This window comes from Megascapheus bottae, chromosome 25, assembly GCF_031878675.1.
Source record: "Megascapheus bottae isolate mThoBot1 chromosome 25, mThoBot2.hap1, whole genome shotgun sequence".
In the NCBI taxonomy this organism is placed as follows: Eukaryota; Metazoa; Chordata; class Mammalia; order Rodentia; family Geomyidae; genus Megascapheus; species Megascapheus bottae.
This window is the reverse complement of record NC_143533.1, coordinates 9,724,981-9,868,483: the sequence shown is the minus strand read 5'-3', so window position 1 is coordinate 9,868,483 and position 143,503 is coordinate 9,724,981. Positions and strand designations below refer to the sequence as shown.

Genomic DNA, 143,503 nt, shown 5'->3' with positions numbered 1-143,503 from the left:
GATACATGATTGTGGTCTAAAGCCAGTCCAGAGAAAAAGTCTTACAGGCTTTATTGTGGCTCATGTGGTAGAGAAACTTAGCCCTGAATAAGATCCCAATGTCCTGAGTTCAAACCCCAGTCCCAACACGAAAAAAATAACGAAAAATAGAACGAACGAAAGCCGGCCCGCCCTAGAGGATTGTAGTTTAAAGCTAGCCTGGGGGGGGGGAAACCTGCAAGATTCCATCAGGACTCAAGTGGTAGCAAATCTTAGCCCTGACTAAGATCCTGAGTTCAAACCTCAGTATCAGTGCACACGCACATGTACACATGCACACACACACACATATACACACACTCGCTCTCTCTGAATTTGCTAGCAGTTTTAAATTACTTAGCCAACATTTTGTTTTCAAAATATTATTATTATCCATAATAATAATGCCCATAACAACACATGTATCTATTTCACATGTCCATTAAGCTAAACTTTGAATTGTAATAAATAATAACTTCTATAGTTGTTCAATCATAAAACTTCAAGGTCTTAACTTGTGTTTCAAGACAGCATCTCACTAACTAGCTCAGTCTGGCCTGCAACTATCTATCTACCATAATTGTCCTTAAACTTAAAGAGATCTTGTAGCTTCCGCCTAAAATTAATTTTTTTGTTTCACAAGTTTGTTTCTTCAAACAAACTTTTTCCTACATTCCAAACCACAGTTATTACTATTGTCATTTAAGTTCTAAACATCTGAATGATAAAAATCAGTTGTCCAATAAAGTCAGACTTTTCACTGTTTATCCAGTTAAAATATTAAGGAATTGTTTGTTAAACATGTTATTAGAAATATGATGTAAAAATAAATTCTTTAAAAATATTAAGGAATTGTTCAATTCTTATTTTTTGGAGGAAAAAATGTTTAGGACACTAAAATTGTTTTACTATCGATTATGTGCAATCCAGCCTAATCAACAGCATATTATCTAAAAGTCCTTTCAACAAATGGGATTTTCCTGATATGCCTCTAATAATGAGCTAATTGATGTATTTACATTTGCTTTTTTTCCTCCATTCACCACTAGCATGTTTGGATTGGGAGTGAAATACAAGACTAGCAAATCAATGAGTCAGTGTCGTATGCACATAGCATGACTGAAAATTTAAGAAGTGAAGTGATAAGAACCTTAGGTGAAACAAAATTCATAGTTTAGAATTACACGAGGCCCTCATAGGCCATTCAACCCATTCCAATGACAACCCTAGACAGATGACAATCTATCCTATTTTTTTAGACCTCCAGATTTTTAACCTTCTGAGATAACTTGTTCTGCCATACAATCCTGTCACGTAATTTGGGAGAAATATGTCAGTGTATTTTGAAAATAACTTAACACATTTTAATTTACCTTCAAGATTATACAAATGTGTGCAGATGCAGAATACCTATGTGTATATGTGTGTGCATATATGTGTAACATAGGCACCTAAGATACTTTTGCTTATATGAACACCTTTGCTTCAGAAACACATCATCAATGGTGGTGCTCCAGCTCAAGTGGCAGAGCATTAGCCTTGAGCTGAAGAGCTCAGGGACAATGTCCAGGCCCAGGGTTCAAGCCCCAAGACCAGCCAAAAAAAAGAAAAGAGAAGAAAAAGAAACACAAAAGGCACAACACAGAGGATAGGCACATAACAAACACTATAAAACAATGTCACATAATTTTGATCTAAAAATAACCAGTGGGAATCAGTTTTATAAAACCTTGAAGGAAATAGGTTTCTTCCTACAGGTTTACTAATACATTTCTTTGCTGTTTATAAACACTGCCCCTTTTGGAACACCCACAAAAGCACAACTGTACTTTTAATCTAATATAGATCCAAATAGAAAAAGTCCTGCGGGGCACGGGTGGCTCATGCCTGGAATCCCAGTTACTCAAGAGACTGAGATCTGAGGATAGTGTCTCACAGTGTCCATGAAAAAAATCCCAATTAACCACTAAAAAAAGCCAGCAGTAGAGCTGTGGCTCATGTGGTAGAGAACTAGCCTTGGGTTGAGAGGTACGGGGAAGCTAAGGGACAGCACCCCGGTCCTGAGTTCAAGGAAAAGGCAAGCCCCAGTACCAACATATACACCCGGCCCCTATTATGTTTGACTTAAAACCATTTGGCTAACGATCGTTTTTTGATTCTGAAAGAAGGTCGATAGGTGATCCCGCCTATAAAAACAAACAGGTTAGAAGCCTGTTTCAACCCAACAGGTCAAAGAAATGATCAGATAAAACAAATCCTTTTTGAACGCGTATAAAATGAAACCCTTTTGGACAACTACAAAAAATTCTTAAAAAAACTAAACAAATCTACGAAATGATTCCTCCGCCCCCGCCCCCCGCAAAATGAAAAGTTTCATACACGGATGAACCCAGTTCTACCTGGGGGTGCCGCCCCACGGAGACGGGAATCGGCACCGCATGGGGAGCGCTCCCTCTGGCCTTCCACCCACCTGGGGGTGGGGGGGAAGCGTGCGCCCCGTGGGGAAAGACACCAAAATATTAACACTGAAATGCCATCTCTGGGGTTGGGTTAAGTCACTCCAATTTATTATTCCTATGTGATTACAGCTTCAAAGTACAGTCATTTGTTTTTACACTTGAGGCAAAAATCCTGCCCCTGTATCTTCACAGCCTTAGAGAGATGCGGTGTCTTTTTACATAACCTCCTGGGAGAGGGAGTCCCGGGCTTCGGTCCTCGTGTCTCCCAGGAGCCCGTCACCCATCACTGCTGTTCCCTGGGACAAGCTCCTGTCACCGTCGTCCCCACCCTCATCTCACCCTGAAGCCCTACACACTGCGGCCATGTCGCCTTCCTCCCAGGGGCTTTTAGCAAAGCCTGGATAAAATGATGACATCGAGCGGGAGAGTGGGAGAAAAAGGTTTACCAGATGATGAAGCTGCTGCCCGCCCCCACCCCACATACACATAGACCCCACCCCAAACACAGAGGCGAAGGAAGAGGAAGACGTCGTCCCAACCTCCACCCCTCAAGAGGAAGGGAAAAAAAAGTCAGTCAGCAACGGGGGACACTGGGGTCACCGCGCTGCCCCCCACCCCCACCCCCGAGAGTCGAGCCGCGCCCCGAACCGCCCCCCCTCCCCGGCTGAGGGAGGGGCGCTCGTTAGCGGATGAAGAGCTGAGGGGAGACCCCGGCGAGGCTGAGAGAGATGTCCATCCGGCCCCGCGGACCCGAGGGGCGGGTCTCCTCGGCTTCCATCGAGGCTTCCGAGGAGCCCGGGGCGGCGGGAGGCCTGGGGGAGCCGGGGGGCGGCGGGGGTCGGCACCGCGCGGGGAGCGCTCCCTCAGGCCTTCCGCCCACCCGGACCCCGGCAACCCCCGTCCGGCCGCAGGCGGCCCGGGAACGGCCCGGGTCGGCCTGGCCCAGCCGGCCGAGCGCACGCACCGGCGGCCAAAAGGGCCAACGAAGAGGCCCTTACCATACGACGTTCCGGAGCTGGCGGAGGATGGGGTGCGGGTCCGGCAAACCCGAGCCCGAGCCCCGGTGGCGGTGGCGGCGGCGGCGGCCGCGTCCTTTATTTTTTGCTGCAGCGGCGGCGACTTGTCAAAGGGAGAGACGTAAGAGGCCGCGGCGGCCGCGGCCCAGGCGGGTCTCGCGGGATTTGGGCACAACTCTCGCGCAGTCCGGAGCCCTCGCCCCGCCCCCAGACCCGGCGCGGGAGGCGGGTGGGAAAGGGAGGGCGTGCCGAGGAAGGGGGTCGAGGGTACGAATTCCGGGGGGCATGGGGTACGAGTCCCGGGGGGACTGGGTGGCGGTGGAGAACCATCCGGGGCTCTAGGGACACCCCGACCCCGCGCAGCCCTCACCTTTGAGCCCTCGGGGAGTCCGGGGAGCGGACACTGCCGACGAGGCACAATCGGGGGGCGTTCACAAAGGGCTGGGGGGGAGGGGGAAGGGGGAGGGAAAGCAAGCCGGGGCGCCCGGTTTTCCTCGTGGTCCGCGAGGAAAACCTCATTTCCCCCCCCCCCCCCGCCCCCAGCCCCGGGGGATTCGCGGGACTCACGGGAGAGCCGGGCGGCGTGGAGAAGGCGGGGTGTCTACACCCCTTTATCTCCGCAGCGCGCCTTTATCTCCCCGCACAGCCGGTCCTCAGCTCCGCGGCTCGTCAAGTTCAATCCCACCACCACGGTTTGGTTTGTTTTTTTTTGGTCACTTGACCTACTTCCTTCTCTCGCCCGTGGTGTTGGTTCAACGCGGCGACCTGTGATTTCTCCGGTTTTCTTTTCTGCGGAAGCAAATTGCCCTTGGGGTGATTGATAGACGTCCTTCTCCGTGACCCTGGCCTACCTCTTACAGGAAAACTCACTCCCACCCTCCCCCCACCCACCCCCCACCCCTACCCCCTCCCCCTCCCCCGGAAGCCGAGGACCTGGACTGGCTTGGTCACAATTGTGTTCTCCCCGTACCTAATAGAGGCGCAGATGATGGATAAATTGTAATTAGGACCACGCTAGGTGTTTTTACTACCCACCTTCAGGATACCCTTCATCAGAATATTCTACTGAGCACCGATGTATGTATAAATGACCCGAAATATGGGGACAGAACATGGAGATAGTGCCTGCCCCTCCAGAGGCACAGGAGACACACATGTACAAACCATGGGAATATCCCTAATGTAAATACAGATACATATAAATGTATGTATATATACATATATATGGATATAGGCCAAAGAACACTTGCCCATAGTTAAATTGTATCTATGTGTGGGCTGTATGTGAGAGAGTTTAGGGATTAAGAAAATTATGGAGCCTCAACCAGGTTGACCTCTCTGGACCTTAATTCTTTTTTTCTTTTTTTTTTTTGTATGTGTGTCTGCACATGTTCCAGTATTAAAGCTTTAATTCAGGGTCTAGGCATTGTCATTTGCTTTTTCTACTCATAGCTAACACTCTTCACTTGAGCCACAGCTCTACTTATGGTTCTTAGTGGTTAATTAGAGATAAGAGACTTTCACAGACTTTCCTGCCTAGGTTGGCTTCAAACCATCATCTTTAGTTATCAGCCTCCTGAGTAGCTACAGTTACAGGCATGAGCCACCAGCACCTTTTAATATATATATATATATATATGTATATATATTATGAGGGGAGTATCTGGCCCTAGGGCTTAAACCCAGGGGCTGGGCGCTGTCCCTGAGCTTTTATATTTTATATCAAGGCTAGTGCTGTGCCACTTTGAGCCACAGCTCCACTTTTGTTTTTCTGGTGGTTAATTGGAGATGACAAACTCATCAACTTTCCAGCCTGCGCTGGCCTCAAAAGGAGATCCTCAGATCTCAGCCTCCTGAGTAGCTAGGGTTACAGGTGTCTGCCACCAGTGCTAGACTTCCTTTTAACTTTTTTTTTTTTTTTTTTTGCCAGTTCTAGGGCTTGAACTAAGAGCCTGAGCACTCCCTGAGCTGCTTTTGCTCAAGGCTAGTGTTCTACCTCTTGAGGCCCAGCACTACTACTGGCATTTTCTGCTTATGTGGTACTGAGGAATCGACCCAGGTTTCATGCATCCTAGGCAAGCACTCTACCACTAAGCCATATTTCCATCCCTTTTAACAACAACTCCTCCTCCTCTTCCTCTTGTGCTTCATCTTTGTCTTTCTTGGTACTTTTTTGCACTGGCTAGGCAAGCCCTTTGCCACTGAGCTTCATCTCAGCCCCCTTCTTAACTTGATAATGCAATTATCTATGCCACTCATAAACGGGGTGCATTGGTTCACATTTGCAATCCCAGGATCCAAAACAAGACCATCTTGGGTTTGGGGGTAGCCTGAGATACATAATGGATGGGGTACAACTTTGTTTAAAAGCTAGTTAAAAACAGGACCTGGAGCTTGCCCTAGTGGTAGAGTGCTTGCCTAGCATGCACAAAGACCTGAGTTTGGTTCCTTGGTACAACATACATAGAAAAGCTAGTTAACAAGCCAGGTGCCAGTCCATTGCTAGCCTTTAGTCAAAAAGCTCAGGGACAGTGCCCAGGCTCTGAGTTCAATTAACAGATTCCTTTTATTTTATTTTATTTTATTTTACATCATAGGGTTTGAACTCAAGGCCCAGGCGCTATCCCTGATCTTTTTTTTCTCAAGACTAGAGTTCTACTGCTTTGAGCCACAACTCCATTTCCAATTTCCTGGTGGCTAATTGGAGTGTCGGATTTTCCTGCCCAGGCTGGGTTTGAGCTGTAATCTTCATATCTCAGTCTCCTTACGTAGCTAGGATTACAGGTGTGAGCCACCAATGCCCAGCCAATCCCCATTTTTTTTTTTTTGCCCCTCTCCTTTGCTTTCTGTACTTAGGGCTAGATATAAAGAAGTTAATACAATTTTAAGCTCGACTTCATACAAGTACTGTATATAGTTAACATCAATAAGTAAACCCTGACTATCCTTTCCCAAAACACTTTCAGATTTCAAACAACATCTGCTGGGGCCATATCAGCATCATTCTCCTCCCATGGAAAAAGTGATTGAGGCATCTCAAGGCCAAGGCCTCAGGATGCTGAGGCTTCTGATAGTCCTCTAACCAGCACACACTCAACCACACCAGTCAGCCACCTCTTCCTCCTCTTAGGCATAGCAATCAACCTCCCTCCTCTCCAATTCATATTCTACACTCTCACACCACATCTAGGAGGTCCTAACCAGAGAAACTGGAAAATTCAAGAGTATCATGAGAATCAAACTACATAGGAAAATACTTGGTAAGTTTAAATCACTATATAGATATAAAGCTTTGTTATTCATTAACAGATTCTGTGTGTGTAAGAGAGAAACAGCTGGTCCTGAAGCTTGAATTTAGGGCCTGGGCACTGTCCTTTAGCTTTTTCACTCATGCCTGGAACTCTTACCACTTGAACCACAGCTTTACTTCTGGCTTTTTGCTAGTTAATTGGACATAAGAATCTCACACAGACTTTCTTGGCAGGGCTGGCTTTGAACTGTGATCCTCAGATCTTAGCCTCCTGAGTAGGTAGCATTAAGCTCCACTTAACAGATCTTTGTTGAATGCCTATCATCAAGCAAGCTCTGTGCAAGGCACTGAATACATTTTTATGCCTGCCTACAAAGAGCTTCTGGTCTAATGAGAATGAGTAGTGGAGAAAGTAGGTAATTATAAAGCTAAGTAACTAAGTAGAAATGGCAAGTGAGAGAAAAAAGCAAAGATAGGTGAAAGACTTGTTGAAACAGACAAGTAGAACACATACTGAGACGCCAACCCATTTCATTCATAAATCAGCTCAGAAATAACGAACAAATTGCTTTGTTGTGGGCTGTGAATTGTGCTTTGTTCTAATAAAATTCACATCTTCTAAACCATTAAAAGGAGTCTTTGATGTGGAATCATTATACACACTCATTAGCTTTGAAAGAAGATGGAATTAATGGAGAGAAACATCAGTGGTATCTTAATGAGAAACATTTTGTTCTTACAGCTTATATTTAAACACCAGGAAAACAGAAAGCCTTTCACCTCATAATGCTGGGTCCCTTCAGCCAAACTTTCTAATCCAGGTAATATTGTAGGCCAGATCCTAAGAGACATTTCCAAAACATGTTAACAAGGGCTAGTGGTAGAGTGCTTGCCTCATATGCATGAAGCCCTGGGTATGATTCCTTGGTACCACACACACAGAAAAAGCCCAAGTGGTACAGTGCTAGCCTTGAGAAAGCTCAAGGACAGTGCCTAAACCCTGAGTGCAAGCCCCAAGACTGGCAAAAAATAATACCAATAAAACATCAACCTCCAAGCTAAAAAAAAGAATTGCCTAGAATTTCAGTCAAATGTATTTAGAAATGAGAACACTTTCCTTACCTTCTTTTCCACTAATGGATAATTGATCTTCCAAAGAGGTTTGAAAGAAAGAAGGAATTCTAAAAACAAGACCACAGACTGGCAAACACTTCCTTTAGAGAGTTCTGTCATACTAAACACAAAACTCACTGGACTCGATTTTGGACTCTGCATCCTCAACAAATATCACATACATCAGAACAACCCGCCAGCCAAACTATTAAAAAAAAAATAAAACTCTTTCCAAGACTCTACCTTAAGTCTATAACAGTAACCATTTTTAGATAAGTAATTTTTGTAACAGTTTGTTAGTGTTGTTTCACAAAAATACAACTGCCTGAGGGCAGAAGGCAATTCTCTCACTCCACAGGAATGGAATGCTGATTCTGGGGAAAGAAACTACTGGGAGTCAAATGGCTTTGTGGAGGGAAGGGAAAAAGGAGGGACTAACATTTTTCCAGTGTTATCTACGCCAGACACTGTGATGGGGAAAAATAAACCAGGCCAGTCATTGTTCTGAAAATAACCAAGAGGCTCTATGTACAAATAATTTCATCACAAGTTACAAAATTCTGGGTACTATGACAAGCATTCTTTTTCCTTCTTCTAAAAGACCAGAAATCGCTGACCATCTAAAATATTTATAGAAATAAACTCCAGAAAACGGAAACAAGGGTTTTGTTTTTTCTTTAAAAAATGACATTCGGGGGGTGGGAGTTTGGCCTAGCGGTTGAGTGCTTGCCTAGCATGCACGAAGACCCGGGTTTGATTCCTCGGTACCCCACATACATAGCAAAAAGCCAGAAGTGGTGCTGAGGCTCAGGTGGTAGAGTGCTAGCCTTAAAAAAGTCCAAGGACAGTGCTCAAGGCCTGAGCCCAAGCCCAGGACTGGAAAAAAAAAAAATGACATTCAGGCCGGGAGTTTGGCCTAGTGGTAGAGTGCTTGCCTAGCATGCATGAGGACCCAGGTTCAATTCCTCAGTACCACATACATAGAAAAAAGCCAGAAATGGTGCTATGGCTCAAGTAGTAGAGCTCTAACCTTGAGAAAGCCCAAGGACAATGCCCAGGCACTGAGCTCAAGGCCTATATATATATATATATATATATATATATATATATATATATATGACATTCAAGGCTGGGAGTGTAGCCTAGTGGTAGAGTGCTCACCTAGCATGCATGAAACCCTAGGTTCAATTCCTCTGTACTACATACACAGAAAAGGCTGCAAGTGGCACTGTGGTTCAAGTGGCAGAGCACTAGCTTTGGGCAAAACTGTCCAAGGACAATGCCTGGACCCTGGTTAAAAAAAAAAATGACAACACAATAGGGATAAACACAAATTCTAAGTGAAGGGATAGAAAAAAATCTTTCATGCAAATGCATTTTGCAAGAAGACCAGAGTAGCCATACGGGTATATGATAAAATAGACTTCTCATTAAAATCAGTACAAAGAGACAAACATTACATATTAATAAAGGGAATGATCCACAAAGAGGAAATCACAGTGGTTAATACTCATGCATCAAACAATGGAGTACCTAAATACTAACACTCTTAGAGATACAGAGCATAACAGACCACCAACATAATAAAAGTGAGACACTGTAACCCTTCACTCTCACCAAAGGACAGGTCCAGCAAACCAAAGAGCTCATGAAGAAACTTCTAAATAAATGATACAATAGTCCAAATGGACTTAATAGAAATCTATGGAACATTTCACCCAACAAGCACACAATTCAGCAGCCCATGGAACCGTCTCCAAAATTGGCCAAATCCTAGAACAGACAAGTCTGAACAAATACAAAAAGAAGATAACTCCTGGCACTATCTGATCACAATGGAATTAAACTAGTTCTCAACAACAAAACATCCTGCAGAAAACATTCAAACACATGCACACTGGACAACAAACGGCTGAACAACACATGGGTCACTTAGAAATAAAAGAGAAAATCAGAAATTGCTTACAGTTCAATGAAAATGAGAAGACAACATACCAGAACCGCTGGGATATTGCAAAAGCAGTGTTCACAGTTCTCAGCGTGCACATACAGAAAGCAGAAACAGCATAAATAAGTAACCTCATGATGCAACTAAAGCTACTAGTTTAAAAAAAAAAAAAACAGGAAGAAACCAAACCCCAAACTACTAGACCTTTGTCTACAGTCTCTAAAGAGAATAAAGATTAGGGCAGCAATCATAAAAAACAAATACTATACATAATATCTATGAGACAAAAAGCTGGTTCTTTGGAAAGTGTGAATAAAATTGATAAACCATTGGCTAACTTGAAGAAGAAGAGACTTAGATCAACAAAATAAGAAATGCCAAAGGAAACATTACAACACGCATCCAAGAAATCTAAAAGATTATGAAAGACTACTTTCAAAAATCTATATTCAAAAAAATCGATATGCAAATAAAATGAAAAAAAAATCTATCAGAAATGGATAAATTCCTATAGACCTAGAAACCAGAAGTGGTACTGTGGCTCAAAATGGTAAAGTGCTAGACTTGAGCAAAAAAATCTCAGGAACAGGACCTAGGCTTTGAGTTCAAGCCCCACAACTAACAAAAATAAATGAGTAACATTGTCAAAAAAGAAATATAATCTTCACCTGACTTACATAACTGTAATCCTTCTGTATATCACTTTAGGATAACAAAAACAACAACAAAAATGAACAGAGATGCTTTGGGTGTCAGTGTCTCACACCTGATATCCTAATCAGGAAGCGGAGATCTGAGGAATCTAGTTTGAAAACAGTCCAGGCAGGAAGGTCCAGGAGGTTCATATCTCCAATTGGCCACGAAAAAAGCAGGAATTGAAGCTATGGTCCAAGTGGTAGAACATTAGCCTTGAACAAAATAGTTTAAAGATAGTGCCCAGGCCTTGAGTTCAAGGCCAGGACTGGTATCATAAAGAAAGATGGGGGGGGGGTGGAAGGGAGAGGAAGGAAGGAAGGAGGGAGGCGGGAGAGAGAACTGAGAGGATTAAAAGAGTGATAATGGAATTCTAGTAGCTGTTAGATCAGGAAGAATGAATGAGAAGACCAAGTAGGTCATATGTCAAAATAGAGGACATAGAAGTTCATGTGATCTTTTCCATGACAGGACATGTGATACAGAGTAACTTGACTCCACAATCCCAGGCAATAATCACTCATCTTTGGCTTCATTTTCTGGGGAAAGAAGGAGGAGATTAATGGAATTTTAAAAATATTTAAACAGACAAAAAGAATAAAGTATTTTTTTTTATTTCCTTAAAGCTGAGAGGTTTGTTAGTTCCAGTCATGGGGCTTGAACTCAGGGCCTGGGTGCTTTCCCTGAGCTCTTTTGCTCAAGACTAATGCTCTACAATTTTGAACCACAGCTTCACTTCCAGTTTCCAGTGGTTAATTGCAGATAAGATTCTCACAGACCTTCCTGCCTGGGCCACCTCTTCCTATCCCTTCCTTCTGTGAGTCCTACTGACACTCCAACAAGATCAGAAAAACCCAAGCCTCAGTGAAAAACAGTGAGTCTCCTCATTAGGAAGAAAGCCTTCAAGGCCATTGAGAGAATGAAGAGGAACTGGTTTGCCTGTCTGTGGTTAGTGAGTGTATGTGTGAGGCAGACAGACATCAAAGGCATCACAGATAATCCAGCAAAGCCAGCAGTTCATTATCCTTGGTGGATCCACAGGTAGGTGAATAGAATCTTGTTTTCAAAGCAGTCAAGTCAAAAGTGACTTTGAGGGCTGAGAATGTGGCTTAGTGGTAGAGTGCTTGCCTGGCATACATGAAAGTCCTGGGTTCAATTCCCCCAAGAGACCAATCCATAGACCATTTCCCTGTGACTAGCCAGAACTGAAGTTCCAAAGAGTCACATATTTTACAGATGATTAATCTCCAGTTCTGGACACTCCATTCGTTCTTGTTGCTTTACCCTAGAACACTTAACCTGTACCTCTTCCCCCCTCCAAAAAAAAAACCCCTCCCCTCAGGGAGAGCAAACTTTTGGAATCCAAACTCAACCTGCAGACCTGCTTCTCTAACAGTTCAATTTCCTCTTTGGTGAAAACCTTTCCACCTTTTCAGATAAGACAAAGGAACTTTTATTAATAGGTAGCTCACACCTGTAATTCTACCTACTCAGGAGGCTGAGATCTGAGGAGCAAAGTTAGAAGCTTGCCCAGGCAGAAAAGTGTGTGAGATTCTTATCTCCAATTAACCACAAAAGGTTGCAAGTGGAGTTGTGACTCAAGTGGTAAAGCACTGCACTTGAGCACTAAAGCTCAGGATCAATGCCTTGGCCCAGAGTTCAAGCCCCTAGGACTGGCAATAATAATAATAATTTTTAAATAAGTAAATCAGTTATTCATAATTATCTCACAATAACCATGAAAGTCACACATCACGTCTCAGTTTCTTTACTATACTTCATTGGCTATCACATACAAAATAAAGTTTATTATAAAAGACTATGATTGTCTGAGAGCATACAGGAAACCCTGGCTTCGATTCCTTGGAACCACATACACAGAAAAAGCTAGAAGTGGTGCTGTGGCTCAAGTTGCAGAGTACTAGCCTTGAGAAAGCTCAAGGACAGTGCCCAGACCCCATGTTCAAGCCCCAGGACTGACAAAAAAGAAAGGAAAAAAGACCATAATTTAGGAAATCTGATTTTCTTGAAAAAATAAAGATTAAAATTTACATTAGCTGAAGGAAAATGTAGAATCGAACAAACAAACAGGGAGAGGGGTAATGGTCTCATTCATGAAGAATGAGTGCTACAGCCAGGTGCTAGTGGCTCATGCCTATAATCCTAAGTATTTAGAAGGCTGAGACCTAAAGTTCAAAGTTTGAAGCCAGCCTGGATAGAAAAGTCTGAAGATTCTACCTCAGACTGAAGGTGTGATTCAAGTGATAAGAGCACCAATTGTGAACAAGAAAGTTGAGCAACAGCATGAGGCTCTGAGTTCAAGTCTCATTACCAACACTCCCAAAATAAAAATGAGAGCTAGGATGTAATTGCTGAGAATCCTAAGATGTCATAGCATGACCAGGAATTCCCCAGCACCCATTCTTATCTCTTTGGTTTCTCATTTGGTCCATTTCCTTTCTCTATAAAACTATTTCTCTCTGATTTTTGTTTTGTTTTTTTTCTTCTTATTCCTTGGCAGAAATCAGCCATTCTATGGCTTCCAACTCTGTCTTTTCAGTTTAGGAGTCCAACAAACATTCATAATACCTGACAGGGCCAAAATTTCCAGCTGAATAATTCTCCAGGAGCTAACAGGCGTTCCTCTATTTATCCCCTATTGACTAGACTGACTCTACCCAGTTCTAAGGAAGGCCGGGTTATATGGTCTTCAACTGTGAGGTTCTATAAAAATTACTACCCCAAGGAAGAAAGGTCCAATGCCTACTGGAATCAGACACTGTCCGTTATCAAATGCTTAGTTGTATAAAACAAAAATGAATATTAGCATCTCATGGAGATACACATAATTCATAGGAACTAACACCAAGAAACAGACCTGATACATTCTTTTCACAGCATGGATTCACAAAAATGGAATTCTTTCATCAAAGGGCCCTGTGTGTTTTAAATGGTTGCAATTAATCCCATTTTTTTTTCTTTCTTTGCTTTTTTGGGGGAAAGGCATGGAGGTAAAGGGGGCCCAGTAGTGAGACTTGAACTCAGAGCCTTGTACTCTCCTTTAGCTTTTTTGTTCAAGTCTGGTGTTCTACCACTTGAGCCACAGCTCTCTTTCCAGCCTTTGGCTGGTTAATCTGATGTAAGAGTCTCACAGAATTTTCTACCCAGACTGGTTTTGAACCGCAATCCTCAGATCTCAGTTTCCCGAATAGCTAGGATTACAGGTGTGAGACACTGGTGGTCAGTTTAATCCTAGGAGTATCTGTTCCCCTACTCTTACAAGTACTGTGTATTTTTAGGGTTGGAAGTTGGCTTTTGTTTTGTTTTTTGGACAGAGTCTTTACTGTGTAGTTCAGGCTGGCCTTGACCTCCCCAGTCCTCCTACTTCAGCCTTGCAAGTACTGGGTTACAGCTGTGTGCCAGTATCCTATTTTCACGTTTACCAGTCAGAAGGATGCAGAAGTCAGTCTGCATTTTAGCTCAGTTGTACGCAGGGGCGTGTATTTCCTGTTTGTGGCTACCCTAATTTGTGTAGCCACAAATTAATGGCTCCCACACATCTCAGCTGGAAAGGCTGTGTGACTACACAGTTCCCTTCTCCCCTCAGCAGCTAGGAGACTCTTTGCCAGAACCTTTCATGGTTCTCACCTTTAACCAAGCAGATGCTCTTCTAGAATCCAGCTGACAGAAATCATCTAGAGAGAAAGCTCTATGCACTGTAGAAACTGGAGAAATTTCCTCTCTGCCTTCTCAAAGTTCATGGAATGAGCTAACTATATATTCTAGTTTATGTATTTATTTACTTACTAATTTATGGTACTGAAGCTTGAATTCTGCTAAGCAGGTGCTCTAATACTTGAGACACACCCTCCAGCCCTTTTTTAGTTTTTTTTCCCATATATTTTATTGTAATTAATAAATACATTATATTCATCAGATAGAAGGTGCATTACTTCACATACATTGATACCCTTTCTCATGTCTTGGTCCCCATTTCCCTCCCCCCCACCCCCACCCCTGATTTTTAAAATTTTTTTTGCCAGTCCTGGGGCTTGAACTCGAGGCTAGTGCTCTACCACTTGAGCCACAGCACCACTTTCCGCTTGTTCTGTGTATGTGGTACCAAGGAATCAAACCCAGGGCTTGCTGCAGGCTAGGCAAGCACTCCATAACTAGGCCACACTCCTGGCCCTTGCTTTAGTTATTTTTCAGGTAAAGTCTCACACGTGTGTGTGTGTGTGTGTGTGTGTGTGTGTGTACTTGTAATGGGATTTGAACTTGGGGCCTGGCACTTTGCTTGGCTTTTTTGTTCAAGGTTATTAAGCTACAGCTCCATTTGGGGCTGTTTGCTGATTAACAGGAGATAAGAGTCTCTCTGATTTGTCTGCTGGGGCTCTCTAAGTCTCCATAGTAGCTAAAATTATAGGCATGAGTCACTAGCACCCAGCTTATTAAGGCCAGTTTGAACCTGAGATCCTCCTACCTTTTCCTTCTGTGTAGCTGGGATTATAAGCATGGGCCACCATGCCCAACCAACAATAGATTTTTTTAAGTGGGAATAAAAAGCATATAAATTGGTCAGCAGGCAAAAAGACAAAAGTCACAGCATAAGATAACCATAGGAGCATGATTACCCATCAACTTAAAAACTTTAAAAACTCACTCTTTTTCTACAAAGGAGGAAAAGAATGGAATGCAATGATTTTTTTTTAGTGGAACAGTAAATGTTTCTTCCATGACTCAGTGGGCAAACCCAGATTGCAGAACAGAAAACAGATTTTTACCTGATTCTCTGTGGGACTGGAGTAGGGAACAATGGTGCTTGATGAAAATCTGGCTAGATGTGTTGACATTTTAGTAATTCTTCCTATGAGGTTAGTGCTTTCCAGTTAATGAAATTTCAACAAGAAAACTGAAGCAATCACACTCCTCTTTTGGTGATGTCTGTCAACTGGGTCAGGGAGATAAGAGAACTTTAAAGAAAGCCTCTCCCTGTGGTGAGAAGAGGCAAAACAATGAGGAAAGAGGCACGTGGATGCTTTTTTATTGTTGGTGGTAGTTATGGGGCTTAAACTCAGGGCCTGGGCACTAACCCTGAGCTCTTTTCACTCAATGCTCATGCTCTACCACTTGAGCCACAGCTCTACTTTCAGCTTTAATTGGAGATAAGAGTCTTGGGACTTGCTTCCCGGGGATGACTTCAAATCATGATGCTCAGATCTGAACCTCCTGCACAGCTAGGGCGCTTGGATTCTTAAATAGGTTCTAAAGCCACTTAGCATGCCAAAGCTCCAGGGGTGTGTGTGTGTGTGTGTGTGTGTGTGTGTGTGTGTGTGTGTGTGTGTGTGTGTGTGTGTGTGTGTGTGTGTGTGTGTGTGTGTGTGTGTGTGTGTGTATTAATAGGCATTGACTCGGTGCCTTGGAAATGCTAGCCAAGTACTATACCCCTAAGTACTCCCAATCTTCTTGTCTTGTTCATTCTTTTCCTCTTCTTCTTCTTCTTCTTCTTCTTCTTCTTCTTCTTCTTCTTCTTCTTCTTCTTCTTCTTCTTCTTCTCCTCCTCCTCCTCCTCCTCCTCCTCCTTCTCCTTCTCCTTCTCCTCCTTCTCCTTCCTCTTCCTCCTCCTCCTCCTCCTCCTTCTTCTTCTTCTTCTTCTTCTTCTTCTTCTTCTTCCTCTTCTTCTTCTTGTTATCATCATCATTGTCATCATTATTATTTTGGTTGGTCATGGGGCTTGAACTTGGGGTCTGGGCACGGCTTGTAAGCTCTTTTGCTCAAGGCTAGTGCTCTATCACTTGAGCTGTAGCACCACTTCTGGTTTTCTGGTGGTTAATTGGGGATAAGACTCTCTCAGTCTTCCCTGCCTGGGTTGGCTTTGAACTGTGATCCTCAGGTCTTAGCCTCCTGAGTAGCTAGGATTACAGACGTGAGCAACCTGGCAATTATTTTGTTTTGAGAAAAAGTCTCACTAAACTGTACAAACTGACCTCAAACTTTTCATTCTCCTGCCTTGGCCTTCCTAGTAGTTAGGTTTACAGGCATGTATCATTAAGCCCAGAGAACTATTTTTTATTTGAGAGTCATTAACCTTTATGTCCATCATTTAGCATTTAATTCCCACCATAATTGTTGTCATTTTTGTTTTTGTTTTTGTTGTTTTTTCACTGCTGAAAATTGAGCCGAGAGCCTCATGCATGCTAAGGAAGCATTTCACCATGTAACTACACACACCCAGCACTATGTGATATAAGTAAAATGGCTAAGAGGGCAGGGTGCAATGACTCATGTCTGTAATTACAGCCACTTGGAAAGCAGGGATAGGGGTATTGAGGCTTTAAAGCCAGCTCAGGCAAAAGTAGCAAGACCCCATCTGAAAGAACAAGCTGGGAGTGGTGGTTCATACCAGAAACTCTAGCTACTACTGAGGCATAAGTAGAACCACAGTCTAAAGCGGGCCTGGGGCAGAAAGCATGAGATTAGTCAGGCACCCGTGCCTCACACCGGTAATCCTAACTACTTGGGAGGATAAGATCGGAGGATCATTGTTTGAAGCCAGCCCAGGCACAAAAGTCCCTGAGACTTTTCTCTCCAATTAACCATACAAAAAAAAAAACAAAACAAAACCCAGAAGTGGAGCTGTGGCTCAAGTGGTAGAGCACTAGCCTTGAGCACAAAACTCAGGGACAGTACCTAGCCCCAGGACTGTTGCATATACACAAAAGCATGAGACTAAGAAAAATATGGTAGGGGTATGGCTAAAGTAGTAAAGTGTGCTGGCCCAATTTGTGTGAGTCTCTGAGTTCAAACCCTAGGAATACCTACCCATTCACTATTAAAAAAAAGTACTCCCCCAAAAAAGTACCAAGACTCCTGTGCTGCTTCAGGTAGAGCTCCAACAGTCCCTTGGATTCTGGGTTTGGTACACATTTTACAGGTTGCGAAATTCCACCTGCAAAGCTTACTTGTGGTAGCCGAGTTCTGTGAAATCCTGGCCCTTAAGTTAGATCTATATTATAAACATAGGAAATAGATACAGGGTCATATGCATAAATAGATTGACTAAAGTATGGTACACAAGGGGAGGGCTCTAATGGTGTACCCCCCTGCGGAATGGGGGCGGGGTTAAGGGAAGAGAAGGCAGATGAATGGAGAGAGGAAAGCGTGAGTGGAAACAGTCAAAATACTCAGTTTATATATGTAACAATGGAATCTAGGCCACAGTGACTCATGCCTAGAATCCTAGCTCCTCAGGAGGCTGAGATCTGAGGATCTCAGTTCACAGCCAGCACAGGCAGGAAATCTGTGAGATCACAGATCATCTCCAATTAATCACCAAAAAGCTGTAAGTGGAGGTGTGGCCTAAGTGATATAGTGCCAGCCTTGAACAATAACACCAAGCAAGAGCATATAGGCCCTGAGTTCACACCCAACAACTGTCATGCACACACACACACACACACACACACACACACACACACACACACACACTACAGAATCAAGTTAACTTGAGGGAATGGGCAGGTAGGTTTGGGACAGATGGGAGAGAATAATAGAAGGCCACATTTCTGGCCCACGTTTTTGTTTTTGTTTTCTTTTTTAAAGAGAGAAAAGTTGAAGGAACTAAACAAAAATCCTGGTTTAATTACTTACTGGATTGCCTTAGGAAGACCGTCTCTGAGTCACATTTTTCTCATTTGTGATGGGGGATAACAATTCTGGCCTCATTTGGGTATTTGAGAAGGTTAAATAAGACAGATGACACTAGGTGAAGGAACAAAGCAATGAATGATCCAACCAAGTGGCCAATCTGCCAGGCACCCAGTAGCGCACACCTGTAATCCTACCTACTCAGGAGACTGAGATCTGGGGATCACAGTTCAAAGCTAGCCCAAGCAGGAAAGTTCTTGAGATCCTTCTCTCCAATTAACTACTAAAAAAAGCTGAAAGTGGAGCTGTGGCTCAAGTGGTAGAGCACAAGCCTTGAGTAGAAAAGTTTAGGGAAAATGGGGACAAAAACACGAGAAGGGGTATCAATATGTGAGAAGTAATGCATCTACTACCTGGTGAATGTAACTGTAACCCCTCTATATATTACCCTGACAATAAAAAAAAGAAAGAAAAGTTTAGGGACAGCACCCAGGACCTGAGTTTAAGCCTAAGGTTCAGCATACACACACACAGAAGTACACAATCTACAATCTGTCTAAAGAAGTATCCTTTTTTTCAGGTATTAAGGTTTGAACTTAGAGCCTCACACTTGCTTGGCTTGCTTGCTTATAGCTGGTACTCTGCCACTTAAGCCATCCCTCCAGTCCTGCTCTTTGGTTGCTTATTTTGGACATGGTATCTCTCAGAATTTTCTATCCAGGTTAGCTTTGAACTGTGAATCACTAGATCTTACCTCTTAAACAACTAGGATTATAGCTACCCAGCTAAGAAGAGCCACTTGAAAGGTTTGCCTGCTGTGCATGTAAGCTTCCATGCCTAAAAACAGCATTAGGTAATAAAATGATGCCTAGCAGAGAACACTATGACTCATAGTGGAAATGCCAAACCTTGAAAAGCTAAGAACCAGTTACTGAGTCCAACATCAAAGCCACACTGAAGAACTTAAAGAAAAAGAATTCCCCCACATTCTAGGATATGACATAATGCTTTGTGTTGGGCTCCAGCTCTTAATTGACAACAAGATTAGAAACAGTCACAGTGGAAATTTTTTCTTTCCCATAGGAGCAAGTGAGAATCCTTTATCTGTTCTATTAAGATATCAGGGTATAAACGAATCAAGTAATACTGGCTCTAAAGATTTTAAGGCAGGGGGTGGGAATGTGGCTTAGTGGCAGGGTGCTTGCCTAACATGCATGAGGCCCAAGGTTCGATTCCTCAGTATCACATAAACAGAAGATGTCAGAAATGGTACTGTGGCTCAAGTAGTAGTGTCTTGAGCAAAAGACACTCAGGGGACAGTGCCTAGGCCCTGAGTTTAAGCCCCAGGACTGTCAAAAAAAAAAAAAAGAATTCTAAGGCAGACCCCAAAAGCTGAACCGTCTCTGAGCACTTCCACTGAGGAGCCAAAAGCCTGCCCAGATGCCCCTGCCCTGCCAAGCCTTGAAACCCCTATGGCTGCTGATACCCTCAACATCTTTCAGAAGGGAACTGGGGCTCCGGCTCCATGAAGGGAACCTCTGCTCTGGGGTTGGTCTGCTTGCTTAGTTTTGGGTGATGGCAGCCTGAGGCGCTGTCCAAATGCTGAACATTAGCATGGGCGCTGTCCAGCTTGCCAGCCCAGCAGAAAGAAGCGGAGCTGGGCAGGACCTCAGGGTTCAGGTACAGCATGCAAAGCCCAGAGCCCTCAGATGCTGAGCCAAGCCAGCATGGCCAAGAAGGCTCTTGAGGGCCACAGGTATACAGTACCGGATGGAGGCCCGGAAAGGACAAAGGTTGGCTCAGGAACACAGATAATTAGTGCTTCATGCTCTCACCCCGCCCAGCACCAAGAAACCATGCTCATTACCTGTTATTCAGCATGGTACAGGCTTGCATAGCGTTTATCATCATGCCATCCAGTTGTTGCTGTGAGTGTGTCATACTAGTGTTTGAATTCAGGGCTCTGAGCTTTTTGTGCTCAAGGCTAGCATTCTACCACTTGAGCCACAGCTACACTTCTGGCTTTTCTGCTGGTTAATTGGAGATAAGAATCTCACAGAGTTTTTGCCCTGGCTGAGTGTGATCCTCAGATCTCAGCCTCCTGAGTGGCTGGGATTATAAGTGTGAGTCACCAGACCAGTGCCTGGCTTGCCCACCTTTTAGAGCTTCACTTCAGTCTAAGACACTCCACCCTCTCCTTTCTCCCTTCTTCCCCTCACCTGAGACACACCCCACTTGTGACCTGAGGTAGAGACCTCAGCTCCCTCAGCTGAACTTCCAGCTTTGCACACGCCATTTGCCTAATGAGCCTTCTGGACATCTAAGCCTGTCACAGTATCTGCACTGTCAAGACCCGAGTGAACAAAGCCACAAAGCTAATGGGTACCAACCAACCACTACTCACTCATCTGCATCACCTGCTACCTGCCATGTTGGAAGCTTGCTAGATGTAAATAAGGAGCTAGCTGGCTGCCTGATTCCTTTAATCCTTCACCCTCTTCCACCCTGCAGCTCACTCACCTCAATCCAGAAGGAGAGCCTAGCTATTCTGGTGCTTCACAGAACTTTATGTTCCTATCTGCTGCCCCTTACTTTTTCTCTTGGCAAGGAAGATAATCTGGGTGAGGGAGAGGGGAGATGGCTCCCCCATGGTGGTGTGTGTGTGGGGTCTCCTTAGATCAGCACATGAAGCAATAACCCAATGACCTGGAAGCAAATGAAACAGAAAGTCATGCTAAAGATGATATAGATGTCCCCGGATGGGAAGGAGGCCAGTTTCCTGAAAAGCTGTAAAAATATAATCTTTGTACAAATCAAACTTCTGAAAAGAAATCCTAAATCTAATGCTTATCCCCCCTCCAGACTAAGACTATTCAGGGTAGAGCTGGATAAATATATTCAGTGTGAAAAAAAGGATTCATATGGAGTTGTTTTTGTTAAGTACAGAGTTAATCATGACAAATTTCTGGAAAGCACAATATATTAACCATCTAACTGGGAAAGAAAGAGAGAAAGAAGAGAAGAGAAGAGAGAAAGGGAAGGAAGAAGGGAGGGCCACTCAGAGGGCTGAGATTTGAGGATCACCATTTGAAGCCAGCCAGGCAGGAAATTCCATGAGACCCTGATCTCCAATTCACTACAAAAAAAAAATAAAAGATACTAGAAATGGAAGTGGAGCTGAGAGAGATAGAGAGAGGAGAATGAGAGAGACAGAGAGACAAAGACAGACAGACAGACAGACAGACAGACAGACAGACAGACAGAAACAGAAGACTGAGCTGGAGGGGATCGTGGATCAATGGTAAAAGTGTTGGCAGTGTTGGTTTGGCAAGCACAAGACTAAATTCAAATCCTTGTATCATCAAAAATAAAACAAAATAGCCAGTATAGAAAAGGGCTGTTGAGCAGTGAATATATTGATTCTTTTCCTATACCTCATATTTAACACCTGATGTCATTATATCATGCACATTGTGAGAACGAAGCTGGAAGAAAGCTCCTTATTCCTCATTCACACAGCGTCCGCTCCCCCCCTTGCTTTGAAAGTCAGGTTGGGGATCAAAGTGCTACTCCATCCTGCCCTTGACCTTTATTTAGTCTGACTGGGGTATAGGGAAGTAGGCTTTTGGAAAATTTCCAGTGAGACTTAAAGAGAAATGCTTCAGCATTGGGGAAAATTCCAGAAGAACTAGCTCATTGAAATATTCTATGACTCACGACTATCCCAGTCATGTGTGAAAGAGATGAGGCCAGCCTTGGACCAGTATCTTGGAACTCCATGGTTTTCTGTTTTCTAAATGTTAGCCTTTCAATTCCATGAATACGACTTGTCTCTGAGCAATTATTTTTTTCTAGAGGGTAGAGAGGAACTGAGTATGGTGTTTAATTCTTGTAGTCCCAGCTCGAACTTAGGGGCTGAGATAGGAGGATCATGTGAACCCTGGAATTCAAGGTTAGCCTGAGCACCATGGTAAAAGTCTATCTTATAAAAAAGGAATGAAAAATAAAATTATATCAGTATTGGACACGTACAGTTTTTTGTGTATAGCAGTCCTGGAGCTTGAACTCAGGATTTGGGTCCCGTCCCTGAGCTTTCTTCACTCAAGGCTCTACCACTTGAACCACAGATTCTTTGCCAGCTTTTTGGTGGTTAATTGGACATAAGAATCTCATAGTCTTTCCTGTTCAGGCTGGCTTCAAACCATAATTCTCAGATCTCAACCTCCTGAGTAGCTAGGATTATAAAAGGTATAAGCCGCTGGCACCTGGCCATTTTTAAAAAATTGTCAATATTCCCTAAACAAAATCACATAAAAACTCTTTTTTTTTTGCCAGACCTGTGCCTTGAACTCAGGGCCTGAGCACTGTCCTTTGGCTTTCTCAAGGCTAGAGCTCTACCACTTGAGCCACCATTTCTTGCTTTTTCTATATATATGTGGTAGTGAGAAATCAAACCCGGGTCTTCATGAATACTAAGCAAGCACTCTACCACTAGGCCAAACTCCTGGCCCCACAAAATCACATAAAAATTCTCTGCAAGGCATTTATACTATTTTAGATGTCATAAGTAATCAAGAGACTATTCCAAGCAGGAAAACAGGCCTAGTTCCATAGAGAAGAGGCTTTGGGACCTGAAGAATTGAGTCTACAAGAGAATTCTGGAACCAATACCCACAGACACTGATGACTTACTGTATCTAGATTTGACTAATAATAATACTCCAGATGAAAATAACGATTGATTATTCACATATATCAGTTTTACAAAGGGAGGGAGAATCTATTAGAAGAATAGAATCCTGTTTTTAAATTCAGTCCCACAAAGTGCATACTTTTCTGTCCCTCTCTGAGGCTCCTTCTCTGGGTACTGTCCTTGGGCTTTCTCTAGCCTAGCACTCTACCACTTGAGCCACAGCACCACTTCCCAGTTTTTTCTGTGTATGTGGTAACTGAGGAATTGAGCCCATACTTTTATGCTTCGTTTGGTGCTGGAGAAATAACCCAGTGTCTTGAGAATACTTTTCTGTTTTTTCTCTTTTTTTGTCCGTGGTGGGACTTGAACACTGGTCCTGGGCACTGTCCCTGAGCTTTTCAACTCAAGGCTACCACCCTACCCCTTGAGCTACAGGGCCTCTTCTTGTTTTCGGGTGATTAATTGGAGATAAGAGTCTCACGGACTTTATAGTGCCCAGGCTGTCTTTGAACTGCCATCCTCAGATCTCACCCTCCTGAGTAGCTAGGATTACAGGCATGAGCCACTGTGCCCAGCTTGAGCATACTTTTTTATTGTGCTATACCATGACTATCCCTTTCTGTACTTTAAAACTATGTGAACCATATTTCACTCATTCAGGTAATTAACACAATTCAAAACTAGTGACAGATGCCCACAAATCATATCTGGAAGATTAAATCAGATTCTCAAGAAATTGGGCTTGTCTTTTGTTTTCTTTTTTTGGTGATGGTACTGAAGTTTGAATGCAAGATTTTATGCTTGCTAGGCAGGTGATCTGGGGTTTCTTTCTTTTCCTTCCTTCTCTCTCTCTCTCTCTCTCTCTCTCTCTCTCTCTCTCTCTCTCTCTCTCTCTCTCTCTCTCTCTCTCTCTCTCTTCCTTCCTTCCTTCCTTCCTTCCTTCCTTCCTTCCTTCTTTCCTTTCTTTCTTTCCTTTCCCAGGAACCTCTTACAGAGGAATCCTGGTGTTTCACCAAGAAAAGTCCCAGCTCCTTACAGCGCCACCTGGTGGCCACGGTCAGCTAAGATTCTAGCATCCCTCTGAAAAATCTACAGGGAGGCACAGCAGACACTGACCAGGATAGAGGTCAACCTGGCACTGTGACTACTAGCTGGGAGTGCATGATTGCCCTCCAGGGATGCCTGTGTGGGTCTTAATAGGATAAGACACAGCTCCTAGAGTTCCACAGCCTCAGCCCCAAAGAGCCTCCTCCCCTGAGAGGTAGCCTACAGGGGTATTTGTGAAGGTTAGATCTAATGTCAAGCTCTGGCTCCAGCATCTACTAACCATGTTACCTCTTGCATTGTAATTTCTCAGGTTTTATTTTTCTCATATGCAAAACAAGGACAGGTATTAGAGAAAATCTGTATACAACTCTACTTCCGGCTTTTTAGGGGTTCATTGGAGAGAAGAGTCTCATGGACTTTCTTGCCTGGACTGACTTTGAACTGTGATACTTAGATCAGCCTTCTGAGTAGCTAGGATTATAGGCAGGAGTCACTGTGCCTGTGACTTTTTTGTTACTTTTGGATAACTTTATTCTCTGGCCCCAAATAGAATGACCTAGCTCCTAAGAGGCCCCAAGCATTAGAAAGACTAAGAAGAGACCTCCATGCTTCTGGTATTTCTAATCCCTTCCCTCCCTCCTTCCACCTCCTGTTTCTCCTTTAGTTATCAAGAAATAAACTGTAGGCCTACCTGAGGTAAGGAAGTAGCCTAAAATAAATGTAAATGGTGCAACCACTCTGGAAGGTAGTTTGGAGATTTCTCAACAAACTAAGCATAAAATTACCCTAGATACAGCTATACCACTCTTGGGCATTTATCCAAATGATTATAAATTGGGATACAGTAATGACACTTGAAAATCCATGTTTACTGCAACACTATTCGCTATAGCCAAGATACAGAAATAGCCCAGATGCCTTAAAATGGATGAGTAGATGGTGAAAATATGGTAACTACACACAATGGAATTTTGCTTATCTATCAGAAAGAATAATATTATGTCATTTTCACAGAAATAAATAGACCTAGAAAAAATTTTTACATAAATCAGGCTCAGAGAGACAAAAGGCACATGTTTTCTCTCATATGTGGGCATTAGCTATAAACACAGATATAAACATATAAAATACAGAGAAGCCATGGCTCACGCCTGTAATCCTAGCTACTCAGGAGGCTGAGATCTGAGGATCAAGGTTCAAAGCCAGCCGGGCACAAAAGGACCTGAAATTCTTATCTCCAATTAACCTCTAGAAAATGGGAAGTGAGGCTTGGCTCAAGGGTAGGGTGGTAGCCTTGAGCTGAAGAGCTCAGGGACAGTGACCAGACAGAGTTCAAGCCCCATGACCCACACAAAAAAATACATAGAGCCCTAGGGATATACACACAAATTGTCAAAAGTATAGTGTATGCAGGGGAGAATTCTAATGGCGTAATGCCTCCAAACAACTAATACACAGTTTAACAATAACAACAACAAAAGCCCAGGAAGCTGTAACAAATTTTGACAAGGAAAGTGGGGAAGGGGACAGACAAATGGAGAGAGGAAGGGTAGGCAAATATTGTCCTATTCACTGTACACATGCAGTGATGAAATCAGTCATTTGCAGGCATGGATAGGGTTGGGAGAGATGGGGAGCATGGTGGTAGAGGGTGACTTAGAAACTGTTAGGTTTGTTCAGCTACTGAAAGAAAATAATAAAAAGCAGTATCTCGATGCCAGTGGCTCACCTCTGTAATCCTAGCTATTCAGGAGACTTAGCTCTGAGGATCGTGGGTTAAAATCAGCCACCGGCACCTGGCTCCGGCGTCTTATTTTCTTGACAAAGGAGTTGTCATTTTACATCAACTCTTAGGTCACAATTTTGCCCTCTGAACAGAGGCCAAACAGTCACATGCCAGGACAGCAGCCATCACCTGATTCTTAGGAATCACCTGATGACTCAGATGACGAAAAGTGAGGACCAGCAGGGGGAGATGGGCACCAAAGTCCGACTTGAGTTAATCCATGTCTTCAACTTGGACCTTGAGTCCTCTGAGACCATTGTATGATGGAAAGTGCTCAGGCTTTAGAACTAGACAAAGCTAGATTTAAATTCAGAATCTTCCATAACTTTGCTAGATGCACAGTCTGTGTGTGTGTGTGTGTGTGTGTGTGTGTGTGTGTGTGTGCACAAGCATGCTGATTCTGAGCCTTGAACTCAGGGTCTGAGTGCTATCCCTGAGCTTCATAAATCTCAAAGCTAGTACTCTATGATTTGAGCCACAACTCCACTTCTGGTTTTTTGGGGGACAGTTTATTGGAGAGAAGATCTGGGGATCACAGTTTGAAATCAGCCTAGGCAGGAAGCTCATTAGACACTTAATCTCTAATACACTGCTCAAAAAAGCCCCATAGTGGCGCTGTGGCTCAAGTGGTAGAATGCCAGCCTTGAACCAAAGAAAGAAGCTCGGGGATAGTGCCCATGCCCTGAGTTCAAGATCTGGGACACACACACACACACACACACACACACACACACACACACACACACACACCCCACAGACTTTTCTGACCAGGCTGGCTTTGGACTGACCACAATCCTCAGATTTCAGCTTCCTGAACAGCTAGGATTATAGGCATGAGCCCCCGGCACCTGGCATAGCTGTGCAGTTTTAGGAAATTCATCCTTTGTTTGAGTCTGGATTTCCTTGTCGGTAAGACAGAGACAGTATCTTTTTCTGGATGGTTGTAAGAACTAAGACAATGCATGTAAACCAGCTGGTGCATGACAGGCACACAATGCAACAATTGTTTGTACTACTGCTTCTACACAAACCACAATGGCCACAGACCTGCAGCTTCTGCTGCGCTCAAGTCGGACTACTTTGCACTTATTGGAGGTTGTGGTGGGGGCTGGGGCCCTGGCTGAAGGAACCAGACATGTGGAAAGCAGAACTGTGGCTAGGCTGTGATGCTTCCTTACCACAGCTTGCAGAGGGTGTAAGGTGTGGGGCCCACTCTAACTCAAATGTGGACAGACAGAGGAAGAAGAGCAGGAGACTCGGGGCCCTTTACTCACACCAAGGATCCTTTGCTGTCACCAGAGTGGGCTCCAGGGAGAGACCCTATGGGAAATTCTGTCCCCCTCTCCATTCCTAAGATACTTTTACTGTTTGCTGTCACTACAAAGACATGCTTGTAACAGCTGAACTCTAGATCTGGAGCCCTTGATATCCTTGCTTGCTCAGCTAGAGCTCTACCACGTGAGCCCCACCTCCAGTCCAGCTTTTTGCTGGTTAACTGGAGATTAGGAGTCTCAAGGACTTTACTGGCTTCAAACCTTCAGGTGTCATTCTCTTGAGTAGCTAAGATTACTGGCATCAGCCACCAGCAGCTAGAGCTAGCTCTTTCTGAGTGGAACAAACCTACCAAGCGCTTGGTACCCTCAAGCCATTTAATCTTTGGAGACATCCTGCAAGGAACATGGATTGTACTAGAGGGAAAACTAAGGCTCCGTGCCTTGGGTGTGGGGGGAAAGTCACCCAGGCAAGAAGTTTCCAGAACTGGGATTCAAACCCTGGAGCTAAGCCTGACTCCAAAGCCAGGGCCTCCAAATCAATACCCCTTCCTGGGGTTCGAAGATTCTTTTGGGGGAATGGGGCAGGAGACAGACAGGTCCTGAAGGCTTTGGGGACTGCGGAAGATCCAGCTCCTGAGTAGGTGTGTGTGGGGGGGTACATATATGTGCACATGAACAGGGCAGATGTGTGCGCATGCTCACATGTGAAGGAGGGGGAAGGGCAGTGCCTATGACATACCCAGCAGGGAAGGGAAGGGAAGTGAGATGTTCATCCCAGGTATACAGTCATTCTTCTTCTGTTGACAATGACCTATGTTCCCTTCCTAGGTTTGAAGGACGCTGACTTGGCCCATAGGTTCAACATATGGAACCTTGAGGCTAAGCATATCACCTTGGCCTGCCTCCTGGCTTCCATTCTTGGCTTAGCATTTGGATCAACAAAGAAGGATTTGCTTGGGAGGAGGGTGAGGTATCTTTTCTTTCCTGTAGGAAAAACTGAGAGGCTCCAGGGCCTGCTATCCTCCCACAGAGACTCCAGGCTCTAAAGTAGTTAAGATTCCTGTAAAGACACCACAGCCACTGGCCCAGAGGAGCCATCTAGGCGCCCAGCCCAGAGTCTAGGTATTTTCAGCATCCACACTATCAGCAAAGCCTGAGTGACATCAGCCATATTGTATTTCAGGTGACCGAGACACCAGGCCAGCCACATGGCCAATGGGCACTATCCTTATGCTCTTACCACTGGCCTGGGCCTTGTTTGTTTTTTTTTTCTTTCTGTTGGTTTCCAGAGCCAGGACCAAAAGACACCATAAACAGGTATCAAGCGGGGGAGGGAGGATGGGAAACTTTGTCACCAAATGGTCAAGATTTCCAACTTTCACCTGCCCCTCCATCAATGCCCTGAGTGGTGTTTGGGGTGTCGTAATGTTGGTTGCCCTATACTGTTTTGGTGTGAACATTGTAAGTGCTATGTATCCATGAAGCCTGTCAGGCCCCGGCAAGCTGGGGTAAAATTGACCTCACTGAAGGTGACATCGCCCATCTCTTCTTATACCCATCCATCCTCTGGTTCTGATTCCTCTGAAAAAAAAAAATACAGACTGAGGCCCAGAAGAGAAAGGTACCTTGGCTTATGCCCATAAAGCTAAAAGGTGAAGAGGCTGGGTCTGGGATTCATATCTACCTAAGTCATTCTGCCCAATCCCTTGCCTACATCATTCCCTGGCCTTTGATTTGTTTTGTTTCGCTTTGTGCTGATACTAGAGCTTGAACTCCAGGCTTGGGAACTCTCACTTGGTCTTTTTTTAACTCAAGACATCTTTCATCACGGCTCTGCTTCTGGTTTTTTCAGTAGTTCATTGGAGATAAGAGTCTCATGGACTCTTATCTAAGAGTTTCATAGACTCTTATCTAGCTTCAAACCCTAATCCTCTGATTGTAATCTCTGGAGTAGCAAGGATTACAGGCAAGAGGCACCAGTGCCTGACTAGCACCCCAGGTTTCTGATGCGGGAGATCTGGCCAAGATTGGTGCCAAGGCTGATCCTGTCACCCAGAGACCACTTTGAGAACCCTAGAGACCCATTGATCTAAAACATCTCTGATAAAGTGTGTGCGTGTGCTGGTCCTGGGCCTTGAACTAAGGGCCCGAGTGCTGCTGCTGAGCTAATACTCTTCTACTTGAGCTACAGATCCACTTCCAGGTTTTTTGGTGTTCAACTAGAGATAAGAGTCTCATGGTTTTTTCTACCTAGGCTGGCTTTGAACTGTAATACTAACCTTTCAGCCTCCTGAGTAGCTAGGATTATAGGCAGGAGCTACGAACACCCAGCATTTTGATTTAAAAAAAAATTTTAGGCCGGGAGTTTGGCCTAGTGATTAAAGTGCTTGCCTAGCATGCATGAAGACCGGGGTTCGATTCCTCGGTACCACATACATAGGAAAAAAAGCCGGAAGTGGTGCTGAGGCTCAAGTGGTAGAGCTCTAGCCTTGAGAAAGTCCAAGGACAGTGCTCAGGCCCTGAGCTCAAGCCCAGGACTGGCAAAAAAAAAAAAAAAAAAAAAAAAAAATTTTAAACCTCTGATCTCCCCCTAGCTAAAGAAGCCTCACTCTGAATTCAAGTCTCTCCATGGTCCAGCCTCCATCAGCTACACAGTACTCTCCCTAATCTCAGCCCCCTACATTTTCTTTTTACCAGTTCTGGGGCTTGAGCTCAGGGCCTGGGCACTGTCCTTGGACTTTCTCAAAGCTATCGCTCTACCACTTGAGCCACAGCACCACTTCCAGCTTTTTTCTATGCATGTGGTATCAAGAAATCGAACCCCAGTGTTCATGCATGCTAGGCAAGCATTCTACCACTAGGCCAAACTTCCAGCCTCAAGCCCCCCACATTTATGAAACTACCTACCCCACCCTACCAGGCTACCAGACAATCTTCAGGAGGTCCCTGGCTCCTCCTGCAACTCTGTCTTGCCCAGGCAAGACACACACACACACATGTCTGGACTGCAGCCACTCCATACACACACACATGCCCCGGTATCCATTAAACCTGTCTCCAAGGTTGCCTGTGTGGATACTTACTTGGGCCTGAATTCAGGGCATGGGCACTGTCATTGAGATTTCTCAATGCTAGCGCTCTACCACTTGAGCCACAGCAATACTGGCTTTTTCTGTGGGTAGGGGTTGTTGGTTTGTTTGTCATTGTGGGACTTGAATTCTGGACCTGGGCAATGTCCCTGAGCTCTTTAGCTCAAGGCTAGCTCTTCACCATTTTGAGCCACAGCGCCACTTCCAGTTTTCTGATCGTTAGTTGGAGATAAGAGGGCTTTTATGCCTGGACTGGCTTTGAACCAGGATTCTCAGATCTCAGTCTCCCAAGTAGCTAGGATTACAAGCATGAGCCACTGGCACCCAGCAATTTCACTGTTTAAATTGGATCCACTTAGCAGGGTATGGTGGCTCATGCCTGTAAACCTAGCTACTCAGGAAACTGAGATCTAAGGATCAAGGTTCAAAGCCAGCCCGGGCACAAAAGGACCCAAGACTCTTATCTCTAATTAACCTCTAGAAAACGGGAAGTGGGGCATGACTCAGGGATAAGGCAGTAGCCTTGAGCTGAAGAGCTCAGGGACAGCAGCATGAGTTCAAGCCCCATGACCCACACGCACAAAAATGGATGCACTTGAAAGACTCAGCTGATTGCACTGTGGCTACTGCTACTAGATTGTAGTTATTTGTTATCCAATCAGTTTAGAGAGGGAAGAAAAGGATTTTTTTCCCCCATAGTATGGGCACTCAAGACTTGGTGAGGCTTTCTGATGATTAAGAGTTTGGTAAGAAACTGAACATGAGTTGCGCATACCTGTAATCCTAGCTACTCAGGAGGCTGAAATCTGGAGGATCAAGGTTCAAAGCCAGCCCAGGCAAGAAAGTCCCTAAGAGTCATATCTCCAATGAACCACCAACCCCCCGCTCCTCAGAAGTACAGCTTGGATAAAGTGATCTAAAAGGCCAAGGAAAAAGCCCAAACCCTGAGTTCAAGTCCTAGGATGGTCACATGCACACACAAAAACGTTATGTTGTTGAGGTATACAGTTTTGTACCATTCAGGAAAAGCTGCCTGGCTTCCTCCCACAGATTGTATGATTGGATTGTATTATTGGAAAGGCCTGAGAAAGCCATGACCCAGGGGACCCAACTAGGGGACACCCAGACCTCAGTTTGACTTCATGCCAACCTCTAGGTCCCAGGAGCAGGCCTGTTTCCGCTGCTTCCCCAGAGCTAGCTAAGGTCACAACCTTCTGAAAGAATGCAGGCTCAGCCAGCCTGTCTGAAATTTCCTCTTTGTGTGTGTGAAAGAAGATATATCCCCTGTGAACTCACCACAGAGGCACAGCCCTGTGACTCAGCAATGTGTCTGTCCTCAGCCCGCTCCCAGGACAGCACACAGCAGCTTCAGAGGTGTCAAGACAGGTGCTGCCCAGCCTGGGCCCAAAGGCGGTTATTTCTCCCTGAGACCTTCAGGGTTCCCCCCAGATTACCCAGTCCCATGCTGCCAGTGGCATGCTCACATTTATACCCACCTGCACCAGAAACACACACATACAGCCAAATACTCAGGGACAGTGCCCAGGCCAGAGTTCAAGCCCCATGATCTCCTCCCTCCCCCCACCAAAAAAAAAAAAAAACAACAAAAAACCCAATTCACCATGAGTTCACCTGATCATGCTGAGTCCCCACAGATACTATATGGCAAATAACAAACAGAAGCATGGTGACTCACGCCTACAATTCCATGCATTGTGGTTTGAGGCCAAACCAGGAATATAAACTGTATCTGTATGTGGTGGCACATGCCTCCTATAAGATTACAATCCAAAGCCCCTGTCTGAAAAATAACTATAGGAAGAAAGGGCTGGGAGCATGGCTCAAGAAGTAGAACACCTGCCTAGCAAGCTCCAGATAACTGAGAAAGGTGTTTTCTATGGAAACAAATAGGAAAGATACCACAGTGAGAAGAGGCTCAACTCCCAGGTTTTCTAGTCTCCACACTGAGTTGAATGATTTGCTGGGATTCTGGACCCCCAAGTTCAAACAAAGGCCAAGGCTTTTTTGATTTTCACAGAAATCCCATTGGGATGCCTAGTACTGTCAGGGAGGAAAGCTCCAGTAATTGCCTCTAGAAACCTGACTAACAGGCAAAGAAAGACCAAGACGGCAGCAGGTAAAAAATGGCAGGACTTTTGGTTCTAGGTAGTGAATGATAAGAGGGACTCTCTGCTAGTGATCTCCTTTTGTTATTTTTGTTTTGTTGATGGTTTGGTTTTCTTCTCTTTGTGTATGGTTTATTTGCATGTATATCTTTTAGAGAGTAGGGGGAGGAACAGAATTAAAGGATGAAAAAAACGTAACAGTGAAGCTCACTAGACGGTATGATAGACGTGAACTATACAGTTCGCAGGTGGAGATGGGAGGGAGGGACTGGGAGAGAGTTAGGGAGGGAAGAATACTGTGCAAAAGGAAATGTACTCATTACCTGATCCATGTAATCGTAATCTTTCTGTATATCACCTTTATAATAATAAAATATTTATTTTTGCCAGTCCTGGGCTTGAGCTCAGGGCCTGAGCACTGTCCTTGGACTTTCTCAAGGCTAGAGCTCTACCACTTGAGCCTCAGCACCACTTCCAGCTTTTTTCTACGTATGTGGTACTGAGGAATTGAACCCGGATCCTCGTGCATGCTAGGTAAGCACTCAACCACTAGGCCAAACTCCCAGTCCAATAAAATAAATTTTTAAAAAGAAAATAAAACCATTGGGCCTAACTGTTCTATTTTGTCTTTTTTCTGTTGTAATAATCAGGTTGTTGTCACTTCAAAATATCTTGTTAAAATCAATATGCATTTTGTATAAGTCTCATAGTAGCCACTAAGCAAAAAGTTATACAAGACAAACCTCAAATAATAAACTTGTGGTCAAAATGTATCTAGAGCACATCCATCACTTATCCACAAAAATGCACGAAATGGAGAAAAAGAAATGAACTATAATAAAACTAGAAACAAGGAGGGAAAAAAAGGACTAATTAGAATTAGAAGGGGGAACTGAAGAACCACATTGACTAAATTCCAAAATGAAGTAAACCCATGTAGAAACAGAGGGACCACCAGGCCCTGTAACTTCACAAACCTTGTGTTAGCCTATGGATTTCAATACAACTCCCCCAAGGCAGCTAAGGCACACATGGGAAACCCAGCCTCCAGACCAAGGAAGCTGGCTGGCTCAGGCCTCTGTCCCCAGGCAAACTCTCAGGGTAGGTGCCACTTGATGAGGCCGGGCAGGTAGGGGCAGAAGAAGTTACTCTCTCTTCTCTGTTGAGTAGGAGTAAAAATCCCAGTCCAAACTTGGTATCAACAGCTCATGCTTACAATCCTAGTTACTCTAGAGGCTGCCATCGGAGAATCACTGCTCAGAGCTAGCCCAAGGAAACAAAAAATGTATCTTTAATTAGTAAAAAGCTGAAGGTGGAGAACTGGTTCAAGTTGGTAGAGTGGCAGTTGTGAGGGCATGAGGCCCTAAGTTCTGTCTAATTCTTCACACAGGTGATGGGAAGACCCTTCCTCAATAGAGGCTGCAGGGGCAACTAGGGATATCAGGATTTAACTGTTTTGATATCATTGATTCCTTTTATTATGATGATTATGGGGTTTTTCTTTGATGCTACTACCACTTGAGCTGCACCTTTGTCTCTGCTCTCCTCCCCCCTTTTTAATTTAAATTTTTAGGATACAGTCTCACTTTCATTGCACATGTTACCCTGGACTTCGAGCCTCACTTTATGCCTCTCAGGTAGCTTGGCTACAGACATATTAGTCGTGGGCTTGGGTTCTGTTCCTGAGCATTTTTGCTCCAGGCTAGCACTGTACTACTTTGAGCCACAGGTGTTCTAGTGGTTAACTGGAGGTAAGAGACCCATAGACGCTCCTGTCCAGGCTGCCTTCAAACCATGATCCTCAGATCTCAACCTCCTGAGTAGCTAGGGTTGCATGTGTAAGCTACCAGCTACCTAGCACCTCTTTATTATTATTATTATTATTATTATTATTATTATTATTATTATTCTTGGCCAGTCCTGGGCTTTGGCTCAGGGCCTGAGCACTGTCCTTGGACTTTCTCAAGGCTAGAGCTCTACTACTTGAGCCTCAGCACCACTTCTGGCGTTTTTCTATGTATGTGGTACCAAGGAATCGAACCTGGGTCTTCATGCATGCTAGGCAAGCACTTTAACCACTAGGCCAAACTCCCGGCCCCCACCTCTTTATTATTTGAAAGTGAGACTTGCAACATGCAAATGCATGGATGGCTAACATGTATGTTAGGAAGGATATTAGTACACTGAACTTCGCAAAGCCTACCATGAACAGAGGTGACCTAAACACTGGCAATAGCCCAGTACCAATCCTGGTGCCGCTTTCCATCTCAGCTGTCCTGCTGTAAGCTCCCTTCCCATATTCATTTTGAGTAAGTACTGTTGCTTCTAAAATACATGATCACATTTGCTTCTCTTTCTAAACATATGGTATCCATTGGAAGCTTTTTTTTTTTAACAGAGACTATCATACTGTACATGGTTCTTCAGGATTCTTTCTCTATTTATCACTGTATTTTTCCAGGAAAAGCTGACAAGAATGTAAATGTGGGGAGACAAAACTGGGCTGAATCCAGACTCCCAACTTCTCCAGCTGGGTGACTACAGGCAAATTTCTTAACTCCTCTGAATGTCAGCTTCATCATCGACATAAATGGGGATCTCATTTCCCCTTATGAGGTTTTGAAGAGGACAACATGAAATGTATGCAGAACGTCCAATTGCAAAGCAGGCCCTTCAAAATCAACCCAAGCTCTTTTGCTTTCATGCTTTTGTTTTTCCTTTAATTGAAGGGGTGAAGGAAACACTGGCTGAATCTAAGAACTGGGAGCATGAATTTCAGCCAGTAAGCCAAGAAATCACTAAAATATATTCTTAGCTATATGTTATAAATAGATAATGGATGGAAGGGGTGAGAAAATGAGAATTAGTGGCAGAGAGAACAAGTCTGTAAGAGAGGAACTAGGAGTGGAAGGTTACCAACTGCGTCTACTTCTTTTTTCTTTTGCCACTCCTAGGGCTTGAACTCAGGACCTGGGCACTGTCCTTAGACACTTTTTTGCTCAAGGCTAGCACTCTGTCACTTGAGCCACAATACCACTTTTGGCTTTTTCTGTGTATGTGGTAACAAGGATTCAAACCCAGGGCTTCCTACATGCTAGACAAGCACTCTACCACTGGGCTATGCTCCTGTTTCTTTTTTTTTTTTTTTTTTTTTTTTTGCCAGTCCTGGGCTTGAGCTCAGGGTTTGAGCACTGTCCTTGGACTTTCTCAAGGTTAGAGCTCTACCACTTGAGCCTCAGCACCACTTCCAGCTTTTTGCTATGTATGTGGGGTACCGAGGAATCGAACCCGGGTCTTCGTGCATGCTAGGCAAGCACTCTACCACTAGGCCAAACTCCCGGCCCCTGTTTCTACTTTTTTTGTGTGTATGCCAGTACTGGGGCTTGAGCTTAGGATCTGGATACTGTCCTTTAGCTTTTATTGCTCCAAGCTGGTGATCTACCACAGCTTTTTGGTGATTCATTGGAGATAACAGTCTCACAGATTTTCCTGTCTGGACTGACTTTGAACCTTGATCTTCAGATCTCAACCTTCTGAGTAGCTAGGATTACATGAATGAGCCACCAGTGCCTAGCTGACTTCTGGCTTCTTGCTGTTTAATTGGAGATAAGAGTCTTTTGCAGCTGAGCACCAATGTCTCATGCCTGTATTCCTTTCTATTCAGGAGGCTGAGATCTGAGGACTGTGGTTCTAAGCCAGCCCAGGCAGTAAAGTCCCTGAGAGACTCTGATCTCCAATTAACCACTCAAAAGCATGAAGTAGCACTCTGGCTCAAATGGTAGAGCACTAGCCTTGAGCACAAGGAGGCTCAGTGACAGCACCCAGGTCCTGAATTTAAGTTCCACAACTACCACCACCAACAAAAAAATAGTATCTCACATTTGTGTGCTTGGGCTGGCTTCCTATATCAGCCTCCTTAGTAGCTGGAATTGCGGGCGTTATTACTGGCATCTGGATCTGCTTTTTGAAATATTACCACTATTCACAGCTCTTCAGTCATTCTAATCCATAAGCTGGTTAAAGTTTGTTTAGAATGAGATGTTCTCAAAAGACCACCAAGGAAGATATTCTTTAGTGGGTAGAGAAACCGTGAACAGAACAATCTACAAAGGATACCAAGCTGGGGATCAGATGGAATGGTAGTTCTTCAAGCTTATGGTAGATACAGTTCCTTTCAGCACGCCAGTCTTCATATTAACTATCCACAGGTACTTTTGACTGTCCACAGAATCTAGGCTTGACCTCTTTCATAGGAAAGATTATGGAATGGCCTCCAATTGCTTCAAAAACAAGGTTTTTGCAAATCAATAGGCAGGTGAATCTAATCTAAGACCTGGAATCAGGAAAGCTGGTAAGATTGACATTAAAACATAATGCATGCTAAAATATTTATGTGTGGATTTATGAAATATTAATGCAGCATCTTGCAAGCACACTGGCTAATGCTCTGGGGCAGGAACCCATCAGACCTCTTCAAAGGTCTGTACATTAACCAGGCATGGTTTTCAACCCTGGCAAGGCTCCATTTGGCCTCAAAGTACACTATGGCCTTTCTTAGCCTCCCTGTGTCAGCTTGGCATTGTATTCTTCTTCAGAGCAAAAAAAAAAAAAGAAACCAATAACAAAATAAACACCCCTGGCTCCCCCTGGCTAGCCACACCCACATTCACACCTAGATTCCAGCTGTCCTCTGCTAGCAGAGAGAGCACTAGGACTGGAGCTGTGTCTGAGAGTAGCATGGATGCCTAGTTTCTGGCTTTCAAAGGCATCTGCAAAGGATATGCAACCTCAAGGCTGGCCTTGTTCTGGGTTAAAGGGACTCAGCCAAAAGTGCTTTATAGAACCTAGGTAAGAAGGTGAGGGAAAACAACAACAAGCAAACAAACAAAAAACCCAGGTGCTGGTGGCTCAGGTCTGTAATCCTAGCTACTCAGGAGGCTGAGATCTGAGGATCCATTCCTCAAAGCCAGCCTGACTGAGCAGGAAAGCCTATGGAGATTCTTATTTCCAATTAACTACAAAAAAAAAATTGCCAGAAGTGGAGCTGTGGCTCAAGTGGTAGAGCCCAAACACAAAAGCTCTAGGTCCTAAATTCAAGCTCTAGGACTAGCACAAAAAAAAAAAAAAAGAAAAAAGAAGGAAGGAAGGAAGGGAGGGAGGGAGGGAGGGAGGGAGGGAGGGAAGGAGGGAGGGAAAGAAGGACCAAATATTAGATAAAGAAGAAGTTTAATAAAAATGAGAAAAATCAGAACACAGTGGGCTAGCACTGGACTTTGTCAGAAGATCTGATGTGGGTGTCTAGATTCCAGGTGGCTTTCTGGGAGGATCCAGGATCGGTCCCTTACACTCCAAGATTCTCTTCAGCCAATCCTCCTGTTCCTGTTGGGAGTGGCTTCTGCCTTCTGGATGTTGACTGTTGATCAGGCTGCTTCTGAATGCCCTCCCCCTGTGAGCAGAGCTGCCCTTTACTCCGTAATGAGCCTGGCCTTCACCCCAAAATGAAGATGATGTCCTTTTCACCAAGTCCACACTCTTCCCCAGATCCTGAGGTTGGCAGATTAGATCAAAGCCAGTTTGTTTTTGTTTTGTTTTTTTGTTTTTTGTTTTTGTTTTTGAGGATTGAGAGGTCTGAGAATGCTGGTAGGTTTCCAAGCTTCCTGCAAGGTCTTTTGAATCCTCTCTCTCTCTCTCTCTCTCTCTCTCTCTCTCTCTCTCTCTCTCTCTCTCTCTCTCTCTCTCTTTCTCTCTCTCCTCAGGAATGCAGAACTCCTGGGTGCTGATGATGAGATTCAAGGGAGCCCCACTGGGCCTGAACCTCACTGGCAGCCACTTCAAGCTGAGCCACTTAGGATGTACTGCTCCTCCTCCGGGGGTGAAGAGCTTTCCTCCTGGCAATGTCCTCTTCTGAGTCACTCTCACAATTTCTCTGTGGGGGAGAGGGGGATAAAAGAGGCCCCAGGGGCACAGTGTCATAGGATGCCAGGAATGAGGCTATGCTGGACAGCATGAGCCAGGGGTGTCTAAGCCAGGAAGATGATGTAGAAGCAAAGTCGATGCAGAGACCAGAGGCAGGAAGAGACAGAAGGGGAGCTTGAAATGAGGCCAAACCAACTGCCTGGAGACTGGAGGCAAGAAGCCGGCATCCAAGGGCATGGGGGAAAGGCCAGAGTATAATCATGAAAATCACATCTGGTACAGTTTGTGGCTGCCACGTAGTCATGATCATACAGACTGGAAGGCTGTGGTACCCTGGCTCTTCGGAGCTCAGTCTAAAGGGAAGACACTGAAGAGACATAGGTTTCTCCCCTGAGCTCTGTCAGTCACCGTAGCACGCACACTCTCCTTGACTTGCTTATGCTGTGCTGTCAGCAGCCTGCTGGAGTTGTACTGCTTTTCCAAGGAAATTACTTAGGAGCTCCATTTTCATAAATGAGGAAGAAAGTATAACTATAATCTGTCATCTTTCACATGGTTAAATCAAAGCCATTGCAGTTACCAGGAGAGATCTCAATGTCTTTCTACTCTCAGGTCACTACAAATCTAACCTAATCATTAAAATTAGCAAAAGAAGAACAAATGCAGGTTTAATGAATATATATATATACACATATCTATATACATATATATGTATATATGTATGGGTATATGTATGGGTGTGATGGTTTAGGCCTGTAATCACAACCGCTTGGATGGCAGATAATAAAAGAATCATAGTCTAAAACTAGCCCTCACCAAGAAATGCAGAGCCCTACCCATGCATTTGCATGTGCCAAATATCACAGCAAAATAATAAAGGAATGCCAGGTCCTAAGCCCAGATCTCAGTACAGTACTGCCTCTCCAAATAATCTGTTAGATGGTCAGTTTCAATGCTCTCTGAACAAAAAGTTTTATCTTTTTTCTCTCTCTCTCTTTTAAAGTCCTTTTGGAAATCTATGAAACTTAGGTTCGAGATCTAACCCTTTCCCATTTATAGGGAGCTAACAGTATTGAACCAGTAGAAAGAAATGTGTGTGTGTGTGTGTGTGTGTGTGTGTGTGTGTGTGTGTGTGTGTGTGTGTGTGTATGTACACAATTGGGACTTGAACTCAGGGGCATTGTCCTTAGGCATTTTGCTCAAGGCTAGTATTCTACCATTTGAACCACAGTTCTACTTCCTGCCTTTTGGTGGTTCACTGGAGATAAGAGGTTCCTAGACTTTCCTGCCCAGGCTGGCTTTGAACCACAACCCTCAGATCTCAGCCTCCTGAGTAGGTAGGATTATAGGCATGAGCCACTAGCATCTGACAAAAAGCTGATCTATAGATGTTTGCATAGGTCAAAATGAACTTTCTTTTTAATTATTCTCTGTTCCTCTGTTCCCCAGACTGCATCTGATCAAAGCACTGGAGCCAGAGGCTCAGCCTGGAAGTCAGGCCTGGTGGCAGTCTGTCATGACACAACAAGGGAGCCTGGGCCAGGTGGAAATCCAAGGTCAAGATCAACAGAAGCCAAATACATCTTGGACCCAGCTTGGCCATCACAATAAAAATAACTCAAGCTCTGCTGAATAGCAACTTTTTAGCATGAGTCAGAACAGAACAATGAAAGGTAAGCCGAGTAAAGTCTGCCTGTGATGCAAAAGGATTCAGAGAGAGAGAGAGAGAGAGCAGTTTAGCCTTTAGAAAAGATGAGAATGGCAGCCAGAAAAAGAAACTCAGCTCAGCCAAAGCTCCTGGCAGGAACAGAAAATAAACAAGAGCTCAGTCTGAAGAAAAAGGACTCAAGGACATGTATTCAGAGTGGGTAGCACAAGGCTGTGCATTTTTTTTTTTGGTAGCAGTATTGAGACTTGAATTCAGGGCCTCAAGCTCTCACTTTGTCCACTCAAGACTGGCATTCTACCACTTGAGCCACACTTCCACTCTGGATTTTTTTTTTTTGCTAGTTAATTGGAGGTAAGAGTTTCATAGATTTTTCTTCCTGAATAAACCATGACCCTCATATCTTAGCCTCGTGAGTATCTAGGACTACAGGTGCAAGTCACAGTGCTTGGATTATTTATTATTTTTTCCACTCTTGGGGCTTGAACTCAGGGCCTAGACACTGACCATGGATACTTTTTGTTCTGCCACTTGAGCCACAGCACAATTTCTGGCTTTTTCTGTGCATATGGTACGGAGGAATTAAACCCAGGGCTTCATGTATGCTAGGCAAGCACTCTACTAGGCCACACTCCTGGCCCTATTTATTTTTTTGTTTGTTTGTTTGCCAGTCCTGGGCTTGAGCTCAGGGCCTGAGCACGGTCCTTGGACTTTCTCAAGGCTAGAACTCTACCACTTGAGCCTCAGCACCACTTCCGGCTTTTTCTATGTATGTGGTACCGAGGAATCTAACCCGGGCCTTTGTGCATACTAGGCAAGCACTCTACCACTGGGCCAAACTCCCGGCCCTAATTATTGTTTTTGACACAGAGTCTTGTTATCAGGCCTCCTGCTTCAACTGCTCAATTGCTGCGGTTACAGCATTCACCATCCACCTACAGGAGGATTTTAAACAACAATTGCTAATATGCATTGAGCACTTATATTGCAGGCTTTAAGAACAGGTGATCATTTAATCCATGACTACCTATGAGGCAGGAACTATTATTAACTCTATTTGACAAACGCTGATATGTTGGCATAGGGATGTTAAGCATTTTACTTAAGGTCACGCAGTGGATAGATAGCAAATCTGAATTCTGGTAGTCTGGCACTAGAGGCATTATTTGACTCTCATTTTAAATGTACATAAAACTGTAGCAGTGTAAGGTATTTTTTTAAACATTATTGATAATCATGGTGATCTAAAGCAAAACAAATGGAAAAGTTGCAAAGAAAAGCTAAAGATCCCACTCTAAAAGCAAATTTGTGGACTATTGGAGATAAATTTTGAGCAAGGTGCTAGTGGTTCACACCTGTAATCCAGTGACTCAAGAGGCTGAGATCTACATGATCAAGATTTGAAGCCAGTCCAGGAAGAAAAGTTGGAGAGATGCTAGAAAAAGCGGGACTGCAATCAATGCTCAAGTAATAGAGAGAAAGCTATGGGCAAGAAAGCCCATAAAAAAAATTAGGATGGTCTATGGTATTCATTTCTCAGAGTCCCCACAGAGCCTGGAGGGCTCTTCAGAAGATTCCAGAGTCTCCAATAGCTCCTGTTGTCCTATTGCCACGCCCCAATCCCCACCCCAGCACTACTGAAAAACACCCCCCCATACACACACCCACACACACACACACTCTTTGGGGAGCAATAGGACATCTAATTCTTGAGCTGCTGCCCATCCCGAGTTGTAACCAAGAAAAGGGCATTTGGCTAGGTGCTGGTGGTTCACAACTATCATTCTAGCTACTCAGAAGGCTAAGATCTAAGTATCACAGTTCAATGCCCCCCCCACCAAGTCAGGAAAGTCCATGAGACTCTTATCCCAATTAACCACACACACACACACACACACACACACACACACACACACACAGAGCTGAAAGTGGAGCTCTGGCTCACGTGGCAGAGTGCTAACCTTCAGCACAAAAGCTCAGGGATAGCATCTAGGCTCTGAGTTCAAGTGCCAGGATCAGCACAGAGAAAAGCGGGGCGGAGGGGTGGGGTCTCTGCATTTACTCACCAGGTCCTCAGCAGGCCTCAGGTGCACCTTCTTCATCAGGGAGCGTGTCAGATGGTTGCACAAGGAGACAATGCTGAAGGAGAGCTGAGGGGGGAGGAGCACAGCATCCACAGGTGAGAAGGCCCAGGAGACCCCTGTTACCAAGTGCCCCCCCCACCTTCCCCAGACCCTGACCCACCTTCCACCGCCTGCGGACATACTGCTTCTTAAAGTTCTCCAAGTTAACCACAGACTCTCTGCGCACCATGGCTTGCTGAGTGTCCTCTGGCTGAGAGACAAAGCACAGAATGGCAGTGTCATTCGGTGGACTTCAGATGGCAGCCAGTCCACCTCCTTGCAGACCCCAGCCTGCTCCTGGCCCCTCCCCACTCTGGGAAGGATATGCAGTGGAATTCACAAGGAAGGCACCGTTACAAATCGCTCAGCTGCCATTGGAGATGCTCTGAGCTTTTATGGCCAAGCTGGAGGCCCCGCCTGCTTCCGAAGGCAGAGGCATCAATTAGCGTCACCTTGGGAAGAAGGTCATGGGACACTAAGACCCAGCCCAGTACACTGGGCTAGCTCAGAAGAATGAATGTTGTGCTGGCAGTTGGTAATGTTCCTTTATAAAATAAATAGAAGGAAATAGGGTCCTTAAGTGGGGGTCAGAGAGAGACATCTTTATTCACTACTATACATGTAATAGCCTTTCATAGCCTAGCAGTCTTCAAAAAGCCTGACATGGCTTCTCTGAGCCTCAGTTTTCCTATTTGTGATAAGGAGGTAATAACTGTATTGCCACAGTTACTGAGGGTTAAATGAATGAGAATAGTATTTTTTTTTGCCAATCCTGAGGCTTGAACTCAGGGCCTGGGCGCTGCCCTTGAACTTTCCTCAAGGATAGTGCTTTACCACTTGAGCCACAGCACCAGTTCTGGCTTTACCATTAATGTGGTACCAGGAATCAAACCCAGGGTTTTGTGCATGCTAGGCAAGCACTCTACCACTAGGTCACACTCCAGGCCCTGAGGATAATCTTAATGGCACTTAAGTTGTTACCCTTCCTAGTCTTCTCTGTTTCCTCTTAAATGTAGTCCTCTTTTTATAAAACAAGGCGATCAGAAACCAAGAGATAAGATTTGGCCTCCTGAAATCCTTTGTGAATTTTCCTATGTGAACTTGTTACGTGAATGGTCACAAGCAGTATTGTCCCTACAATGAAAAAGTAGAAACAATCTAAGTGCATGTGATGATGGATCCAACAACTAACTGGTGGTACATCCATACAACAGAAACAAGCATCGTATTAGTGCATGCTGCCATGTGGAGGTAGCTTGAATTCATTAAGTGGAAGAAGATAGACACAAAGGGGCCCATTTTATGTGACTCCGTTTATACAAAATACTCAGCATAGGCAAACCTTTAGAGATAGGAAGTGGGTTTAAGTTTCTGGGTCCTGTGTGTATAGACATGCATTTCTTGCAGTTTTGCACGCGTGTGTGTTTGCATGTGCGTGTGTGTGTTGGTACTTGGGCTTGAACTCGGTGCATTACACTCGTTTGTCTTTTCCACTCAAGGCTAGAGATCTACCACCTGAGCCACACACATCCAAAATTTTGGCTTTTTACTGGTTAGTTGGAGAGAAGAGTCTCACAGACTTTCCTGTCCCAGTTGGCTTTGATCTGAGATCCTCAAGCCTTAGCCTCCTGAGTAGCTAGGCTTACAGACATGAGATACTGGGCTCAGCTCTCATTCTTTTTTTTTTTTTTTTTGCCAGTCCTGGGCTTGAGCTCAGGGCCTGAGCACTGTCCTTGGACTTTCTCAAGGCTAGAGCTCTACCACTTGAGCCTCAGCACCACTTCCAGCTTTTTCTATGCATGTGGTACCGAGGAATCGAATCTGGGTCTTCGTGTATGCTAGGCAAGCACTCTACCACTAGGCCAAACTCCAGCCCTGGCTCTCATTCATTTTTAAAGTCCTCAATATCAAGAAAATAAAGGCCCAGGAGGATTCCCCCCCACCCACTCACAGGTCCTGTGTGGCTCAGTTATCCTCAGCTTCCACAGCACAGATACCATCCAGCATGGCTGAGAGCTGAAGGAGATAGCCTCCTGGCTCCCCAGCTCTGACCTAGTCTCCTAGCTATGTAGAAAGTATAGCTCTGCTCCTGCTGGTTTTCAGGAACCACAGGATGCCAGTGTGTACCACTGGCTTAACTCACTCCAGACCTGGCATTCAAATGAGACCCATTCCAAGACTTTCCCATCTCCATGGAAGGCCTCAGTGTTTCAAAGCCCAATTCAAGGGTGACCTTCTTCAAGATGACCTCCAAAAAAATGTCTCTATCCCTGACCTGGAATATAACCCAGTGACCAGGCCCTGAGTTCAAGCTTCAGAACCAGCATGCACAAAACATACACACACACACACACACACACACACACACACACACACACACACACAGAAGAAAGACTGGCATACCCCTGACCTGCCCACGGCACTCCTGTGCTTCTTTGTTATGTGGGGCACCTGTCTCTGCCAACTTGACAGTGAAAGCCTCCCACTGTATGACAGAAACTTGAGGCCATAGGGACTTTCTTCATGTTTCTGTTAATGCCCCATATTCTTCCTCTTCCCTCTCCTTGAACAGTTTCCTGAGCTGCCAAAGAGACAAACTGGAAGAAAACCTCAAGACCTAGGATGTGTTTGTTTTTTTTTTACCACTGAGAGGCTCAGGCCATTTGATCAGCCTCACTCATACCATGGAAATGTGTCATGACACTCTCACTTCCTACAGCCCTGCCCAAAAGTAAGTGAAAGAGTTCTGGGTGTGTGAGAGAGCAGGGGCAAAGTGCAGGCAACCTCCAAGTACTTGAGACAAGAGAAAGCCATGGGCTGTTCACCTACCCAAACTGGAAACACAGAGGTTTGGACCAAGGGTACAGAGAAGGAGAAGGTAGTAGACAAGGAAAAGAGAGGGAAGAGAATTATCATACCATATCCACCTATCCTGGCCCCTTCTCTAACTATCTATCATCTCTCTACATACAACATCTGCAAGTCCAGCCCTAAAGCTAGGACCTTCCTGGAAGGGAGGTCTTTCTGCTTCCATGGTACCCCAGGTCTCTCCATATGTCCCCGATGAGCTCCAAGAGACCCCAGGGCCAGCTGAAATGTCAGGTGGGGCTATTCCAGAACCATTCACTCAATGTGACACAATTACTTCCATCATCCTGTCTATATGCTGTACACTGTATCCGCTGGGCCTTTCCTGAACCACGGCCTTCTTAGATACTAAAGAAGCTCACCAAAAGGCAGACACTCATCTCAGCCTGCAAAGTCAGATGGAAATTCTGTGGGGAAATCTTTCCCCAAAGGAAATGTGGCACAAACTCTTAGTGAACCTGGGGCTGGGACTGGGGGGTGGGGTGAGGAAGGGAGGAGAGAAGAAGCTATGGCTGACACCCACCCCCTCCTGTGTGCACATGTCTGTCTCCAGCGTCATGGTCCATCCATGCTACCACGGAGCCTAGATAATTCTTGGGGAAAACATGTTGGAAAGGGAAGCAAGAAGACACAAAGCAGTGGCTGGAGTCAGATTGTTTATGACTTTGTAAATGCTTTGGATACAGTATAGTGCATGAGCTAGGTTAGCATCCATATCCCCAGAGCAGGGAGAGGAAGTAACAGCCACCCCCATGACCTGAGAAAAAGAGTCCTGGCTTTCCAGAAGATTTTTCTCTAAATACCAGACTTCCTGTAGGAACTGCAGACAAATGACAGCTTTTCGGATCTCCATCTGTTCCATCAGCAGCATGACTCCTCAGAAAGCCAGGAACACCCACTTTACTTTCTGCCTGGGGTTGTCACTGCATTCATTGCCCCCACTCACTCCCCTCCCTCAGCTAAGTCTCTCCAGGCAAAAGAATCCATGAGTTTACAGATAGCCAGCGCCACATAAGTGAGACTATGTCACCAGGTCATTCTCTGTACTTTGATGCAAGTTTCAAACACTGTTTTCCATAACCAAGTTAAAAACAATAGCTTTTTTTAAAGGCCAGGTGTCCAATGGTCGAGCCTGTGAGCTTATTCAGAAGGCTGAGACTCGAGGATCATCATTAGAAGTCCAGCCTCGGCAGGAAAACCCTATGAGATCCTTATCTGTTATTAACCACCAAAAAAGCTGGGAATCAAGCACTGGCTCAAATGCTAGAGCACACACACACTCACTCACACACACTGTTTAGTTTCTATAATCCATCTCTCTTTACTTTCTTCCCAATAGTACCAAGTTCCCGACCCAATCTGGTCTTTTCAGTACTTCCTTCACAAAGATACAGCTGGGGTAGCGGTGAAGTTGTTGGCGATGGAGTGAACACATTGAGATTGCCTCGGGGCCTGGGGGGTGGTGGCATGGTACAGGTGGTAGAGCAGCAGCCAATGAAAGCATCAGATAGTGAGTTCCAATCCCAGTTTCAGACAAAAAAAACAACAACAAAAAAAGATTGCTTCAACTCTCTGCTACTCTCTTGCCTGGCCCTAATCAGAACTCTCTCCTTTTTTTAAAAAAAATTAATTTACATATTGCCTATCTGTATCTTATCTCTCACGGTCTTTCCCACCACCCAAATTACTGGAGATCTCATCTGCCTCCAAAATCCAATACTGTCCTTTTTTTTCCAGCCCTGGAGTTTGAACTCAGGGTATGGGCACTATCTTTAAGCACTTTTTGCTCAAGTCTAGCACTCTGCCACTTGAGTCACAACATCCCTTCTGGCTTTTTCTGTGTCTGTGATACCAAGAAATCGAACCTAGCATTTTGTGCATGCTAAGCAAGCACTCTACCACTAGGCCACACTCCTGGCCTCTCCAACCCTGTCTTTTATTCAGGGGTTTTCTTTTCCTTATCTATCACTCCCCCTTACCCACCCCCAGAGTTAGCACACAGTGTTTGTTCACTGGCCTACTTGCACATGCCTGCTGCTGGGTTTCCTCTCCAAAGCAAAGAAGCTTCTCCATGGAATTCTCCAAGAATTCCACAAAGGAGTAAAGCATTCAGACATTTACAGAAGGTCCACAGTGTGTGACAGTTGGGCTACCTCCAATACTGTCTGAGCTGTGAGATCATGAGGGGGAGAAGGAAGTCACCACAGTCATTGTCGTCAACAGGAGATGGGGCCCAAGGAGGAGGCTCTGGCTTCTACCATGATTACTCAGTTCCATTCCCCTCCACTTCCAGCTTCCACCATTCGCAGAATCACTCACAACCACCTTTCCTGACAAATCCAACAGTCCTAGCTGTGAGGTTCTGCTTCTATGGGCCCACTCCCTGATTTCTTGAGAATCTGCAGACACACCCCCTGCCTTCCCATTTGCCCTAGATGGGGTTTGAACTCATCATGGCAACTGACCTTTCATTCAGAGTGTGGTGAATCAAATGTTCTCCATGGTGGCAGAAGGATCTGTCCACAGAATGCCACCAATGCCTACCCTTGCTCAGGGCTCCTTCCCTGTCCCCTCCCTAATGAAACACTCCACTGCCCACATCCCCTCTGGTCATGGCAGCCCTGTCCTTGATGTGGCTGTCAAGTGGCAGCCCTGAACATGTCCACAGTGATGCCTCCGGGCCATCTTAGACTCCCCTCACTATTAGCTTGGGATGCTAAAAGAGAATGGAATTTTGAGGGGTAGGTGACAGGGGAAGGTCACAGTCTTCTCTGAGTTCTCTGCAAGCATTGGAGGCATTCATGCCATTCCTTGTTGAGTTGTCTTTGGATGCTCTTTGTATGGAAGCAGGTTTATTTAGAAAGCATGTGAAGGAGACATGGCTTACCAGCAACTCATCATGAACACAGGAAGGACCATAAACACTGCTTTGAAGAAAGCTACTTAGGGCTAGGAGCCCAGCTCAGGAGCTAAGCAGCTGGTGACTCTAGCCAAACCTTGCTCTCTCTAACCAGCTAGAAAATGATGATAGTTCATGTTGGAAGACTGCCCTGCAGCCAATTCTACAAACCCAAGATGATGATGTCACTCTTTCTTAGTTCAAATCATTGTTGCCATTTTACTTTTATTGCATTTATTTTGACCTTCCCAAGAAGGGTTGGTTACCTTGCACTAGTCCATCTGTGGCCTTCCTCTCCTTAAGCTTTGAAGGCTAAGGTCTGTTATATTCAAAGAGACCCTTGATATTTGCAATATTTGTGAGTGTGTGTGTGTGTGTATGCGTGTATGAGCACATACACACACATGTGCGAGCAGGTCCTGAGATGAACTTTTCTTGCTCAAGGGTGGTGCTCTACCACTTGAGTCACAGCTCCACTTCTGAATTTTTTTTTGGTGATTAATTGGAGAGAAAAGAGTCTTACAGACTTTCTTGACCAGGGTGGCTTTGAACTATAATCAGCAGGTCTCAGCCTGTAGAGTAGCTAGGATTATAGGCATGAGCCTCTAGTACCTGGTTGTATTTATAATATCTGATATCAAACAAGTATATAATGTCCCATGACAGAGCAGATAAGACTTCCAAGAGATTGTCAGGGTCATCTGTAGCTATTCCCTCAGGTGGGGCCCAGGAAAGGACTTTGTCATCTTTCACATTTTCAGATCTCAGAAGTCAGGAGGTATGGCAGACCAATGGTGTCATATCATTGCTATAGTGTTGAGTGAAGACAGGTCCTGAGAGAGGATTTCCCAGCTTCTGCCAGGCATATAGGGCCACCAGCCCCCAACTGCGATGCATGGCAATCCCTTCTTCATGTTTCTCAGGGGCACACTGATTGTGCAAACCCAAAGAGCAAAGTTACACAAGGACAAGTTTCTTGGCCCTCCCTTTCTTCTGCTTCTGTCTGCTTCTTTTAGCATGTGGTCTACCTGAGGGTTCTGCCTACCTGTGACTCTTGTTTATTTATTATTATTTATTTAATTAATTTTGCTGGTCCTGGGGTTTAAACTCAGGTCCCCAGAACTTTCTCTGAGCCTTTCTTGCTCAAAGCTAGCATTGTACCACTTCAGCAACAGCCTCCACTCCTGGCTTTTTGGTGATTAACTAGAGATTAGAGAGTCTCATGGACTTTCCTGCTAAAGCTGGCTATGAACTGTGATCCTCAGGTCTCAGCTTCCTGAGTAGCTAGGATTATAGATGTGAGCCACTGGTGTCCTGCTTTTTGTGCGTGACTCTTGTTTAATGCTGGAGTCCCTCACTTCACAGGACAGAAGAGCTCTACTATAATCCCAATGATAGGATCTGGAGAGGAAAAATAAATCACATTTCCCCTCTGTTTTCTCATCTCTAAACTGCGCATTATATCTATGGCAAGTATCTGGCAGAGGGCTGTTTTGTGAGGCCATCATGACCTTGTCCTCTGGGGAAGGGAAGTGGAATCATGCCATCTGTAGCAAAGGATGCTCAAGCTTTGTGTCCTGCAGGGACCTCTGGGCCCTGGACTTCCCAATCTTTGTGTTCATCCTAAGACTCATGGAATTTCTCAGAACTTCAGGATTCAATGGCCTGGTACACAAGAAAGGAATCTCCTTGTTGGGAACATTTTGGTGTTTACACTGAACACAACATTGGGGCTCTGAGCTAAAAGTTGGGGAGACATAGTGGAGAAGGGGGAGAAGCTTCCCCTTCCCTGTTAATTTGCAGATTGGGCTTCAGACAAGCATAGGCCTGAGAAGAAATAAATGACACCTTCTAAGGCACAGGTTTTGGGACAATCACCTGGCAAAATACATGGTATTAATTCTCTAACTTCTGGGATCTAAACTTTATTAGTAAGGTGAACTCGCCTTAATTCACAGCTAATCTCTCTACTTTCTCCCCTATACCTCATCTCAGAGCTGAGTACCCTGGGTTTCCATTTTATCTCTATCAACAATCTATGAGTGATTCTAAGTCATTGTCCTTCTGAGCCATTGGTCAGAAGGAAATGAATACCTTCACCCACCTTCCTATCTTGCAGAGTTGATTTCTGAGACTCACCTGAAGTCCCAGTTACAAGGGCAAAAGTGAAAAGTCAGTTCAAATGAAAGGTAATATGTATTTTAAATCCCTGAATCTGGGGGTGGGGAGAGGGAAAGGGGGACAAAAACATGAGAAGGGGAATCAAGGTTTGGAAAGTAATGTACCCATTACCTGATGAACCCCTCTATACCCCAACAATAAAATGCAATTTTTAAAAAATCCCTGCATCTGTCTGGGTCCTGGTGGCTCATGCCTGTAATTCTAGCCACTCAGGATGCTAAGATCTGAGGATCATGGTTCAAAGCCAGCCTGGGCATGAAAATCTGTAAGACTCTTATCTCCATTGAACCACCAGAAAACCAGAAGTGGCACTGTGGCTCAAAGTAGTAGAGTACTAGCCTTGAACTAAAGAGCTCAGGGACAGTGCCCAGGCCCAGAGTTCAAGCCCCATGACCAACAATAAAAAATAAATAAATAAAACAGAAAAAAAGGAAAGAAATAAAAAACCAGAAATGGATGTGTGGCTCAAATGGTGAAATGCCAGCCTTGAGCAAAATAGCCCAGGAACAGTGCCCAGGCCCTGAGTTCAAGGTCCAGATTTCACACACACACACACACACACACACAATCTGTATCTGTCAGAGGAAAGTATCATGCTGAGTTATCTACATTATTGCTGACAATCTGTAATCATAAGGGAGGGAGGTGGGCGGGATATGAGAAATAAACGAATGTATCATCATTAATAAATTACCAAGCAGTGCCCCAGCATCAGCCAGACTTCCCCTGAAGAGGGTACCTTGGAGGGGCCTTTTATTCTCTTAATTATTTCAGCAGCTCAATGCTGTGCCAGTTCTTTTTGCAGAAGCCTGACTAGTAATGAAGGTATAGAATGAATAGTTAGCTCGGTGACAGTGGTTCAGTGGCTAGACACCTGTCATCCTAACTACGCAGGAGGCCAAGATCTGAGGATCACAGCTCCAAGCCAGTCCAGGCTGAAATTCTGTGAGACTCTTATTTCCACTGAACCAGCAAGAAGCTAGAATTGGAGGTATGATTCAAGTGCTAGAGTAAAAGGTCAAAAAAGAAGGTCTGGGCTCTGAGTTCAAGCCCCATTACAAGGACTTAAATGAAACAAACAACAACAAAAACCTGAGCTAACACCTCAGTGAATGTGAATTTCTGGAGAGGGTAGTGGTTTGCTACAATACTACAGGATAATTGTAGCTGGGTGCCCACCCTGGTAGGGAAGAAGAAATGGCTTTCTGTATATCATCCTGAATTCACTACTGCTGGATCCTGGCGTTCAGAGCTTCAAGCCATCCAGGACTTCTTTGGTGTGTGATCTGTGGAGCAGTTCAGACAGGGATTCGCTGGCATCCTGACAGAACATGGAGCCTGGACCATCTGTGTCCCCACTCTCCAGCTGGAAGCTGCCCACCAGTTCTTGTATCCATTGAAGGTCTGCTGAGACCTCCCGCCTCAGAGCCTCAAACTGGGCCTGCAGATGGTCCAACTTCCTAGCCACGCCTCGAAGACTGGATCCTGTGACCTGGATGTCTTCTCGAAGGAGCCTCTTCCAGGACTCCACCTTCCGGAACTCATACTTGAGCTGGGACAGGTCATGCCGGGCACTTTCCTTCTCTTCTCGGTACCAAGCCTCCTTCTCATTGTAGATGGAGACCAGGGCCTCCACATCATCCTGGAGAATGTCATGAGCCTCTGCCAAGGCACGACATCCCTCATCTACCCGAGCCACATCCTCTACGACATGGGCGAAACGCTCAAAGTTGACATAGGAGTTGTTCTGGGGCATGCTTGAGTGGCATTTGAGGGTATATTCTCTCAGGCGTTTGGTCTTCAGCTGGGTGGGCTGTGTCTTCCGCTGTTCAGGGGCTCTGACCTCTCCTTTGGACTGGCAAGGTGTTCAGACAGAAGAACCAGAACATTAATATGGGGAAGGTTCTGAAGGGCAGGTCAAGCTGTAGGCAGAAGGCACGCGCATAGCCTCTTGGCAGTCAGGGCATATATCAGGCAATGGAGATGAGCCAGGGAAGGCCCAGCACCCCCACAGGCCATCAGAGAGGTCAAGAGTGTGAGGGCACTGCCTGCATACTCACTCCAGAGCAGAGGGTTCCAAGACCATTAGAGGGAGTCTTCACACACAGAGGATTTAAGGGGCCTCATGCAGACAAGCAGGCTGCAGCCAGGATTTTACACACATCCACGCAAGGGCTGAAGCACATCAGGCCACAGCTGGCACAGAGAGGCTGAAGGATGTCTCTCTTTCAGGTTTCCTTGGCCTTGGAAACACTCAGCATGCTTAGTAGGAAGGAGCCCAAGAGATTCCCTAGGGCTGGCATCTGGGCTCACCCCCCACTCTTGGCCTTTCCTCACCTTTCAGGAAGACTTGACTTTATCCCAGATTATTCCAACCCTTCAGGCTTCCCATCATAGGCATAGGCCTCTGCTCTCTTTTTTGGTGGGTCATGGGCTTGAACTTGGCCTGGGTGCTGTCCCTGAGCTCTTCAGCTCAAGGCTACTGCCCTACCCGTGAGCCTGAGTGTTGTCCCTGAGCTCTTCAGCTCAATGCTACCACCTTACCCTTGAGCCAAGCTCCACTTCCCATTTTCTAGAGATTAATTGGAGATAAGAGTCTCAGGTCCTTTTGTGCCCGGGCTGGCTTTGAACCTTGATCCTCAGATCTCAGCTTCCTGAGTAGCTAGGATTACAGGCGTGAGCCACCACTTGTGGGGCCTCTGCTCTTTTTATCCGCAGGTGGATCATCTTCACTAGTCTCCTCATTGAACAACCTGAATCAAAAGGCTGGGGAGTGCTCAGTTTGTCAGCCAGCACAACTAGGGCCAGAACCTGGTCTCAGAGTATCAGCCTTTTAAGTTGATTTTCACTCTACCAGACAGTAAGACTGCCCTGAAAAACAGCAGCGGGTGCCTCGATTAAAAAGGAAATGAGGCTGAGATGTGCCTTGGTGCCTCCATTCTCCTAACTGGGAACAGAATTGCCTCATTCTGTTTCAGGGCCCAGTTCCTCAGTCCTTGGAGTGTCTGTGGAAGCCATGTGGTGGATTTGAATGTCATCTTCTACTGAATGCCAAAAATCAGAAAGAAGAAGCCTTGGAGATATTAAGTCAGGATTTATTACTGCGGATCTCTCTATAACCCATGAGTCCTGCTTTCCTCTCTGAGAAATGATGGTGACAAGTCCTGAGGTCAAAGAACATTTTATAAGATGGTCTCAAAGGGAAAAGATTCAACTGAGATTTTGTATGTGACTGGGTGCAGTCCTGAAGGTTTGAATTCAAGGTTTACGAGCTGTTTCTGAGCATTTGTGCTCAAGGCTAGCATTTTAGCACTTCAGCCGCAGCTCCACCTCCACTTTGGTGGTTAATTCGAAAATAAATATCTCACATACTTTCCTGCCCAGGCTGGCTTTGAAACACAATCCTCATATCTTGGCTACCTGATTAGCAAAGATTATAAGGTATGAGCCTGAGATTTATGAGGGTTGTTTCATAAGAAGGTGAACCTATGCAATACAAACTTAAGGTGGCAGAATCCTACTTGAACAAGCTCAGTTGTTTCGGGGGCACCACATTAACTGTCCTCTGTGCCCAAGAGTCAAGCAAAGCCCTTCCCACTGGTCCTCTACATTTGGCTACCATGGCCAGACTTGTTAACAGAACAGTCCTGTTCACTAGAAATCACCACTGTGTCCTTACCGTGATCCAGGGGTGTCTGAGAGCCTCTTGGATGGTGAGCCGTTTCCTGCAACAAATATTAGAAATTAGTGAGCATCCATGTGGGCAGGCACTAAGAATAGCTATCTGAATCCTCAACTTTGTTTTTTGGGAATTTTTTTTGCCAATCCTGGGGCTTACACTCAGGGCCTGAGCACTGGCCTTGGACTTTGTCAAGGCTAGAGCGCTACCACTTGAGTCTCAGCACCACTTCCAAGCTTTTTCTATGTTATGTAGTACAGAGGAATCGAACCTGGGTCTCCATGCATGTTAGGCAAGCACTCTGTCACTAGGACAAACTCCCAGCCTTGAAATTCTTTAAGCCATCAAAACAGAATGATAAGGGAAACCAAGATGGCCTGTGAAGCGGCTTGAATTTCCCACACGCCAGGACGATCCTCAACAGAGAGATCTTACCACTTAACCCTCACCTTCAGTTCCAATGCTGAAGGGCCTAACAGCAACCCTCTGGCGATGTCCTAAAACATGCTATTCTTTCAGAACCTCCCAAAATCCAGTTCTCCATTGCTAAACCTGTGCTTTCTCTCCTCCTGCTTGCCTTCTTCCTGTGCCCTTCACTGCTCTGTATGAAGGTCGAATGTGAACCAAGTGAGGTTCTATCTGAGTGAGGTTCAAGTGACTTTGGGTCAGACTACATAAGCCCTGAGAAATACGGGTTGACTTCCAAATACACATGCGCAGAAGTAAGGCACATGCGCACACAGACATATAATATTGTTCTTTCAGCAGAAGGCAGGAAGACTTGAGCAAACAAGCTGAATGCCAGTCACGGCACATGTCCAGTATCAGCCCTCAATGGCACAGGTGTCAGCTGTGGCCCAGGGAGGACAGCCTGACATAGATGTCAGTACCTGAGAAACTAGTCATTTTTTTTTCCTCTGTCCTCTTACCGGGTCTCTTTCACCAGAAGCTTTCGAATGAAGTCCTTGGCCAGCTCACTAGTCTGGCTGAAGAATTCCTCGTCAAAGTCGTAACTCACTGCTGTGATATTTGCCAGTGTTTCCTGCTTCGTGTCTCCCAGGAAAGGGGAGGCTCCACTGAGGCTGAGTACAATAGAGAAATAACCACATGACTGTGGGAAACTGGATGACTTCGGGGGTGATACACTCCCAGGAACCCTGTCCTGTACTGGGCATAGGGAGAGTGGGAGATGCCTGGCAATCCAGCTTGCCCTCTCTGGGCAGCCAGCCCTCAGACTTTACCATGCAGTGCAATTCAACACATGTCATGAAGCGCCCACCCTGATCTAAGCTGGATTGGAGCTCCAGGGATACTCACAGGATGTAGGTGATGACCCCGATGCTCCTGCAAACAAAGAAAAGTTGAGTCAGGACTGTCCGGCTCCAAGAAACTCTCCCTCTTCCTCTTCCTCCAGGCAGCTCCCCCCCACCATGCCATCCCCAGCCCACAGTCTTTTCCATCCCACTCTTCAGAAGTGGCATGACCGATCTGGTGTCATCAAGCTCTACATACTAAGTCTATGGACCCCATACTCGTAGGTTCTGCTATTTGAGGGTGCTCCTTATCAGCTTTGAGCCTCTTCTCTCTATCAGTGAGGCTAACAAGAACCATCTCACATGATGGCTGGCAGGATTGTAGAAAACCTGGCACTCAGCCAACTATAAAGCAGCCATGCCATTTCTGTGCACAGAATTGATCTTCTGCCGTGTTCCCAGGCTGACGCAGTATCCACAACCTCCGAGGCTGCTCTGGAACACATGGCTGGACTCCCTGAAAGAGTCACTGTTCCTGATAGCTGACTGCAGCTGGGACAGACACAGAATGAGTCTGAATCCCGGCCCTATCATCCCTGGCTCCTCCCAGGCTGACAAATGCTCTGAGGATCTTCACTCCAGACCCCCTGCGGCCTCCAACTGTTCTGGCCACAGGTCCCACAGGCCTTGAGCAGCAGAGGCTCTGAAACGTGAATGGTGGAGAAAGGGAATCTCACAATCAAGAGGATGTCACACCTGGAGCAGGGTCTAAGGGCTTCCACCCATGAAAGGATCCCTTACCACATATCTGCCTCCAGTCCCAATGGCTCGTAGTTCACAATTTCTGGAGCTGAAAGAAATTATGTTCAGGAGTTAAGAAAGAGGTAGAAATGGGAGATGTTTCCAATTGAACTCTAGAGAATATGGCACCAAATCTCCAGTAAGGGAACACATGCAGCAAATGGAGATAACTTAGATCTGGGGTTTTATTTATTTATTTATTGCCAGTCCTGGGGCTTGAACTCAAGACCTGAGCACTGTTCTTGGACTTTCTCAAGGCTAGAGCTCTACTACCTGAGCCACAGCACCACTTCTGGCTTTTTCTATGTATGCGGTACTGGGAAATTGAACCCAGGTCTTCCTGCATGCTAGGCAAGCATTCCACCACTAGGCCAAACTCCTAGCCACAATCTGGGAATTTTTAAGGAAAGACATTGCTATAGGCCAAGCTCAGTGGGGTAGTGTACACCGGTAACCCCAGCACTTGGGATCATGTATTGGTGAAAGGACTGCCAGCTTGAGGCTAGCCTGAGCTACTTAGCAAGACCCTGTTAGGGAAGGGAGAAAAGGGGGAAGAGGAAGGCAGGGGAGGGGAGGAAAGAGAAGTGCTATGGCCAAAATGTTTTATTTCTGCAAGTGTTTCGCATGTTGAACCTTAATCCAAAGTAAAGTTTTCAGGAGGTGAATAGGGCAGGAGACTTGAACCTACAGGACTGAGACCAGTGCTACTGCAGAAGACCTGAGGGAGCTTTGTTATTCCTTGTGCCGGGTGAAGCGATAGAAAGGTGAGACACTGGGACTGCCCTTGCCTTGGGCTGCCTCGCCCCTAGAACTGTGAGTAACACAGTCCGTTGTTTATAAACTACCCTGTCTAAGGCATTTTGTTATGGCAACCCACACAGACTCAGGCATGAGCTACCTCCAACTTGGTTGGAGCCTGTGACAAACAGGACATAATAGAAAGGATGAGGGGATGTGTAATATATGGGATCACCTGAACTGAAAGAGAAAGGTGCTAAGAAGAATAAGAAAGAAATAAAGGATAAGAAGGAAAAATGGAAGTCACCCTGAGGCTTGAACTCAGGGCCTAGGCATTATCCCTAAGCTTTCTTTTCTCAAGTCTATAAACTCTCTACCATGTAAGCAGCAGGTACTATACTTGGGATTAAGGGTCTTACAGACTTTCCTGCCTGGGTTTGCCTTGAACCATGATCCTCAGATCTCAGCCTGCCAAGTTGCTAGGATTATAGGAGTGAGGCCTCCAACACCTCACTTGGCAAGACCTGTTTTGGAAATGTCCCCTGTATACCAGCAGGTCAGTGCTAGAGGGTGATGGAGAGGCAAAGTAACTGCATCTTCCTCTGAGTTTGGTCTGAATGAAGGACTTCCCTCCTGAGGAGCAGATGACCTCCTTGGGGTGGCTGAAATGAGATGATGACCTTGAGAGGCAGACAGAGGAACAGTTGGTAACAGGAGAGTAGATCAGAACCATCAGTTTGGGAGACACCCAGGCCCAGGTAGAAATAAGAGTTGAGCCAATCATGTGGTGACCAGGAGAGTGCTCTGCCAAAGAGAGAAGAGGAGCACATGAAGCACACAGCACCAGAGAGTGAGGTGTGGTGAGCGTGAAGAGAGTCTAGAGGGCTGGGTGCCAGTGGCTCACGCCTATAATCCTAGCTATATAATCTCAGGAGGCTGAGATCTGAGGATGAAGGTTGAAAGCCAGCCTATGAGACTCTTATCTGTGAGACTCTTATCTCCAATTAACCACCAGAAGTGGCACTGTGACCCAAGGGATAGGGCAATAGCCTTGAGCTGAAGAGCTCAAGAATAGCGCCTAGGACCAAAGGTAAAGCCCTAGGACCGACGTGGGGCGGAGGGGGAGGAGAGAGAGAAAGAGAGAGAGAGAGAGAGAGAGAGAGAGAGAGAGAGAGAGAGAGAGAGAGAGAGAGAGAGAGAGGGAGAGAGAGAGGGGAGAGGAGAGGAGAGAGGAGAGGAGAGGAGAGGAGAGGAGAGGAGAGGAGAGGAGAGGAGAGGAGAGGAGAGGAGAGGAGAGGAGAGGAGAGGAGAGGGGAGCGAGAGCATGTCTAGAGGAGGAAAACAGGAATGGAATTGTCCATGACTTTTTAAAAGGTTGGCAGGGTAATGAGTGCAACAGAAAGGAGAGCTCTAAGAGGAAGAAGAACTCAGACCTGTTTAATTGTTCACAGAAGGATTGAAGAACAGGCTATGCATAATGGCACCTAATTGTAATCCCACCATTTGGGAGGGAGGAATACCAGGAGGATCATGAGTTTTGAGGCTACTATACAGGGAGTTCTGAGTTACCTGGGAGACTGAGATTAGGAGGAAATTTGGTTCAAAGCAAGCCCAAGGAGAAAAGTTTGCAAGATTGTACTGAAAAACAAAACAAAACGAAGCACTCATTCCTTTTCTCCCTTAGGGATATTTCTTTGTGTTCCTCAACTACTGGTCCAAGCCTTAGAAAAGGGCATCGAGGGTGCAGGATCAGTGGGACCTGGACAAAGGGGGAGAGACACAGAAGGAAGAGAGTGGCCAGGGCATTCTAGAGCTGGACATTTCCAGGAATGAATATAGGCTGGGCACCCAGGGGAGATCTGGCATCTGATTAATTATTGTCTTTTTTCCTTTGCAAGAAACCAAAAGCTGCTTCAAAGAAGACTGAATCTGTGGGAGGCTGAGATTTTTTTAAATCCACATAATAAACTCATCTAAATAGCAAGAAGTGGGTAAGGCCGGTTCTAAGAAGTCTGAACTCTGCAAAGTTTTCCAGCCCTGCCCTGTCCTGCTGGGTACTCAGAACCAATCATGCCTGGATATTTGATGAGCAGACATTTTTTTCCTTCCCACCTATCTCTTATCATGAGCCCTGAGACCACAACCCTAAGAGGCTGTTGTTTTTTTTTTTTAATTCATTTATTCATTCGTTGATGATTTATTTTGATGATTAAACTTTCCTGCCTGGGCTGGCTTTGAACCACAATCTTCAGATCTCAGCCTCCTGAGTAGCTAGGATTATAGATGTGAGCCACCAGCCCCTGGATGTTCTCAACTCTTTTTTTTTTAATGAAAAAGCATAATTTTATTTTAATAAGATGTACAATTTCAAATGAAAATATATTTAAGCAGACAAATAGCATTTCTTTGGCATATATAGAACAAATTTGTTCAAGGTGCAAAGCAAATTACCATAGCTAATTTTCAAAAAATAAAAACCCATGAATTTGAAATTTTATTTTCTATCTATTTATGTGTCTGTGGTTCTGGAGCTTGAACTCAGGGCCTTATGCTTGTTAGACAGGCACTTTGCCATTTGAACAATATCTTTAAGCCTTTATGCTTGCCTGCTTTCTTTTTTCCCTCCCTCCTTCCCTTCCTCCCTCCCTCTCCCCCTTTCTCCCTCTCTCTCTTTTTTCTTTCCTTCCTTCTTTTTTTTAATATTTTTTATTGTATTTAATAAAAGGGTTACATGATATTTGCAAGATAGAAGGTGCATTAATTCATATACATTGATACCCTTCCACATGTCTTGGTCCCCATTACCCTCTCCCATCCCCCCTTTTGGTTTTCCCCCCTTTCTTGAGCCTCAGCACCACTTCTGGCTTTTTTCTATGTATGTGGTACCGAGGAATCGAACCCGGGTCTTCGTGCATGCTAGGCAAGCACTCTACCACTAGGCCAAACTCCCAGCTCCATGTTCTCAACTCTTTAAATGTCATCTGAGAAGAGTAGCAAGCCTGAAAACTCACCGACAAATTCTGGCGTCCCAAAAATGTTCTTAAATTCAACTCCATCTTCTATTTCGTGAGCCAGGCCAAAGTCAATCAGCTTGATGTGTGGAATGGGAATATTCTTGTCTAACAACATGATATTTTCTGGCTAGAGAAGAAAACCAATAAAAAATGAAAACAAAACAACACACACACACACACACACACACACACACACACACACACACACACACAAATAAAACAGGAAGGAAGAAAAGAAAAGGTGGTAATTAAAGCCCTGGCTTGTGTTTTCGCTCTGGGTTGGGGTGAAATTTGGTGTTCTATTTTTAGGAGACCGAAATAGCATTAACTCCCTTGTTTTTGTGTCTTCTCCTGTGAACTCCAAACCAGACAGAACACAAAGACCAGGGTTTGGCTGATGTTGGAGCAGACTTGGAGAATTTAGCCTTAGTTTCCTTTCCGTACCTGAATGGCAGATATCTTTAATGTAGGACCTTGATGTCCTCATCTGTCAAGTGGGAGCAGAGAGACACTGGCAGCATTGCGTATAAACGAAGTATCACCACTGTGTGTATGGAAGGGGCAGGCACCATAGATTACCTTTGGTTTACCCTTGACTGTCATGACCAACAACTTCCTGTTGTGGACATTCCCTCCTCTAACCTAACTATATAGCCTACACTTCTCTATGTGTTTAACTAAGTTTGGCCTTCAGCAGGCCACAGGAAAATGAGATACCTGATTTGCAGGGAAAAGATCAGCTAGTCTAACTCTTTCCTTCCTTGTAAAGAGCTGCCAGGCATGACACAGTGATGTTGGGGAACAGCAGAGAGGGGCAGGGATAATCCTACAATGGATCCTCACACATCTCTGCCTCTGAGTGAGATCAGAACAAAGCAGACAACGTCCATCAACTGATGAATGGGCAGACAAGGATGTGATATGCCCATTCCACAAACAGTATTAATCTAGGAATGCTATTCAACCAGACAAATAAAAAGAAACATGAAATCAAAGAATAAGACCAAAAGGAAAAAGCCTTGAAATGGTTACATTAAATGAAAGAAGCCAGATTCACAGGCTATGTATGTTTCCATTTATAGGAAATGGAACAATTCAGTCTAGACAGAAGTAGAACAGTTACAGAACAGGGCTTGGGGAATGGAGATCACTGCTAACGGATCCATGGTTTCTTTGGGGATTGATAAAGACATTCTAAAGTTAATTCTAAAATTATACTATGAATAACCATGGTGAATAACACTGGTAAATTATGCATAGTCAATAGGTGGGGCCTATAATATGTATGTGAGGTACATCACAATAAAACTGGAAAGTAAGCCAAGTGCTGGTAGTCTGAGTACTGAGGACGCTAAGACCTGGGGATTATGGTTCAAAGTGACCCCAGGCAAGAAAGTCTGTGAGACTCTTATCTCCAGGAACCCCCAAAGCATTGGAAATTGAACTGTGGTTCACATGGTAGAGCACTGGCCTTGAGCACAAGAGCACAAAAGGAACAGGAGCCAGGCCCTTGGGTTTAAGCTCCAGTAACAACATAAAGAAAAACTGCCTAGTAAATATATGCATGTTTAAGAAGATTGGACATCTTTGAACTTAAAGCCATTGAGGGATTTCCTGCCTTGACCTGTACTTACCCTGTTTTTTTCTACCTGGAGGCCCCCGAGTCCAGGAAATCCTGGTTGGGCCTCCGCATCTACCTTAGCCACCCCTTGAAGACCTTCTTCTCAGTCCCAGGCCAATATGTACCTCATGCCTGTTGAGATCTTTTTCTTAGCCCCATTCTTCCTGGTCCAGCAGTCCTCTGTTGCCTCTGCCTGGTTTTGCTAGCCCATCTGTCCTCAGTATGGATAAAACTGAAGTCTTGGACCCTCATGGTGGCCACTGAGCCCTAACTCTTTGTTGAACCCATACTGAATCTGACTGCAACCTCTCACCCTTAGGTTCCCCTGAACTCCCGGAGGACTCTGTGACCTTCTGTCACAGCAGCTGGAAACTTTCACTCAAGGGAGTTGGCTGAGGCCCTCCCCTGCATTTTTTTCCACTTTTTTTTTAAAGGACACATTTCCTTTTGCATTTTTAAAGCTTGTTTATTCTTCTTCCACTCTAGGGATTATTCTCATTCTGCGTCAAAAGCAGAAAGTCTCCTTAGAAAGGAGAGCAAAGGCAGGGGAGGTCAGGGCACAGGATCCAGGCAAGCGGCCCAACTCCAATACCTGGGGCCCAATTCCAGTGCTCCAGGCCTAACCTATCCATAGTTGCTAGTGTTCCAAGTACCCTGTGACCCCCTGAAAAGAGCCTCTCCATCTCTTCTGCCCATCCTTTCCTGGGCAGGCAGCTTCTCATCTCTTCCATCCACATCCTTTGGCTACTTCTTTAGGAACTTCTCTAGGAAAGAGGCCCTGTAATGTCTCTCCTGACCACCACAGCTCAGGATCTAGGCCACAGTGCAAACTGAATGGAATGGGAGTGGGTACCACAGAATCTCATGATCTCTGGGTCTACAGGAAAGCAGGAAGGGAAGCAGAACTGAGTCTGAAATATCGCTAGTAGTGCCACCCTGAAAGGAGAGATGGCTCCCTGCCTTATGCTCTCTCACTTCAGTAGACAACAATGCAGGCTGAGAAATACCTCTCTACTTGCTTTTAAGAACGCTAGAGAGCTAGTAGCTCACTCTTGTAATCCTAGCTTCTCAGGAGGCTGAGATCCTGAAGTTTGCAATTCAAGGCTAGTGAAGACAGAAAAGGCTGTGAGACTGGATCTCCAAATACACAGCAAAAAAAAAAAAAAAAGCTGAACTGGAGGAGTATCTCAAGTGGAAGAAAGCCAGCGGAGAAAGCATGCCACATGATTATGAGGCCCAGAGTTCAATCCCCATATCTTGCTCTCTGGAGCAAAACTGTGTTTTATCACCTGAAGATCTCAGTCTCCTGAGCAGCTAGGATTACAGGTGTGAGCCACCAGCCCTTGGCTACAGCTTTATTTTTCAACAATACTTCACCCACCATGTGTTATAACCAGCCCAGCATCAACAAAACTTGCTGGCAGTCCTAAGCTGTAGACTTAGGATGTGGCAGCCTTTACCATAGGGAAATTCACTTTTTTTTAAGTTCCTGGCATCACTTGTGCTGCTTTTGTGCCTCCTGTTCTATTAATATTTTTGGAAATGTATTAAAAGAATTTTAGCCTACAGCTGCTTTCCCATCCTATAGACTTTTTACCATCACCACTAGGGGCGCCAAAGGGCACCCCCCCCCCCCCATTGGTCAGCAAGGAATTGGGCATAGGCAAGGTCTGAAAGGTGGCTTGAGGGTCAGCAAAGCAGCAGTGACCCTAGGCTCTGTCTCTGCTTCCTAACCCCTCAAAAGAGCCCGTGGTTGTGACTGGATAGTACTATCCAAGGCTATGTGCTCTTATGCAAGCCATTTCCTTTCCCTGAGCCTCACCTTGATCTAAACTAGATTCTGGATAGCATCCAAAGCCCCTTTAAGCTCAAAGCTCAGCAATTTCAAGGTGTACAAACTCCTGGTTTGAACAGGATGTGAAAAAGCTAATGTCTTCTGGCCCAAGGTCAGAAAGGAAGGACAGGCTGCTGCGGTCAGGGCTACTGGGCCTAAGCCAGACTGCCGTCTGGGATATCCATGCTTCCTGGCTCCTGCCATTCTCCCTCAGCCTTATTTACTTCAATGGGATACTTCACCCACACACCTGATATCATCTCCAAAGCACGTCTGGGGGAAGTGATCACATTCCCTTAGGTGCTGCCACGCTTGGCTCAGGACTTGCCATGCTGCCACCAAGAGGTGGAACTGCTCTCACCTGTCAAAACAAACTCAGCCAGCTCAGCCCACCCAGCAGGCACCCTGAGGGAAACCAACATGCCCCTTCATGTCCTGGTGGATCTAGCAGAGGTGATCTGCTACGGGGCTAACTAGAAACTGGACCCATATGGGTCCAGCATGGCATGCTCAGGAGTCTGAACAGGATGAGGGCATCCTTAAGAGGCTAGGCAATAAAGTACAAAAATTATAGGAAGTCAAGTGAGGTGGCTCACGCCTATAATCCCAGCTATTCAGGAGACTGAGATCTAAGGATCTTGGGTCAAAGCCAGCCCGGGTATGTGAGACTCTTATCTCCAGTGAACCACCAGAAAACTGGAAATGGTGCTGTGGCTCAGGATAGGGTGGAAGCCTTGAGTTGAAGAGCTCAGGGACAGTGCCCAGGCCCAGAGTTCAAGCCCCATGACCGACACACACACACACACACACACACACACACACACACACACACACACACAATTATAGGGCTGTGGAATCAACCAAGCAGGCCTGTATTCAAATGTCAGCTCTGTCACAAACAACATGAAATATGTGTATGTAGAGTCACTGTGTCTCTTGGAACCTTAGTTTCTGTGGGATGGCACCTAACAAGAAACAGCAGTGCTCTGAGGATTCTAAGATGGTTGGTATAAGGAGATAACAGCATTCAGATGGATGGTAGAGAAGAGGGGCTATGCTGGTTTATGTGTGTGTGTATGCCCATCCTGGGGCTTGAACTCAGGGCTTGCTCAGGGCTTTTTTGCTCAAAGCTAGAACTTTACCACTTAAGCCACAGCCCCACTTTCTGTTTTCTGTTTTTGTTTTTTTTTTAAAGAAGGTAATTGGAGATGAGAGTCTCACAGACTTTCCTGTTCCAGCTGGCTTTCAAACCATGATCCTCATCTCAACTCCCTAGTAAATTTATTCTTTTCTGAGATGCAGCACTAGCCACCAGGCCTTCCAGCTGAAGGTCAATCCCCCTTCCAAATTCTCCGCACTCAGCTGACAGAACATGTCCTCCTCTGCTCTCCTCAGCACCCCCTCACTCATTTGCTTCCCTCCCACACCCCAGCCTAAATGTTGGGGCCACAAGGAAACAGAGATCATTTAATGACTTCATGCTGCAGAGGAGCCCAGAGAAGTCAAGAAGCTTCCAAGGATTCCGGGGGCCAGTGGCTTATACTTGTAATCCAAACTACTCAGGAGGCTGAGGACTGAGGAAAATGGTGTGAAGCTAGCAATCCAAGAGTCTCTTATTTCCAATTATCCACCCAAAACAAACAAACAAAAACACAGAAGTGGTGGAGCTGTGGCTCAAGTGGTAGAGTGCTAGCATAGAGTGAAAAAGCTAAAGGATGGCACTGGGCCCCGAATTTAATTCCTAGTACTGACACACAAAATAAATAAATAAGGTCACCAACCAAAGAGCAGAGCAACAAGTCTGCTGAGTCCCTGCCAGTGACTGGCTAGGTGAGGCTGTCAGGCTCTACAGACCCGAGGCTAGAATCTATCCACGGGGACATGGAAGCTGCCTGAAAACCTTCACTGGCAACACAAGCCCAACCACAGATTGTTCAGCAGCATAGGGCAGCCTAAGAAAGCATAGCCATTCACTGCCAGGCCCCTGTGGGCAGGTTTCCAGGATGCCTGTGGGCTTGCTGCTCTTGTTGTCACACTGGAGATGAGACCACAGGCAGCACCTGCCCACAGCCTCCAGTGTGACTTTTGCTCAGGTGTCCACTTCTGTCTGTTATTCAAGGACTCTCTGTCCCTCCCTGCCTCTGGCCAGCTCACCCCAAGCTGCATGCTTGCTATACCCTCCCCTCCCATGCACACTTGTATGTACTGTCAGAATCCCCTTCCCAATCAGCATCTCTTCTTACCACCAACACCCACACAGGAACATGTCTCTTCAATCCATGAACAACATGTCACCATGGTACAAAAGTCCCAGGAGGAAAGACTATGACTTTGCCTCTTATTCCCATCTCCAGCTTCTAAGAGTGGCTGGCATTATAACTAGGGGCTAGTTATTGTTTACTAGATGGATGGATGGATGAATGAATAAATGAATGAATGAACGAACCAATGCAATCACTTATCATCTTTTCCACATTCTGCTTTTAAAAGAATATAGAAGGCAGGACTTTGGCCTAGTGGTAGAGTGCTTGCCTAGCATGCACAAAGGCCCAGGTTCGATTCCTTGGTACCACATACATACAAAAAAGCCAGAATGGTGCTGAGTCTCAAGTGGTAGAGCTCTAGCCTTGAGAAAGCCCAAGGACAGTGGTCAGGCCCTAAGCTCAAGCCCAGGACTGGCAAAAAAAAGAAAGAAGAAAAAAAAGAATATAGATCAAACTGGCTGGGTGCGGTGGCTGACGCCTGTAATCCTAACTACTCGGGAGGCTGAGATCTGAGGATCTCGGTCCAAAGCTAGTCTGGATACAAAAGACCATAAGACTCTTATCTCCAATTAATCACTAGAAGTGAGGCTGTGGCTCCAGGGGTAGGGCGGTAGAAGAGCTCAGGGACAGCACCCAGGCCCAGAGTCCAAGCCCTAGGACTGGCACCAAAAAAAAAAAAAAACAAACAAAAACCAGAATCCAATATATAGTCTATAAAATGGAGAAGGATGGATGGATAGGGGAGAGAGGGGTGAGAATGTTGAGAGGGGGTGACACTGGTCAAGATGCAGTGCATTCATAAACTGCTTTGTTGAATGGCAACTCCAGGATGCCTTTAGGGTCACCCTGTCTGCTGGCCCCACTAGGCCATTTCATGCTGGCTCTGATGTCTCAGTAGTTTGCTGTCTCAGCTTCAGGCTTTTCCCAGAAAACCCACAGCTGTGGCTTAGGGGAAGGGCCTGGACTCAACTACACTGGGATTATTTGTGAAACCACAGCCTCTGGGCCACTCTGTTCTCCACTGCTGGAGGAGGGGACACTGTGTATCTCCAGTCTCCTGCCCCCCTGATAGGAGCAGGCTCATAACTTTATGAAATTATTTTCTAAAGCCAAGTGTTGGTGCCTCATACTTGTAAACCAGCCCTGGCAGAAAAGAGTCCATGTGAGAGACTCTTATCTCTACTTACCTAGACAAAAACCAGGAGAGCTGTGGTTTAAAGTACTAGAGGGCTAGCCTTGAACAGAAAAGCTCAGAGACAGTACCCACCCCAGAGTTCAAGCCCCCAAGACTGACAAAATAAAATAAAGGCTAACAACAGCACAATATAAATCTTCAATAAACTGTGTAAGTAACATGATCTAAGACGCACAAGATCTGGTGAAATAATACCTAATGACAACCAGCTGGAAAGTTTCCTCTCTCAGGTTTCCTCTAAGTTCAAGCCTGGGCCCTGTGATTTGATATCTGTGTGATCTTGGGCAAGTTAACCAACCTCTCTGAATCTCAGTTGCTTTAGATATAAAAGAAGTAACCAAACCTTGGACTTTGATGGGATTCAAATAAAAAACAGATATGCTGTATTCTAGAAAATACTACATGCATTTAAAGTGTCATCACTGGCTCAGTTTCTTCCCACTGGTTAAAATGCCATTTTTCTTTTTAATACAAATCCTCTTCTTAGTTCAAAAGCACATACTAAGCCGGGCGCTAGTGGCCCATGTCTGTAATCCTAACTGCTTAGGAGCCTGAGGTCTGAGGATTAAGGTTCAAAGCTGACCCAGGTAGGAAAGTCCATAAGGATCTTATCTCCAGTTAAACACTAAAAAGCCAGACTTGGGGATGTGGATCAAGTGATAGAACATTAGCCTTGAACAGAACAGCTCAGGGAGGGGCCAGGAGTTTGGCCTAGTGGTAGAATGTTTGCTTAGCATGCACAAAGACCTGGGTTTGATTCCTCAGTACCACATACATAGAAAAGCCAGAAGTGGGGCAAGTGGTAGAGCACTAGTCTTAAGGAAAGCCTCAGTCCCCAGGACTGGAAAAAAAAAAAAAAAAAAGCTCAGGGACAGACCCCAGCCTTGACTTCAAGCCCCAGGACTGGCACAAAAATAATTCAAATTAAAAATAAAAATCAAGTGTGATAATTATCACTGTTATAAAAGTTTGACCAATGATTCCAATCATACCACAAACACAATATCAGCTCTGGACATAGAAGAGCTTAGACTTTTTAAAAAGTATCCTGCTCAGGAATTCTCCCTATTACTGTAAGAGGCAACATAAAAGATGCTTTTGCTGGACTCTGTGAATTAACTAACAGGGCTCTAACTTTGTATCTGTGCCCTTAAATATTCTCTGCTACAATCAGCTTTACCAAGCTCCAAGGACAAGCATATTCACTGATAAACGTCTTGTGTGAAAGGCACGTTGCCTCTCAAATAGGCAATGCCGACTTCCCATCATCTTAAAAGAAAGCAACCAAAAACTCAGGAAACCATCATGTTCCTGTTCTGCTTCAGCAAGAACATGGTAAGTTTTCAGGAACTTCTCCAAGGACAAAGACTGAGCTAAGTAATGGTGAACCAGGCCATACCTGAGACTTGAGACTGTTTTAACTCATACCTTTCTCACTTCCTTCCTTCAGTTCTTCCTATTTACCTGAAGCCAATGTCTGTACCTCAGAAGATGAGTCAAGGCCTACGAGGAGCTACATCCATGGCTGCCATATAATTAAATCCCCTTTCTCTTCTCTTCAGTAAGTCTCTTTAGTTGGCATATGGGGCTAAGTGGCCTGAACGAACTTGGAACTCCTGGACTCTGGATGAGAATGTCTAAAAACCCAGTTTCACCACCACTGCTTATAGGAGTCAAAAGCCTCAATTTCTGGTTTCCTGGTTTGCAGATGAGTGGAACCATTCTCACAATTTGGCTTTCTGTTTTGCTTTGGTTTTTTTTTTTTTTGGTTTTTTTTTTGGTTTGCTTTTGTTTTTGCTTAAAATACCACCAATCCTGAGAACTACTTCCATGATGGGAGGGGAGAGGAGAAGGACACACCCATGATTGGAGGGGAAACCAAATTAAGCAGAAACCCACACACCAGCACTCCCCACAAGGCCTTCATTTGTGCTGGCATCATGCAGCATTTGTGGTGCTCTTGGGTGGTACTGGCCTTACTTCCAGTGCTCTGTCCTGCAGAAGGCATGTTTGCTGCATCTCAGGACTGACAGGCAGCAAGCCCTCATCCCTTCCATCTGTGTACCAGCAATCATTGGGCACCAGTGACTTACATTTGTAATCTCAGCTACTTAGGAAGCTCAGATCTGAGGATCATACAGATCAAAGTTAGGCCAAGCAGGAAAGTTCATGAAACTCTATCTCCAGTTAACATCGAAAAGCCAGAAGTAGTAGATATGGTTTAAAAGGTAGAGGACAAGACTTGAGTGAAAAAGGCAAGCAAGAGGCCTAGGCCCTTGGGCTGGGAGTTTGGACTAGTGGTAGAGTGCTTGCCTAGCATGCACGAAGACCTAGGTTTGATTCCTCGGTACCACATACATAGAAAAAAGTTGGAAATGGTGCTGTGGCTCACATGATAGAGTTCTAGCCTTGAGAAGGCCCAAGGACAGTGCTCAGGCCCTGAGTTCAAGGCCCAGGACTAGCCAAAAAAAAAAAAAAAAGAGGGCTAGGCCCTGAGTTCAAGTACCAGTACTGGTACACAGGCACACTACAATCCCTTTCCTCTGGGGCAACCTCTACTCTGCTAGGGCAGTGAACTCACCCTTGGAAGTGGTGAGAATCCTTACCGAGTCTCACTGTGTCCTTAAGACATAGAAAGTGGTCCTCGAGAAGACAGGGACCACATTCTACTGATGTTTGTCATTCTGCCCCTGGATTACAGTAGGGCCTCAATCAATGTTCATAGGAGTGAAAAAAATTCTACTTCTTTTGCGCTTTCTAGGTGAGCCTCTGCATTCATGAGAACATGTAGTCTTCACTAAGGCATTCATTCATTCACTCCCTTATTCATTCACACAGTGATCAACCACACACTAGATTCTGTATAGCAGTGAGAGATTCCTCACTCTGAAGGCTCCCAGCAGGTCTGAGCCGAAGACAGTAGAAGCAGAGAAGGAGGTTAGCTCTTGGTTAAGCTGTTGAAAGGAGGCAGGGAAGTCAAGGGCTTCCCAGAATGTCTGCTGGACCTTAGCCCATGAGCAGAAAGAGTAAGGGAAGAACAGAAGTCTGAATGGAAAGAAGAGAAAGGCCAAACAGGTTCCTTGGGGATCTTGTATCTTATTGTCCTGAGCTTGTGTTTTTCAGAGAAGGCAGCTGGACATAACCATAAACAGAGCTAAGCTAAGGCAGTTCACTAAAGACCTGGATGTTGTGCTGAGAAAAGCTTGTATATCTTCTGGGTAGCAAGGACTCATCAGACGTGGGGGCAGGAGCATGGAATCATCTGCTGTGTGCAGTAAGGTTGAGGAGAAGTTAAAAGCACCCAATAGTTGGTCACTATGGTGTGGCTGGACATAGAAAGAGTTTACCAAAGCAGCCAGAGATATGGTCATTTATATTGAAGACAAACCAGAAAGTTAACCCTTTCCAGCCACCTGCTCCTTCAAGCAGGTAAAGGGGCTCAGAGACAGGGTTATACAAAAGATGATTTAAAACTTCCATTGAGGGCTTGGAGTTTGGCCTAGTGGTAGAGTGCTTGCCTAGCATACATGAAGACCCAGGTTCAATTCCTCGGTACTACATACCTAGAAAATTCAGAAATGGTGCTGTGGCTCAAATGGTTGAGTGCTAGCCTTAAAGAAAGCCCAAGGACAGTATTCAGGCCCTGAGTTCGAGCCCCTGGACTGGCAGAAACAAAAACTTCCATAGACTGGGCTTATATCTGTAATCCTAGTTACCCAGGTGGATGGAAGATTGGGATAGAAAATCCATGAGACTCCATCTACAAAATAATTGGTTAAAAAAAAAAAGAAAGAGTAGGGGGCCGGGAGTTTGGCCAAGTGGTAGAGTGCTTGCCTAGCATGCACGAAGACCTGGGTTCGATTCCTTGGTACCACATACTTAGAAAAAGCCAGAAGTGGTGCTGAGACTCAAGTGGTAGAGCTCTAGCCTTGAGAAAAATGCAAGGACAGTGCTCAGGCCCTGAGCTTAAGCCCAGGACTGGCAAAAAAAAAAAAAGAGTAGGATTGAAAGTATCGACTGAAAGTAGTAGAGCACTCACCCACCAAACAAGCAAAAGGAAGCAAGAGTGAGACTCAGAGTTCAAAACCTGTTTTGAAAGATTAATTCCCTTCACTCTTTTTTTTTGTCTGAGACCAGGACTTGAACTTAGTGTATCTGATGTTTTCATTCATTGGCTGGTACTCTACCAACCAGAGCTAAACCTCTAATCTCAGATGGGGTCCTTACCTGGGCCCTTGAATGAACACAAAGCTTGGTATCCCTGTCTTCATTTTGTAAGTGTCTTTTGTCTAAGCCATTTTCTCAGCAGTCACCGTGTAACCACTTTGGAATTTAAAAATATATAAATAAATAAAACAAAACTTGACCACTAATCAATTTTTCTTTATGACAAAGGATTGAAACTATCCCTAATGAACAATAGAGCCTCCTCAGGCCAGGCTACCCACCAGGAAAGATGACTTACTTATCACGAACTAGGATATAGCAATAACACCTCCTCCACAACCCTTCCCAAAACAAAGACTGAAATAATGACTAACCAGGCCATATCTCAACCAAGACTGCTGAATAATTATGCATACTTTTCTTTCTGTGCCAAGAGTTGTCTATAAAATCTAAACCTCTGCCAGGCACAGTAAAACCCAAAACCTAAAGCTCCTATCTATAACCCAAAGAAGGATAAACAAAGACTGAAGTGCTATCTTCCTATATCTATACTCAGACCAAGAACTAAATCTCCTTTCTCTGCCCTTCACCCTGTCTCTTCAGTGAATGCATTAAGGGGTGATGGCCTCACTTGACATGTGGAAATCCTGGAGTTTCAGAGTTGGGTATAAAACTCTGGTTTCAGTTACAGGTAGGGCATAGGGGAAACACTGGGGCTGGGTCTTGGGGCAACCCTAGACTTACTTTATGAGGAGTAACAGAATATTAGTAGGAGGGGGAAAGCAGAGACTCCTCAGGGAAAATGAAGATCAGGAAGGAAAATGTGGGTTTTTCACCATGGGAAACAAACCTGGAACCAAGAAGCCTCCTCAAGCTACAAGTTGGTGTTTCTCATCACCCCCAGCTGTGGAAAGTTCCAGTTGGGAGGCATGCAATGAATATCTGGACCAGCTACTCATCCCTTCTGAGGTTTCCCAGGTGGACCTGGGACAGGGACCCGCAGGAGGAAAGTGAGCGAATGAAATCTGCACTCTAAACCAGGAACTGATGGCTCCTGCCTGTGACCCTAGCTATTCAGGAGTCTGAGATCTGAGGACCATAGTTCAAAGCTAGTCAGGGCACATAATGGGGGGGGAGGGGAGAGAGGGAGGGGAAGAGAGAGAAAGAGAAGAGAGAAGAAAGAAGTGGGGGGGGAGACCCATGTCCAATTAACCAACAAAAAAGCCAAACGTGGAATTGTGGCTCAAGTGATAGTTATCTGCCCCACAATAGCTAGGTTTGTTTCCCTAGTCCCATCAGAGCCCAAAACACTGTAACAAGAGTTGTGTTTTCTTTTCCTCTCTTCCTGGGAGGGAAACCACAAACAACATGGCAGTGTCTATCTGGAAGTCCCTCTCAGGACTCTGCCAGGTGAGAGGTGGTATTTGTATCCAGGCCATGCAGAGTGAGACACAAACCTGGCTAAAGCCAAGCTAGGAGCAGCCAGAGATTCAAACCTCACTGCAAACATGCCCGTCCTTGACCTCTTGGCTCCTGAAACCCCTCCTCCTGTACCAGGCATTAAGAAAAGGCATAGGTCAGGCAAATCACACTAGTAATGTTCAGGAGGTTAGGTTCTGAGGATCATGAGGATGGAAAATGATTTAAACTCAAAACAGTCACCTTTCCCCCTCACAGCCATAAAACTGCGCTTTCTGCAGACCTCACTGAATATGAATCATCTCCCACCCGCCTTCTCTCTCCGCAAACATACACCTTCCTTCCACATGTTTCCAGCCCAACAGGGACAAGAAAGTCCATAAAATGCTTATCTCCAATTAACTAGCCAAAAACTGGATGTGGATGTGTGTGATTCAAGAGGTAAAGAACCAGCCTCGAGTGACAAAGACAAGGGACAGTTACCCACGCCATGAGTTTAAGCAAGGGACAGGCACCAAAAGAACCAAAACAACAACCACCATAACAAGAAAGAAAAAAGAAGACGATGGAAAGACAAACGAGGCAGATTTCAAAGGCAGTAAACCTAGCAGCAAAGAACAGGTTAAGAGTCATGGCTTTATCCATGACTCGGAGGTCCAATGACCTTTCCAGGCCCTGCCTTCCTCTGTGACTCTAGAGAGGATTTCTGCAGGATGTCCTCTGTGGAAGCAATGCAAAATACCACGGCGACCAGCATTAAGAGGGGACTGTGCTGAGGACACCCAGGGCAGGTTTTCTGGGAGGTTGAGTGGGAGCTGGGATTCATGTGTTTCACACACAGCCATACCTCCCCAGACCAGTTTCCCTAGCCAGGCTTTGGTGTCATCCTGTAACTCTGCCTGCTCGCTCTCTCACCCCCTGATGGTTCTTCAGGTTAAATTCTGTAATAGATCTTAAATCTGTCACTCCCTCCGGTCTCTCTTAGATTACAACATCAGTATCCTAAGGTAGGCCGCAACTGCAGGGCTGTCCCCATTCTATCCATCTTCCAAGCTAGAAGTATCATTCTGGAACATACACTTGCTCATTTGGCCCCATTATCTCTCAGGGTAAAGTATAACCTCCTTGCCTTAGTTCCCACTTCTCTTGTCTGCCTCCTACCCTCCTTGGCCTCCTCCTAGCCTCTTCCCCAGATACTAAGTACATACACACTCCCTTTGCCTGTTATTCTTCAAATGTACACTGCTGGACTGTCTTTCTAGAAGATCCTTTCCCTGTACTAACACCTGCCAGTTCTTTAGGAAAACTCACATGCCATCTCTCCCAGGAAGTCTCCTCTGATACCCCAGTTGAACCTATATGGCCTCTCCTTTGGGTTCCTGAGCCTCACTTTTGCCTTCTACTATCACAGTACCTAAAGCTCTTCATCTTCATTTCCTATTGCCTGTACTAAGTTCCCAGGCAGATAATCAGGCAACAGTGACCACGAACCCAGTACTGTGTTTGAAAGACTACAGGGATTTGTGCACAGAAGAAAGAATGGGTCCCTTCCTGTAAACAGAGGCCTAATCATGACGTTGCAGAGCTCCAGGAGTTAGGTATTTGCAAATCTGTGTGCCTAAGCTTTGGCTAGTAAAAGAGCTGATTATTCTGCTTTGACCATGGCGTCCTATGTGGTCACAGTGAACTTTCTCTACCCTCAACACCCATTACCACAAATGATTGGTGGAGCCTGGAAGCAGTTTTGCAGCCCCAGTGTGGACCAGGGTAGGAAAGGGCAGCCAGAGGTCCTGGGGCTCCAAAGACCTCCAACCAATGGTAGAAGGATGCTGGAGGTTCACAATCCTCTAAACCCTGGTAATTCTGCTCTTGGTTGTTGAAAAGCTGAGTCATGTGAAATGGGTTTGGTTTCAAGTCTCCAGTCACTGGTCTACTTATTTAAAAACTCAACTCCTGCCAGGCACTGGTAGTTTACACCTGTAATCCTAGCTATTGAGGAGGCTGAGATCTGAGGATTGTGGTTCAAAGCCAACCCAGGCAGGAAAATCCATAAGACTTTTTATCATTAATTAATCAGCAAGTGGAGCAATGGCTAAAGTGGTAGAGTACCAGCCCTGAGGGACAGGTACCCCAAATATATACATATATACATATATATATTCATATACACACACACATATATATATATATGCCTCATTTGTTTGTACAGTTGATCAAGAAGTTCGTGCACTCAGCTTCCATGTGCAGAACACCCAGGAGGTGACATGGAGTTGAGGAGGAGTGCTTTGTGTTATTTCTTCCAGAAAGCTCAGGGGAAGGGAAGACAGCCAAGTGAGCTCTGGACCCCTCCTGGCAATGTAACTGGACATCATGAGGTCCCCGTCTCCCAAAACTCTGCTTCTTTATCCTTTTCCCCCCTCACTAACCTTCAGGTCAAAGTGAGCAATCTTCTTTGTGTGGAGGTAGTTCACCCCATCCAGGATCTGCTTAATGAAGCTGGTGGCCTCCTCCTCACTCAGCGACTCCTTCTGGGCCAGGAAATCAAACAGCTCCCCTCCAGAGACTCTGCAAGACACAGGTAGAGAGAGCCAGGCTGGTCAGCCCAGCACATCAGGAGACCAGGCTGATGTGTGTGGCCACTGAGCTCGGCCACGCGCCCTCACCATGGCACCCCAGGAGCAGGCAGAACCCCCCTGGATCTGTCTAGGGCTGTATCAACTGGCTGTCAGAGGCTGACTTGGCTTCTGTTTGTAGTGTTCTGGCTTTTAGATCTCAAAGTCTGAAATCTCAACTTCAGGGTTCCTATTTCATGCTCTAGGCTCAGATCCCTGGCGAGCCTGGACATTTCCCTCGCCCTGTATACAGTAGGCTGTCTCCTGGAATCACTCCATTCTGGGTACAAATACTCAGGGAGAGTGAATTGGCATCTTGTTTGTGTAAAGAACAACTACTACTGGCCTGGTACCATCATAAGGCACAGACTAAGAAATGATTTATTTGTGTTAATAAAAAATCACCAGGCTGGGAGTTTAGCCTAGTGGTAGAGTGCTTGCTTAGCATGTACAAAGACCCTTGGTACCACATACATAGAAAAAAGCCAGAAATGGTGCTGTGGCTCAAGTGGTAGAGCTCTAGCCTTGAGAAAGTCCAAGGACAGTGCCCAGGCCCTGAGTTCAAGGCCCAGGACTGGCAAAAAAAATACTACCAAGCTGGGCACTGGCACCTTACACTTTTCATCCTCACTACTCAAGAGGCTAAACTCTGAGGGCCATGGTTCAAAGCCAACCAGCGTAGGAAAGTCTAAGAAAAGTCTCTAATTTCCAATTAACCACCAAAAAAGGCAGAAGTAGAACTGTGGTTCAAATGGTAGAAGGCTAACCATAAGCTAAAGACAAACAAAAATGTCAGGGACAGTGTCCAGGTCCTGAGTTCAAGCCATGACCCTTCTCTATGCACACACCCCACACACACACCCCTACAAACCCAACAGTGTGCTTATCAAACTACCAACCCAACAAATGACGCAACTTCTTCACTCAAGATGCATAAAAGACTTCAGCACAGGATATTAGTCCATCAGTATCATGGACCACTCTGGGATATGCATCATTGTTTTGCCCAGGAGATTGACAGACGACACCGTTCTGACTGTCAGAGCAATTTCCTTTGCTATGGACTGCCTACTTCAATAGCTCACAACTTTGACAGCTTTGGGATCAGCTCTTTAACCAGTGCCTGACCTCAGCCATGACTCTGGGCCTGGGCACTGTTCCTGAGTGTTTTTGCTCAAGGCTAGCAAGCACTCTACCACTTGAGCCATAATGCCACTTCTGGCCTTTTCTATTTATGTGGTACTGTGGAACCCAGGGTTTCATGCATGCTAGGCAAGCACTCTACCACTAAGCCACATTCCCAGGCCAAGAGCATGTTGTTGATCAGTGGAGGAAAGGCCATCCTTATCATGAAAAAAAAAAAGAGAACTTGACTGAATTGTGTTGGTGTATGACTGCAGAAAGTTGAACTTGAGAGTGGTGAAATGACATATTTATTTGCTGAGGAAATTTCTAAGCACAGTGTTAAAGGAGTGGCCTGGTTACTCTTGACTGCTGAAAGTGGCAGGGGGGAAGTAAGGGGAGAAGATTTTTAAAAAAATGGAAGTTGTTCATCAAAAAGGGAAAGAAACTGAAAGTTTGAAAAATGTCTCAGCTTATTCACACTGGGGAAGAGAAAGAGACAGAGACAGAGAAATTGAAAGACACTGATAGATAGACAGGCACCTGTTCAGAGAGAATAAAAGCATGGTCAAGGATGGCTCCATAAAGAGATTAGGCTGGGGGATTGCATGAGAACCCTGGTGGCTTTCACCAAGACAACGGGGAAGATTAGTCAGCCCACTAAACAAAAGCCAGAGACTATTGTCCAAGACAATGGGACAATGGCCTGAAGTCATTTTAGAGAATATAGAGGGAAAGGGCACTGGCATTCTCATTACCCATCCACCAAGCCTGCTTCTTGGGGTCAGAATGAGATCAAAGGAGGAAAACCACTGCCCAGTGCTGCCTTGTCTTGGAACCTCTGTGCAAAAATATCTATTGTCACCACCCCTCAGCCATACTAGCTGTGGGCTCCCAGACGGGAGGGCCCTGCTCCTGGATGGGGGGCATTGTCTCCTGACCGCTGTCCCTGAGTTCTTTTGCTCAAGGCTAGCGCTCTACCACTTTGAGCCCCACTTCAGGTTTTCTGGTGGTTCATTCAAGTCTCCTGTACTTTCCTGCTGGCCTGCTCAATTCTCAGATCTCAGCCTCCTGAGTAGCTAGGATTACAGATGGGAGCCAGTAGTACCCCCTGCTAGTCCTACATTTTTTTTTTTTGCCAGTCGTGAGGCTTGAACTCAGAGCCTAGGCATTCTCCTTGGGCTTTTTCAAGGCGAGAGCTCTACCACTTGAGCCACAGCACCACTTCCAGGTTTTTTCTACATATATAGTACTGAGGAATTGAACATAGTGCTATGCAAGCACTCTACCACTGGGCCAAATTCCCAGCCCTAGTCCTTTTTTTTTTTTTTTCTTTTTTTGCCAGTCCTGGGCTTGAGCTCAGGGTATGAGCACTGTCCTTGGACTTTCTCAAGGCTAGAGCTCTACCACTTGAGCCTGGCTTTCTTCTATGTATGTGGTACCCAGGAATCAAACCCAAGTGTTCGTGCATGCTAGGCAAGCACTCTACCATTAGGCCAAACTCCAAGGCCTAGTCCTGCTTTTTTTTTTTTGATGAGTACTTGGAGGTAGGGTCTCACTTCTTGCCTGGGTGTGCACTTGGACTGCCTGGCCCCAAGACTGTCAGGCCTTCAGCTCAACTTGACCTGCGTATGGCCTGAAGAGGCTGCTGGCATGTTGGAGAGTGACACTGCTATTTTCTCAAGGGCGCATGCATGAGGTCATCCAGTGCCCTGTCCCCACCCTGACCTGGGGCAGGTGTTGCCAGTGAGTAATCTGGAATCTCTCAGCAAGGGATGAACAATCCTGTTATCACAAACATTTAGCCTTCATCTTTGGGGTGGAACAGGTGCCAGTTCTAGCGCTCAGCTTTTCTTGTGAAAGAAGGTGGTAAAACCATTCTTATCGCCCCTTCAGAGAGTGGGTGACATGGAGGGATTTTGTAGCAACACTGGTTGTGCGTATGTGTGTGATGAAATCACTGATAAAAGTCTGTAAAGTAAATACTGCAGCAATGAAGACATCTAGAGAAAGAAAGGCCTCATGGATGTTGTCCAACAGAAATGAACGTGAACGACCAGAGTCCTTGATTTTTCTAACTAGTCATACTACATTAGTAAAAAATGAAATAGTGTTGATTATATTTAATCAAAGCCATATTATGAAGTGCTATTATTTTCACATGTAATCAATGTCAAAATTTTTAGTGGTGGGGCCGGGAGTTTGGCCTAGTGGTAGAGTGCTTGCCTAGCATGCACAAAGACCTGGGTTCAATTCCTCGGTACCACATACATAGAAAAAAGCCAGAAATGGTGCTGAGGCTCAAGTGGTAGAGCTCTAGCCTTGAGAAAGCCCAAGGACAGGGCTCAATCCCTGAGCTCAAGCCCAGGACTGGCCAAAAAAAAAAAATTTTTAGTGGTAAAGCTCAATGTTGGGACAGGAGTTTGGCCTAGTGGTAGAGTGTTTGCCTAGCATGCACAAAGAACTGGGTTCAATTTCTTGGTACCACATATATAGAAAAAGCCAGAAGTGGCTCTGTGGATCAAGAGTAGAGTGCTCAGTTCTTGGGCTTGAGAAAGCCCAAGGACAGTGCTCAGGCCCTGAGTTCAAGCCCCCAAACTGGCAGAAAAAAAAAAGGTAGCTCAAAGTTGGTAGCTCATGCTTTTAATAATCCTAGCTATTCCGAAAGGTACAATCAGGAGTATTATAGTATTAACCCAAGGGGAAAAAAAATGTCTGTGAGACTCCATCTCTAATTAATCAGCAAAAAGCCAAACTGGAGGCATGGGTCAAGTGGTATTGTGCTAGCTAAGCAAGCAAGCCAAGTTAGACTACAAGGCCCTGAATTGGAGCTGCAGTTATCAGAGCAAGAACATTTTAGTGAATTTTAAAAACCCAAAGGAAAGAAAGAAATTAAAACATTAGAATATTAGCATGCCATAGAATATTCTGTATTGTGCAAGCAGTAAAACCTTAGCATTCGCAAGAGACCTATCTAGAACTCTTTTAAAATCCACAGAGCATCACCTCCTCTAAACTACATGGAACCAGCCTTGCTTTTGTCTTTTATAATCCCGGCTCCATTGGAGGGTTTAAAGGTATTAGCTGGACAGAAGACCTGGTGAGACATGGTCTTTACCTCCTTGTAAGAAAAGGGGAAGAGCCACCATGACCCTTATAACTTTCAGACACTCAGAATGGTGAGAGGCTTACAAGCTAGATTGAGGTAACTGTTCAGGCAGCAGGGTACCCAGGCTTAGGCAACAGACACAAAAAGGCTCAGGTGTGTTTTTTTCAAACAATCTGATGTCTTGTATATACATTTATCTGATTTGAGGAAGGGAAGCGGAACAACAAAATGGTAAGACAAAGATCGAAGGGTGAATCAACGCAACAGCTATACTCATAAGACATTATGTTGGAAATGAACTTTACAACTTGGGGGAAGGGAAGTTGGGGGTAAGGGAAAGTGGGAGGAAAACAAAGGAGGGGGAAACAATGCTTGACAAGAAATATACAGTTACTTATGTAACTGTAACCCCTCTGGACATCACTTGACAATAAAATTAAATTTTTAAAAAAGTTAAAATTAATTTTAAAAAATCCGAGTCAAGTATAGTATCTCACTTTGTTATCTGATATATTGAATTTATTTGTATTTGGATATTTGAAATTTGATAGGGAAGGGGGGAAAACCAAGACGGGTGGGGGGTGTGGGGGGGAGGGAAATGGGTACCAAGACATGTGAAAGGGTATCAATGTATGTGAATTAATGCACCTTCTATCTGGCAAATATCATGTAACCCTTTTACTAATTACAATAAAAAAAAATTAAAAAAAAAAATCCGAGTCAAGAATGGAGCTCAGGGCTGGGAGTTTGGCCTAGTGGTAGAGTGCTTGCCTAGCATGCACGAAGACCTGGGTTTGAGTCCTTGGTACCACATACTTAGAAAAAGCCAGAAGTGGTGCTGAGGCTCAAGTGGTAGAGTTCTAGCCTTGAGAAGAATCCAAGGACAGTGCTCAGGCCCTGAGTGCAGGCCCAGGACTGGCAAAAAAAAAAAAAAAAAGAATAGAACTCAGCCAAGCAAGGTGGCTCATACATGTAATCCTAACTACCTCAGGAGGCAGAGATCTGAGGGTCGCAGTTCAAAGCCACCCCAGGCACTAAAGTATGTGAGACTCTTATCTCTAATTAATCACCAGAAAACCACAAGTGGTGCTGTGGCTCAAGGGGCGGGACAGTAGCCTTGAGTTGAAGAGCTCAGGTACAGCACCCAGGCTCAGAGTTCAAGTCCCACAAATGAAGAAGAGAAAAAGAGGAGGAGGAGGAGAAGGAGGAGGACCAGGAGGAATAGAGCTCAGCCAGGTGCTGGTAGCTCCCACCTGCAATTCAAGCTACTCAGGAGGCTGAGATTTAGGGATCTTGGTTTGAAGCCAGCCCAGGGAAAAAAGTTGCTTGTGAGACTCTTATCTCCAATTAACCACTCAAAAGGCAGAAGTGGCACTGTGGCTTAAAGTGATAGAGTGCTAGCCTTGAGCAAAAAGAGCTCAGCCCCAGGGCCTGGGCCCTGTCCCTGAGCTTTTGTGGTCAAGGCTAGCACCTTACTCTAGTACTTGAGTCACAGCATCATTTCTGGCTTTTTGTTGTTGTTGTTGTTTATATGGTATTGAGGAATTGAACCCAGGGCTTCACACATGCTAGGTAAGCACTCTACCACCAAGCCACATTCCCAACCCCTTAATATGCATTTTTAACTTCTTGACAAATCTCTCCAACTTGCTCACAGTAAGGACTGGAGGCCAAAGACTCCTGATTGGCCTCCCAGGAGCCACTAAGTCCAAGCACAAAAGCTGTCACATTCTTTTCCTGGGAGGTTCTCCATCATAAATCCTTAGCACCCCATAGGCAAGTACCTGGAGACAACTTGGAAGTGGAAGGAGTCAGAAACTGTGCATAGACCAAACCCAACAAAGCACAGCAGCCTAAACAAGTCACAGAACCCCTGTGCGGTCACGGACTTCATGGACAGAGCACCTGTGCCTACAAGGCAAGCGCACAGAATGACTTGCTAGAAGACACAAGGGCATCTCAAGAGGAACCTGTATCCCCAGTCACTTTAGGGTTCTACAAACAGGGAGAAGCAGGTCATTATTTCCCTGGAAATTAAAGAAATTTCCCTGGTAATTAAAATGAAAGCAAAGAGTGGGGCTCAAGGATTTATTCCCGTAATCCCACTTACTCAGGAAGTAGACATAGGAAGATCATGTTCCAGGGCCAAACTGGACCAAGTTAGAGCAAGACCCTATCTGAAAAACTAAAAGAGCAAAAAAGGACTGGGGGCATAGTTCAAGTGGTACAGAGTACTTGCCTAGCAAGCATCAGGCCCTGAGTAATTATGAAGATGCAAATACAATGAAACATGTTATTTGACTTTTTTGTTTTTGTTTTTTTGTGTGTCATGGGGCTTGAACTCAGCCTGGGCACTTCCCTGAGCTCTTTACTACCATCCTCCCCTTGAGCCAAGTCCCACTTCTCGGTTTCTAGAGGTTAACTGGAGATAAGAGTCTCAGATCCTTTTGTGCCTGGGCTGGCTTTGAACCTGGATCCTCAGATCTCAGCCTCCTGAGTAGCTAGGATTATAGGTATGAGTCACTGTACCTGGCCAAAACATGTTGTTAAACCAAGGATCAAAGCTGGCAAAGCTATAGATGAGCAGGAAGACTGATATGTGGTAGACAGTACTGGTTAACCAATACATTCATCTTTAGAATGTGAAAAATATAATTTAAAAAAGGTCTATAAGCCAGGTATAAGTGGCTCAGGCCTAAAATCCCAGCCACTCAGGAGGCTGAGCTCTGAGGGTCAAGGTTCAAAGCAGTCCAGGTAAGAAACTCTATGAGATTCTTTTGTTGTTTTGGGAAGAAATGACACATATATTCAAATGTCCCCTCTGAACACTGTAAGGTTCTTATCTCCAACTAACCAGCTAACACCAGAATTGGAACTGTGGCTCAAGTGGATGGTGCACAAGCTTGAAGAATAAAGCTAAGAAAACAGAACCCAGGCACTGAGTTCAAGTCCCAGGACCAGCAAGAAATAAACAAAAAAAGCCCATGAATGTCGGTTTTTTATGTCATCTTCCCACTCCTTGGAATTTAGCTGAAACAATGAATTCAAATAAAAGAAGAAAGTAAAATCTCCTGATCAAACAATAGGGGAAAATACTGGTATGTGATTCAATGAAACATGATATAATGATTCAAAAGGGGAAAAAAAGGGCTATTTTGTTAGGGAGAGGGAATGTAGTTCAGGAAACTACACTGATTGTATACAAACAGAAGACAGAAACAGGTGTGTTTCGGATCTCAGGATTATAAATTCAGTTTCTTTATAGTTACTGTAAAATCGGATTTTTTGTTTGTTTGTTTGTTTGATAAATAGCTTTTTAAAGAAAGTATATCAGGCACTGGGTGGCTTATACCTGCAATCCTAGCTACTCAGAAGGCTGAGCAGGAGAGGTCATTAAGGGGCCAACCAACCAACCCCCCGGAGTCTTAGTGTCACCTCTTCAAATTCCACTAGCCACTGAGAAGTCTTCCCAGCGTAAGGCCAGCATAAGGCTGTCCTGCCTCCTGTTCAGAGCAGGAAGACTGCGGTCCTGGTTTCTCAGGATTGTATAAGTGACCTGATTTCTCAGTGGTCTGCTCTATAAAATGGGAGTCATAAGACTCGAGTTCAGAGAATTGAATAAGTAAGAAAAGTACTGGCCACAGTGAATGCAAACTAACATCTCTGAGTTTTTAAGATGTTTTCCTCATGATAGGCCCTTGCCTCTCTAATCAGGAGGTTGAGAGCTAAGAATCACACTTTGAAGCCAGCCTGGGCATACAGAGAGACTCTTTATCTCCAAGAAACCAGCAGAAAAACTAGAAGTGGAAGCATGGCTGAAGTAGTACAGCACCAGCACTGATAAACAAAGCCAAGGGAGAACATAAGGTCCTGAGTTCATTGTGTGTACTGGTACACACACACACACACACACACACACTTTTTTCCCCCCAAGTACCAAACACAGTACACATACAATAGATCTTTCTCTGGGAAAGACTGGAGCAGGGTTTCACAGACGCCAGAAGATGATCATTCTTCCCCTCCCTGGGAGACAGATTCCTCTCTGACAGCACCCCACCCCTGGGCCCCTCACCGTCCCATGCCCCCACTCACAGCTCGAGGATGAGCACCACGTCGGTGCGGTTCTCATAGACGTCATGCAGCGTGATGATGTTGGGGTGCAGCAGCTGTCGCAGGATGCTCACCTCCCGCTCAATCTCCTCTCTGCACACACCCCGCCGGCTGGCTCGGCTCTGTCGCTTCTTGATGAATTTGGCGGCATATTCCAGCCCTGTGCTCTTCTCCTGGCACTTCTTCACAATAGCAAACTGGCCACTGTGGGGCCAAAGATCGCACAATTAGGAATGTCACTGTGGCCACTGCCAGGGGAGGGACTCCAACTGCCAGCTACGGGGACAGGAAGTCATGTGACAGATGGGGCAGGTACTGGGCCTCCTTCTGTTCCTACAAGTTTTTGGGTTTTTTTTACTGGTCCAGACTGTAATCCTAGCCATTCAGGAGGTTGGGATGTGAGACTCATGGTTTGAAGGTAGCCTAGTCAGGAAAGTCCATGAAACGCTCACCTCCAATTAATTACTAAAAAAGCCAGAGAGGTCAAGCTGTGGCTCAAGTGGTAGAACACTAGGCCCCGAACGAAATGAAACAAAACAGAAATCTCAGGGACCGTGTCCACATCTTGTATTCAAGCTCTAGGACCAGCACACACACAAAAAAGAGAGCTGGGACTCTGGCTCAGGCCTATACATTTCTAGGCCCGGGTCTTCACTCAGAGGCTCCGATGACTGTTGGGAAATGGTGGCTGGGTAGAGGAGCAGGCAGCCCTGAACCAGCTTCTCTGGGGACTCCAAGCCAGCCCGGCCTCAGAGAAAGCAGCTTCTCCAACTTCATGTCTCCACAGCAGGAGCAGACCTAAGACCCTGGAGAGTGACAGTGGCTTCCTTCCTGGGAGAGGAGGGAATGGGTATCATCCCATTCCATATCACCCCATGTTTCGTTGCCACCTCAAATTTCCACTGCTAGATAACTTGAAATGTCTTGTAGTTCACCTCTTGTCTTTTTTTTTTTTTTTTTTTGGTGCCATTACTGAAGTTTGAATTCAAGGCCCTGCTTTCTTGCTTGGCTTTTTCATCACAGCTGGCACTCCACCACGTGTGCCACCCTTCTACTTCCAGCTTTTTTTTTTCCTATGCCAGTCCTGGGACTTGGATTTAGAGGCCTAGGGATTGTATCTGAAGTTTCTCATTCAAGGCTAGTCCACTTCTTGTTTTTTGCTGGTTCATTGAAGATAAAGAGTCTCATGGACTTGCCTGCCTGGCCTGGCTTTGAACCCCCATGCTCAGATCTCATTCTCCTGAGTAGCTAGGAACCACTGGCTCCTGACTACAGTTCATCTTAATGGTTTAATTACAGGCCACCAGTAATAAGTTACACTTGATGAGATACTGTGAAGATCTGCCCCATCTCAGAAAATAGCACTGCATCTAGACTTTCCTATTATAAGAATAATTCTCAGAGCAATGAGCTTCCAAATAACTTTCACGAAAAAAAAGAAAAAGAAAAAAATTAAACTGATCAAGCAAGGAAAAGATATGCCAACACTTAAACAGCATTTGATGACACACACTTTAGAGATGCTGCCAAACATAAATCCATTTATCTCGTCATCCGTCATTCTCCATTCACTCAACATTGCCTGCGTATCTGTCCTGTGATTGGACAGTAAGGGGCAGGGACCCAAACGCATGGACAACAGGTGGAGAGGGAGAGTTGAGGAGGAAGAAGTCCCTGAGGGCTCTGCTTAAGCAAGGAAGGTTTTTGGAAGCCAAATTTCAATTCTATTCAACCACTACCTAAAGCTTTAACTGTTTAGGTCCTAAAGATTGGCTCTGAGTTGTTAGCACCCTTGAGAGTGACGCAGGTGGACTAAAGCCAGAGGGAACACATTCAGCACCATCTCTAACACAGATGGTCACTTAGAGTCATTTCTGGCCTCAGGGACATTGGGTCCTTGACTATGTGCCAGTAAACACTTTACTAAGTTTCTGGTCCAAAGCAGCTGTGAGTCTTAGTGTTGGTATAGCACACTCCTCTCCTGACATCTCAAGAGGCTGCTGGCAGGACCCAGCATTCCACAATTCCCACAGTTCCTTTTTCCTGGAGCCCTGAGTTTCTACTTGAACCACATGGAAGAAGCAAAGCCTAAAGGGTGTGTGTGTGTGTGTGTGTGTGTGTGTGTGTGTGTGTGTGTGTGTGTCCGCATATGCATGCATGGAGATTGACTCCATAGTCTTATACAAGCTAAGCAAGCACTTGATCACTGAGCTATACTCCTAGCCTTTGGCTTTTGGAGACAAGGGTCTTGCTTGCTAGGTCGCCTAGACTGATCTCAAATTCACAATCCTCCGGTCTTACACTTAAGGATTTGAGGCCATGTGATCAAGCTTACAGGAGATACAGGTGGGTATACAGGGTTGAGTTCAGGACTCAAATCCTCACCCCTCCCCACCACAAACAGGAACACAGCCCCTTTAATTTCTCTGACTATAAAGTACACATATTTAATTTATTGTAAAGGTAATGAAGCAGGGGGGGGTGCTTTGACTATATTAAGACCTGCAAAGGGATAAAAGCAATCCTGTAAAGCAGACCTAAACATTTCAGGTCACCTTGACACAGCATCCTTTTTTTATCTTCTGAGGTTTTGAGGGCAACAGAGGCATTTTTTTTTCTGTATCACCTGCCTGAAGAATTCCTCAAACTCTAAAATTAAAAAAGCAAATGAGTGTTTGCTTTTCCCTCCTGAATTTTCTCTTTGTGAGAGGAGAGGTAAGTGGGGGCAGGCCCAGCCCTCCTCCCTCCAGAGGAGGTACTTGGAGAGTGGATGACTAAGACAGGTCAAACACCAGACAACGCCACTTAAAACACACTCTAGCCAGGTGCTGGTGGCTCATACCTGTAATTCTCGCTACTCAGGAGGCTGAGATCTGAGGATTGTAATTCAAAGCCAGCCCAGGCAGGAAAAGTCCATAGGATTCTTATCTCCAATGAGCCACCAGAAAACTGGAAGTAGAACTGTGGCTCAAAGTAGTAGAATGCTAGCCTTGAGCAACATAAATTCAGGGACAGGGCCCAGGCCCAGAGTTCAAGCCCAGTGAAGTGCCAAGGCTGCCTGGATGAATTCTCCCCTCCTAGAACTTTTAGGGAGTTACAAAAAATATATTTGACTAGTCCTCTGCCTAGGCTGTAGGGGTTTAGACAATAAGAACAAGCTTCAACATTAGACTTTGGGAACTTAGGTTACCATAAGTTATCATACCTTACCACTTAACTGGGTTAAGTAGCTACCTATTTTAAGCACTAGTTACCTTGCCTGTAAAATGGCCATGATTTCCAACAAACAACTGTGAAGACGAAATATTCGTAGGCGAAGGAAGGCTGAGGATGAGGTACTCAGATCTAAGATAAAGCCAAGCGGTCTGTATAATTATTTTGCCAGTCCCATGGCTTGAACTCAGGGTCTGAGCACTGTCCCTGGGCTTTCTCAAGGCTAAAGCTCTGCCGCTTGAGCCACAGCACCACTTCCAGCTTTTTCTATGTATGGGGTACCGAGGAACTGAACCCCGGTCTTCATGCATGCTAGCCAAGCACTCTACCAGCCCAAATTCCCAGCCCAAATCTGTCTAATTTTTAAAGTGCCCTGCCCTATAGTTCCTGTATGCAACCAGATGTGAGAACATCTGTGCAATTAGCTAACTCTTCAATCCTAGAGCAGTGGTCCTCAACTAGTGTTTATTAGAATCCTTCAGGGAACTGAAAACTGACTGGAGTCTGGGTCTCAGGCCCAGAGGCTCTGATCTCCTAACTCTGGGCTGCATATTTAAAAGCTTCTCTGAGCCTGGTGTCCGTGGCTCATGCCTGTATCCTAGCTACTGAGGAAGCTGACATCTGGGGAATCACAGTTCCAAGCCAGCCCAGGCAGGAAAATCTGTGAGACTCTGGATCCAATTAACCAACAAAAAGCCAAAGGTGGAGAATGAGTAGGAAGGTTGTGGTCTAAGGCTGCCTCAGACAAAAATTTAGACTCTATCTGAAAAAAAAAAACTAAAGCAGAAAAATAAAAAAAAGACTGGGGATATGACCCATGTGGTAGAATGCCTGCCTACTAAGCACAAAGCTCTGAGTTCAACCTCCCAGTACCACCAATTTGAAAACAGTGACTGTAAGTGTAGAATGAGAAACAGGAACCAGAAATCTTCAGAGAACTGAAGCCTGACCTAGGAGTGGCACCAGGCCACAAGTCACAGGTGGTTGCTCTGTGCTAGCCTGCAGCAGCTGCCTTCATAAACTAGCTCATTGAATCCTTGAGTCCTGAGCACTAACTTCCTTCCTCTGTCCTTTATCTTTATGTCAGAAACGAATTCCTAAAGCACTAACAGGAAGGCTCATTGAGTGGAGCCAAGATGGGCTGAGGGATATTACCTTTTTTAAGTGTAAGCACATTTTGAAGCTATTGGCACATGAACATGAGCTCACAAGTCCAAGACCCAAAATAAAATAGTTTTATCTGGGATTGGTGAGGCATGCCTGTAATCCAATGATTTGAGAAGTAGAGGCAGGAGGAAAATGATTTGAAGCCAGTCTGGGCATCTCTCCAATGGGAGATGAGGACAGGGTGAATGTGAAATGTACTTCCAACCCTTGGACTAGAAGGGAGTAACGTACAAGGACTGATCCTACCCATCACCTTTCCTTCTCATTTCTTCCTCTTCAAGGCCTGTGCTGAGAAGCTGAATTTCCCCTTTCCTCTCTCTCTGTGAGGATGGAAGGAAAGGAAGACAGCCACTGAAATGGTCAATTGGGCTGCTGACTTGGGCAACCTGGTACCAGACAGTCTGAATAATTTAAGAATAGCAACAACATAGGCCACCTTGCTTACATGTGAAAGGATCAGTCAGCCCATGGCCTGAACAAAGCTCAGAAGACTAGACTATAAAGGATTGACTATAAAACATGAGCTCAGATTGCAGAGCAAGAAGAGGACTGTAGTGGGGCACTGGTGGCTCCCGCCAATAATCCTAGCTACTCAGGAGGCTGAAATCTGGGGAATCAAGGGTTGAAGCCAGCCTATATAGGAAAGTCCCTGAAATTGATCTCCAATTAACCACAGACAGTCAAAAGTAGAGCTGTGGCTCACATAGTATAGTGATAGTTATAAGCACAAAAACCCAAGTCCTAAGCTCAAGCCCCATGACAGGAAATCCAGGATAGTTCTCTTAGTACTGTAAGGACTCAGGGTTATGTCTCATGTCATGGTGACATACCATATCGTAAGAATTTATCTGCTCTGGGTGCTGGTGGCTCATGCCTATAATCCTAGCTATTCAGGAGGTTGAGATCCAGAAAACTGGAGGCAGTGCTATGGCTCAAAGTGGTAGGATACTAGCCTTGAGCAAAAAAACTCAGCGTTGAGGCCCTGAGTTTCAGCTCCAAGACTACAAAAAGAAAAAGGAAAAGAGGGCCAGGAACGTAGCCTAGTGGTAAATTGCCCGCCTATTATGCATGAAGGGCTGGGTTCAATTCCTCGGTACCACATACACAGAAAAAGCTGAAGTGGTACTCAAGTGGCTCAAGTGACAGAGTGCTTACCCTTGAGAAAAACCTGTCCAAGAACAGTACCTAGGCCCTAAGTTCAAGCCCCAGGACTGACAAAAAAAATTTTTTTAAAGAATATTTCTCTACAACTCTATTGAACTGATGGTAGGAATGTAAATAAACATAACCACTTCGGCCATATGCTTCTCCTTGTGTATTACCTCAAACTCTGAGCATCCTTGAATAAGAAGAACATAAGTGGCTCCACGGCTCCTTTATGACTCAGTGATGGAAAAACCAGTGAGCCACAGAACTCACTGCCTTCAAAGACCAGTTACGCTCATTTCCTCTGTGGCTAAGGGAGGCTCTGGAGTGTTAAAGCCATTGAAGGACAAAGCCACTCAACAATCATTTGAAGGCAGCAGATGGCCAGGTAGATGAAGTACACAGCAGAAGCCTTTCCCACAGAATGAAATCACCTCACTTCTCTCCACCGAGGCTGGCAGGTGGCCCATCCCCTCCCCTTTACCCTCAAAGGGATTTAAGTATAGATCCACACCCAGTCTTCCAATGCCCACAGCCTGGAGGCAGGGAAGGGGTGCTAGGAACAATCTAAAACTAAATCCTCTTAAAAGTTTGTTCCCCTCCCATCCAGGCCTGACTTCCAGCAGCAACCAGAGCCTCTGCAGGGCGGGGACCTCAGCAGGCCGCCATGCCTGCTCTTCTGTCATCACCAACTCCAATTAGCAGTTCCTAGGTGCCTGCAGGGCTGCCACTCCTGCCAGTTCCTCTATGTCTGCTCCAAGCGACTACCAGCTTTGGCATTGCCTGATGACTTTTCTCCCGGCCACTGGTAGGATATAAGAAAGGTGTGCAGAGCCAGTGCTGTTAGCTTACACCTGTAACTCTAGGAGGTTGGGATCTGAGGATCCTGGTTTGAAGCCAGCCCAACAGGAAAATCCTTGAAACTCGTAACCGCCGCCCCCCCCCCCCCAAAAAAGAGCTAGAAATGGAGCTGTGGGCTCAAGTAATAGAACTCTAACTTTGAACACCAAAGTTCAGGGTCAGTGCCCTGAGTTCAAGCCCTACAAGTGTCACACACACACACACACACACACACACGAAGAAAAGTATGTGGTATAATCAATATGACTATGTAAGCCACCATCTAGAATGGATTCCAGTCTCCAAAATGGTTTCTTTCCATCCACAAGCCGTGCCTGCAGCTGTCTCAGATGGCCCCCACATTGGGGTTCCTACAATCAGATCTGGGAAGGACCCAAGGCAACTCCAGCCCCCTTCAGTTATTTAGCTGATGGTGGTATAGTAAGCAGTTCCTGAGCTGGGATGCAGATTTAATGCACTAATTTGTTAGTACCCTGGCCCAAAGTTAACACTAACAACCATGATTTTATTTTTAGCACTCTAGGCTTCAGTTTTCTCACCTAAGATATGAGAATATACCGAGCTTGTAGGATGGAGATATTTTAGAAATATGACAACACAACCTGGCAGACCCAGGGTGCTTGATGAATGGCCTCTGAAGAATAAAAACTGATCCGAGGGAATGTATCAGATCACAAATATCACAGCTTGAGGACGGCAGGCTGCCCTTTTCTGCCTCTCAACATCCCAGGCAAATCATCTCCACCCTCCAACAAACAGGCTCATAGAGCGGTCCCTGGCTCCACACAAGACCAAGCTGGCTCGATTGCCACATTCCTGCCTTATCTTGAGAGCTAGCAGGGCCAGGCTTCCCTAAGAAGCAGAGGGAGAAGCCAGGCTGTGTCTCAACACGTCAGAATCCAGGACAGCCAAGGGACAGGATGTCTCCTTTGGGCCACCTGCCACCACTTTGTCATCTTAGCAGAGCTTCTTGCCAGAGACTAGGCCTGGTCCTCAAGGTACCTCACAAACAAACACATGAGTCTCTGCTGGGTGGGCCCATTCCTGAGCCCACCTAGAGGCATTGCCTAGAAGGCCAGTCTAGAACAGCCAAGGTAGTATGACAACCTAGCCAAAGCAGCTCCCCTGGCCAGCCCCTGCCCTAAGTCTCGTAAGGCCCATGTGACTGCCTCGTTCACTGTTGAATTTCAGTGTCTATAACTATCATTAAATATTAGCTGGATAAATGAGCACTGGATGGAGACATGGGAACACAAACCATTGTCCCTCATCCATGGAGAACTTGTTCTCCACTTTGCAAGGCATATTTTTTTTCCCTTTTTTCTTTTCTTTCTTTCCTTTCTTCCTTCTTTCCTTCCTTCTCTTCTTTCTTTCTTTTCTTGAATTCAGAGCCTGGGCACTGTCCTTGGGTGTTATCAAGGCTAGTATTCTATCACTTGAGCCACAACACCACTTCTGGCTTTTTCTGTGTATATGGTGCCCAGGAATCAAACCCAGGGCTTCATGCACACTAGATAAGCCCTCTACCATTAGGTCACACTCCCAGCCCACAAAGTATCCTTTTGCTAAACTCAACAAACTGGGTCCTGACTCTCCTAAACACCGCTATGTGAAATTCCTTCCAAATCCCAGGCCACTAGCCAGGGACCAGGTACACAGCAAGCCCAAAGACATGGCCGGGGAGAATCTGCCAGACACCCGCACAGTATTCTTCCACCTCTTTCTATTCCAGGAGGAATTTTCCATGGATTCCAGAAGCCAGTAAGAGCAAAGAACTTTGGTTAAAATCCCCTTTCTCTGCAGCTCAGGAATTCCCTAAGTAAGATGGGGCTGGAGATCAGATGAACTGCAGGCCCATGTCAGACCCCAGCCTTTCCAGATGCAATGGGGGCTGGAAGGAGAGCTCCACCCACAAACCCTTTAGCTGCCATCAGCCAACTTCCTGTGCAACTGCAGGGCCTAATCAGAGGACTGGAGAGACCTAGTTCATTCTCTTCTTCCAACTGAGAAAATGGCAATGGCAGAGCAGAGGCTAGTTCACAGCCAGGCCACTGAGACCTTAGATCTCCTTGCTCTATCCCTGCATTGCTTGTATCAGTGAGGAGATCCCAATTGTTACTAGTAGTAGAAACGTTTTCTTTTTCTTTCTTTCTTTATTGTATGCCAGTACTAGGGTGTATGGGACTTGAACTCAGGGCCTGGGAGCTATCCCTTATTTTTTCCTTCAAGGTTAACACTCTACCATTTAAGCCACACTCCACTTTTGGTTTTTTGGTGGTTGATGGGGAAGAAATCTCATGGACTTTCCTGCCCCAACCTGGCTTCAAATGGTGATCCTCAGATCTCAGCTTCCCAAGTAGCATGAGCCACCAGAGCCCAGCCTTTTCTATGTATTTCAGTTAAGTGAAAAATGAAATTGTACAGAAGGCTTTACAAGGGAAAGAAGAGTACCTGTTCAACTGCTCTGTCTACCTCTGTCTGCCAGAGGTACCACTTAAAATCTCCTTGTACTTAAGAACGTATTTTCTTTTCAAATTAAGATTGCATACAAGGACTAGAGGCATGGCTTAAGAGGTAGAATACCAACTGAGGGAGTATGCACCAAGCCTTCAGCTGAAACCCTGACACTATCCTTCTCTCAAGGGAAAAAAAAAGACCAAGTAAGTGCCAGTGGCTCACGTCTCTAATTCCAGTTATCACAAAGCTGAGATCTGAGGATCATGGTTCAAAGTTAAGTCCAGGCAGAAATGTCTATGAGACTCTATCTTCAATTAACCAGCAAAAAAAAGCAGGACTGAGGCACTGCTCAAGTGGTAGATAAAAAGGGAGAGGTAAAATACCAGTGATGAGCAAAAATGCCAAGCAAGTGTGTGAGGCCTGCTGGGTGTGGTGGCTCACGCCTGTAATCCTACTAGGGAGGCTGAGATCTGAGGATCACAGTTCAAAGTCAGCCCACACATGAAACTCTGTGAGCCTCTTATCTCTAATTAACCACCAGAAAACAGGAAGTGGCACTGTGGCTCAAGGGATAGGGTGGTAGCCTTGAGCTGTAGAGCTCAGGGACAGTGCCTAGACCCAGAGTCCAAGTCCAGAGACAAAAAAAAAAAAAAAGAGTGAGGCCTTAAGATGAAGCCCCAGTACCACCAACACACACACACACACACACACACACACACACACACACACACACACCTCTCTAAATCTTCACCACAAGACTCACTGTAGTTTTTCTTTTTTGGACCAGGATCTTGCTATGCAGTATATGCTTTCCTCCTCAAACTCTCCATCTTGAGCCTCTGCTTCCTGGGTGCTGGGATTATAAGGATGTGTGACCTCACTTGGCTATAGTAACCAGTGTGAAAAAACACACAGCTCCACAGAGATCTTTCCTGTCACAGCCATGTACTTTGGGTGAGGCTGGAGGTAGAAGAAACCCCTCCCCTGAACATTAGACATGGTGTACCCACATTGGCAGACCTGAGCTTTGTCTTCACAGTTATCCTGCCTCACCACCTACAGAAAGGAAACAGCTGAAAAGCTTTGAGGGGCTGCTCCAGTACAGATTGTGACTAAGTAGGGAGGAGGAAAGGATTTGTGTATATTACAAATCGCAGAAGTACAAATAGCCAAGAGCTACTTGGGTTAGGCATCATGCATCCCTTAATAGGAAATAATGGCATTCAGTCACTCTTCTAGCAACTGCAGAATTTAGTTATGTGAAGGGAAAAGGAAAGCTGGATGTTAGTGGGGAGAAGGGGGACAGGAATGAGGAGCTCAGGGAGAAGAGCGAAGGATGGGCTCTGCAGTGAGTGTCTTTGGGTACAAGAGGGTAGCATATGGGTATTTAGAGCCTGGCAAACTGAGCGTGGGTAAGGATAAAATGTTCCAGCAGTGTATTTGTGGCTCCCACCTGTAATGTCAGCTGTCTTTCTCATAGAAGTAGCTTTCAATGACCCAAGCCTACATCTAGTAATTCAAGGAGCGCTTCATTTAAAAAAAAAAAAAAAAAAAAAAAAAAAGGAGGCCGGGAGTTTGGCCTAGTGGTTAAAGTGCTTGCCTAGCATGCACGAAGACCCGGGTTCAATTCCTCGGTACCACATACATAGAAAAAAGCTGGAAGTGGTGCTGAGGCTCAAGTGGTAGAGTGCTAGCCTTGAGAAAGTCCAAGGACAGTACTCAGACCCTAAGCCCAAGCCCAGGACTGGCAAAAAAAAAAAGAGAGAAAGAAAGAAAGGAAGAAAATATTCAAGCAAGAAAGCCACGCATTGGTGGCTCACTCCTGTCATCCTAGCTACTCAGAAGGCTGTGATCTGAGGACTGTGGTTCTAAGCCAGTCCAGGCAGGAAAGTCCCTGAGTCTCTTATCTCCAATTAACTATCAATAAGCCAGAAATGGGTGCTGTGGCTCAACATGATTCAGAGTGCTAGTCTTGCACATAAAAGCTCAGACAATACCCAGGTCAAGCTCCAGACCTGGCACCCCCAAAAAATCACTTTCATAATATATGACTGGAGTCACGTGCATATGTTTTGCCAGGATGGGAGAGCTCACCTTTAGTGTGCTAGTGGGATTCAGACTTTCTAAGATGCTACTGCCTCATTTGAAAGGGGAAGGTGGGAACTATTTCTACAGAATCTGCAAGCTAGCTAATGGGTGGAATTCCCCCCTCATCCCCCCCCCCATATCTTTCATCATACGCCCCTGGGTGAGGCAGTGTGCTTTTTCTCACATACAGGTAAGTGCACTGAGTATATGCAGAATTGCCTACAAAGGTTCTCAAGGATCCTGCAACTCTCCTAAGACCATACCCTCCTTTTCAGCAGCCACTACTCATTCTTGACCTCATTTTCCTTGGCTTCAGTGTCCAAAGCAGGATTCCTCTTTCTTTGAAATGTTAACTCTTCCTATACTCCCACAGCTCCTTTTAGATGAGATCTTTCAAAAGCTTCTCAAAGCACTCTTACCTAATCCGCTTAGAACGTGAGTAAGGAAGGTAGCTAACCCGGAGCTCTCACTTTTCAAACAGGAAAACGAGGCCTAAAGGTCTGGCTACCCTACCTGTACTGTTGCTCTGGCCTCAGGTTTGCAATGATAGGCACAAGATGGTGTCTTTGACCAAAGAAAAACTTACTTCTGAGCTATGCACCAGTGGCTCATGCCTGTAATCCTAGCTAGTCAGGTGGCTCATGTTAGTAATTCTAGTTAGTGAGGAGGCTGAGATTTGAGGATCATAGCCTTGGCAAGAAAAATCTATGAAACATAACAACTAGGCCCTGAGTTCAAGCCCCAGGAATGGCACCAAAAAGAAAAAGGGGAAAAAAAATAACAACAAACAAAACCCACACTTCTGAGTAAGCCCAATAGCCATTCCAGAGCCATTTTCTGTCATGTGGCCTCAGGGTATCCTGAAGGTTCTCTTCAAGAGGGGTACCCCACTAGCACATGGCAAATCATACTACTGAGATTTTTTCCAGGTTCTATGAATACATGTGGTCATGGGTTTTGATTAGGGCTTAGTAAACACAGTCATCAGAAACATTAGGAATGAGTAGGAAAAGTGGGCAATAGCAAGGGAAGGAGTAACATTATCCAAAAAGAAATGTACTCTTTACCTGACTTACATAACTATAACCTCTATGTATGTCACCTTTGTAATAATAAAAAAATTAAATTTAAAAAACAGGAGGAACCAGGAGTGTGGCCTAGTGGTAGAGTGCTTGCCTAGCATGCACAAAGTCCCAGGTTTGATTCCTTGGTACTACCTACATAGAAAAAAGCCAGAAGTGGTGCTGTGGCAGAGCTCTAGCCTTGAGAAAGCCCAAAGACAGTGCTCAGACCCTGAGTTCAAGCCCCACGACAAAAAAATAAAAAGGAACAAGAATAGGAATTTATCTTTCCTGAGTCTAACTCCTAGATGGCAGTGCAGAAATCCTGTGTGTAGTTCAAGAAAAACGTGCAGGAGCTGGAAATATGGCTTAGTGGTAGAGTGCTTGCCTATCATGCATGAGACTCTGAGTTTGATTCCTCATTACCACATAAACAGAACACACCAGAACTGGTGCTGTGGCTCAAGTGGTAGAATGCTAGCTTTGAGCAAAAGAAGCTGAGAGACAGTGTCCAGGCCCTGAATTCAAGCCCCAGGACTGGAAAAAAAAAAAGAGAAAGAAAAAGATAAAAGATAAATGTTCAGATGCTAGAAAACACAGGAGAAAAGGGAGGCCTTGAAGCAACCCAGAAGGTAAAAGGACAGCCAGGTACCCATTCAGAATGAAAATGGGCATGTACCAATCTGTCCAGAGCCACTCACATTTGAAGCCAAGTACAAACATAGGAAAAGAAAAGGCCAAGGTAGAAGGGGGAAAGAAATTAAGAACTAAACAGTCCTGCTCATGAAGGAGAGGAAGTAAATATAAGGACAACTTCAACCCATGGCAGACTCTTATGACATCAGCAAAACCAGCCTGCTGGCTCTCCCTGGGCCGGCTCCTGGTACCCTAATACCTGTGAAAAGCCTTCAGAACCACTTTGTACGAAGTGATCCCAGCTTACTAATCTGACCTATCCAGTTTCCCCGAAGCCAACTGGCCTCTCCACCACAGAAAAGCAAGCATCTACCACCAAGACCTGTGCACACGTAGCTCTTGTCAGTTTACTGACACCCAATCCTGAGCCAGAGTTAGCACTGCCCATTGGGGCCTACAGAATGACCAGCCAACAAGCCACAGAAATATGCTCTGGTCTATGTCAGACCTTGGCAACTCTTAGAACCATTCCAAAAGAGATCTTGTGCTTAAAAACTTGGTCCCCAAATGGTAAGTCCATTCATTAAGAGGTGATTGGATCATGAAGGCTCTGACCTAATTACGATATTCTGCATGGGCTCAGACCCAAAGTAATGGATCCATTTAACCTTGGGCTGAGACTTCTGAAACTAGGAACCAAAATAAAATTTTCATCCTTAAAGTTATTTCTCTCAAGTTATGTCACAACAATCAACAGATAGCAGACACAACAAGCCCCAGCTAAGAATGAATCCACAACCTTACCACCCACACTAAGACCCTCCCGCAAGAGAAGCAACAAATTTCTGCCACATTAGTCAATAGCATGGCAGAACCAAACAAGGAAAACTGCGTGAGATGACCCAGTACAACATACAACTATGGAAATCAGGGACATTCACCCCTCACCCTTGCTTTACAGATGAGAAACAGAGGCTCAGTGAAGGAAGACTATGGCCAGGCCACCCAGTCCCCTAGGAAATGGCAGTTCTAGGATCAGATCTGTCTCTTGTCAGGCTGCCCAGGTGTCTTTCCTCTCTGCCTAGCCTCATGTTTCAGGCAGCTCAGACTCAGCGCCTCCAGGGGAAGGGCTGGCAGTAGGAGGAGGATAAGGTCAAGTACAAATTACATCAATCTAGCAGGGAGCCAAGAAGGAAGTAGAGAGCGTTCTACACTCCCACCCACAGGTAGCCCTACTCCAGGAAACCAGGGAAGCCAGAGAAGCCCAAATAAGCTACAGGGAGGAGATAGCAAAAAGGCAGGGGCCCATTCTTACTTCAGGCTTGTCAACCCAACCCTTTCTTGCTTCCCTCCCTCCTAATGACTGAAAACGGTAGGACCCCCTCAGTTCGTTTTCAAGACCCCACTCAAGCTGCCCTCACTCCCTCCATCAGGGCAACTTGGACCTCTGCTCACATCTGCCCCCAAGATGTCCAACTCCTCCTGATACTAGTCAGAGCTGCAGTTGAAAACCTTCTTGTCTTCTGAAACTCCAAGACCCCAAGACTCTCCCACACTCAGAGAGAGTTCACTGCCAGGAAGCAAGCAGAGATGCCTCTTGCAGGACAGAGAAGTTCCTAAGATGCTATTCTGCATGCAGACCCCCCCCCACGCCAGCAGGATAGCTCTATGGTTCTTAACTATTCATAATTTCTGCTGCACACATTAGTAGTATAATTAAACACTACAAAAAATAACCATAAAAGACCAGCTGGACATGGTGGCTCACGCTTGTAATCCTAGCTAGTCAGGAGGCTGAGATCTGAGGATCGAAGTTCAAAGCCAGCCCAGGCACTAAAGTCCATGAGACTCTTATCTCCAATTAACCACTAGAAAATGGGAAGTGGGGCTGTGGCTCAAGGGGTAGGGTGGTAGCTTTGAGCTGAAGAGCTCCGGGATAATGCCCAGGCCCAGGGGTAGGGTGGTAGCCTTGAGCTGAAGAACTAAGAGGCAGTTCCCAGGCCCAGAGTTCAAGCCCCATAACAGAATTTTTTTTTAAAAGACCAAGGCCAGGTGCCAGTGGCTCACTCTTATAATCCTAGCTAGTCAGGAGATTGAGAATCTGAGGAAAGTTCTTTTTTTTTTTTTTTTTTTTTGTCCATTGTGGGGCTTGAACTCTGAGCCACTGTGCCTGGCTTAAAGCCAAGAAAGTTCTTGAGACTTTTATCTCCAATTAACCTCCAAATGCTGCAAGCAGAGTTGTACTCAAGTAGTAGAGAGCCTTGAGCACAAAAGCTCAGGGACAGCACCCAGATCCTGAGTTCAAGCCCCAAGCCCAAGTTGACATTAGCAAATTATCTGCATCGTTTTGAGACCAAGTCATATTATGCAACTGACTTCAAATTTATGATCCTCCCATCTCAGCCTCACTAGTGCTGGGATCACAGGCTAAATGACCATATCTTACGATGTGTGTGGTTTGGTGCAATTTTTGTTTGTAAATACAATTGCATGGAAAAAATAAAAATAAACCATAGAATACAGATGTAAATGTTATGTGAAGATGATAAATAGCTGAATCAAAGTTTTCCTTGTAAAATGTCCTGTGTTGTTTTAACAGTGATGACAGAAGAAATAAAGGAAGATCCTTCTCCTCCTCCCGCCCTTCAACCAGCATAGAAGTGAACTGTAATTACTCAATCAAGGGTGAACTGTAAAAGAGAGCACTGGGCTGGGGGGGCCACCCAGGGCTTTATAGTGAGTGGACAAAGGAAAAAAAGGGCAAGCCCCCTTTTGAGTTCCTAAACCTCCTCTTTGTCAAAAAGAGACACAAAAGGGCAGCCAGCATTTATTCATCCACCCCTTATCTATCCTTTAAAATCTGTGTTCTTCTGTGTTTACCTCCATCCTGGCAGTCAGTGTGTGTGTGTGTGTGTGTGTGTGTGTGTGTGTGTGTGTGTGGCGGGGGGGGAACTGGGGCTTGAACTCAGAGCCTGGATTCCATCCTCTAGCTTTTTTTCTCAAGTAATTGACTAGAGATAAGAGTCTCCTGGACTTTGCTTCTTGGGCTTGGCTTTCGTCTGTGATCTTCAGTTCTCAGCTCCCTGGAGTAGCTAGGATTACAGGAGTAAGCCACCAGCACCTGGCTGAAGCTCTCTCTCTCTCTCTCTCTCTCTCTCTCTCTCTCTCTCTCTCTCTCTCTCTCTCTCTCTCTCTGTCTTCTGTTGTGGAGCTTGTACTCAGGGCCTGTAGACTGTCCTTGAGCTCTTTCTGCTCAAGGCTAGTGCTTTACCACTTGGAATTTGCTGGTGGTTAATTGGAGCTAAGGCCCTCACAGGCTTTCCTGCCTAGGCTGGCTACGGCTCTGAACTGTAATCTCCAGATCTCAGCCTCCTGAGTAGCTAGCATTACAGGCAGCCACCAGTGCCAAGCAAGTTTTCTCTATTTTTTCAGATATTTCTATTGGAATTAATAGAAGTATGACATTATATTCACCAGATAGAAGGTGCATTACTTCACTACAATGATACCCTTTCTCATGTCATGGGGGTTTTCTCTATTTTATGTACAACTTTCTCCCTTACTTGACTATGAAATCCTTAGACAGAGCCATGATTACTTCATCTTAGGCCCTTAGGTAGCTTCTCCAGTGCTGGAGGCTTAGTAGGTCTACAGCATAGTAGGGCTGCAGCACAGAAGCTTCTCAGTGGAACTGAATGATGCTCTCTCTCTTCTCACCTGCCACTCCTTTGGTTTTCACATACCGGTGCTTTTGGCACACTCTCCTTTCCTTCCCCCCCTCCCACGTCCATCGTTCTAAAGCACTGATGTCATCCTGTTCTTTGCTCAAGGCTGCTCTCCCCTTCCCATCAAGCCTTTTGTCACCTGCCCCCCATTGTACCTGCCCAATTGTTCTCTGGCTTCCCAGAAGGCATGGCCTGGCATACTCATCTCCTCCCCCTCCCTCACCCCCAAAGTATTTTGGCTTGCTCTGTTTGCCCATGCCAGGAGTCCTTCTGCCAACCCAAGTCCTCCTCCTGCTTAAGTTCAAGTTCCAACGTCTCCTGGGAGTCTTCCTGACCATGCCACCTCTCTCCCACCTCAGGATCCTCGCCTATCAATGTGTCAGTTCCTAAGCTGAACCTGCCTAATTAACTTTCCGTGCCCTTTTTCTTTCCATATTTGGCATCCACATCCAAGCTAGATAATCTGCTTACTGGCAAGAATGTGTCATCCTTCATCTATGACCACCACACCCAATGTGAAACAGGTACATGTTGGAGCTCAAGCCTTCAGATGCTTAGGACTGAAAAAGTACTCTATCACATAAGAGGACATCTTATCTTCAACTAACCACCAGAAAATCAGAAGTAGCACTGTGGCTCAAAGTGATAGCACACTAGCCTTGAGTAGAAAAGCTCCATCAAGCCTCAGGAACGCTCTCCCCATGCCAAAAACAAAAATCTGGATTAATTTTCCTGGCTTCCTCTATAACATCCAGTGGTTCCTGGATGGTAACAGATGGGACATGAAGAGGAAGGTTTGTAGAAGGGGCTTAGAACTCTAAAACTGTCACTGAAACTGTAAATTAGTTTTCTGATGCCAGATGGAATAAGCCAGCAATTCTTTCTTTTTTTCTTTTTTCTTTTTTGCCAGTCCTGGGGCTTGAACTCAGGGTCTAAGCACTGTCTTTGGGCTTCCCTCACGGCTAGTACTCAAACACTGGAGCCATAGCACCACTTCTAGCTTTTCTATATATGTGGTAACCAAGGACTCAAACCCGGGTCTTGGTGCATGCTGGAAAAGCACTCTACCACTAGGCCAAACTCCCAGCCCTAAGCCAGCAATTCTTAACATGTGAGCCCTACCCTAGACTACTGATTCAAAAAGTCTGGGGATGGTTCTGATGTCTGGTAAACCTTGGAAACCCCTGATATAAGCATACCTCTGAAGACTACCTATGGGTATACTTTTAACTCCCGTCTTTCTGTTCATATCTATTCCCAATACTTTGACTAAAATAGTAATAGCAATAGTTATTGACTGCCTAGTACTGTCTGCCAATTTCTCCAATGACAGCTTTCTGGAGCAAGAGGTTCATCCAAATGACGAATCTTTATTGGCCCTTTTTATCTGATGCTATGCCACATTTGTCTTTCAATCTTTTTTGCTGTGGTGGTGATTTTTCGATTGCTTTATTGAGAAAGGGTCTTATTATATAGTCCAAGCTGACCTCCAACTCACAATCCTCCTGCATTAGCCTCCCAGGGGCAGGATTACAGATATGAACCACCAGGCCCAGCTCAAGCCTCCATTGTGAAACAATGATTTTCATCATTTCCTAACTCAAAACCAAAACAAAACAATTACTCTGGCAAAGGCCCTATCTTTCTGCCTTCTCAAAACATCTTGAGTTTGAACTGCAATCGTTCTGAACTCCTACAGTACCGAGTTTTGGAAACCCTGGACCAGTCTTCTGGCATCTCCAGTTTTGCACTACCCATGAAAACCAGATATACATCTCAGGGCACCCAGCCCAGGCCTGCAGACTGCCAGGTAGTAGGTGTATATGGTATACAAACACAGAGCAGCATCCCAGCTTACCCATAAATCGTTCATGTTTATCCCGGCCTCATCATAAAAAGAATTCATGCCAAGTGTGCCTAGTGCATGCGGTAATACTACAATTAGAAGGCTGAAGCAGAAGGATCTCAAGTTCTAGGCTAGCTTGAGCACAATGAAAACATAGCCAAACATGTGAAGGAGGGTAGGAAGGGAGAAAGAAAGAGAGGGAAGGAGGGAGGGAGGGAGGGAAGGAGGGAGGGAAATGGTTTAACAAGTCTAGGGTCCTGAGTGAGGACGTGCCATTTTCCCAGAATGTGGACGTGGCCACTTCATTTTGGGATCTCTTGATCTTGGGGACAGTGTAGAAACACAGAGCTGGCTCTGGCAGATAACTGCCCACAGCCATCAGATTTCTACCCCACTGGATCACCACAGCAGCTATACAGATGAAGCCAGAGATGAAAGGGTTCTCAGGATAAATGAGGCAGACAGACTGCAGTGGAGAAACACAAAGGACTGGCTCTAAGTGTGGCTTTGCAGTCCTAGCTCTGTGATCTTGGGCAGGAAGGCTTCTCCCTGGCCTTCTCCCCTTTCCCAACAAGTTTCCTAAAAGTGAAAGTGACCCCAAATCCCTTCTGCACACACTCAAATATGTTCTGAAGAGAAAACAATGCTTTCTGCTGCTTGTTAACGCTTGTCATATTAGTGTTATTGAACCATGAAATGCTCAGCATCGATGCTGTCCCATGGTGACAGCTGCCAGCCAATGGGTGTTTGCAGAAAGCTTGAAATGGGACTAGTACGAGAACTCATTGGCAGTTGTATTTACTCTAATCACTCTACATTTACACAGCACTGGAGGTTAATGCCTGTATTCCTAGCTACTCAAGAGGCTGAGATCTGAAGATGGCCTTCAAAGCCAGCCCAGGCAGGAAAGAAAGTCTGGGAAACATATATCTCCAATGAATCCCAAAAGCCAGAAGTAGAGTAGTGGCTGAGGGGATACAGCAACAGCCTTGAGCAGAAAAGGCTAAGAGACAGCATCCAAGTCATGAGTTCAAGCCCCAGTATTAGCACACATGCACGCGCGTGCGCACGCGCGTGCACGCACACACACACACACACACACACACACACACACACACATACAGATATACAATTTATTGGGGCAGGGAGAGGGGAAAGAACTTACAGGCTGGAACAACCCTGAGATAACATCTAGCTCATTCCCTCCATTGCCAAACAAGGAGCTGAGGCCTAGCAGAAACATTTTTTTTTCTAAAAGGACCACAAACTCTGGAACAAGGGTGCTATTAAGTGACCAAAGTTAGGGGTTTCCCAGGGGTGAGTAGGAAGGCAAGCTAGATTTGAGAACTCATGGAGTCTGGAAAAATACAGCCAGCTACATAACAGTCCATAGAAGCCACAGAAAACAAGAATCTCATCCCTAATAGGAGTGAGCAATTACCAGCCCACCATTCTCCTGGAAATCTTTTGGTATAGGAAAGAAAAGTATGCTTCTCATTTGCCTAAGGCTGACTGCCTGTATTGATCATTTTTGTGTGGCCTGTAAAGATGCTATAAATACCCAAATGGCTTTTGGCAGGAAAAAGGTTCCCCATCCCAAATAAATAAGTCATGACGCCATTGTAAGTGGATTAAAATCTTCTGCCCCAGGACTAATTAGTTGTTTCACTTAGCAAATGGGAGAGGCCTCAACCTTTCTGAGGTGTGGTAGACAACTTTGCCAGAAACACCTTCCAGCTAGGGTACTAAGGCCAAGAAGCTCTGTGCTGGAGTCCTCACTGGAAACCGACTTACATTATTAGTCAAATAAGCACTTAATTCCAGTGAAAGCTCCAAGATAGCCTTTATCCAACCCAGAGAGCCTGACTGTGGGAGATGGGCTGGCTAGCATGAGGATGGCTTTACAGAGAAATGCTGGGTCCCAAAGTTTGTTTTACTTATTCATGTATGCATGTATGTGCTTAATTAGTTAGTGCTAGACTGGGAGCTGGAACTCAGGGCCTGAGCACTGTCCCTAAGCACTCTACCACTTGAACCACACAGTTCTATTTCCAGCTTTATTGGAGATAAGAGTCTTACAGACTTTCCTGCCCAGGTCTGGCTTTTGAACTATGATCCTCAGATCTCAGCCTCCTGAGTAGCCAGGATCATAGCGATGAGCCACCAACACCCAGGCCTGCAGTTGTTTTAGGACTATTACTGGTAGAGGTAGCAATATGGGGCGGGGGTAGACTTGGGGAGTGGATATCTGAGACTCTGCATTGTTCAGAGGAGCATTTGTGATGGTCCAGGAGGTGTCATTATCACACATGAAGGTCCTGAGAATGAGAACTATTAGAATAATCCCCCATTGTTTAACCTGAGAGGGGCCTGCAACAATAGTATCTAATAGCCAAACGCCTCTGGTTTAACATGAAGAAGAAAACAAAAACTCAGGAAGATGGTGACTAGCTCAAAGTCACCTGCCATTTTAGGAACAAAGATGGAGGTGAGAGCTGTGGAGTATCTAGAGAGCATCAGTGATATTCACCAAAGACCACAGGGGAACTTAGATCTCATTAGAGAAACAAGATCTGCTCCCTTAGGTAAGAATTAAGGAGAAGGTAAATTATCACATCCAGACCATCTGGGCAGAAAAGACTTGGGAGATACAAGATAGAAGAGAACAGACTTCTGCAGGGTAACAAATAGGATAACGCAACAGGAAAAGGGTACTGTGTGGCCAGGGATCTGTGCCAATCTGCTTCAATCTGGCAAGAGAACAAACAGCCTAGCTGACCTGTGGGGCCCTGCCAGGCCAAGGACACCCTCTCGCCTGCCTGTGCCACACACACCTTTAGGGCAGCTGATTCCACATGGGAATTACCACTGGAAACTTCAAAGGAGCAGATCCTGGGTTCTGTGAGCTCTATTGTTTTCTTTTTGTGTGTGTATTAGTACTGAGGCTTCAATGCTGAGCCTGGGCACTGTCCTTTGAACTTTTTCTTCTCAAGAGTGGCACTCTACCACTTGAGCTCCACTTCAGTTGTTTTGTTTTTTTGGCCAGTCCTGGGGCTTGAACTTGGGGGCCTGGGCACTGTCCCTGAGGTTCTTTTGCTCAAGGCTAGCACTCTATCACTGGAGCCACAATGCCACTTCTGGCTTTTCCTGTTTATGTGGTACTGAGGAACTGAACCCAGGGCTTCGTGCATGCTAGGCAAGTACTCTACCACTAAGCCACATTCCCAGCCTACTTCCACTTTTTTTGGTAGTTGATTAAAAAAAAAAAAAGAGTCTCAGTTAGATGCTTGTGAATCACACCTGTAATCCTAGCTCCTCAGGAGGGTGAGATCTGAGGATTGTGGTTCAAAGCCACCCCAGGCTGTAAAGTCCCTATGAGAAACAGAAAGTCCCTATGAGAAAAACAGAAGTGGACCTGTGGCTCAAAGTGGTAGAGCACTAACCTTGAGTAAAGAGAGCTTAAGGACAGTGCCCAGGCCCTAAGTTCAAGCTCCACTACCAAAAAATAAAAAGCTGGAAGTGGTGCTGTGGCTCAAGTGGTAGAGTGCTAACCTTAAGAAAGCTCCAGGACAGTGCCCAGGACCTTAGTTCAAAGAGGAGGAGGAAGAGGAGGGGGGGGAGAGAGGAGAGAAAAGAAAAGATGGTAGACAGGTACAGTGGGCAAAACGCTGGCTCCATATTCTACCACCAGAACATATAAATGGAATCTGATATGGAAAGAGTCTTTGTAGATGTAATTAAAAATCCTGAGATCGAATCCTCCTAGATTACCCAAATGGCTCTAAAGCCAATGACGGGTATCTTTAAAAGAGTGGAGCAGAGGGCTATCACAACAGGCAAGACAGGAGAACTGACCAACACACCACGGAAATGAAGTAGGGAGGAGATAGAGACAAAAGTGCCATGACCCTAAACCAAGAACAGCAGAGATTAACCAGCAGGCATGGGTAATCAAGAAAAGCAAGTAACTGATTCTCCCTCAGGGCTTCCAAGAGGGACCAACCCTGCCAACACCTTTATTTTGTATTTCAGATTTCTACAACCGTGAGAAAGTAGATTTCTGTTATTTTAAGGCACATAGCTTGTGGTCATTTGTTATGGTAGCCTCAGGAAGCTAACGGAGCAGGAAGAGAGAGTACAGGAAGCTGGCTGGGCTGGGGTGAAAAAAGCATCCAAGAGACAAGACAGCCTCTGCCTTGCAGGGTTTACAGAACCATGGAGGCTCGACTCCTGAAGATTTGAGGCCCATTGGAGGCAAGAGACAAGATGGGATCCTCACTCCACACACACCCCCTCTCTCAGGCTCTGACTAGCAAAGTTTCTGTGTGTGTGTTTGTCCTGGGCTTGAACTCAGGGCTTAGGTGCTGTCCTTGATTTCTTTTGGCTCAAGGCTAGTGCTCTACTACTTGGAGCCACAGCACCACTTTTGCTTTTCTGGTGGTTCGTTAGACATAAGAGTCCTACAGACTTTCCTGCCTAGGCGGTCTTTGAACTTTGATCCTGGGATTTCAGCCTCCTAAGCAAGCAGACGTACAGGTGTGAGCCACAGACACCTGGCCTCCCCACAGTTATTTGCCTGGAGTGGAGGTACTGCTTGCCTGCCTCCCTGACTACCCACCTACCCAGGCTTCTTCCAAACCTAACTCACTTCATCTATGAGCTTCCACAAGGATCCACCTTCTCCATTAATTTTCTCAGAATCCACAATCACAGAGAGTACAGACAGATCACTCCGGAGTGTTCTGACTTTGGAATCCAAAATCCCTGGATCTGATCTGGGCACTGGTGGCTCCCATTTTGTAATCAGGAGACTGAGAGCTGATGAGTAAGGTACAAAGCCAACCAAAGCAGAAAAGTCCGTGAGATTCTTCTCTCCAATAACCCACCAAAAAGCTAAATGTGGAGCTGTGGTTCAAGTGGCAGAGTGCTAGCCTTGAGCACAAAAACCCTGAGTTAGAGCCCCAGTACTAGCACGCATGCACACATGCACATGTATACATAACACACACCACACACACACACACACACACACACACACACACACAAGGGGACTTGGTATGTGAGTGGTGGTTTTGCTGAACCTTGGCTTTCTCAATTGGAAAGCTAAGACTATCACTGCTATTTCACAGGGTTAGTGAGATACTCAGACACAACATCTATGTCAAATGCAGGCATACATAAACCGAGACAATTATCATCATTGCTGTTGACATCTTAACAACAGCATTCTAGAACAGTGGCCCCAGCTCTCCTTAGTGGAGTGAATGCACAGATACAGATACACACACCCTCCTCCAGGGTGGGGTCCACTGTGTTTCCCCTCATTATCGTCAAGTCCAGTGACTATTACCTGAGCCCCCAGGTGCCTTCAGGAGGTGCCCAGTACATATTTGTGTTGAAAATAATAAATATATCCTTTTCTTCCTTTGTAAAATAGATGTGAGAACAGTGTCTCCTTACCCTGTAGTCCCTTCAGACAGGTATTAGCCATGGAAAACTCTGGAAGAGGCAAATTACCAATCAAGCCCCAAACTTCACCCACAGATGTCTTACTGAGCCATTTAGAACATTCTCAGTGAGATTTGGAGGGAATCACATACGTAGCAATGCCCAAAGACCCCACCTTCCATTCCAGGACCTGGGCAGACTCATGCCTTAAATGAGGTGCAAACCTCCCTGCCATGTCTAGTCCACACTAAACAATCTTGGCTCAAATTCTGATGCCATGTAACCCGGTTACTTCACCTCTCTGTGCCTTCAGGTTAGTAAAACCAGATGCCAGTGGCTCATGTTTGTGATCCTAGCTACTCAGGAGGCTGAGATTCAGAGAAGGGTAGTTTGAAGCCAGCTGAGGCAGAAAAGTCTGCAAAACTCCCATCAGAACCACAAAAACACATGGCTCATTGCAGACATGGCTTGAATGGTAGAACACCAACTAAGCAAACAAGTCACCAAAGACTAAGGATAAGAATTAAGACCTGTCTGGGGCCAGGAGTTTGGCCTAGTGGTAGAGTGCTTGCCTAGCATGCACGAAGACCCGAGTTTGATTCCTCGGTACCACGTACATAGAAAAAAGCCAGAAGTGGTGCTGAGGCTCAAGTGGTAGACCTCTAGCCTTCAGAAAGCCCAAGGACAGTGCTCATGCCCTGAGCTCAAGCCCAAGGCTGGCAAAAAAAAACAACAAAAACAACAACAACAACAAAAAAACAAACTTTTCAGACAGCAGTGGTGTGTCTATAATCCTAGCTATTTAGGAGGCTGGGATCTAAGGATCATGGTTCAAACCCCACCAGGGTACTTATCTCCAATTAACTACTCAAAAACCACAAGTGCAAGGCCAGGAAGCATGGCCTAGTGCTAAAGCACTAACCTAGCATGCATAAAGCCCGGTGCATTTCTAGGTTCAATTCCTTCAGTACCACATACACAGAAAAAGCCACAAGCGGTGCTGTGGCTCAAGGGTAGAGTACTAGCCTTGAGAAAGCACAAGGACAGTGCCCAAGCCCTGAGTTCAAGGCCCAGAACTAGCAAAAAAAAAATCCACAAGTGTCACTGTGGTTCAAGGGGTAAAGTGCTACCCTTGAGCACAGAGAGGTTCAGGGATAGCACTCAGGCCCTAAGTTCAAGCCCCACAACAACAAAGAAGAATTAAAACTTGAATGCCAGTGGAGGAGGAGGAGATGGTGAAGGAAGAGCGGGAGGGTAATAATAATAAACAGGATGGGCACCAGTGACTACTCCTGGCTAGCAGTTCAAAGCCAGCCAGGCTGGCTGCACTTTCTGGGCAAGCTGTTTGCCACTGAGCTACATTCCAGCTCTACTTCTGGCTTTTGGTGGTTCTTTGTAGATAAGAATCTTATTACCATGATGGCCACCAGGTGAAGGAAACCAGATACCCAAGTTGAGTCAGAGGAGGGGAACACTAATGCCACTGCTTCTTTCCATCTTTGTGACTTCAAGACCTTCATCAGGTTACAAGCGCCTACATGGCTCCCCAAGAAACCAAAAATATTCTAACCACAACTCTAAAATATTATAACCACAAGACAAGCGTTTTCATAATGGGTGTCGCTGCGCTTCAATAAACTCAATTACTTAGGCCAAAAAAGAGAGTTGTTTAAAATCACTACATGCCACAATCCAACCCTTCCCCCAAACACACATTGCTTCTCCTAAGAAGTTGGAAACCAACTTGAAGTGATGAAACCCAGCTCTGAGTCTGTGTTCTCAGAAAACCAGGCCCTTTCCAGAGTGAGACGACAAAAGTATTCTCAAGATATGGTTTGCATGTAGAGATAGTTCCAGAAGTGGGAAAAGAGAGCTCCAAGCCAATCCAGAGGGCTATAAGAGCAGGGCCAGTGAGCCTAGAAAGGCAACTACTGCCTCAAACTCAGAAATTAGCTTAATTACTAGGTATCAGCTTATGCCTATATCCTAGCTACTTAGGGAGCTGAGATCTAGAATATCAAGGGTCAAGGCCAGCCTTGACAGAGAAGTCTGTGAGGCTCCATCTCCAAAAATATCTAGCCCTTGGGGCTGGGAATGTGGCTTAGTGGTAAAGTGCTTACCTAGCATGCGTGAAGCCCTGGGTTCAATTCCTCAGTACCACACACATACACACAGAAAAAGCCGGAATGACGCTGTGGCTCAAATAGTAAAGTACTAGCCTTGAGCAAAAGAAGCTCAGTAACTGTGCCCAGACCCTGAGTTCCAGTCCAGGAAGGGCCAAATAAAATAAGATAAAACAGGGTCTGCAGCATTGCCTAGTGGTAGAGTGCTTGCCTTGCAAGCATGAAGCCCTGGGTTGATTCCTCAGTACCACATACCCAGAAAAAAGGCAGAAGTGGTGCTGTGGCTCAAGTGGTAGAGCGCTAGCCTGGAGAAGCTCAAGGACTGGCAAAAAGGAAAAGAAAAAGCAAAGAAAAGAACTAGCCCCTAGTCCTTGGCACAGTGTTCCACATTTTGAGGCCTAGTTCTTCCTTCACACTGACTCCTCCCACATCCTGCTTCCAGACAGCTACTTCCTGTGCTGGCTCCACCCCTGTTTAGCCCTAGGCCCAGCTACAGGCTTTGCTGCTTGCAGAAGGCAAAGCTGGTCACCTGGACATACTTGATGCAATGCAGTGTCTGTTCACACAGGGGAAAAAAAAAATCTGAAACCTCAAATGATAGCAATTTTCACTACATTCTCCATTTATGATTATAGGTCCTGAAGTAAACAGACTAAAATAAGATTCATGCAGATCTAACATCTCTTAAACAGACTTTCTCTCTCTCTCTCTCTCTCTCTCTCTCTCTCTCTCTCTCTCTCTCTCTCTCTCTCTCTCTCTCTCCCTCCCTCCCTCCCTCCCTCCCTCCCTCTCTCTCTCTCTCTCTCTCTCTCTCTCTCCCTCTCTCTCTCCCTCTCTCTCTCTCTCTTTTTTTTTTTTGGTGCCAGTCCTGGGACTTGAACTCAAGGGGTAGGCATTGGCCAGGAGTTTGGCCTAGTGGTAGGGTGCTTGCCTAGCATGCACGAAGACCGGGGTTTGATTCCTCAGTACCACATACTTAGAAAAAGCTGGAAGTGGTGCTGAGGCTCAAGTGGTAGAGCTCTAGCCTTGAGAAAGTCCAAGGACAGTGCTCAGGCCCTGAGCTCAAGCCCAGGACTGGCAAAAAAGAAAAAAAAAAGCATAGGCATTGCCCCTGAGCCCTTTTGCTCCAGGCTGGAGCACATCTGAGCCGCAGCTCTATTTCCAGCTTTTTGTTACTTCATTGGAGTTTCACAGTTTTTCCTGCCTGGGTTGGCTTTGAACCTCAATCCTCATTTTTTCAGCCTCTTGAGTAGTTTGGATTATAGACAAGAAGTGTCAACACCCAGCTGGACTTTTCTGTTTCATGGCTGTGGTACTGCAGTGTACCACAGGCAAAGGAGAAAGGTAAGAAGAAGTCCTTAGAATACTCTATGGACTTCTTTAGATTCATCAAAGAAAATTATTTCTAGTACATTGTCCTTTTTAAAATATGGAAATATCATTATACAGATCAGTGTTGAAAGCATAGAAAACAAAGTATTTCAAAAGAAACAAATTCTCCATTTCTACAGAATCTTTTGTTATATTCCTTTCCAGACTCATCCATATGTTTATGTTTTTTTTCTATACAGAATTCACTGAAAAACTAACAAATGGTAAGCCAGGTACTGATGGCTCAAGCCTATAATCCTAGTTACTGAGGAAGTTGAGATCTGAGGATCTATGTCAAAAGCCAGGCCTTATTACTAATTATTTAGTAAAAAGCTGAAATGGAGGTGTGGCTCAAATGTTAGAGCACTTACCTTGTGCTATGCAAATGTGGGAAACCTGAGTTCAAGCCCCAATAACAGCACATTCACACATTCACACACACACACACTCATACAGTTTTTAAAATCTAATAATAAATAAAATAAGCATTCCTTTTAAAAACAAAAAAGCCATGTGCATAGAAGGTTTCTTCATTCTATTTCCATTCTCCCCATTCCAAAACAGTATTCTTAGTAAAACAAACCAAACACACATACACACACACACCAACAACAACCCTCACATTGCATAACTATATCTTGTTTTATTAAGGGTTGGTGAACTTCTACCCTCTGAGTTAATGTAGTCACCTCTCCTTCCCATTTTTATGCCACAGAGTCAATATTTACTAGCCATGTTGCTAAAACAGGCACAGCTCACAGATATGGTGCCAAGTGGCCTTGTCTAATCTCAACGGCAGCGGCAGTCTCGGTGGCACCCACAGGCTTTACTGTGCCACAGGACATTGTACCCAGTGAGTGATTTGGGCCCTAACTGAGAAGCTGTCTGTCATCCAGCAAAGCCATTTCCTTCTTCATGCAGACATCCTTCCCATCATCTTTAAGCCTTCATGAATACTCACTTTAACCTACAGCTGGTCTTGGTGGTGAAATAGTCTAGGATGTGGGCCTGGGTCCCTGCCTGAGATCAGATGATAGAGGGAGGGTGGCTTTGCTGCAAAGTAGGATGGGAGGTCTCCCTAGGGTGCCTGGAAAAGGCAAGGTCAAAGAACAGAACTTCCCTTGTCCAGAAATGGAATGCTACTTATTCTTATGTGACAAGGAAAGATGAAAATCTGGAAGATGAAGAAAGACTTAGATTCAGCTTGTGGTGTTTCAACAGCCCTGTGACACAGGAAGCACTAAGAAGTGCACAAGTGGGTGCTGGTGGCTCATACCTGTAATCCTAGCTACTTAGGAGGCTAAGATCTAAGGAACATGGTTCAAAGCCAGCCCTAACACACAAAGCCAAGAGACTGTCATCTCCCATTAGCCACCCAAAGGCTGAAAGTGGAGCTGTGGCTCAAGTGGTAGAGTACTAGCCTTGAGCATAAAGGCTCAAGGATAATGCCTAGGCCCTGAATTCAAGCCCCAGAACTGATATAAAATAAAATAGAGCTAGGCTTCTCAAAGGCTTGAGTCCATGAGGGATTTCTGGTGAGATAGACAGCAGGACAAGGACAAGTGGGATTCTGGACCTAACCTACCTCCTCAACATTGCACCACACTAAATTTGTTTCTACCCTAGGCAAGTTCTGCTGCTCCAGTAGCTCCCCCTTCTCCTTGGTTGGTGGGGGTGGGGAGAGCGGGCACTTGTTCTGCCCCCCCCCCCAAAAAATGTAGCAGAGACAGTGAAGTCAAGAACCAACATCTAGAAAGTCTTTACATAACAAAGGAAAAAACAAACTTTCTTCCATAGAAAGTTTCATACTTTTATTTATGACCATCACTATAATAGTAATAAGGGATTTTTGTAATATAAATGTTCTTAATTAAAAGAATGGTAATTTACAGGGTCAGGAGTTTGGTCTAGTGGTAGAGTGCTTGCCTAGCATGCACAAAGCCCTGGGTTCGATTCCTTGGTACACATACACAGAAAAAGCCAAAAGTGGTGCTGTGGCTCAAGTAGTAGAGCTCTAGCCTTGAGAAACCCCAAAGACAGTGGCAAGGTCCCAGAGTTCAAACCCCAGGACTGGCAAAAAAAAATGGGAATTTGGAAAGGGGAGTTGACAACGTTTTGCCTACTTTGGGTTCTCAGTTAATCGAGTAGATATATTCTTACCTCCAGAGCCAAGTTTCCTCCCTCCCCACTCCCCACACACATGACAGACCAGATTTTGGCTGTAGGAGTTTTTGTTGTTGTTGTTGTTTTTCCAATCCCGGGGCTTGAACTCAGGTCCCTGGTACTGTCCTTGAGCTTCCTCAAGGCTAATGCTTTACCACTTGATTCACAGCACCACTTCTGGCTCTTTCTGGGTATGTGGTACCAAGGAATTGAACCCAGGGCTTTGTGCATTCTAGGCAATCACTCTACCACTAGGCCATACTGCTATTGCTAGCCCGTCAAATTTTTTGTCCTTGTTACTAGGAGAGCCCATGCAGGATAAAGGTCTTGGGTTGAAAGTCTATCCAAGGCTGCTTTGGGGTGGGGCAATTGGAAGAGAGAAAGAAAATCAGGTGCAGGTGATTCATGCCTGTAATCTTAGCTACTCAAGAGGTGGAGATGTGAGGATTGTGGTTCATAGCCAGGCTGGGCAGGAAATATGTGAGACTCTTAGATTCAATGAACCAGCAGAAAGCTGAAAATGGAGTTATGGCTCAAGTGGTAGAGTGCCTGCCTTCAACAGAAAAAGGCAAGCAAGAGCCCAATGCCCTGAGTTCAAGCCCCAGTACTGCCAAAAGGAGGAGGAAAAGTTCTATTAACTGGAGCTCTGGAAGTCCTAAGAACTTCGTCTCCTCTACATCTTTGTTTTCTTCTTTTGTCCATCATGGGACTTGAATGTTTGGGCCCTGGACACTGTCCCTGAGCTCTTTTGCTCAAAGCTAGTACTCTACCACTTTGGGCCAGTGTGACTTCTTATTTTCCAGTGGTTAAGATGAGAGTCTCATGAACTTTCCTGCCTGGACTGGCTTTGAACCACGATCCTCAGATCTCAGCCTCCCAGACAGCTAGGATTACAGGTGTCAGCCATCATCACCCAGTTTTTCCTCTATTCTTTCTTTTTTTTGGTTGGTTGGGGGACTTGAATTCTGGGCCTGAGCATTGTCCCTGAGCTCTTCAGCTCAAGGCTACTACCCTACTCCTTGAGCCACAGTGTCACTTGCGATTTTCTAGTGGTTAACTGAAGATGAGTCTCATGGACTTTAGTGCCCAGGCTGGCTTTGAACCATGATCCTCAGATCTCAGTCTCCTGAGTAGCGAGGATTACAGGCATGAGCCACCATGCTCAGTTTCCTCTGCTTCTTTTAGGGGAAGAAGGCAACACCCTTCATCTTTAGGGATGGCCTCTCTACCAGCAGCCATGTCTAGCCTAGGTTAACAGAGTCTGAGACTTGCTTTCTCTCTATCTTGCGTTGTGAATGAAACTTCAAATTATCCATGGAAATATAATAAAATGTCAATACCATGAAGAAAAAAATTATGAAAAAACAGAAAAGAAATGAAGGGGAAAACACAGAACACTTAACCACTTCCTGGGTGAAAAAAATTAGTTATCTATTTCAACAAAACACGTTAAATTACTAAAACCACATGACAGACTACCACAAACAATGACAGGGTATATGGGTAAAGTCATGAGATGAGAAGCACAGTATACTGGCTTCATATTTCCAGTTTCCAAAAGTAAAATAAATCGGTCAGAACCTTTGCCCTGGTATGCCACTCTAGGAATACACCCGACAGAAATAAGGCAAAGAGAGGAAACCGAACAGATGCTTACACAGAAACACACTTATTTTTAGCAGGGAAAAACAATGGAGGGAAGCTAAGTAAACTGTGAATGTATGTATAAGTAGAATATTATGAAGTTAACAGCAGTCTATGGGCTGTATTTATTTTTTAGAGACCAGTATCCTTCAAAACTATCAGGTGTATTGGCACACCCCTGTAATATCAGCATTAAGAAAGGATTGTGTGAGAAAAAAAAAAGCCAGTGGTTGAAGGTGTGGCTCAAGTGGTAAAGTACCTGCCTTGCAAGCACAAAGCCCTAAGTGCAAACCCCAGTACCAAACTGGGTGCCAGTTGCTCATGCCTAGAATCCTAGCTACTCAGGAAGCTGAGATCTGAGGACCCTGGTTCAAAGCCAACCCAGGGTCTAAAAGTCCCGATAAGACACTTATCTCCAATTAGCCTCCAGAAAACAGGTAGTGAAGCTGTGGCTCAAAGTGGTAGACTGCTAGCCTTGAACAAAAGAGTTCAGGGACAGTGCCCAGACCCTGAGTTCAAACCCATGACAAGCAACAACAACAACAAAAGATTGGCTTGTGAGCTTGAAGTCACCCTGGGCTGCACAGTGACACTTTGCCTCAAAAACAGCAACAAAACAAAACTAAAATCTACCTGGAAGGCAGAAATTGGGAGATCAAGGTTCAAAGCCACTGCAGGCAAAAGTTGGTGAGAACTTATCTCAAAAACATGTTGAGCACAGTGACACATGCCCACAAGTCCAGCCTCTTAGGTGGTAGAGGTAAGAGGTTCTTGGTCCAAGGCCAGCCTAAGCAAAACACCCTATCTGAAAAGCCAACTTAAAGCAAAATGGCTAGGGTTTAAGTAGTACAGGGCTGTTGGTTTGTTCATTTTTTCTTTTCCTTTTCTTTGCCAGTCTTGGGTCCTGGACTCAAGGTCTGGGCACTGTCACTGAGCTTCTTTTGCTCAAGACTAGCACTCTACCACCTGAGCCATAGTGCCACTTAGGGCCTTTTCTGTTTATGTGGTACTGAGAAATCAAACTCAGGGCTTCACTCATGTGAGACAAGCATTCTAACCACTAAGCCACATTCCCAGCCCCAGCAGGGCTGGTTTAACAAGCATGAGTCTTGAATTTAACCTCCAGCATGAAAACAAAAGCAAAAACTTATAACTGTGACACCACATAGGATCCTGTACTGGGTCTTGTACTGCAGGGAGAAAGACCTACATGGAACTCTAATGGAAAAACTGATAAAATTGGAAAGAGGGTAGTTGCTTGAATTACAGTATCAGCTGGGCACTGGTGGCTCATGCATGTAATCCTAGCTACTCAGGGGGCTGAAAGCTGAGGATCGTGGTTGAAAGCCAGCTCAGAGAAGAAAGTATGTAAGACTCTTATCTCCAACTAACCATCTGAAAACCAGAACTGGAGTTGTGGCTCAAAGTGGTAGAGCTCTAGCCTTGAGAAAGTCCAAGGACAGTGGCTCAGGTCCTGAGTTCAAGCCCAGGACTGGCAACAAAAAATTTTTTTTTCAGGGACATCACCCAGGATTTGAATTCAAGCTCCACAAGTAACAAACATGTTAAATACCATGTTAATATTACATGTTTTGAGTTTGTTAACTGCATTATTGTGATGAACTGGAATGTCTGTGTCTCAGGAGATATGTAATGAAATATTATGGGATGTAGGCAGATTATATCTTCAACTTACTCCCAAATGGGTAGGAACAATACATAACAGATGACAGAGAAACAAGTAGATGATAGATGGGTTGACAGATAGATAGGTATATAGATAGATAGATACAGACAGACAGACAGACAGACAGACATACTCACATAGCCTGATTTAGGGGGGAAAAAAGGAAGGAGGGCAGAAAGGGAAGGAAGTGAGCAGAAGAATGACACACAAGAGAAAAATGTTAGAAATTGGGATAGAATTAGGTCAAGGTACATGGGGATTCTGTAATTCTTACATTTCTATTATATTTGTGATTATTTCAAAATGAATTTCTAAGTATATGTTATGGATCTATTTTATATGGATATATGAAAAAAGTAAAAAAATAAAATAAAATAAAAACAGCATGGGCTGGGGATGTAACCAGTGGCAGAGCACATGCCTAGCATGTACAAGGTCAAGGGTTCAATCCCCAGAACCACAAGAAAACAAAGGATGCCAGATGCCAGAGGCTTACATCTATTATCCTAGATACTCAGGAGGCTGAGATCTGAGAATCCAGATTCAAAGCCAGCCACGGCAGAAAAAAACCCACAAAACTCCATCTCCAATTAACCAGCAGACCAAAGGCATGGTTCAAATGGTAGAGCACCAGCTGTGACTGAAAAAAGCCAAGTGAGAATGTAAGGCCCTAAGGGAAAAAACAAAAAACAAAATACTCCAAGAGGGGCTGGGAGTTTGGCCTAGTAGTTGAGTGCTTGCCTAGCATGCACAAAGACCGGGGTTCAATTCCTCAGTACCACATACATAGAAAAAGCCAGAAGTGGTGCTGTGGCTCAAGTGGTAGAGTACTAGCCTTGATAAAGCCCGAGGACAGTGCTCTGATCCTGAGTTCAAGCCCCAGGACTGGCAAACAAAAACAAAAACAAAAACAAAAAAAACCCTCCAAGAGATTTCATCTCTAACCAACAAAGAAAAAAAAAGGTATCAACTGGGCTCAATGAGTCCCATCCCTCAGAGTGAGCGATTTACACGATTTACACGTGTGCTGAGCTCCCTTCTGACTGAAGCCTGTGTAATGCAGCCACTCTGTCTGAGTGGCTTTGTGCTTTGTTCTCCTAACAATGGGTGACAAATGTACCTCCCTCCCTGCCTCAACCTCAGCATCTGTCATTCGGGTCCCTGGGCAGTCTGTTCCCCTGACAGCTCTAGCCCTTCACCCTGTTGTACTCTCTTCCCTATCCTCAGGGCCCTGCTCCTCAGTTCTGGCAGTGCCCCCACACTTGCCACCAGCAACCAGATCACAGACTAGGGAGAAGAATGTTCCGGAGTGAAGGCTTCATCTTTTAAGCTGATACATTTTTTGGGGGGAGGTGGGGGTGATCCCTCCATGAGCATGTGATCCAAAGCATGTTTTTATTTCCTTTGCGTGTGTGTGTGTGTGTGTGTGTGTGTGTGTGTGTGTGTGTGTGTGTGTGTGTATGAGCTATGCCAAGGTTTGACCTCAGAGCCTGGGCGCTGTCCTTTAGCTTTTTTCATTCAAGACTACTGCTCTACTATTTGAGCCACAGTGCCACTTCCGGAGTTTTTTGTTTATGCAGTACTAAGGAATCGAACCCAGGGCTTCATGACTGCTAGGCATGCATTCTACCACTAAGCCACATCCACAGGCCATAAAAGATGGATTTAAGTATACCATGTGTTATCTGACTTTCCTGGGCCTTGTTTCATCTGTTAAATGAGAAGGTGATCAGGCTTGTTTTGTTCCAGAAGGATGGGCAGTCCACAATGTCAGAGGACAGGCAATTACCAACACATTCCAACAGCAGGAAATGTCAGTACATGGAGGACTGAGAGCCTCAAAAATCCCAGGATCGGATAAAAGATAAAGCTCTGTCCTGAGAAATTCTTGGCTCTCTTTTTTTTTTTTTTTTTTTTGGTGGGTCATGTAGCTCGAACTCAGCCTGGGTACAGTCCCTGAGCTCTTCAGCTCAAGGCTACTGCCCTACCCTTTAGCCAAGCCCCACTTCCCATTTTCTAGAGGTTAATTGTACATAAAAGTCTCAGGTCTTATTATGCCTGGGCTGGCTTTGAACCTTGATCCTCAGATCTCAGCCTCCTGTGTAGCTAGGATTATAGGCGTGAGCCACCGAGCCTGACTTTTTTTTTTTTTAAACTTTCTCTGAGCTATGCTGGGTCATACAGAAGGGAATTTCCTGCTCAGCTTCTTGCTATAATGCAAGTATGTTTCTTGATGTTCAAAGCTAGCCTGGGCAGACAAATTTACCAGACTCTTCTCTCCAATTAACCAGCAAACAGCTGGAAGTAGTACTGTGGCTCAAGAGGTAGAGCACTAATCTTTCTCAAAATAAGCTCAGGGGCAGTGCCCAGGCCCTGAATTCAAAGAAGAAAGAGGAAGAGGAGGAGGAAAAGGAGGAGGAGGAAGAAGAAGAAGAAGAAGAAGAAGAAGAAGAAGAAGAAGAAGAAGAAGAAGAAGAAGAAGAAGAGAAGGAGGAGGAGGAGGAGGAGGAGGAGGAAGAGGAGGAGGAGGAGGAATTGTAATTCCATTGTACAACTACTTAGTAATAATAATAACTTAAACAATAACTGTTGGGTTAATGCTGCTGCTCCTCTGTGTGTGTCTATGTGTGTTTGGGTGGGGGGTACTTAGGGCCTGGGTGCTATCCCATAGTATTTTCCTCAAGGCACTCTACCACTGAGCCACAGCTCCACTTCTATGCTAGTCTTTCTTTTTATTTCCTCCTCCTCCTCTTTTTTTTTTTTTTTTTGCCAGTCCTGGGGACTGAACTCATGGCCTGAGCACTGTCCTTGGGCTTTCTTGAAGGCTAGTGCTCTACCACTTGAGTCACAGCACCACTTCCGTCTTTTCTATATATGTGATACCGAGGAATCGAGCCTGGGTCTTTGTGCATACTAGGCAGGCACTCTACCACTTGGCCAAACTCCTGGCCCTATCTTTCAATGACTTAAATTATCTTCATTCTTTAACAGCTGAGGTTTCACTGGGTTACTTGAACACTCCTGTGTTCAAGAGATCTCCTTGCTTTGACCTCTCAGAGTGGCTGAACCTATACACATTCCCCAATGTTAAATACATTTTTTTGTCTGCTCAGTATAGTTGAGATGGCTGTGGGTTTGAGTTCTACTTCTCACATCACTTGCTCTCCATCCTCTGACAAATTACCTCCTCTCCGATCCTCATTTTTCTCATAAAAAAAAAGTGAAGACAGCAAACCAAATGTTCATTTAGCAGTAACATTTTATGACTTTATGTTAATATATTCATGTTAGGAAAGGAAATCCAAGTAGAGGACAATCATCGATGAAGAGGAAACGAGAAATCACCGATTACTTTACATCCTCAGGCATACACTCAGCTCTCTAAAGCCCACGGAAAATGTTACTTGGGTCTGGGTACCAGCACTGCTCTCCTGGGAATTGTCCATTCTCCACAAATCCTGCCACTGCTAACCTGGACCTTGCTGAGCTACCTCCAAAGTTAAACCAAAGAGGCTATTCTGTATTCTCTCTCACTCCCTGGAGACATTCAGACAAATGGAATATGAATCTGTGTTTTGCAGATCTTTATAGGGTGGTAGTTGAATCCTAAATTAGAAGCCAGATCACCAGTTCCTGCAATGACCTTGGACAAGCCACAGGTCTGAGTCAATATATAAAACGAGCCACTTAAATGGGCTTCTCTCTATGAGTCCTGCTCTAATATTCCCCTGATTTGCCCTCCTGCGGGATGCTGAAACCTGTCTCCCCAGGTAGTCCCACCACCAAAACATACAACTTCCAGCATCCCAAGAAGGTCAGAACCAAAAGTGAGTATAGTCAAATAGGCACCATTAGGAGCCAAAGGCCAGAGCAGCCTTCCCTGACCAGTCAGATTAAGAAACTACATCTCCCATCATCCTCTCTTGGACTATCCTGTCCACTCTAAATTCTTCCTCCTCCCTTCACACACCTGAGGATAACTCATCCTCTGCTCATTTATTTAGTGATTTTCTCCACCTTTAAATCACAGGCTTCAACTGAAGAGAAATATCTGTTTACCATTGCCCTGGGCTGGGCCTGGCACATAGTAGGTTCTTAGTATGCTAAATGGAAGACAAGGAAGAGAAAAGATTATAACTTCCAGAAACTGAGTGGCTGTGGGCTAGAGATGTAGCTCAGCTGGTAGAGCACAGGAAGGAAGGAAGGAAGGAAGGAAGGAAGGAAGGAAGGAAGGAAGGAAGGAATTAGTGGTTGAGTAGTTGCCTGAAAACAGCTCTAATTCCAGCCTATTTCCTTGTCCCTTTCCACAATTTGAATTTCAGCCTCCTCAACTCTCAAATGATGGACGTGAAAGAGAGAGCTTAAAATGGCATGTCAGCTCATCTAACAAATCTTAGTGTGTCTAGTCACTCCAAAGGCTCTAGAACTCAGGGGTGTGTGTGTGTGTGTGTGTGTGTGTGTGTGTGTGTCCCTGTAATGTGGCTTCAAGTCATGGCCTAAATGATATCCTTTAGCTTTTTTTTTTTTTTTTTGCCAGTCCTGGGCTTGAGCTCAGGGCCTGAGCCCTGTCCTTGGACTTTCTCAAGGCTAGAGCTCTACCACTTGAGCTTTAGCACCACTTCCGGCTTTTTTTTTTTCTATGTATGTGGTACCGAGGAATCGAACCTGGGCCTTCGTGCACGCTAGGCAAGCACTCTACTACTAGGCCAAACTCCTGGCTTAGACTTTTTCTAAAGGCTAGAGCTCTACCACTTGAGCCTCAGCACCATTTCTGGCTTTTTTCTATGTATGTGGTACCAAGGTATCAAACCCGGGTCTTCATGCATGCTAGGCAAGCACTTTAACCACTAGGCCAAACTCCCAGCCCATCTTTTAGCTTTTTTTTTAAATCAAGGTGAATGCTATCTCCTGAGTCACACTCTAATTCCATTTTTTTTGCTAGTTAGTTGGAGATAAGCATCCCTTAGATTCATCTGGCTGGGCTGGCTCCTAAGTATCTAGGATTACACCTGTAAGCCTCCAGCCTCAGGCTTCTGCCTGCTTCACACTTTAGCCAAGTGGAGAAGACAGAGTGGTGGCCAGGCTGTGAGATCCATGCAGTCTTGTACAAACAGCTCATGTCCCTAATTGATAGGATATAGGGGAGGTAAGGCATAAAAGCTCCCATGAAACTGCTTCTACTTCCTTCTCCAGACCAGAAGCTCTGGAGTTTCCCAGACACTGCTCCGAACACAATCCCAGTCCAGCTCTGCCTCTGTATCATGCATGCAGCTGCCTCTGCTACCCTGCTAGAGCTCAGACAGAGACATCTGTGTCTTGCTTGTCTTTGTGTTCATGGTGCCAAGCACAGATCCTACACCCAAGGCATGGCGAGGCAAAGCCACCAAGTCACCACGGGCAGAGCCTGCCAAGCTCTGCTACTGAAGATGCCACTTCCCAGGGGGCAGCAGCGTCTGAGGTGGAGAGCCTGGGTTACCATTCAAAGGTTGACAGCAATGCAGCCCTCTTAGCCTTTGGCTCTTGGCCCTGGCACAGTCCCAAGTCATCAGTGACAACCAGTCTCAATAGAAGACTAAGGGATCCTCTCTGAAGCCCATAGCTCCCCCAGCCAGCTAGCCAGCGGGCCAAGAATACTCTGAATCTAGCCACAGAGTGGTGGCTCATGCCTGTAATCCTAGCTACTCAGGAAGCTGAGATCTGAGAATCACAGCTCAAGGACAGCCTGAGCAGAAAAGTCTGTGAGACTCTTATCTCCCATTAACCACCAAAAAGTCAGAAATGGAGCTGTGGCACATTGATAAAGCACTAGCATTGAGCAATGAAAATTCAGGGAAAACACCCAAACCCTGACTTGAAGCCTAAGGAAAAAAGAAGCAGCAAAAGACAGAATAAAGGAAGAGAGAGGAGGAAGAGGAGGAGGAGGAGGAGGACGAGGAGGAGGAGGAGGAGGAGGAGGACACGCCTACCATGTTCTATTCTCTCTTCAAATAAAAAAAAAACCAGGGCATGAACCCAGCCAAGAAGACTCATACCTCCTTTTTTTTTCTCTGCCAGTCCTAGAGCTTGAACTCCGGGCTGGAACACTGTCCTTGGGCTTTCTCAAGGCTACAGATCTACCACTTGAGCCACAGCACCACCATTTCTGGATTTTTTCATGTATGTGGTACCAAGGATCGAACCCGGGTCTTCATGCATGCTAGGAAAGTATTCTACCACCAGGCCAAACTCCCTCATATCTCCTATTAACCACCAAAAAGCTGAAAACTGAGGTGTGGCTCAAGAGGTAGAATGCTAGCCTTGAGCAAAATAGCTAAGTGCCTAGGCCTTGTGTTCAAACACTAGTACCAGCACACACACACACACACACACACACACACACACACACACACACACACACCTTTTAGATCTCAGAGTTTAGTTTAGTTTTGCTTTCTGGGGTGAAGAAACCTGACAAGGTACCAAGAAATCCAGATCCTAGGACACTTCATGACTAGACTCACGGCTGTTACTCAATGCAAATCCATTTTCAGAAAGATGACTTCATCTGCCATTCCGGCTCTGAGTTTAAAACAGAAAATCCTGAGAGCCAAGGAGAATCCCAGGGAGGGATTCTGAGAAAAAAAAAAACAAAACAAGTATCTGTCCAGAGCCCAGAGAGGGATTGATGCGGGGAGAGAGAGAAGACTCATTAAACTCTCACCAGGCTGGGGCGAGGAGTGTGGCCTAGTGGTAGCCCTGAGTAAAAAGAAGCTCAGGGACAGTGCCCAGGCCCTGAGTTCAAGCCCCAGGACTGGCAAAAAAAAAAAAAGGAATCATACCAGGCTTTTGTGGCTCACCACTGTAATCCTAGCTACTCAGGAGGCTGTAATCTGAGGATCGAGGTTCAAAGCCAGCCTAGGCACGAAAGTCTATGAGATGCTTATCTTCAATTAACCACCAGAAAACTGGAAGTGATGCTATGGTTCAAAGTTGGCAGAGCACTAGCCTTGAACACAAAAAAGCTCAGGGACAGCACCTAGGCCCTGAGTTCAAGCCCTAGGAAAGCCACAAAAAAAGGAAGGAAGGAAGGAAGGAAGGAAGGAAGGAAGGAAGGAAGGAAGGAAGGAAGAAAGGAAGGGAAAGGTAAAAAAGGAAAAGAAGAAATATTTGCCAGTGTCTCATGCCTGTAATCTTAGCTACTCAGGAGACTGAGATCTAAGGATCACAGTTCTAAGGATTCACAGCCAGCCTGGACAAGAAAGTCCTTGAGACTCTTATCTCCAATTAACCACCAGAAAACTGGAATTTGGTGTTGTGCCTCACTGTGATAGATCACTATTCTTGAGCTGAAGAGCTCAGAGACAGTGCCCAGGTCCAGAGTTCAAGCCCCACTATGGATTAAAAAAAAAAAAAAGAAGAATAAAAGGAAAGATTTATTGCAACTGACAATACAAAGCAAACACAGATTTCAGCAATTCTAGCCCTTCTGTTGTTCTATCCTTGGTTCCAAAGGATTGGTAATGTATGATTACAAAGGATTGGTAAGTATGAATAAAGCGTGGACTTGTTTTTTGAAAGCTTCCCACTAAACTTACTATCATAAGCCCATGTTCTACCATGCCAATTGACCAAAGGATGCCCAAGAGTCTCCATCTCCCATCCCCCAACTCTCCACCACTCTCACCTCCCCAGCTCCTCGCCGATTTCATAAAAGTCTTCCACTCTCTGCTGTTTGAACGGCTCCATGTTTGGGCTCCTCATTGAGGCCTGGACCATGCAACCTTAAAATGGAAGAAAAAAAAAATACTTGAGGTCAGGACAGCCATGAAACTAGTCCAAGCCCAGGAGTTTGAGAGTGTTAACAATATATTCCCTGATGGGCTAGGAATGTGGCTTAGTGGTAGAGTGCTTGCCTAGCATGCACGAAGACCCAGGTTCGATTCCTCGGTACCACATACATAGAAAAAGGCTGGAAGTGGTGCTGTGGTTCAAGTGGCAGAGTGCTAGCCTTGAGAAAAGGCCAAGAACAGTGCTCAGACCCTGAGCTCAAGCCCAGGACTGGCAAAAAAAGAAAAAGTCAAAGTGGCGCTGTGGCTCAAGTGGTAGCTCAGGGACAGTGCCCAGACCCTGAGTTCGAGCCGCAGGACTGAAAAAAAAAAAAAAAAAGAACAACAACAACAACAAAAACAATATACTGCCTGACAGGGGAGCAAAGAATTGTACAGTAATCCACAGCCCTGGTCTTCATAAGAACCGCACTGCTCAAGCTTTTCCTCACTTATAGCTGAGAAGGCAGAGTCCTAGAGTCATCCTCATTCAAATTTGTTCAGGAGACAGAAAATGAGCCCTTTTCATGGTAAATGTTAACTATCTTTTTGATCTCATGAGTAAAGAGACAACTGTATGACAGTAAGTGAAAACACTAGCGCCAGATGCCAGTGGCTTACAACTATTATCCTAGCTACTCAGGAGTCTGCGATCTTAGGATCACTTGTTCAAAGCCAGCCTATGAAGACAAGTCTGTGAGACGCTTATCTCCAATCAACCACCACCAAAAAAAAAAAACAAAAACAAAGGCCAGAAGTAGAGCTCTGTCTCTGTCTTGAACCCTGAATTCAAACCCTAGTACCAGCACTGAAAGAAAAGAAAGAAAGAAAGCACTAGTTTTGGAGTCAAAGTTCCAAGTTTAAGTCTGGGTTTGCTTGGGTCAGTCATTTAAGCTACTGGTGACTTGACTTGCTCATCTGTGAAAGGGGACTAAGGCTGGGGAAAAAAATCAATACCTAGTCACGGACAATTTGTTTTGGAAAAGATTAAAAGGCTGTGGAAAGGCAAGGGATTGCCATGATCTCAGCTCCTGCAGGGGTGTGTCAGCCCTATGCAGAGACTCAACAGATTAGTAATTGTTCTCACTCATTACCCTAAGGGAAACATGGGCAGACAAATTACAACAGGCACCAGAAGTCCACAGCCCCAGGTGCTGCTTCCAGCTTTGCCCACAACTAGCTGAGTGACCTCATCACTGCTCAATACTGCCTCAGTTTCCTCATCTAGCAATCAGAGCTAACTCTGTCCACCCAGAGTGAACCCCAGGGCAATTCTGAATACAGGGGATCTTCAATCTTTCACCATATGAGACTTGGAGCCACTCAACTGATCCTAGGACAGCTGCATGCCACTCTGGACAGCACCCCAGGAAAAGACCCAAGGGCACGGGTCTGCCTATCGTAAAGATAAAACCAAGCCACCTGTGGCTATGTCTTAGCAAATTCTCTAGCGTATGGACAACTTATCTTCAACCTGCCAATCAAATGCCAAATGCACCCAGATACAGTGAAACTCCAAGAAACTGTTTCACCCAAGCTGAAGAGGCAAGTACAACAGCAAATGACTGCAGCTGCCCAGTGGGTACACAACTCTCTCCTCCATCGTCGCTTTCTACAAACCAGAGCGCCATTAACAGATGCCAACTCATCCCTCCCTTCCCAGAAGACTCCAGGGCAGAGTGCGACCCTTCAGACTTTCCTGACTAGACTGGCTTTGAACCTCAGTTCTCAGATCTCAGCCTCCTAAGTAGCTAACATTACAAACATGAAACTCAGCCTATACCTCTAATACTAAAGACTGCACACATACCATTTAGGGGCTGTCAGACTCTGCTTTGGAAGCCAATAGGGTAAGAGGAAGTGGGGGGGGGTAGAGGAGAATCTCCAGCCCATCACGCTATAGGCTTGGCTTCTGGATAACAAAAATTTGAAACCAGCACTCTCTGATCTAACCCACTTGTTGGACAAAAGGAGGAAACTGAGGTCTAGACAGGAGAAGGCTCTGACCTCAATCACCCTCCTACCCAAAGTTGTCTCAGGGTTGGAAAGCAGGCTATCTGGGGGCTATCTGAAGTTAGGAACCCTCTTTCCCACTAGACAAGTCGCTGTGCAAAATTAACTCTTTGAATTCCTCATCCCAGTTCAGTATGTGGAAGAGAAAAGAAGACCCACAGAGGTGAGCAGGCAGTGGCTTAGTACACACACACACACACACACACACACACACACACACACACACCACCAGGATGCATCACACTTAAGCTGTCTAAACTAATATGAGGGAGAAAAAAAACCCTCCATCTTTGTGGTCCAGTCCTCTGGGCAGCCTACCTGTTCACCCCCATATCTAACCAACAGGGAGGCGTTCAGTGTCACCTCAGTTCTCATTCCTGCCAATAGGAAACTGGCCACAGGACAGCAGATGTTCATGCAAAGCACACACCGCTGACCCCCTGCCCAAGCCTCCCAGGAAATGCTAATTGTCAGTGGAGTCACTTTAAGTGCTAAAAACTCATCCAGGGCTCTAAGCCCATTGCCTGGAATCCTAGCTACTCAGAAGGCTGAGATCTGAATGAGGACTGAGGTTCAAAGCCAGTCCAGGAAGGAATCATCTTTCCAATTAAGCTGGAACTAGACCCGTGGCTCAAGTGGTAGAGTGCTAGCCCTAAACAAAAAGCTAAGGGAGTATGCCCAGGCCCTGAGTTCAAGCCCCAGTATCAGCACACATACACACACATACCCCCCCCAAAAAAATCGGGGAGAAGCGTAGTTGAGGGGAGAATCTAGCTTTAACTAAAACAGCTAAGATTCTCTCTCTCTCTCTCTCTCTCTCTCTCTCTCTCTCTCTCTCTCTCCCTCCCTCCCTCCCTCCCTCCCTCCCTCCCTCCCTCCCTCCCTCCCTCCCTCCCTCCTCTCTCTCTCTCTCTCTCTCTCTCTCTCTCTCTCTCTCTCTCTCTCTCTCTCTCCAGGATTCCCCTAGAAACATCTACATGGCTACAAGTGGGCAGACAGAGCAGTACCCTAGACTTCAGAATATGAGACACTGGGGAGGAGGGGTCCCCTCCATCCGCTTCTGACACAGCCTCCACTCCAGCGGCCTGTTTCCCTATGTGCCCCCTCACATCATGGACCACTCATCTTTGCCTGGCAGAGTTTCGGTGAGGGGTAGCAGGACAGTGCACGCTAAGAGAGTGCCACAATGCTTGGCCCAAGGACCAGGTCAACTGTTGGCAGTGCCCTTACATAAAGCCCTTCACCCCAGCTTGCCACAGAGCAGCCAGCTGCCCCTAGACACCCACCCCCACTTCTGCCCCAATGGAGACTCTTGAAGGGGAGGCTCACCCACCCATGGCTCCATCCTCCATTTAGGCGGCTCAATTGAGCAGGGGGATCAGGAGGTGCGAGAAGCAAGGCACTGGGTGTCTCAAGCCAAAACTCCTACCTACTTAGAAGACTGAGATCTGAAGAGGGAGAGGGGTTCAAAGCCAGCCTGGGCAGGAAGGTCTGTGAGACGCTTTATCTCCAATTAACCAGGAAAAACAAAAACAGCCAGATGTGGAGGTGTGTGGGGGAGACAGACAGACAGACAGACAGACAGACAGACAGACAGACAGACAGACAGACAGACAGAGAGTTTTGAGAGGCACTGGCAGTGACGCGTGGTCTCTGCTCCCTGGCCTAACTCCATGGCTGCAGAGCTGGGACCCTGCAAGAGAACAGCAGGCTGCCCCCACCCCGACCCCCTAAACCAGCTCTAAACCTCGCTGCACCCCGGCCCGCCCGCCCCGTCGAGCCCCGCAGAGCTGCGCTGTGACTCACGGCGGCGAAGGCGCGGGGCACCGGGGCGCAGGGCACTGGGGCGAGGCGGGCAGCGCGGCGGGGACACCGGGACGCGGCGGGGTGCTCGGCGCTGGCTCCACTGCTGCCTCCGCTTCCTGCCCCTCAGGTCCGGCCGCCGCCGCAGCCGCCGGGGAGTCGAGGGGGCGGAGCGGCCGGCCCGGTCCCAGGCGCGGGCTGGAGGCGCGTCCGGCCCGCCTGGCTTGGGGGTTCCGGGGGCGCCCCCTGCTGGGAAGCCCCTGCTGATGGACCGTGGTGGGGCGGGGTGGGGGGTAGATGGGGTCATACAGCAGCAGGGCACCCCCAGGGCTCCACCCAGGCTCCCCGTGGCCAGGTTATTCCCACCCCATAGAGATGGGTCTGGAAAGTTCACCAGGGCAGGGGCTGCAGTGGACAGCCTGCTCCCCCCTGTACCTGGGTGCTGTTCTTCAGGGTTTTGTTTTGGGGTTTTTGTTGTTGTTCAAGGATGGTGTTCTGACGCCTGAACCACACCTCCACTTCAGCTCTTTGGTGGTTAATTGGAAGTAACAGTTTCCTTGGAGTTTCCCCAGCCAGGGCTGGCTTTGAACCTCACTCCTCAGATCTCAACCTTCTGAGTAACTAAAATGACAAGAGGGAGCCACTAGCTCCAGGCTTCCTTTCTTCTTTCTGCCAAAAGATCCCAGAGGGGAAAAAAAGGAATGGCAATGGGGGGAAAGATGGGGAGAAGGAAGCGGAAATAGAATTTAGGCAAAGTTTAGTGGACATAGTTCAAGACAAAAATATTTCCATTTAGGGGAAGGAAATATAAAAATGATTTCCCAGGGCTTTCATCACTAAATTTCATAGAGGAGAGAGAATTACAATCTGGCTGATCCCAAATCATCATCATCATCATCATCATCATCATCATCATTTGCCAGTCCTGATGTTTGAACTCAGGACCTGTGCACGGTCTCTGAGCTTCTTTTCCTCAAGGCTAGCACTCCACCACTTTGAGCGACAGCTCCATTTCCAGTTTTCTGGTTGTTAATTGGAATAAGAGGCTCACAGACTTTTGTGCCTGGGGTTGGCTTTGAACTGCAATCCTCAGATCTCAAATCTCCTGAGTAGCTAGGATTACAGGTATGAGCCACCAGTGCCCAGCTTGTCCTAAGACTCTTATCTCCAATTAACCAGCAAAAAGCTTGAAGTGAAGATATGGCTCGAGTGGTAGAGTGCTAGCCTTTAGTGGGAAAAGCTGGAGAAACACAAGCCTACTGATAAAGTGATTGGCAGGGCCAGGAATGGTAGAGTGTGTACCTAGCATGGATGAAGCCCTGGGTTCAATTCCTCCATACCACATACACAGAAAAAGCTCTAGCTGTGTAGTGCTGTGGCTCAAGTGGTAGAACGCTAGCCTTTAGTTCAGGGACAGTGCTCAGGCCCTGAATTTAAGCCCCAAAACTGGCAAAAGAAAAAAAAAAGAAAAAAATTTCATGGACTTTCCTGCCTGGATTGGCTTTGAACCTCAATCCTCAGATCTCAGCCTTTTGAGCAGCCAGTGCCCAGGCTTATGCTATTTTTGTCATTCCTTTAATGTCTGCCCTGAACTGTGGAGGTGGATCTAGTTCACCTTTGCACCCCAATCTACTCTGACTTGGCCCTGAGTAGGTTCTAGTTGTTAGATAAAGTCTGGAATGCAGGTTTCTGGACAGGGGACTCAGGTGCAGACGCTTTTCTTAGGAACTAATCTGGTCAGGTGATTCCTCTACCTGACCATTCCTGGTCAGATGAAGCAGAGGTGACGCAGAGAGGAAGCAAAGGTGACCTGGTAGCCTCACTTCTCAGCCCTGCCCACTCTGCTCTCCACACCCAAGCAGGCAGGGCCAGGGTATGAAGCAGACCTGCAACCTTCCTGCTTCTCCAGTACAGACTCGTTAGCTTCTACAGCCAGAACCTTGCTGGACTCAGCAAAACCTGGATCCTGCCACCAGCATGGAGCCAGGGTGGGGAAGAAGAGGATGGAAAAGGGGGAAGAGCTGGAGAATGGGAGGCTTGGATTTCTTGGCTAGGAATATACTTATTCTTTCAATAGCACCTTTGGATGCCAAGGAGAAGATCTGGGAGAAGCTAACTGCTCAGTGAGACGAAGGATCAGGTGTGTCTTTCTTGGGGAGGAGCCTGGAGAGAAAAGGAAACTCTGAGTTAAACCTGAAAGCAGAGTAAGCCAGTGCTGGTGACTCATGCCTGTTATCTTGGCTACTTAGAAGGCTGAGATCTGAGGACTACAGTTCAAATCCAGCCCGGGCAGGAAAGTCCATGAGACTTTTATCCTACTGGAGAATAAACTACTCCCTATGTGGTGATGTGGCTCAAGTGGTAGAGTGCTAGCCTTAAGTAGAAGATCAAGAACACCACCCAGATTCTGAGTTGAAGTCCCAGGTCCAGCACCAAAAAAAAAAGAAAAAAGAAAAAAGAGAAAAGGAGGAGGAGGTGTTGGCATACTCAAGAGTAGCACTTTACCACTGCAGCCACAGCTCCAGTTTTGGCTTTTTGGTGGGTAATGGTCTAACAGACTTTCCTGCTTAGGTTGACTTTGAATCTTAATCTTTACAGATGTCAGCCTTTTTAGTAATTAGGATTACAGTTGTGTGCCACTGGCATCCGGTTGATATTCTATTTAAAAATGTGTTTACTCTGTACAGATTCAGTAAATAACCGAGGCTAGTCTCAAACTGGCAATCCTCTTGCCTCAGCCCTCCAAGTACCAGGATTCCAGGCATATAATCCACACCCAGCTATACTTCTGTGATTATTAATAATGCTAATATATTCTTAGAAATGCCAGGCCCCCTCCTGCCAGTTTTCTGTGGTTTCTAGTCTATACAAATGGAAAAGCATAATGAATCTTAGAGATTGTATAATACCTTCATTTTGTAGAAGGAAGGAGTCGTCTAAGAGAGGAAGCCACTGGCCCAAGTTCATACTCTTCTGGGGGCAGAGCCAGTGAGTGCAAAGCCGAAGTTCTCAAAGAGCCATGCTTTGCTGCCATCTAATGTTTGTCTTGAGTAATTGCACCCTGGAGGGAGGAAGAACTGCTTCCAAGAAATTTATTGTTTCTTCTCTATTCCCAAATCCTAATAAAACATTTGCTAGCCAGCACAGTGACTCCCACCTATAATCTTAGCACTTGGGGAGTGGAGGCAGGAGGACCATAAGTTAATGTCAGCCTGGGCTGTGTAGTGAGGCCAGATAGATAGATAGATGCTATAGTTTGAAATTCTAGCTGCTTGGGAGACAATATTGGGAGGGTCATAGTTCAAGGTCAATCTGAGCAAAATTTTGTGAGACCTTATCTCACCCAATATAAGCAGGCTATGTGGTTTAAGTCTACCATTCCAGACACGCAAAAAGGTTAAACAGACTAGCAGTCCATTCTGAGACTATATGAAAAAAAAAATAGCTCACAGAGCCGGGCACGGTACACATGCCTGTAATCCTAGTTACTCAGGAGGCTGAGATCTGAGGATCTTGATTCAAAGCCAGCATGAGCACTAAAGAAAGGGAGACTCTTATCTCCAATTAATCACTAGAAAATGGGAAGTAGGGATGTGGCTCAAGGGTAGGGCAGTAGTCTTGGGCTGAAGAGTTCAGGGACAGCACCTAGGCCCAGAGTTCAAGCCCCATAACCCACAATGTATCTGGAATGTATCTCAGTGGCAAAGAGCTAGCTCAGCAAGTGCAACATCCTGAGTTCAATCCCCAATACCAGGGAAAAAAAACCCTAAAACAATAGTTAAAAAAAATTAAAAATAGCTCAAGCACAAAGGGCTAGAGGCATGGCTCTGGTGTTACTGCCCACTTGCCACCCCCCCCCAACACACACACACACACACACACACACTTACAAACTAACTAAATCCCAGGCTTGTGTTCAGCAATCTTGTGGTCTATACAATATCCCTATAAATAAATTTATTCCCATTGACAGATCAGGGAATAAAGACACAAAGAAGTTAGGCAACTTCTCTGGAGTCCAGAATTAGAACAAGGTGGCAATTTGACCTTATGGTTTGACTACCCACAAAACTATATAAGAATAGTAACAATTAGCACCTATTTGCAGCATTAAAAGCACCCTTTAGCTAATTGCTGTTGGCTTATGCATGTAATTCTGCTCAGAAGGGTGAGATCCGAAGATCATGGTTCAAAGCCAGCCTGTGGGCCTCTGATCTCCAATTAATCAGCACAAAGCCAGAAGTGGAGCTATGGCTCAAGTGGAAGAATACTAGCTTTGAGTGAAAAAGCCACCCCCAGAATGTGTTAAGACCCTGAGTTCAAGCTTTAATGTCACAAAACAACATCAAAAGAACTGGCATTAATAGTAGTTAACACCACCAGGCTGAACCTTTATAGTTTCATTTTATTTTCTGCCTTGTATTAACAAGGAGAAACCAACTGAGCTAACTTTCACAGCAAGGCCTCCTCTTCCCAATCAGCAGCCCCCCCTTAAATATAAAGCGTTGCATTCTTCTAGAGATATGTTTCACCAGGGATCTGAGAAAGCTTCTCCACTACTTATTCTGGTGGATGGTGGACGGGAAAGGCCAACCTGGAGTTCTAAGGAGAGTTATTGGATCCCAGCATTATTAACCTGAATCCACTGGCTTTTTAGCAAGCTCTGTCCCTCCTGGCATCAGATACAAAGTTTCATGTAAGTGCCTTTTTTTCCCTTTGCAAGAGGATTATCTGTTTCTCAAATTAATTTGAGATCACCCAAAAAGGTTAAGGATAATTTTTGTGGATCATCATAAATGGTCCATAGGCCAAGTGGAGTCTAGTGCTTGCTTTTGTGTAACACACAGGCTGAGAATGGTTCTGTGTTTGTGCATGTGTGTGTATGTGCCAGTTCTGGGGCTTGAACTCAGGGGCTAGGCACTACCCCTGAGCTTTTGTGCCCAAGACTAGCACTCTACCACTTGAGCCACAGCCTTACTTATGGCTTTTTCTATTCCACTGGAGATAATATCGTGGATTTTCCTGTCCAAGTTGGCTTTAAACTGCAATTCTCAGCTCTCAGTCTCCTGAGAGCTAGGATTACAGATGTGAGCCACCAGGCCTGGCTCAGGATCTGATTTTAGCAGTATCTTTTGATTTTTAGATCAGATTCTACCTAACAGTCAACAAAAATAAAGCTCTGCAAGAATCGTCTAGGAATTCACATTTACACTAGCACTTAAAATTCAATAAAAACATTTGAGACAAATCATTATAAGAATCATTTATTTTAGAATAGTGATTTAAGTTGAATATATTTGGACATGGTAATATTTGACACGAAAAGTAGCTGTATCAGAATGGGTATCAGAAAAATAGTAACACATCTTATACACAGTAACTAGAAAACAAGTTTCTGGTTAATCACTTCAGTGTTACAAATCCTGAGGATGTTATTTACTGCACAAATTAGGTCCTACTTTGTAATTCAAACTTGTTTGGAAATAATTCTTTATAAAATGCTTTGAGGTACAAATCACCTATGTATTAAAGATGAGTCTTTTACACTTTTCAAATGTAAAACAAATATAACAATTACAGTTCAATGGCTCCTAAAGCAGATATCAGTCAGGCTCAAGGACACATTGTTCCACGATTTCCCGTAAGTTGGGGTTCTCCATTGCAGCTGCCACCCGCTCTTTGTCATTTATCTGCTTGTTGACTATGAAATATGAAGACAAAAGTTAGCAGAATTATGTTGCTAGGCAACACTGGACAATATATTAGCCTGCCAAATAAAGAGCTTAGCTTGCTGGGCGAGGTCACTTACGCCTGTAATCCTCGCTACTCAGGAGGCTCAGATCTGAGGATTGCAGTTCAAAGCCAGCCCAGGCACTAAAGTCTATGAGACTCTTATCTCCAATTAACCACTAGAAAATCGGAAGTGGAGCTGTGGCTCAAGGGGCAGGGCAGTAGCCTTGAACTGAAGAGCTCAGGGAGAAAGCCTAGGCCCAGAGTTCAAGTGTCATAACCCCCCCCCCAAAAAAAAAAAAAAGCTTAGCTGAGCACCAGTAGTTCATGCCTGCAATTCTGGCAACTCAAGAGGCTGAGATCTGAAGATCAAAAGCAGCCCAGCAAGAAAGTCTGAGACTTTTGTCTCACTCAAGGCTAGGACTCTGCTAGTTGAATCACACCTTCACTTCTGGCTTTTGGATGGTTAATTAGAGATAAGAGTTTCATGGGGCCGGGAGTTTGGTCTAGTGGTTGAGTGCTTGCCTAGCAGGCATGAAGACCCGGGTTCGATTCCTCGGTACCACATACATAGAAAAAAAGCCAGAAATGGTTCTGAGGCTCAAGTGGTAGAGCTCTAGCCTTGAGAAAGTCCAAGGACAGAGCTCAGGCCCTGAGCTCAAGCCCAGGACTGGCAAAAAAAAAAAAAAAAAAAAGAGTTTCACATCTTTTCTGCCCAAGCTGCCTTGGAACCATGATCCTCAGACCTCAGCCTCCTGAACAACTAGGACAATATGAGTGAGCTATGAACATCTGGTGCACATAGCCTTTTATGGAAAATTAGTTACGGTGTAATTATGAAATCAATTAAGTATGGTTACAGTTTTATTCATATCACTGAATTGCTTCTCAAAATTATTTTCCAATTTATATCATCAACAGCAACAAGTGAACTATCTGCCAACAACAACTGATATTATAATAAAAACAAGCCAAAAGGGGCCAGGAGTTTGGCCTAGTGGTCGAGTGCTTGCCTTGCATGCGCGAAGACCCGGGTTCGATTCCTCAGTACCACACACATAGAGCTGAAGCCCAGGACTGGCAAAAAACAATAAAACAAAACAAAACAAAACAAAAAAAAACAAGCAAAAAATGGCTCCAAATTATTGTTGAAGATTGTATTTTGATAAATACTGATAGATTTTCCACATTTATTGATTAGCTGATTTTTTTTAATTTGTTTTTTGCCAATCCTGGGGCTTGACACTGCCTTTGGGCTTTCTCAAGGCTAACAGTCTACCATCTGAGTCACAGCACCACTTTTCTGTATGTGGTATTGGGGAATCGAACCCAGGGCTTCACACATGCTAGGTAAACATTCTACTACTGAGCCACATTCCCAGTCCCTACTTTGTATTTTTTTTTTTTTTTGCCAGTCTTGGGCTTGGGCTCAGGGCCTGAGCACTGTCCTTGGGCTTTCTCGAGGCTAGCACTCTACCACTTGAGCCTCAGCACCACTTCCGGCTTTTTTCTATGTATGTGGTACCGAGGAATCGAACCCAGGTATTCAGGCATGCTGGGCAAGCACTCTACCACTAGGCCAAACTCCCAGCCCGTACTTTGTAAGGAGCCTTGTGCTGGCTAGGAAGGCATTTTATCACACCTGCAGCATGGGTGTGTGTGTGTTCTGCAGCATAGGGGCGTGTGTGTGTGTGTGTGTGTGTGTGTGTGTGTGTGTGCCTGTATGTGCATGCACCAGATACTGCAGCATAGGGGCGTGTGTGTGTGTGTGTGTGTGTGTGTGTGTGTGTGTGTGTGTGTGTGTGCCTGTATGTGCATGCACCAGATACTGGGGCTTAACGTCAGAGCTTTATATTTTTGCTTTGCTCTTTGGCTCAAGGCTGGTGTTCTGCCACCTGAGCAATACCTCTACTTTCTCTGTGATTTTTTTTAAAATTAACTATTTTTTGTTGTTGTTGTTGTTTTGGCCAGTCCTGGGGCTTGAACTCAGGGTCTGAGCACTGTCCTTGGGCTTTCTCAAGGCTAGAGCTCTATCACTTGAGCCACAATACCACTTCTAGCTTTTTCTATGCTCCCAGCCCCTCCTCTGTGAAATTTAAATCATCTGTGGTTGATTTCTCTTAGTAGGTCAGAGGTCTTATAAAAAGGTCTTTTTTTATGTGTGTATTTGTCTTGGGGCTTTTGGTAAGGGCCTATGTATTATCCCCAAGTTTTTTTTTTTTTCTCAATGCTAGCACTCTACCACTTGAGCTCCAGTTTCAGACTTTTGGAGGTTAATTAGATATCAGAATCTCAGGGATTTTGCTCTCTGGATTGGCTTCAAACTGTAATCTTCAGATCTCAGCTTCCTGAGTAGCTAGGATTATAGGTATGAGCAAGCAGCACTGGCCTAAAAAAGATTCTTCGCCTGTAATCCTAGCTACTCAGGAGGCTGAGATCTGAGGATCAAGGTTCAAAGCCAGCCCAGGCACAAAAGGATCTGGACTCTTATCTCCAATTTACCTCTAGAAAATGAGAAGTGGAGCTTGGCTCAAGGGTAGGACAGTAGCCTTGAGCTGAAGAGCTCAGGGACAGTAGCCCAGTTCAAGTCCCATGACCCACCAAAAAAAAAAAAAGGGTTCTTGACTCCCACTGTAACTCATTCACTTAGAGACAGCACGTATTCAAGATGTGCTAGGACTTTACTTGCTAGCCCTCCAATTTCAAATTCAAAGATGTAACTCTTTAACATATGACCAAAGAATAGAGCCTTTTCACAGACAGGGAGACTCTGGCCTGAATCAGTTAGTATTGGTTATCTCTAGATCACCTAGTTCCCAGTGAAAAATTGCTTCCTTCTGTTGTCTGGTTTCTCTGCCTGTGAAGGAAGAGTTAATAACTAATGGATGGCTCACCAATCTTTACAAGTGACCCTGGAGGTTTATGGCTGACAGAATAACCTACTAGCTGAAGTTGTTTATAGTATTTCTGATTCACTTACTATCTTCCTCTGTTGAATGGGTTCCTTCAGAAATGTAGATTTCCAGCTGGGAAGGAAAAACAGTAAGAAACAAAATATTAGAGCAAGGGCTTGGGGACATGGCTCAGGTGACAGAGCACCTGCTTAGAAATTACAAGGTACACAGTTCATACCCCAGTATTGTAAAAAACAAAACAAAACCAAACCATGGGGAATTCTTAAATAACAAACAGAGGTAGAAGATCCAGTGGACTCAAGAATATAGCTTGGCACCAGTGGGCTCACGCCTGTAATCCTAGCTATTTAGGAGGCTGAGATCTGAGGACTATGGTTCAAAGACAGTCTGAATAGAAAAGTCTGTGAGACTATCTTCAATTAACTACCAAAAAGTCAGAAGTGGAGCTGTGGCTCAAGTAGTAAAACACAAAAGCTCAGAGAGAGTATCCAGCCCCCGAGTTCAAACCTAGGATCAGCACACACACAAAGACAATAAATCTAGAGATCGGGTGAGTGTTGGTGGCTCAAGCCGTTAATTCTAGCTACTCAAAAGGCTGAGAAAAGATGATCATTGTTAGAAACCAACTCAGGCAGGTAAATCCATGTACTAGTATCTCCAACTGACCAGGAAAAAGCCATTTTGTACGGCTAAAGTGGTAGAACACCAGCCTTGAACAAAAAAAAAAAAAAAAAAAAAAAAACCTAAGCAAGATCCTGAATTCCTAAATTCAATCCCAGTAACAGGAGTAGTATTTTTGGTTAACTGGGGAAAGCCTGCAGGAGGCTCTTGAATCAAACTTTGTGTGTGTGTGTGTGTGTGTGTGTGTGTGTGTGTGTTGGTTCTGGCTTTGGCTCTTAGGCTTTTACTGGGCTTTTTGGCCTCAGGTTGGAGCTCTATCATTTGAACAACAACTTCACTTTGAGTTTTTTGCTGGCTAATAAGATAGTAGTCTACAGATTTATCTGCCTGAGCTGGCTTCGAACCTCAATTCTCAGATCTCATCTTGAGTAGGTAGGATAACAAGTGTGAGTCACCAGCACTTGGCAATGAAATTCTTTACGAACATAAATATAATTTTATAAGAAGGAGACACTGTAAGTGTTTTGTACTTTTCCCTGCACTCGACTTCTTTCCAAACCAGCTTGTGACATTCTTTCTGCCACATCCCCAGCAAAGCACATTAACCATCTAGTGTAGTTCCTTCCTCATTTTCTCTACACTCACTCCCACTGTATTTTACACACAGACACACACACACACCCAAATGTTGAGTTGCTTTACTTGTTTTTACAAATGAGTCCCAATACACAGTTTCAATATCCTCTTTTTCTCATTCTCCTTTAGCTTGCCAAATTTGTTCTCAAGTTTAATGTTGGTTAAGCTATCCCTTCTGGCCTTGCTACGAATTATCCAGCGTCTAAGAACAAGAGTTTTCAACAAAAACTCACTATTGCAAACCGAGTGGCTAAGAAAGCATATTATGTGGGGAAAAAAAATTGTGCTGGAGACCACTGGGACCACTAGTGTAAAGTAGTCATCAATATACTCAACATGTACTTACTGAGCTCTTACTATGTAAAATCACAATGGAAAACATTCGAATGGGTCATCTATAAACTCAGACTTCAAGAAGATGACAAACCAAGAAAGAAGATTAAAAATATACTTAAGGAATTAGAACACACCAAGCTCCAACAACTCTTGCTTGTAACCCTAGCTACTCAGGAAGTTTAGATCTGATGACTAAAAAGCCAGCCCAGGCCAAGTTTGGCTTAGTGGTAGAGTGTTTGCCCACATAATGCAAAACTGTATGTAATTTAAAATGTCCAAAATAGGCAAACTTAGAGATAAAGGGAGGAGTAACTGTTGCTTGCCTGCTTCCTTTCCTTTTTCCTTTTTTTGTCATTTGTAGGGCTTGAACATGGGGCCTCAGAGTTGGCCCTGAGCTATTTTGCTCAAGGCTAGCAGACCACCACTTTGAGCGACAGAACCACTTCTGGTTTCCTGGTGATTAACTGAAGAATCTCCCAGACTTTCCTGCCCAGGCTGGCTTTGAACTGCAGTCCTCAGATCTCGGCCTCCTAAATTGCCAGGATTACAGGCATGAGCCACCAGTGCCTGGTCCCTCCCTCATTTTCTCCTGACCATCCTTCTTTTCTTTTCTTCTCCCTTCCTTCCTGCCCTTTTCCTAGGTATTCTTTTCTTCAATCTTCTCTCTCCCTTGCTCCTCCCTTTCCTCATCTTCATCCTTTCTTATTTTCGTAACCCAGGCAAGGTCTCAAAGTCACAATCCTTTTGCCCCAGCCTCCCAAGTAATAAGATCACAGACACGCACCCCCAGGCCTGCCTAGGTACAAGATTTCTTTGGAGATGATGAAAACGTTCTAAAACCGATTATAGTCATGGGTGCACAATTCTGTGTATATGAGAGTAATTACTAAATGATATGGTTTAAATAGCTGAATTATTTGTTATGTGACAAATCTCCAACCGTATGGATGTGCTCTGGAGGTGGAGCACTGCGCCAGCACACATGTGGCTCTGGGTCTGAGATAATAAAACATCTCTTACCTTGTGTTTAAATGGCAAACACCGCTGAAGTTTTACTCTTAAGCATAACCCTGTGGAGGAAAACAAAACCAACCTCCAATTATCTCTTTATCTGTTCTAATTGCTTAATTGGTTTCTGAGAAAGCACACAGCTGTGTCCGCGTCCGGGGGAATGTAAGTAGCTGACACAGCTTTGCTTGATCCAGTTTAGGTCTCCTGTGGAAATTTCATACGTTGTTTTAAATATTTCTCATGACAATTCAGTGATCTAGGCATTATTAATCCTATTCTACAAATAAGGAGATTAGTGTCAGAGTGTACCTTACCACAAGACTGCTCTGGCAGTCAAATAGCGGAGATGGGATTGGAACCCAGAAACACTACAAAAGCCAGGCCTTTCCTACTTCATCAACTGACCTTCAAGCAAGGGGTAATTAATTTACTGGCATTTACTGAATGGACACGAGGCCAAGCTGCGCCTTTTTTTTTTTTTTTGGCCAGTCCTAGAGCTTGAACTCAGGGCCTGGACGCTGTCTATGGACATATTTTGCTCAATGCTAGCACTCTGCCACTTGAGCCACAGTGCCATTTCAGGCTTTTTCTGTGTGGGGTACTGAGGAATCGAATCCAGGGCTTTGTGCATGCTAGTCGAGCAATCTATCACTAGGCTATGCTCCTGGCCAAAGCTGTACCATTTTAAAAGAGCCACATAGCTGGGCATTGGTGACTCACACCTGTAATCCTGGCTACTCAGGAGGCTGAGATTTGAGGATTGCCATTTGAAGCCAGCTGGAGCAGCAAAGTCTGTGAGACTTTTATCTCCAATAAACTACTCGAAATAGCTGGAAGTGGTACTATGGCTCAAGTGGTAGAGTGCTAGCCTTGAACAAAAGAAGCTCAAGGACAATGCCCAGGCCCTAAGTTCAAGCCCCAGGACTAGCACAAATAATAGAAATAAAAAGAGCCTCATGGCTAGGCATCAGTGGCTCATGACTGCAATCCTATCTACTCAAGGGGCTGAGATCTGAGGAATCATGGTTCGAAGCCAGCCCGGGACCATGGCCACATGTACCTAAAAGAAGAACTGTGATGTAACTAGAGGAGACATACATTTGGAGTCAGGAGACTTGGGTTTGAGTCTTAACTTCACCATTTCCTGGGAATGATTCTAAGCAGGTCAACTAAACTCTGTGCTCTCACTCCTCAGCTACAAAATGAAGATCAAAGTTGTTTTTGTTTTTGAGTCCTGGGGCTTGAACCCAAAGTCTGAACGCTGCCCCTGAGCGTTTTTGCTCAGGGGTAACACTCTACCACTTGAGCTACACCTCTACTTCCTGCCTGGGCTAGTCTTGATCCTCAGATCTCAGCCTCCCGCAGAGCTAGGATTTACAGCTGTGACCCAATGGCACTGATAACAAGAGTATTTTAATTTTCTACAGGCTAATTCTGACAACTACAGTACATTACATGAAGAAACTCTGTAAATCATAAATGGTAGATGATAAAGCTCTTATTTGGGATCAGTATCACACTTATAATTGAGTTTACACAAACAATCTTACCAATAAGAGTAGCCAAAGAGCAATGAGGTACTGTTGGTGTGAACCTGATAGTAACCAGATAGTCTTCTTCATTTATCTCCTGAACTTCCACACAACTCTCCGTGACCACTTCCAGTTCTTCTAAAGTATTGGGCTTTTCTGGATCCCGGATAGTTCGAATCAAATCTAAAGGGTCATCAGAGACAAAGCATTTTATTAAAACATGGGTATTCTTCCTGGCACTGGTAGCTCACAACTGTAATCCTATTTACTCAGGAAGCTGAGATCTGAGGATTGCAGATCAAAGCCAGCCTGGATAGAAAAGTCCAGAAGATGCTTATCTCCAATTTATTAACACTAAGCCAAAAGTAGAAGTGTGGTTCCTCTAAGCAAGATCGAGGCCCTAGTGTTGTCACTAAAAGAAAAGAGAAAAACAAAGAAAAAAATGTGGGAGCTGATAAGTTTTCCTAGGCCCGGTGCCAGTGGCACATACCTGTAGTCTTTGCTACTCAGGAGACTGTGATCTGAGGAAAGAAAGTGTGAGACTCATCTCCAATTAACCACCAGAACATTGGAAGTGGAGCTGTAAATGTGTTAGAGCACACTAGTCTTGAGAATAAGCCCTTAGGAACAGACCCAGGCATTGGATTCAAGCCCTACAGCTGACAAAATAATTTTTTTCTGTCTCTATTATTATAGAAAATGAAGAGGAAAATGCTAAAGACAAGCAGAGAGGTAGAAAAGAGAGAATAATTTTATATAGGATAGGCTTCATATTTTCAAGCCTGAGGTTTTGTTCTATTATTTATAGCTCAACTGAAATATAGCTATGAAAAAAAAAAGATCAATAAAACTCTACCTTCTCCCAGCTGTCTCATGGGCTTACTGCTTGAATAGAAATGGGATTTGAAAATATAGGCAGGAAAGAGGATAAAGCTGCTTTTTCATGGAACTATGGATTGTGGGATTTAGGAAAATGGGGCTTTTTTTTTTTTTTGCCAGTCCTGGGCTTGAGCTCAGGGCCTGAGCCCTGTCCTTAGATTTTCTCAAGGCTAGAGCTCTACTACTTGAGCCTTAGCATCACTTCCAGCTTTTTTCTATGCATGTAGTACGGAGGAATCAAACCCAGGTCTTCGTTCATTTACTATCTAAAACAATGTTCAACCATATCACGTGGAACTACAACCCCTATCCTGTCTGCCATTCAATTATTTGGGTTAAGCTGAGGAACCAGCTTAGTATGTCTGCAGATTTTCTAAACATCCAGGTCCCAATTATTCTCAAAGGCCTAACTCAAGTGACTTCTTGAACATCTTTTCAGATCCCATGAGCCACAGACTAGTATCTCTTCTTCCTTGGAAGGTCTGAAGCTCTTGTTATAGATCTGTTATGATCTATTGCATACTGTATTTGCATATACAGGTTTCCCTCCTCCCCACCTGCTCCCCTCAAGATTGAGTACTGGTATATGAATTCGAGGCTTCCTGCTTGCTAAACAGGTGCCTTACCACTTGAGCCACATTCTCAGCGTTTCTGCCCTGGTTATTTTGCAGAGAGCCTTGACTTTTTGCTGAGTCCACCCCTGCCCATGACCCTCCTGGTTACTCTTCCTCCTGAAGCTGGGATGCCAAGCACAGCCATTGTACACAACTTGTTCTCTCTGAGGAGATCTCATGAACTTTTTAGCCCTGGCTGCCTTGGAACAGCCACCTTCCTAACCACCAATCGCCACCACTTGGCTTCCTCAATTTAAGTTTGAGGACTCGAGTCGTATCTCTCCCAAAGCCTGGCAGGACAGGAATGTTATGTAGATCAGCACCCTTGTAATTTTCCTCTGACCGGGGGATAAGTTCTGCTTCTGCCAAAGAAAAGGAACATTAGATTTAACCAAAGGGTGTTTGTTTTTTGTTGCTGTTGTTTGTTTGGTTTGGGTTTTTTTAATTATTGTTGTTGTTTGTTTTTTTACATGGTTGGCTTTCCCTTACCCAAATAGTAGTCTTATGGTTAGGTCACTTTATGTTACAGCCCATCTTTTTACTTTTCAAAAACAGGGCTAAGGGTATATAGATCAGTTGTACAGCACACAGTAGTATATGCAAGGCTCTGGATCTGATCCGTAGTCCACAAAAATAAAATAAAAAGTAATAGCGTGTGTGTGAGAGAGACAGAGAGGGAGAGAGACAGAGAGGGAGAGAGACAGAGGAACAGAAGGACAACGACAGGGAAAGAGAGAGAGAATGTAGTGAAAAGCGCATACATTTGGAATCCCAAGTTTGGTTTTTGCTCAGGTTATTACTGATCTTGCGATCACCAGGTAGTTATCCAAAGATCCTAAACCTGTGTTTCTTTATCTGTACAATGGCGATCGTCCCAAGAAACAGAGAATATTTAATATAGAGAGAATATATGTGGGAGAGGGTATGCATGCATATCTAACATTTGACTTGACTATTTTATCCTCTTCCTTGTTGATTCTGCTGGGGCAAAAAAAAAAAGTTGGGGGGGTGGGAAGGTGGCTGTGACCTTGGGCCAGTCCCTAACTCAGCCACCACCCTCGGCGGTGGCGGGAGCCGAGCCCTGTGCAGGACGCTGGAGAAGCCTCTGTGCCCACCCTCGGGTATGACCACCATAGGACATGGGACAGACAGGAGAATAAAACTTAAAGACTTCCGGGCTCAACATATCCCATGTTTAGGAAGAGCCCGAACTCTAGAAGGTTCCACATGCTGCATGACGTAGGGCCCCCCGCCCTCGCCAGACACCCGGAAAAAGAAAAAGAAAGCGGCTTCCCACGCTCCCGATTACAACCTGCAACCCCCCCATCCGCCCGCCCCGTGTCCACTCCCCAGCCCCAGAGGGGAGTTCGGAGGCCCCGCGCCGCCGGGACTTATCCCCCACCCAAAGCGGCTGCTGCGGAGAACATTATTACCATAAACCTCTAGCGCTTTCTCTTCCATGATCCGGGGCTGCCGGGCAGCTCCCGCCTCAGAGAGGCCTGATAGCCACAGGACTCGGCTCAGCGTCCAGGAGAGCAGCCCGGACACCCGCTCCATCCTCACGTTCCGCCATCCCTGGCGTATGCCCCAAGCGAGCCACCGTCAGTCTCTCAACAGCGGGCCTCGTGATTTATCCACTTCCTGATCTTCAAAATGACTGGAGAGTGAGGTAAAAGGTCCTAGGGGAAGCCAAGAGGCGGGACCCGACGGTGGAGCGCTGGAGGGGAAGAAAAAAACAACACAACACCTTGGGAAGGGAACCACCAGAACTACATGACCCAGCATGCTTTGCTCCGTTTTGCCGCACACATTGCATTCTGGGGTGGTATGGGAATCCTAGGAAGACCTAGAACTGACTTCTGGGATTTGTAGTCTCTTCAGGGAAGGGCTAGACAATGTAACGGTCTTAGTATTTCGTCACTTCCTCCTCAGAGCGGAAATTGGGTTTCCGTTGCAGCGCCGAGAGCCTCCAGGGAAGCTAATGGAGATGGTTAGGCATGGCAGAGGGGAGGGCGGGACATTTTTGGTTTCTCTCGTCTTCTGCAGACTCAGGACAGCCCTTCTTTTCCCCTACGGGAGGTATTTCTACCTATTGCCATCAAAAGACAATAAGAGAATTTTCCCCTGTGCTTGTTGTGTCCAGTGGTGACACAGCGGAGGTAGCCATCCTTAAAGGGTTATCTTAAAACGTGCTGGATGCCCATCCCCTTTTTCAATCT

The 143,503-nt window shown here is 45.4% G+C and overlaps 3 protein-coding genes across 15 annotated transcripts in view; all 3 read right to left on the bottom strand.

The window, feature by feature from the left end:
* Window positions 1-17,503, bottom strand: part of Herc1 (HECT and RLD domain containing E3 ubiquitin protein ligase family member 1) — a 183,000-nt gene extending 165,497 nt beyond the window's left edge. For 7 of the 11 annotated variants that reach the window (XM_090358226.1, XM_090358215.1, XM_090358224.1 and 4 more), the window contains exon 1: window positions 3,476-3,610. The gene's annotated coding sequence lies outside the window, so the exon portion shown is untranslated. Of the gene's footprint in view, window positions 1-3,475; window positions 3,611-4,219; window positions 4,350-15,281; window positions 15,490-17,359 lie in introns of those variants that run through there. The other 4 variants (XM_090358220.1, XM_090358225.1, XM_090358216.1 and 1 more) reach the window with 3 other exon arrangements.
* A 20,408-nt stretch (window positions 17,504-37,911) lies between these two features.
* On the bottom strand, window positions 37,912-127,153 carry Dapk2 (death associated protein kinase 2). Of its 3 annotated transcripts, XM_090358214.1 has the most exons (12): window positions 126,541-126,559; window positions 123,053-123,149; window positions 82,736-82,957; window positions 74,224-74,362; window positions 59,295-59,424; window positions 55,546-55,594; window positions 54,809-54,835; window positions 54,421-54,573; window positions 53,492-53,537; window positions 41,986-42,075; window positions 41,808-41,891; window positions 37,912-38,085 (listed from the first exon to the last, which is right to left on the bottom strand). In XM_090358214.1, exons 1-12 carry the CDS (start codon window positions 126,557-126,559, stop codon window positions 38,005-38,007), a joined length of 1,137 nt encoding a protein of 378 aa, XP_090214340.1. In that variant the 3' UTR covers window positions 37,912-38,004. The 3 variants fall into 3 exon arrangements, with proteins under 3 accessions (XP_090214340.1, XP_090214339.1, XP_090214338.1); XM_090358213.1 differs by lacking the exons at window positions 37,912-38,085; window positions 41,808-41,891; window positions 41,986-42,075; window positions 126,541-126,559 and adding exons at window positions 50,464-51,667; window positions 127,014-127,153; XM_090358212.1 differs by lacking the exons at window positions 37,912-38,085; window positions 41,808-41,891; window positions 41,986-42,075 and adding an exon at window positions 50,464-51,667 and having other exon boundaries at window positions 126,541-126,613.
* Window positions 127,154-132,258: 5,105 nt separating this feature from the next.
* On the bottom strand, window positions 132,259-143,073 carry Ciao2a (cytosolic iron-sulfur assembly component 2A). Its single transcript, XM_090358210.1, has 5 exons — window positions 142,718-143,073; window positions 139,810-139,974; window positions 138,269-138,318; window positions 135,721-135,766; window positions 132,259-132,711 (listed from the first exon to the last, which is right to left on the bottom strand). The coding sequence occupies exons 1-5, from the start codon at window positions 142,839-142,841 to the stop codon at window positions 132,614-132,616; spliced, it is 483 nt and encodes a 160-aa protein (XP_090214336.1). The 5' UTR covers window positions 142,842-143,073; the 3' UTR covers window positions 132,259-132,613.
* Window positions 143,074-143,503: the final 430 nt, after the last annotated feature.

Excerpts from the sequence above, each read along its gene's own strand:
- Dapk2 (XM_090358212.1), bottom strand. Across the intron at positions 82,958-123,052 it reads ATCGGCGAGGAGCTGGGGAG|TGGCCAGTTTGCTATTGTGA; the intron begins GTGAGAGTGGTG and ends TTGGCCCCACAG. Across the intron at positions 59,425-74,223 it reads TTGCTCACTTTGACCTGAAG|CCAGAAAATATCATGTTGTT; the intron begins GTTAGTGAGGGG and ends TTTCTTCTCTAG.
- Ciao2a (XM_090358210.1), bottom strand. The coding sequence starts at position 142,841 with ATGGAGCGGGTGTCCGGGCTGCTCTCCTGGACGCTGAGCCGAGTCCTG. Across the intron at positions 139,975-142,717 it reads GAAAGCGCTAGAGGTTTATG|ATTTGATTCGAACTATCCGG; the intron begins GTAATAATGTTC and ends ATGACCCTTTAG. Across the intron at positions 135,767-138,268 it reads GTTTGCCATTTAAACACAAG|CTGGAAATCTACATTTCTGA; the intron begins GTAAGAGATGTT and ends TTTCCTTCCCAG.